The sequence below is a fragment of the Miniopterus natalensis genome, chromosome 7 (genome assembly GCF_054644295.1).
Source record: "Miniopterus natalensis isolate mMinNat1 chromosome 7, mMinNat1.hap1, whole genome shotgun sequence".
NCBI classification, from domain to species: domain Eukaryota; kingdom Metazoa; phylum Chordata; class Mammalia; order Chiroptera; family Miniopteridae; genus Miniopterus; species Miniopterus natalensis.
The window spans coordinates 4,998,602-5,118,799 of record NC_142087.1 but is presented as its reverse complement, the minus strand read 5'-3'; the positions used below and the strand labels follow the sequence as shown (position 1 = coordinate 5,118,799).

The 120,198-nt window shown below is 50.0% G+C and overlaps 11 protein-coding genes, 1 non-coding gene and 1 pseudogene across 19 annotated transcripts; 6 read left to right on the top strand and 7 right to left on the bottom strand.

Annotated features, from left to right (window-relative positions):
- Positions 1-5,705: 5,705 nt before the first annotated feature.
- On the bottom strand, positions 5,706-8,332 carry TNNC2 (troponin C2, fast skeletal type). The gene is made up of 6 exons (XM_087818530.1): positions 8,230-8,332; positions 6,805-6,856; positions 6,542-6,685; positions 6,336-6,450; positions 6,074-6,210; positions 5,706-5,857 (listed from the first exon to the last, which is right to left on the bottom strand). Exons 1-6 carry the CDS (start codon positions 8,230-8,232, stop codon positions 5,826-5,828), a joined length of 483 nt encoding a protein of 160 aa, XP_087674656.1. The 5' UTR covers positions 8,233-8,332; the 3' UTR covers positions 5,706-5,825.
- Positions 8,333-12,677: 4,345 nt separating this feature from the next.
- On the top strand, positions 12,678-18,199 carry SNX21 (sorting nexin family member 21). Its single transcript, XM_016204842.2, has 3 exons — positions 12,678-12,969; positions 13,423-13,580; positions 16,890-18,199. Exons 1-3 carry the CDS (start codon positions 12,708-12,710, stop codon positions 17,562-17,564), a joined length of 1,095 nt encoding a protein of 364 aa, XP_016060328.2. The 5' UTR covers positions 12,678-12,707; the 3' UTR covers positions 17,565-18,199.
- On the bottom strand, positions 17,985-29,955 carry ACOT8 (acyl-CoA thioesterase 8). Of its 2 annotated transcripts, XM_016204841.2 has the most exons (6): positions 29,768-29,955; positions 28,338-28,474; positions 22,642-22,867; positions 20,328-20,485; positions 19,658-19,852; positions 17,985-18,230 (listed from the first exon to the last, which is right to left on the bottom strand). In XM_016204841.2, the coding sequence occupies exons 1-6, from the start codon at positions 29,884-29,886 to the stop codon at positions 18,112-18,114; spliced, it is 954 nt and encodes a 317-aa protein (XP_016060327.1). In that variant the 5' UTR covers positions 29,887-29,955; the 3' UTR covers positions 17,985-18,111. The 2 variants fall into 2 exon arrangements, with proteins under 2 accessions (XP_016060327.1, XP_016060326.1); XM_016204840.2 differs by lacking the exon at positions 17,985-18,230 and having other exon boundaries at positions 18,692-19,852.
- Positions 29,956-30,197: 242 nt separating this feature from the next.
- ZSWIM3 (zinc finger SWIM-type containing 3) lies at positions 30,198-49,490 on the top strand. 2 transcript variants are annotated; one of them, XM_016204838.2, is made up of 3 exons: positions 30,198-30,537; positions 44,976-46,577; positions 49,405-49,490. In XM_016204838.2, the coding sequence occupies exons 1-3, from the start codon at positions 30,383-30,385 to the stop codon at positions 49,469-49,471; spliced, it is 1,824 nt and encodes a 607-aa protein (XP_016060324.2). In that variant the 5' UTR covers positions 30,198-30,382; the 3' UTR covers positions 49,472-49,490. The 2 variants fall into 2 exon arrangements, with proteins under 2 accessions (XP_016060324.2, XP_016060321.2); XM_016204835.2 differs by lacking the exon at positions 49,405-49,490 and having other exon boundaries at positions 44,976-47,796.
- On the top strand, positions 32,076-32,205 carry LOC148092666 (small nucleolar RNA SNORA51). Its single transcript, XR_015714850.1, has one exon. It is a non-coding gene; the product is annotated as a small nucleolar RNA SNORA51 (small nucleolar RNA).
- Positions 49,491-49,550: 60 nt separating the features above from the next.
- On the top strand, positions 49,551-51,207 carry ZSWIM1 (zinc finger SWIM-type containing 1). The gene has a single exon (XM_016204839.2). The coding sequence runs from the start codon at positions 49,551-49,553 to the stop codon at positions 50,919-50,921; it is 1,371 nt and encodes a 456-aa protein (XP_016060325.2). The 3' UTR covers positions 50,922-51,207.
- Positions 51,208-52,230: 1,023 nt separating this feature from the next.
- Positions 52,231-53,679, bottom strand: SPATA25 (spermatogenesis associated 25). Its single transcript, XM_016204795.2, has 2 exons — positions 53,319-53,679; positions 52,231-52,936 (listed from the first exon to the last, which is right to left on the bottom strand). Exons 1-2 carry the CDS (start codon positions 53,371-53,373, stop codon positions 52,305-52,307), a joined length of 687 nt encoding a protein of 228 aa, XP_016060281.2. The 5' UTR covers positions 53,374-53,679; the 3' UTR covers positions 52,231-52,304.
- A 102-nt stretch (positions 53,680-53,781) lies between these two features.
- On the bottom strand, positions 53,782-56,974 carry NEURL2 (neuralized E3 ubiquitin protein ligase 2). The gene is made up of 2 exons (XM_016204834.2): positions 55,857-56,974; positions 53,782-55,052 (listed from the first exon to the last, which is right to left on the bottom strand). The coding sequence occupies exons 1-2, from the start codon at positions 56,596-56,598 to the stop codon at positions 54,937-54,939; spliced, it is 858 nt and encodes a 285-aa protein (XP_016060320.2). The 5' UTR covers positions 56,599-56,974; the 3' UTR covers positions 53,782-54,936.
- A 2-nt stretch (positions 56,975-56,976) lies between these two features.
- Positions 56,977-62,810, top strand: CTSA (cathepsin A). The gene is made up of 15 exons (XM_016204833.2): positions 56,977-57,027; positions 57,215-57,402; positions 57,570-57,681; positions 57,891-57,941; positions 58,032-58,118; positions 58,361-58,516; positions 58,836-58,927; positions 59,295-59,379; positions 59,916-60,007; positions 60,089-60,167; positions 60,251-60,390; positions 61,055-61,130; positions 61,798-61,887; positions 62,060-62,164; positions 62,438-62,810. Exons 2-15 carry the CDS (start codon positions 57,215-57,217, stop codon positions 62,519-62,521), a joined length of 1,437 nt encoding a protein of 478 aa, XP_016060319.2. The 5' UTR covers positions 56,977-57,027; the 3' UTR covers positions 62,522-62,810.
- On the bottom strand, positions 62,586-72,778 carry PLTP (phospholipid transfer protein). 4 transcript variants are annotated; one of them, XM_016204829.2, is made up of 16 exons: positions 72,702-72,778; positions 72,017-72,126; positions 71,838-71,937; positions 71,060-71,188; positions 70,613-70,768; positions 69,560-69,623; positions 69,415-69,478; positions 68,634-68,725; positions 67,270-67,443; positions 67,119-67,178; positions 65,766-65,930; positions 65,601-65,668; positions 63,832-63,874; positions 63,665-63,728; positions 63,505-63,581; positions 62,586-63,060 (listed from the first exon to the last, which is right to left on the bottom strand). In XM_016204829.2, the coding sequence occupies exons 2-16, from the start codon at positions 72,114-72,116 to the stop codon at positions 62,929-62,931; spliced, it is 1,488 nt and encodes a 495-aa protein (XP_016060315.2). In that variant the 5' UTR covers positions 72,117-72,126; positions 72,702-72,778; the 3' UTR covers positions 62,586-62,928. The 4 variants fall into 4 exon arrangements, with proteins under 4 accessions (XP_016060315.2, XP_016060316.2, XP_016060317.2 ...); XM_016204830.2 differs by having other exon boundaries at positions 72,712-72,724; XM_016204831.2 differs by having other exon boundaries at positions 72,646-72,710.
- Positions 72,779-74,810: 2,032 nt separating this feature from the next.
- LOC107530875 (large ribosomal subunit protein eL39 pseudogene) lies at positions 74,811-75,062 on the bottom strand (annotated as a pseudogene).
- A 12,341-nt stretch (positions 75,063-87,403) lies between these two features.
- On the top strand, positions 87,404-100,359 carry PCIF1 (phosphorylated CTD interacting factor 1). Of its 3 annotated transcripts, none has more exons than XM_016204826.2 (17): positions 87,404-87,522; positions 89,232-89,400; positions 90,798-90,940; positions 91,032-91,156; positions 92,317-92,454; positions 92,620-92,750; positions 92,887-93,041; positions 93,913-94,060; positions 94,154-94,237; positions 94,489-94,588; positions 95,651-95,813; positions 96,471-96,643; positions 96,785-96,871; positions 96,952-97,136; positions 97,812-97,905; positions 98,001-98,176; positions 98,263-100,359. In XM_016204826.2, the coding sequence occupies exons 3-17, from the start codon at positions 90,817-90,819 to the stop codon at positions 98,492-98,494; spliced, it is 2,115 nt and encodes a 704-aa protein (XP_016060312.2). In that variant the 5' UTR covers positions 87,404-87,522; positions 89,232-89,400; positions 90,798-90,816; the 3' UTR covers positions 98,495-100,359. The 3 variants fall into 3 exon arrangements, with proteins under 3 accessions (XP_016060312.2, XP_016060313.2, XP_087674836.1); XM_016204827.2 differs by having other exon boundaries at positions 87,404-87,665; XM_087818710.1 differs by lacking the exons at positions 87,404-87,522; positions 89,232-89,400; positions 90,798-90,940 and having other exon boundaries at positions 91,139-91,156; positions 91,767-92,454; positions 98,263-100,358.
- Positions 98,608-118,874, bottom strand: ZNF335 (zinc finger protein 335). Its single transcript, XM_016204825.2, has 27 exons — positions 118,217-118,874; positions 116,628-116,868; positions 115,729-115,806; positions 115,174-115,479; positions 114,943-115,077; positions 113,913-114,059; positions 111,994-112,246; positions 111,733-111,910; positions 110,630-110,742; positions 109,389-109,407; positions 109,164-109,280; positions 109,002-109,078; positions 108,762-108,922; positions 107,749-107,981; positions 106,478-106,571; positions 106,258-106,352; positions 103,502-103,761; positions 102,456-102,567; positions 102,008-102,382; positions 101,138-101,280; positions 100,903-101,057; positions 100,660-100,763; positions 100,490-100,567; positions 100,213-100,296; positions 100,059-100,124; positions 99,893-99,974; positions 98,608-99,799 (listed from the first exon to the last, which is right to left on the bottom strand). Exons 1-27 carry the CDS (start codon positions 118,415-118,417, stop codon positions 99,672-99,674), a joined length of 4,035 nt encoding a protein of 1,344 aa, XP_016060311.2. The 5' UTR covers positions 118,418-118,874; the 3' UTR covers positions 98,608-99,671.
- Between the last annotated feature and the right edge of the window lie 1,324 nt (positions 118,875-120,198).

Here is a 120,198-nt window from a genome sequence, read left to right as displayed (position 1 = left end):
TGGGGGCTCCCCCAGCTGTGTTGCAGATGAGGCTGAACCAGACCATAGGCTGGGGAGTGGAGTGCAAAAGACCAGCCACCTACCTCCTGATGGTAGATGCTCTGGCCCTGGGAAAGGATAGAAAGGCTCAGGTCATCCCACTCAGGCCGAGTATCGGAAGAGACAGCTCTTGATTCACCCCTTGCTCTCTGTCCCCCGCAGATGTCCCCACACTCCAAGGGGGTACATTCACCTCCAGCTGCTGCACCTAGTAGCCCAGCCCCTAGGGCCATCTTTCCGTTGGCCTGCCATAGGCCCTGGTTTTTGGGTCCCTGGGAAGAAACCCCTGTGCTGATCAGCTGGGTCCCGGCAAAGGGAAGAGCAAACTGAGGTGATGGGCCTGCCCAGGTCCTGCAGGAAGGTCTCCAAGGTGAACAAGCAGCACCCAGGTGCGCTCCAACTTTGCCCAGGTCTCAGCCTCTTCACCCAAATGGGTCAGCTCTGCCTGCAGCTGGTTGTGCAGGCCTGGGGGGAGGGGGAGAAGCAAGAGCACAGCAGGGGCCCCAGCAGGAAGGTTCTCAGCAACCCCTTTTCTTATTCCTGCTATCCCAGCCCTCTTTCCTGCCCTGTAACTCCACCAAGTAGCCACATGTGAGAACTGGAATTGTCAGGTCTGGTGGAACTTGGCTGTCCTGTTTCCTTATCTCTAATATTGTGCTCTTAGCTCTCTCTTTGGAGCTTGGAATTGTGCTTCCCAATCTAAAGTGCTCATAAATCCACCTGGATCTTGTTCAAATACAAATTTTGACTTAGTTGGTCTGGGGTGGGGCCTGAGCTTCTGCATTTCTCATCAGTTCCCAGATGCTGTCATTGCTGTGGTCTAGCTTGAGGTATAGAGCAGTGTCCTCCAGGTGTCCTAGCAGCACAATTATCACTTGGAATTTGTTAGAAATGCAAATTCTTGACCCCAACAAGCTCTCCTGGTGATTATAATGCTCTCGAACTTGCAAATCACTGGGTTAGACGATATCTGGGAAGAGAGCTCAGAATCAGGCACTAAGTTGGTCCTTAATAAATGCTGGCCAAGGCAGATGTGTTTTTCACCCAAGGACATGCGTAGAGAGATGAAGGGGGAGAGAGAAACCAATCGGTTGCCTTTTGTTTTAAGTAACCTAAGAATGGCCAACTTGTTCTTTTTTGTTGTTTTTGTTAATCCTCACCCAAGGATATTTTTTCCATTGATTTTTTTTTAGAGAGTGGAAGGGAGGGGGAGAGAGAGAAACATGAATGTGAAGGACACATCAATTGGTTCGTCCCACACTGGGCTGGCGATCTGGCCTGCAACCCAGGTATGTGTCCTTCACCGGAATTGAACCTGCGACCCTTCAGTCTGCACTCCTCACTGAGCCAGTCTGGCTAGGGCCGAGCGGTTGCCTTTTCTATGTGCCCCAACCAGGGATTGAACCCACAACCCAGGTATGTGCCGTGATCAGAAATCCAACCAGCAGCCTTGTGGTGCACAGGATGGCGCTCAACCAACTGAGCCACTCTGGCCAGGCAGGGTAGACATATTTTTGCCTGCCTTGGGAAGCCTCCCCATCTGGTTCTTGATCATGGTGTTTGGTCCCCTAGAGGATCACATTGCCTACCTTGTGTCAGTCACAGGGACCCCGCTCTACACTGTAGTTCAGAATCAATCAGTATTCCCTGAAATTAATCACTAGGAGAAAGTGAGGTTATTTTACTAATAGGGTTGTGAAAAGAGGGAGTCAACCTGAGTTGCTGGTGGAGACAGGCACAGATGGAAGAGAGCTAAGCAGAGACAAAAAGCTGAGAGATGGAGAGAGGTAATATTAAGACTAGCCTCCAGCTCATACCTTGGCATCCCAGTTACATGAACCAACAAATCCCTTTTTGGTGTAAATCAGTTTGATTTAGGTTATTTACACTTGTAACAAGAAACCTGGTACGGTTAGTATTAGAAAGTATGTCGCCCTTTTGCTCTCTGAGAAGCACTATGGAAGTCAGTAAGAGCAAGCACTTTATGAAAGGTGGCAAAAACGGAGCCAAGAAGAAAATGGTTGATCACTTTTCTAAGAAAGACTGGTGTGATGTGAAAGCAGCAGCTATGTTCAATATAAGAAATATTGTAAAACCACTATTCAGTCATGAGAACTCAAGGAACCAAAATTGCATCTGATGGTCTCAAGTGTCATGTTCTTGAAGTGAGCCTAGCTGATCTACAGAATGAAGTTGCATTTAGAAAATTAAAGCTAATTACTAAGGATGTTCAGGGCAAAAACTGCCTGACAAAATGTGCTCCATGGTCAAAAAATGTCAGACCATGATTGAAACTCATGCTGGCGTCAAGACTGCTGATGGTTATTTACTCCATCTACTCTGTTGATTTTACTAAAAAATGCAACAATAATATTAGGAAGCCTCTTATGCTCAGCATTAACAGGCCTGTCAAATCCAGATGATGGGAATCATGATCTGAGAGGTGCAGACAAATGACTTGAAAGAAGTAGTCAATAAATTGATTCCAGATAGCATTGGAAAAGACAGATAAGGCTTGCCAATCTGTCTGCTCCATGATGTCTTTGTTAGAAAAGTCAAAATGCTGAAGAAGCCCAAGTTGGAACTGCGAAAACTCGTGGAGCTTCATGGTGAAGCAAGCTGACGGATTTGAACCACCAGTCCAAGAAGCTGTTTAAAATTCAGACATTTTATCGCTTCTAGGCCTTTTGGCTAAGATGAAGTGTAAAATTCAGTCATTTAATGGTGACAAATAAAAAATCCTATTTGTAATATTTTTTATAAAAAGGTATGACTTATTTATTCACTTGATGCAGTTGAATGTCTACAAGGTAAAGGCCATATGCTTGGGGATAAAGCAGTGAAAAGAGTACAGTCCTGTGTTCAAAGAGGTTGAAGTTCAGGGGGGAGACAGATATATCATTAGGGTAGAAAAAGTGCCATACAGAGTGGTGGTTAAGAGCTCAGACCAGGTAGGCAGAAGAACTGTGTTAGAATCCCCGCTCCACCCCCATGTTCCTTGTATATACCTGGGCACTTACACTTAACCTCTTTGTAAAATGGAAATATGAGTAGCTACCTCATAGGATTAAGTGAAAGACCTCAGCACATGGTAAGCACTCAATAAATGTGGAGTACTAGACTCACATGTTATACAAGCTAAGAGGTGGAGCACCTAACAAGGACTAGGAGGGTCAAGGAAGGCTTTCTGGAGAAGGATTGGACCATGAGGCTGGAATAAGAAAGCACACTCCTTGGAAAGTAAGAAGTTGAGGGGGATGGGCAGAGGGGAGGAATAAAGACTGGTAAAGTAGCATGGATGTCGTGTCATCAAGGGCTTGTAAGGCCATATTAAAATGCTTGGGCTTTATCTTGAGGGCAACTGGCAGCTAATGAAGCCTTGAACAGGGCAGTGACATGATCAGATTTGGTTTTAGAAAGATCCCTCTGGCTGCTATCTGGGGAGTAAATGGCAGGGAGGAGGTTAACTACTGTTATCAACAACCTGGCCCACAGTGGCAGCGGCCTGAGTTATGATGCTGAGTGGGCATGGAGAGAAGAAATGGTAAGGAGATAGAAAGTAGCAGGACACAGCAAGTAAAACTGAGGTGGGAAACGGGCTCCAGAATTCCTGACCTGGGCCCCATCCATCCGGATACCACCCCTGAGATAGGGAACACAGGAGGGCAAGATGGAGGGGTAGGAGGACTTACCAGCTTAGGGCAGGGCCAGTCTAAAGTACTCAGGACATCCAGGGAGAACTGCCAGCAGGCGAGTGGCATCACAATTAAGAAGAGCCTGTTCCTGTTTCCACCACAGGGCAATATCATCTAGGCTACCAGCTGTGTGCCTATGTACTTTATCTCACTACGCCTTAGTTTCCTCACCTGTAAAATGGAGATCATTTGCCCTGGCTGGGTAGCTCAGTCGGTTGTGCTGATACACCAAGGTTGTGGGTTCGATCCCCAGTCAGGGCACATACAAGAATCAACCAATGAACGCATAAGTGGAACAACAAATTGCTATTTCTCTCTCTCTCTCTCTCCCTCTTTAAAATCAATTTAAAAAAAATAAAATGAAGATCATTAAATCATGTGCCTCTGAGGTTGTATGGATAAATGAGACAATGCCTGCGAGGCACAGGGCAGAGCACACAGTAGGCACTCAATCGTGATGATTACTAACCCCCAGCACTGATCCCGAATGAAAATAAAAAACTGGGAAACATGAATGGGAGTTAAGAACACAAAGGAGTTGGAGAGGGAGGACTGTAGCAATGAAAAACAGTGGAGTTCAACGTTTCAAGAATGATGGGCATTTGAGATCTTGCTTCCTGGCAATGTCATCAATTTGGCTCAAATAAACTCATAAAAACCCTCAAAAAAAAATGATGACAATATGAATAATATTTATTAAATGTTGAAACTATGTGCCAGGTTCTGTTCTAAGCACTTTGCACACATTAACTTGTTCTCACAACCCTGTGAGGTAAGTACCATCATTATCCCATTTTACAGATTAGGAAACTGAAGCACAGAGTGGTTTAATTTGTGACCAGCAGTGAGGATTCAAACTCAGGTAGCCTGACTAAAGCTAAACTACCACTGCACTTGATTAGCTTTGACCTGGCGCCCCTATAATTGGGTTGCTACAAAGAACTAGGGAAGCCAGCTCACAGCCGGTGAGTGCAGGTATCAAGGGAGGAGAGACGGTGTCTGAGTTGGGTCTTGGTGTCTTGGAGATGATATCTGAACTGGGTTGAAGAATTTGCCAGGCTTATTAGAGGAGGAAGAGCATTCCAAGGAAGAAAAAGAGCATGTTCAAAGGCCCAAAGGCTTGAAACTGTATCCGCACCATTCGCAGCAGGAATGATAAATTGCTCAGTGCGGCTGGAGCCCAGGACCGGGAAAGGCAGCTGTAGGAAGCGAGGGACGGAAGGAGGGGAAGGAATTTAGATTTGATCCTAGAAGCGATTGGGGAGTCTTGAAGGACTTTCAACAGGGGAGTGGCCAGGCCCGATTTCATTTCAGCTAGATCATGCAGATGGCCCTCAGCTGAACGCACTGGAAGGGGCTGAAGGCAGGGGAACCAGGCGTAGGGTGGAGATGCTGAGGTCAGAGCCCTCTGCCTGGCTGAGTGCCCACACCCTCCCCTACCGTGGCCAGGAGGAGACCTATAAGTGCTCAGAACAGACAAAGTGGAAAAGGTCAAGCAGGAATAATGCTGCCTGATGGGCTCCCATTCCCCCATCCCCAGGCCCCTAGCCTGCGCCCGAGACCCAAAGGCTCCAGAAAGAAGGGACAGTGGGGAATGGAAGCTTCCACACCCCACCCCCAGGTCCAGCCTCCTGCCCCGCCTTCACCCCACCCGCCCGCCACCGGCTCGTCCTGACTCAGATCGAAACCCCTGCGGCCTTCCTCCCGGCAGCGGTCCGCCCAGCCGCCCGCGCCCAGCGCCAGCTGCGGGCGGCGGGCCCAGAGCTCTCCGGCGGTGCAGCGCGCCCCGCGCTCGGCTCCCGCGACCTTCGGCGTCCCGCGGCTGCAGTTCCGCCCGTCCGCGCCCGAGGGCGCTCCAGCGGGCCAGCGGGAGGGCGCCCTGAGTGAGCTACGGCCCAGCCGGGCGGCCCCCGACCCCCGCTCCGCCGTCCTCCCCTCACTCAGGCCACGCGCTTTGCAACCTTTGCTTTTATTCCTTCTAGAAGGGGCTCCGGGAAGGGGCCGCGCCACGCTCTCGGGTGGGGAATGACACGGGGGGCAGAGCCCCTACGCCCGGGGCCGGGCGCTCTCGGCCGAGGCGGCGCCCACTCCTTACTGCACGCCCTCCATCATCTTCAGGAACTCTGCGGGGAGAAGAGCGACAGGCGTCAGGGTCCCCTCGGGCGCAGTGTCAGGGGGCGGTGAGGCCCGCGGAGGGGGTGCCTCTGCGTTCAGTGATAAATTGCTCCAAAGCGGCCGGCGCTCCTTCCCCGCCCGCGGGGGGGCCGGGACCGCTGCGCCCCGCCCCGGACTCCCCCGAACGGCGCGGCCCCCGCTCCCCGCGCCCCAGCGGCCCTCACCGTCGAAGTCGATGCGGCCGTCGTTGTTCTTGTCGCCATCTTTCATCAGGGACTCGATCTCCTCCTCCGTCACGTGCTCGCCGGAGGCCCTGAAGATCTCAGCCAGCTCCTCGGCGTCGATGTAGCCGTCGGCGTTCCTGGGGGCGGTAGGCCGGGGCGCGGCTCAGGGCAGGCGGGGGGCGGGGAGCCCCGCCGCGCCGGCCGCCCCCGCCCCGCCCCGAGCCCCGAGCCCCCGGTGCCCTGCGGGCCGGGCCCCGCGCACCTGTCGAAGATGCGGAAGCACTCGGCCAGCTCCTCCTCGCTCTTGCCCTTGGCGTCCTCCTTCATCTGGCGCACCATCATCACCAAGAACTCCTCGAAGTCGATGGTGCCGCTGCCTGGGGGGAGCGCGCCGTGGGTGCCGGGCCCGCGCGGGGCCGGCCGCCCGCCTCCCCCGCGCCCGCGCGCCCGCCCGGGCCGCCCGCTCACCGTCCTCGTCCACCTCCTCGATGATGGCGTCCAGCTCCTCCTTGGTGGGTGTTTGGCCCAGCATCCTCATCACCGTGCCCAGCTCCTTCACGCTGATGTCCCCGCCGCCGTCAGCGTCAAACATGTCAAAGGCGGCCTTGAACTCTGCCGGGGCGAGGGAGGCACAGGGCTGAAGGGAGCCTGGCTGGGCGCCGGCCTCGCACCCACCCCCCTCGCCAGGCCTGCCCCGCACGCCGCCCCGCCAGCCTGCCCACCCCACTCACCAGCGATCATCTCCTCGCTGAGGTAGGACCGGGCCTCGGCCTGCTGGTCCGTCTGCGGGAGACACAGAGTCAGCGGGCAGAAGGCGCAGCCCAGGGGCGCAGTCTTGCCTCACCCTGGTTCCCCTCAACCCGCTTGGTCCTCCAGAACAACTCCAAACTAGCCACCCCTTCTGCCTTCTCCTACAGCCCCCAACCCCAGTTCGGGGGAGCTAGGGAGGAAACAGATTATGCCCAAGGCCTTCTCGCTTTTCAATTCGAGGTCAAATCAGGACCCCCCCTCCCCAGTAACCTTAGGCAAGTCACTTAATGTCCCCTCATCCCCTCACCTCTTCTCAGCAGCTTTTCTGGAATGAAATGAAATCAGGGCTGTGAATGGACTTTGTAGAGTGGACACAATTCCAGCATGATTTTCCCATCTTCCCTAGCTCCTAACAGTGCCTAGTACTTTAACAGGTGCTCGATAAATGTTCTCAAATAAATAATGCAACGCCAAGTTACTGAGCACCTGCTAAGTACCAGACGGTACACTAGGCACTGGGACCACCAAGCAGGGTCAGACACATCATCCCTGCCCTCAGGGAACTTGCAGAGAGGGACATTTTAAGCTTCTTTCTTATGATGCAGTCACTGGGGTACAAGTCAGTCATGCAGTCAGAACGTGATGGGGGCCTTGAAGTTTCCAAGGAGCTCTGAAGCTCGCTGGCTGCTGGCCCTCCTCCTTGGCCCCCACCCTCCTTCCCTCCTTCTTGCCCATGCCAGGAGGGCAGGCTAATTTTAGTCTGGTGAGGGCAACAGCAGCTGGTCTCCAGGGTTTAGTTACTCCTTGAAGTGCAGTGGGGAGGGAGGTCTCAAAGGAAGATAACAGCTCCAAATCAGAACCCCTCTCTGGGAGGCTGAGGTCTCTCTAACTCGGGTCTGTCATCTTTTGCCCCTTCTCATCAACTTTGGAGCAATTAGGGTCCTGCGCCTGAGCTGGATCAAGGCTCTGCACACCCCCCATCTTCCAGAGTCTTTCTTTTCTCATTGGCTGTAGGAGGGTTTGGCTAGGCTTGTAGCCCATTCCTGCCACCGGTTTGCTGGGTGACTCATTCTGGCCTTCAGGGTCCCCATCTCTACCAAGCTAAGGCAGATACAAGCTGAGGACCCCCACCCCCAAGTTCTGTGACCAGCATTGCTGGAAGTCTCAGAATATCTGCAGGAAATTGGCACACTTTGAGGATCAATGCCTGGAGAGTCAAACCCCAGCCCTGCCCTTCCAAGAGAAGTCCAAGGCTTTCTTCCCAGGCTTCCTCCTGGGTTTCAGGAACCATCACATTCCATCTTCAAATGTCCAAGTTACTGCCCCCCAAAGCACCCAGATCTGGCCTGAAAGAGGCCCAGAAGTGCTCCAGCAAGCAAAGGGATGAAGTCGCTTCTTGTCCTTACCATGGTTGCTAGTTACAGGGACTCCTCTACTGCGGCCACTTCCTCTGCACTCCACCACCCAAAGATGTTCTGGCCTGCTCCAGCCCCTGGGATTTGTAGGGGCACCCTCTCCTCCCACCTCCTTGCTCCCTAGGACTGGATGCCCTAGCCAATCAGATCCTGGGGTCAGAGTCCTGTCTCCCCGCCCCACCCCCCTGCGACCTAGCCCATTACCTAATTTAGCCAAGGGCCCTTGCAGAGAAATTGAAGCCTCGGAGCAGGTGGCAGGCCTTGACGTCCTAGATTCTTGTGAGGGGAACCCGCCCTGCTCCACTGCCTTAGCAACCTCCCCATAAGAAGTACACTTGCTCCAAGATGGGTAAGGACAATCAGAATAGAGAAAAGTGAGGGTACATGGTGGAATGAGGAGAACACAAGCCTTGAAGTTTGAAACCCAAGATCCATGTGTAACCTTGAACAGGTGGCAGCGCCCCTCTGGGCTTCAGTTTCCTTGTCCATGAGATGGGGATCATCATAACCTCACAGAGAGACTGTGGCATATGAGAGCCCAGGCATAAATCACCTAGCTTGTGCCAGTTACACAGGGTTGGTACTTGGCAAGTGGAATGCCCTGTCTTTGAACCATGGTAAGGGGCAGTGGACAGGAGGAGGGGGAAAGTGACAGCCACAGTTATTGAACCTCTATGATGTCCCTCACAGTGTGCTAAGCATTTTAACCACATGACCTCATCTAGTACTCACCCTGTGACGCAGCAACTATTATTATTCCCTTTTTATTGGGGAGCTTTGTAAATCATAAAGATCTATAGTCATATTGGTGATTCTTATTAATCCTGACTGAGGGGAAGTTGGGACAGACAGTCCTTGGGGGACCCATCCAGAAGGACAAATGTAAGCAGGGGTCCAGGAAATAGAGTGTGCACTTGGAGGAGAAATGAACATTGAAAGCAGATTCTTCTCTCAAGTTTACCTTCTCCAGGGAAAGGACTTTTGGGATTCACTTTTTTTGGGGGGGAGGGGGACCAGGGGAAGTTTCTCTAAGTAGGTGATGGCGTAAGTGGCGGCCCCTTGCTAGAACTCAGTGAAGTCTGGAGGCTGCTTGGTCAGTGTGGCTCAGTAGGTTAAGTGTCATCCGGTGCACCAAAGGGTCACTGGTTCAATTCCTGGTCAGGGCACATACCTAGGATGTGGGTTTGGTCCCCGGTCGGGGTGTGTATGGGAGGCAACCAATCAATGTTTCTCTCTCACATCGATGCTTCTCTCTCTCCCTCTCCCTTCCTCTCTCTCCAAAATCAACAAAAACATTAAAAAAAAAGAAGAAGTCTGGAGGTGCTCAGCTGATCATCTGGAGAGTGACGGGTGGGCAGATCAAGTCAAGTCCAAAGGGAGCCCTGCCTGAGAATCCATATGGTCCAGGTTGGGCGTTGGGGGGTAGGCAATACTCATAGTCAATGGCCAAGTCAACAGAAAGAGCACTGTGACAACTGAGTGCAAAGTCTGGGGCCAGTGAAAGGGGCTGGAGACCAAGGAAGGCAGACAGACAGTGGCAACTGGGCTGCCCTCTTCCCCTATATATAGACATTCCTAAGGAAAGCTCAGCAGAGCGAAGCCAGGCTAAATAAGGCCTCCCTCAGCCAGGCAGAGGGCCAAGGGGAAACAACACCTAGGGGATTCCAATATGGACACAAACATTGGAACCAGTTGATCCTTTTGGAACAGAGAGTGAAGAACTTTCAGCAACCATTTGTCCATTGATTTGTTCTTTCATTTACTCAGGGAAATAGGTAAGGTCCAAACTCAGTGCAGTCAAGCAAGGTTCTACTTACCCCTTCAATCTCACTCCCCTTCCCTCTCCACCTTTCATGCTGCTCTGCTCTGGTCAGAATAAACTACAGCTCCAAGCATCACCCTTCATAGCCTCCAGGCCTTTATACATGCTCTTTTTTCCTGCCAGGAATTCCCATCTTCCCTTTCTCCATCTGCCTACTTCTCTACCATCTTTCTCAGCTTTAACATCACTTCCTCCAGGATCCCTCCTCCTCTACACCCAGGCCAAGGGAGTCCAAGGTGGTCTCCAGTGTTTTCTTCAATCATAGCACTGAGCATGCCACATAACCATGATCTGCTCTGAGTTCCACAGACCAGAGATAGTTTCCTGTTCACCATTGCAATCCCCAGCACCCAGCACTTGGCACTTAGCAAGTGTTCAATATTGTGTTCTTTGTAAGAATAACTGAACTGAATGGCATCTGGTTCAATATAAGGAGGAAGTTCTTTTTTTTTTTAATTTTTTTTTCTTTTTTTTAATATATCTTTATTGATTTCAGAGAGAGGAAAGGAGAGGGAGACAGAGATAGAAACATCAATGATGAGAGAGTCATTGATCGAGCCCGCAACCGGGGCATGTGCCCTGACTGGGAATTGAACCCCGATTGCCTGGATCCTAGGTCGATGCTCAACCACTGAGCCACGCCCGGCCGGGCAGGAGGAAGTTCTTAAGAGTCATGGTTGAAAATAACAGGAATGGGCAACCTCAGGAGGTAATGAGCTTCCTGTTACTGAATGCATACAAGCAAGAATTTGATGACCTTCTTTCAGAGGCTGTTGGAAGATATCCATACAGAGTCTAAGAGTAGTGGAGGATACAGGACATCGGGAGATCTCCTTGTTCTGGCCCTGTTTGTATGACCCAGGGAAAGCCCTTTCCCCTCAGTGAGCCTCAGACTACCCATCTGGAAAATGAAAGTACTAGTCCAGATTTTTGAGTGACCTTCCTGCTCTGACAAGCCATGTTTTTATGAACACCTGCTTTATATCCAGACTATAAAGCATATGCCAAGTACAAGTTAATATTCAGCCAACACTTGGCAAATGCATGAGTGTTGAATGAATGAATGAATGAATGAATGAAGTGTGCTTTTTTTGCCACAATACCCTGCTGGTAAGCTGAATAAAGACTACCTAGAGCTTTTAAATTATACAGTCAGGGCCTCAAATCTCAGCTCCTCTATTTCCTAGCTGTGTACTTTGGGAAAGTCAATTTGCCTCAGTTTCTTCATCTTGAAAATGGAACAGTATTGTCTAATAATAAACAACCCCCTCACCCAAGATGTTGTGAGGTGAGATATGACCTCATGTAAAGTGCCTAGAACAAGATGTACCACACAACAGAACCTCAAGAAAGGAGAGCCCTGCCCCTCTGCACATAGGGAGGGCAGAGTGTGTGTTTTCCACTCAAATCTATTTCCCTAGACCCTCTCTCCTGTGCCATTCAAAATGGGTAGGAACTACTGTCTGATTTTGTTTGATTGTATAACTAGCTATATCGGCCCTGTTAGGGACTGATACCTGGGTCTTCTGATAGGAAGCAATAATAAATTCTTCCCGCCCTGCTGCTGCCCTCTGGATAAGTGATAAAGCAGCCCTCCAGAGGAATTGCTGAGGCCACCCTGCTTGCTTCAAGGGAAGAACAGGATAGGGAACTCAAGAGACCTGGGCTGCGAAGCCCCACACTCAAAGCTCTTGGCAAGCTGTGTGACTTTGGGCAACTAACTCAGTCTCTGGGTCTCAGTTTTCCCCATTTGCCTACTTTCCATGTGTCAGGCTTACATGAGATTGTAAGACTGTTAACACTGCAGAAACAATCATGCAACTGATCATTTCGTCAGTCCCTGCTCTGTGCCAGCCACTGGGCTAGATAGGGTTCTTACAAGAGCTGCAAAATCAGTACTAGTATTAATTGTTCCTGTTTTGTATTTGAGAAAACCTAGGCTCAGCAAGGTCAGAGTCCAACCCAGGTCACGTGTCTTCTCTCGGCCTCGGTTATCTCACAGGAGAGATGGGCTTCCCGCTGCCAAACAATGACTGGAAAGTTAGAGAGGGAACTGGGGGCTAGCCTGGGACCAGCCTGGGTCTCCGAGAAGGGTGGCAGGACTCGCGGAGGGTGTGAGCGCGGCTGGACTGGGACGAGCCGGCCGGAGGCCTGGGCTCGCTTGGGCCTACCCAGGATTCCCAGTCTCTCCCGGAGCGCAGCGCTCGGGATTCCCGGGCGGCTCAGGGCAGCGGGCGGGGCCGGGGGCGGGGCGGCGGCAGGAAGCGACCGCGGCTCGGAGCAGCTCGGCCCGGCGGAGCCCGGCGGAGCCCCGCCGGCTTCAGTCAACCGCCGGAGGCGGCACCCGGACCCCTGAGGAGCGGCGCGCCCCTGAGTGCACCGCGGGGCTCAGGAGGCAGAGACGCGCCAGGGGGCGAAAGAGTCCTGGGGAGAGTCCCGGGTCCCCCCGGGGAGCGCGCGGCCCCCAGCGGCGCGGGTGAGGGGAGGACGACGCTAGGTGTCCCGGGCTCACGGGACCCCCACGGCAGGGGCGGGGCTCCGCCGCGCCCCTCCCTCCCCGGGCCTGGGCCCCGCCCCTCCGCGGGGGCCCGGGCGGCACTGCAGCCCCCGCCCGGGGCCCTCTGTCCCGCGCGCCCCCCAGGGTGCCATGGCCTCGCGGCTCCTGCACAGGCTGCGACACGCCCTGGCCGGCGAGGGCCCCGGGGAGGCGGCGAGCGGCCCCGAGGCCGAGCAGTTCCCGGAGAGCTCCGAGCTGGAGGACGACGACGCCGAGGGCCTGTCGTCCCGCCTCAGCGGCACCCTTAGCTTCACCAGCGCGGACGACGAGGACGACGAGGACGATGAGGACGCCGAGGCGGCCGGCCCGGACCCGCTGGCCCCTGCGGACGGGGCGTCGGGAGAAGACGCAGGCGAGTGCAGAGGCGGCGGCGGGAACCGGGGACTCGGTTAGGCCTCCGCCTCAGCGGCGTCCCGAGAGCGTGGGGGCCTCTGAGTTGATCTTGCCCAACTCAGAAATTTAGACACTACTTTAAGTGTCCCTGCCACCTCTAGGCTGTGTGACCTCGAGAAAGCCACACCACCTCTAAGAGCCAAGTTTTCTCTTGTGTCAAAAGTGGGAAATCGCCCCCATCTCATGGTTGTTGGGGGCATTAAATGTAGAGTCTGGGATACAAATGGTAATTAATGTGCTAGGGAATGTTTCGTGGGTGGAGATATTTGTTTCGCTCCTACTGTCTGCTGGCCCTCAATTTCCATTTATGACAAATGGGGATACAGCTATGTCACCTGTTGAGGGCATGGCACATGGTTTATGTCGACCCTGGCCCAGGCCAGTTGATGTGACTGGTCCTGTACTCATGCAGAACGGAACCCCTCACCTGACGGGCAGCGGAGCAGTCAGCTCCTGGCCCGGCAATTGCAGGATTTCTGGAAGAAGTCCCGGAACACCCTGGTACCCCAGCGGCTGCTCTTCGAGGTAACCAGTGCCAACGTGGTCAAGGACCCCCCCTCCAAGTACGTGGTGAGTGTGGGCCCAGGAACCCCTGGCTGTGAGTCTACACGTCTAGCTTAGAGAAAGTAGGGAAGATTTCTACTTCCTTTGGGGGAGGAGGGCTGGCTGTGTAGTTATAAATGGCTGCCCCCATTTTACAGATGGTGAAACTGAGGCCAGAAAGGGGATGTAACTTGAGCAAGTCCTCAGGCAAATGATAGCTTCTCTGAGACTGAGTAAAGATTATGGACCTGCTTCCTATCCTGGTTTGGAAAATAAGAGAACTGGTGTGTGTGTCCCCACTCACCTCACCCTCCCTCATCCCAGCCTTTTGCAAAATGTAGCAAGATGCAAGGTACACAGGAAAAAATATCTGGATCAGGCTTGAGACCCAAGTTGCATTGGTTAGTGGCTTTAAGGAAAAAAGGTTTTGGATGCAGAACTTGATTTAAACCCCGCCTGTTTGACATTTGTGAGTTGTGCAACCTTAATGACCCCGTTTTAGCTGAGCAATGGGGACAATGCAGAGAACTGACAGGATTTAAGTGAGACAGTGCACAGAAAGGCCTTAGCACTGCACCTAGCATTATGAAGTGCTTGAGAAACTGTATAATAAAATAAAAAGTAGCTATTTTTACTTAGCTTTGGATTGAAAATGTCTGGCATCTAGGGCCTGCTGTGGCCTTCTTACAACCCAGGGGAATCAATTCTCCAGCACCCATCCTGCATAGAATAATCTTGTCCTCAGGGCTCCGTTTAGGGGGTGGGGTGAAGAATAATATGGGGGAGGGCCTGGGAGTCCCTGTTTTCTTCTCTGTGGAAAGGAGAAACTGACATGGAAAATGAGGTCTGCCAGGTCCTGCTCCCCGCCAGGCCTGAAACCCAGCCTGACCTGGCTCCCTGCCTCTCACTTCCCGCCTCCTTACCACCCTCCTCCATTTCTGACTCAGCATGAAGGGGGCCTGGAGCCTTGTCCCACATCTGGGCCTCTCCACCCCTCTCTGCTTCTGTTAGTAAACAAGGGCTACACCCATGGGCAGACTGCTTCTGAGTAGGGATTGACTGTTAATCAAGTCTTAAGTGGCAAAAGTCCTGGCCAGGCATCATGCACAGGAAGGGGAGCCCAATGGATCAGTTCTCAAGCAGCAGCTAGGAACAAAGGAAGAATGGAGGTGACTCTGGGAGGAGAATGACAGGATAGAGCAGGATGGTCAAGTATGCACTGGTTGATGATGTCTGGGGAAACAAATCACTTCCTTTGTCCAGTGGGGACCCTAAATCCCAATTGAACTTCTCCTGGGGAAGCTAGAACACAGGCTTTGGAGTTAGGTCAGCCTGGGTTTGAGTCCCAGCTGGGCTATTTCCCAGCTGTGTGACTTAGGGGACATCTTTGAAGCCTCTGAGCCTGCTTCCTCGGGTCAGAGTGAGGACATTCTCCCTGCAGTGCTTTTGTGATGAAATGAAATAGTAGATGGAAAGTGCTTGGCAACAGTACGAGGCACAGGGTAGGTGCTCAGTTAATGGAGCTACTATCATTATTACCTATCTTGGCAGGACATTACAAGGATCAGATGAGATTATGGATATAAAATGGTTTGGTGCCAAAAAATTTAAAATAAATAAAAATAGCCCGGCCGGTGTGGCTCAGTGGTTGAGTGTATATCGAGGAACCAAGAGGTTACCAGTTCAGTTCCTGCTCAGGGCATATGCCCAGCTTGCGGGTTCGATCCCCAGTAGGGGACAATGCAGGAGGCAGCTGATGCATGATGTTTCTCTCTCATCGATGTTTCTATCTTTCTATCCCTTTCCCTTCCTCTGTCTCTAAAAGTCAATTAAAAATATATTTAAAAATAAAAGTAAGAGCCAGAGTAACATAAGGGGTCATTATAGACCAGTTCTTCCTGAAGTGTGTTCTACAGAAAATAGGTTTCCTGGAATGTTAATAACTGTTCCTTTAAATAAAAAAAATAGATTTTGCAGTCAGTGTGTTTTGAGAATGCAGAGTTGAAGAGTAAAATAAAGTTTCCTTACTGTTTGACTTTTTAATCCTTAATATTTAAAGTACACTGTGAATCTTCAAGAAAAGGATAGAGTAGGCAAACCTAATTGATCTAATAATACTGACAGTTTTACAGAACAAATTTGAGAGAAACATCTGGGTTTGGTGTTACTATGCCTTTAACATTAATGCTCGCTAATCCCTTTAAACCTGCTGGCTCAACATTCTTATAGATTAATCCATGTTTGGGTTCTCAGACCTGGGGGAAGTCTCATGGTGATCTCATTCAGTGTTTTTCCCCAAACATTGGTTATTTTAGTACCACCTTAACAATTCTTGTCCCATCTGAATGCTACTTTTACCATTCTCTGTTTAAAATAAATCTTTTTTTTCTTAAATAAGTTTAAAAGACAACTTTGTAGCACTACTGTATGTGGAAAGCCTCACTTGCCATAAAGAGAAAATATCCATAAAAATAAAAGCAGTGAAAAGGAAAGTGTCATTAAACCCTGCCTGGATGCTGTTGCCTGAAGGCCCTGACCAGAGATCCATTTTCTGGTTCTTTTCTAAAAATGGAGCTGAGAAGTGTTGAAGCACTATTTTAAAACCAAAGAACTTCTCAATTTGCAGTCAGAAAGAGTCACAGAGAATTAGGGGGGGAATCACCTCCTGCCTCTGATTCAGTGTTATTTACTCCAGCACATACCTCCTACATATCTCAGGACCAACATTTGTACACATCCCACACTTGACTAAACACTGACCTGGGCCAATGCATCATTCACTAGAGAAGAAAGCTGACTTGAGGGGGACTGCCTTGCCTGATGTCACACAGTGCGGGAGTAGCTTGAATCCAAGCCCAGTGTACTTTTCACAGTGATCATTCCTGGGTGTCTGAAGATCTTTCCTCCAGGTCTGGATTGGAAGAACCTGGCTAGGGATGTGGGAGCTCTGTGTTAGCTCCTAAAGTTTGGCTCAGAGGCCCAAGAAATTGGCCTGGGTTTCCACACACCCCTGGTTTTCCAAATGGGCTGTTAGAAGAGCTAACTGCCCTAATGGGAAGGGAGTACTTTCTGGAAGGGGCAAAAAGGCAGCAGCTCCAGGCACTGAAGCTCATCTTTGTCTTTCTTTCCTTGTGCTGTCTTGGGCCTGGGTCATTTCAGACAAGCCTCAGGTAAGACAGACTGGGCTCCCTAGCTGCTACCCCAGCAGCTCCCACCTTCCTGGCTCAGTCTCAGGGGTGAAGGGAAGCGGGGGAAACAGGACTGGAAGTGTGGGTGTGGGGAAGGAAGGGGCCCATGGACAATTTACACCTGCCCTGACCCCCACCCTCCCTGCAGCTCTACACCCTCGCCGTGATGGGGCCAGGGCAACCAGATCGCCAGCCAGCCCAGATCTCTCGCCGCTACTCAGACTTTGAGCGGTTGCACCGAAACCTGCAGCGGCAGTTCCGGGGCCCCATGGCTGCCATCTCCTTTCCCCGTAAGCGCCTGCGCCGGAATTTCACTGCAGAGACCATTGCCCGCCGCAGCCGGGCCTTCGAGCAGTTTTTGAGCCACCTGCAGGCAGTCCCTGAGCTGCGCCAGGCCCCAGACCTGCAGGACTTCTTCCTGCTGCCGGAGCTGAGGAGGGCACAGAGCCTCACCTGCACTGGCCTCTATCGTGAGGCTCTGGCGCTCTGGGCCAATGCCTGGCAGCTGCAGGCCCAGCTGGGCACCCCCTTGGGACCAGATCGCCCTCTGCTGACCCTGGCTGGGCTGGCTGTGTGCCACCAGGAGCTGGAGGACCCTGGGGAGGCTCGGGCATGCTGTGAGAGGGCCCTTCAGCTGCTGGGGGACAAGAGCCCCCACCCTTTGTTGGCACCCTTTCTGGAGGCCCATGTCCGGCTCTCCTGGCGCCTGGGTCTGGACAAACGCCAATCAGAGGCACGGCTCCAGGCCTTGCAGGAGGCAGGCCTGACCCCCACACCACCCCCCAGTCTCAAAGAATTACTTATCAAGGAGGTACTGGACTAATCTTGCCTAGACTTAAGGTCACCCTGGGGAGAGGCACTACCCCAGGATGGCAGCAGTGGGGGATTGATGAGGACCTGAACAGCAGTTGGGAGGCTTTAGGGGGTGCTGGGAACCCCTAGGAGTACCACAAAGAGTTTGTAGCAGACTGAGGAAACATGGTTCTTCTGTTAGGCTGGGCTCAGGAAAAGTTTTGGTTGGGGACGCCTGGGATGGTGCAGGGAGGAAGTCTGATGCACTCTCTTCAGCTTATGCACAGCTGGGGGCTGTACCCCAGGTCAGGGTCAGTGTTTCCCTTTCCTTGGGCCTCCAAGTCAGTGAAGCAGCCTGGTGGAAGGGCCAGGGACTCCGCCTCTGGAGTCTTGGAGTTGATGGCTGGAGGGAGGGCTGCAGTTCTGGCCCAGGGAATTAAAGGCCAGCAGCTCCAGTGGTATCAGTCTTTTTATTGGATGTGAGGGACAGAAGGCCCAGCCCTCAACTGTAACTCCTGCCTCAGAAGTGGGGGGAGAATGGAGATTCTTGAAGCCCCAGGCCAAGTTGGTACCTCTGGCTACAGCTTGCTCTTTGAGACCTGGGGCTTCACTCGGATCACGCCCTCCTGGGCACAGGATACAGCCAGGACCCCGTCCCGACGCCACAGCTGCCCACGGACCAGCCCCCGGGAGCCACCTGTGGGCGAGGAGAAGGGTAAGAACAGCCTTCTTTCTTCAGCACAGCCAAACAGGCTTCTTGAAAAGGGTGCAGTCCAGATTGGGCTGCCCCATACAAGGGCACACTGAGTGCTGTGCCCCTTTATGAGCCTAGTGTGCTCAGTCATGGGGGGGCATGTAACTCCTCTCATGGGAACCCCACTTGACAATTTAAAAGCACTTTCACATATCCTCTGCTTTCTCAAAAATCACAGAGGGGGAGTTCTGAGAACGGTCTTGGTCAGTAGCATGGTTAAGCAGATCCACCCCACTTCTGGCCACCTGTGTTAGGAAACCCATCAATTCCCTTTGTAATAAATCAAATCAGTCCCTCCAGGCTGGTATTATATGAAAAAAAAACACCCCCACCCCCAAGGGGACAAAGGGGCTCAGGAGAGAGGACCTAGGGCCATGAGGTTTGGCCACCCCTCCCTCCCTCCCCACCTGCAGATTTTCTCTCCCTTGCTAGCCTTGGGCCTGAGTTTGGTGTTCATGAAGGGAGCTGGTGGTTTCCCTTCCACGTAGTACACAGCTCACTTAGTCCTCACAGCAGCCAAGTGAAGCAGGGCTTGTCCCCTTTTCCAGATGATGAGCCTGAAGTTAAGAGAGGCTCAGGAACTTGGCCTTAAGAATCAGGCCAAACCCAAACCCAAGTATCCTAACTTCAAGGTTATTGATCCTGTGTTGTGATGCTATTGTACTTGACAGTCCCTCTTCCCTGATTATAAAGAGTCCCTTAACTTTTGTCCCTGTTTTACAAAGCATTCTTCATTTAAAAAGTACTTCTTGGAAAGGAACCCAAGGCTCTGACACTAGACACTGATGAACAAGTCTGGGTTTCTGTACGTCTCTGATGAGGAGTGTCCAAGTAGAGGGGCCCTTAGAAACTGTTGAGTGTCCTGAGCCCCAACCAGGTTATTTGGCAGAATCACGTAGGGAGCTTCTTAAAAATAGTTTCCTGGACCTCTTCCAAGACCTGCAGAGTCAGAATCTTAGAATCTATTTTGAAAAAGCTCCCCCAAGTAGTGGTCTGATGGGCCACCAGGTTTGAATACTACTACTCCAATACAACTATTTACTTAAGTGGAGAAACTGAGGCTCAGGGAGGAGATGAGACTTGCCCAGGATCATACAGAGAATCTAAAGTGGTTCTAGGACTAGAACAGGGGTCTCTGAGATAAAGTGAATCATATTCCCAACATATTACAGAAATTAAGAGCTAAGCACATGTCCCGTCCTCTAGCCTCACCTTGTCATTTTGATGACAAGGATGCCAAAACCTGGTGGGGCAGAAGAGGAAGTGACCTGTGCAGTGCCTCATAGGATGTAGGTGGGGAACAGCATGACCCAAGAACACAGGCTCCCTGCCACCCCAAGTGCCCTTGTCCCATGTGGCCCCACACTCACCAGCCCAGGGGCTCTCGCACTCATAGAGCATCCAGTGGTCAGCTCGGAAGGGGGCGTGGAACCACATGGAGTGGTCCAAGGAGACCATGAAGTGCACCTTATGCTTCCAGTGGTGGGGCAGCAGTGCTGTGCCCAGGAAGGCATAGTCCGAGATATAGGCAGCCACACAGCAGTGCATCTTCATGTCGCCCTCCCCTGAAATAGGTCCCGACCCCATCAGCCCTGAGCTTCTGGCCTTTATAGCTCAGGACCTGCAGGGAGGTGGGGGAGAAAGGGGCTGCCGTGCACAGACATGCAGACTGTTCACTGCACAAGGGAACATGGCCCAGGGTGTATGTGTGATGGGGGAGAGGGAGGCGGGGATGGAGCCTTCACTCCCCAAATCTCCCACACAGACACCTTATGGTTAGCAGTGGACCTGGAGAAGAATCTCAACAAGGTGCCTGCCTTCCCCAGAAAGGGCCTATGTTAGGATTACAGTCACCTCCTATTCTCCCCATGCAAAGGCCTGGTAGGGCCCTGGGGAGAAGCTGAGCCAACTTCCCCATCACGGGGATGAGGAAACAGACCCAGAGAGGGGAAGTAACACGTCCAAGGCCACACAGGGCAAATGAGGTGCAGGCCTAGACCCCTGGAGAATGTTTTCTTTCAGCTCAGGGGGTCCTCTTACCAATATGGCCCCGCGCTCGCACCCAGAACATCTGTTTGGGCACCATGTTCTGCAGCTGGTTCAGGGTGGGTGGATTTACCAGCTTGATCTCAATGGGCACATCCTGGGCAGCAATTCGGTTCAGGCCCACTCGGTACTTCTCTTGGAGGTTAGGGTCCCTGAAAATAAAGGGAAGAGGGACTGGGGGAGACCCAGGGAGGGGGGAACCTGTCTTCTGAACTGCTTCTTCTGACCTCCCTCATTCCTCCAGAGGGAGTGCAGACTTAGCCTGAAAGTTCCCCTCTCCTCTGGCAGGCAGGAGCATCAAGTGTCTGAAGCCGTTCTTTGCCTCTTATGAGCCATGTGGCCTTGTTCAAGTTAGTAATCTCTCAGCCTATTTTCCCATCTGCAAAATGTGGATAATGACAGTAACCTACCTGATAATAAACATTGTGGAGAAGATGAGATGATGCATTTGGGCCAACACATCATAGCCGTGAGGAGCACCTCCAATACGCACCGTTCTAAGCATTTCACCCACATTGACCCATTCCTCACAACCCTGTGAGACAGCTGCAGTGTCGCTCCCCAGTGATACATGAAATAAGCACAGAATCCAAGAAGCTCACTCAGGAAGTAAAGGCAGGGTTTGGACCCAGGCAGCCTGGCTCTATGGTTCACATTCTTAACCGCTTCACTATTCCAAACACTCAGGAACCAGGCTGAGTTACCTAACCCTAAGCAATTGGGAACACTGTGTCCCCTGGGAGAAGAGCCCATTTCCAGGGAAGCCCCTTCACCACCGTAACAACCACCCCTACTGCGCACTGGGATTTCTGTTTGCATCCCTATCTCAAGCACTGTCCAAAGGACCTTTAGGGTTGATGGAATGTTCTGTGTCTGCACTGACCACTGTGGGACCACTAGCCACATGTAGCTAGTGAGTGCTTGAAATGTGGTTAGTGTGACTGAGGAACAGAACTATTATTCTATCTAATGATGGTTAATTTAATCCTATGTGGCTAGTGGCTTCCTTATTGGACAGCACAGCTCTAGATTTAGGGACCTTTAAGAACAATGTCCTCCTTTCATTTCAGCAAACATTTTTGAGCTCGGACCACAAACCAGGCTCCGAGCTTATTCCTCTCAGTCAACAGTGTATAACTACAATTTGCTACACTCACTAAGTGCCTTATTATTTCTTACCTCATTTAATCCTCACAGCAGCCTTATAAGGTAGGAATTATGATTAACACCATGTTGCAACTGTGAGGGCACAGCCTCAGAGTGGGAAAGCAACTTGCCCAAACTTGCACAGCTAGCAGAGACAGAGTCTAGATTTGAACCTAGACTTCTCCCAGGTTCAAACCCCCATCTGCCCCATCACACCTTGCTGCCTCCCCAGCATGCAGCACAAGACAAAGACATTCTCCTCCGATACAGCTGTGAAGTAGGGCACGGCAGAAACAAACATTTTTTAGATGAAGCAGGGTTCTGAGAGGCTGGGGAACTGGGCAAAGTCACAGAGCAAATGGGTACTAATAGAGGACAGCCCTGGCCAAAATCCATGTGTCTGTCCTGTGTTGGAGCCCAGAGCTCTTTCCCTTGCCGCAGCATTTTCCCAACTTTATCAACTGTGATCCAAGTAAGAAATATGTTTTACCAGGTGACATTTCAAATATTTAACACACGCTAAGGCAAAGGCAGCAGGAACCTTCACCCTGCCAGGCATTAACTCTTAGACGGCTGGATCATGTGACCTTGAAGGGTGGAGGGCTGTCACTCAGGGACTGGGGAGGTATTTACCAAGTAGTTATAGAATTATTTTGATATTTTAACAACCAGTAAAACTATACTGTACCTGCACTGGCTGAATCATAAGCCCTGCATTTTACATCATGACCCAGTACACTTATACATGCCCACACACACAACTGAAACTAAACTATTACAAAAGGATTCTTATCCTTACTTACTACATACAGTACACTCCAGTACCTTCTTTTCTAGTCTATATTTTTAAACGGTCAAGATGCACTAAAGCAAGGGTGGGGAACCTTTTTTCTGCTAATGGCCATTTGGATATTTATAAAGTAGTTCGAGGGCGATACAAAATCATCAACTTAAAAATTAGCTATGAAAAAGGCTCCTAGATTTATTTGAATTTCGCATCCCACCTGCAGTTGCCTTGGCAGGGCCAGACCAAATGATTTCACGGGCCATTATACGGCTCTTGAGCTGGACGTTCCCCACCCCTGCATTAAAGGATTCCATGACCCATGAACGGGAGGCAACTGCAGTCTGAACATTGTCCTGGAGCCTCCAGGTATCTCACCTTAAATACTGGTCAATGAGGGTCTCGTAGTCAAGCAGCTCTTCCGGTGGGGGGACAGTGGGCATGGAGAACTGGTGCTGTATGGGGCTGGGCTGGGCCTGCTGGAAGGAGGCCTGACAGATGAAGATGGGCCTGCCATGCTGCACAGCCTTCACAGAACGCACCGAGAAGCTTGCCCCTGTTCGCGTCCGCTCTACCTGGTACAAAACTGGCACCTTCGGGTCTCCTGCAGGGGGCACAAGGGACACGGTGAGCCCAAGTGAGCCCCACAGGCCCTGCCATCACAATGGCTGGACAGGTACCTCTGCTACTCGTTCTCCATTCCTTTTCTGCTTGGCAGCTACTGAGGCAGGCTAAGGCCCATGTACTGCAGATACTGATAGAACACCAAGCCCTGTCATGGAGATGCTCCCAGTGCAAGTGGAACTCTTCTTTCTCAACAGCACAGAATAGAAGGGACATTCACAGATTCCCTCATTCAAATACCAGCTCATTAGCTGTGACTTGGGAAAGTTACTTAACTACTGAGTAGTTTACCCATCTACAAAATGAGGATCATCATAGTGCTCATACCTCTCAGGATTTTAATGAGTGAGTTCATAACTGTAAAGTGGTTAGAATAATATCTGGCACACAGTAAGTGCTCTATAAGTGTTTGTTAAATATAATAAACACTCCCAGCTTTTGTCTTGTTCCATCTGTGACTGGGATCTTGTCATGAGTCCAGTACCATTTTTCTACATCAGGGTCAGCAAATCTGGCCTTCTGCCTGTTTACTTTTTTGTTATTTTTCTTCTTTTCCTTTCCTTCCCTTCTTCCTTGAACAAGCAAAGGCTATTTATTCAGAGTTTAGTATCGTAAAGGAGTCAGCCACCATCACTTATGTTTGGCAGAGACTCAAACAGGCAGAGGAGTGAGAAAGCTTTCTTATGAAAAACGGTATCCCCTGATTGGAGGCTGTTGGCACGGGGAAACTGTAGGCAGGCTAAGTAGCAGCAGGGCACCTATGCGATTGGTTAGGGGTGCATGACTGGCTTTCTGCAGTTGGTCCTAAGTTGGAAGGATAGGCAAAAATTAGGGAAACTGGCCCTAGCTGGTTTGGCTCAGTGGATAGAGCGTTGGACCGTGGACTGAAGCGTCCAGGGTTCAATTCCAGCCAAGGGCATGTACCTTGGTTGCAGGCTTGATCCCTGGCCCTGGTCAGGGTGAGTGCAGGAGGCAATCAATCAATGTGTCTCTCTCACATTGATGTTTCTCTCTCTCTCTCTCTCTCACATTGATGTTTCTCTCTCTTCTCTCTTTCTCTCCCCTCCTTCCGCTCTCTCTGAAAAGCAATGAAAAAAAATATTCTCTGGTGAGGATTAAAAAAAAAAAATTAGGGAAACTGTCAGTTATTAATGAAGTCCTGGCTGTTTGGGGCTGATATGACAGTCACTGTGGTTTGGCTTCCTGAGCTGGTTGCTAGAAATGGTGGTCTGACTTCCTACAAACCTGACATATAGACAGTAGGTTTGCTTCCTGTGCTTGTTGATACCGAATTGTGGATCCGAATTCTATTTTTACATATGGTCTGGCCATTGTCTGTTTGAATATCCATTCTCTCTCAGGAAAAGCCTGCTGTCAGTCAGTTACTACATCCTTGATGCAAATGGCAGTCACTTGGCCCTTCTTCAGGCCTTCACTATCAGCTCTCAAACAGCAGATCAGGGGGGCTTTTAGGGGGAGAGAGTCTCCCTGGAGTCCCTGAAGTCCTCTACTGTCTCACTGAGCCAGGCCAACCTTGGAGAACCCTGACCTTGGACAGTCCTGACAACTAGGCAACTAGACATCTTGAAAGAAGCAGGTCTAGAGAAGAGCTGCTTCTTCCACCCCAACTCAAATGGGGAGCCAACCAGGTACCACGGGCTCATTCAACAGTAATAAGCATCACTGTGGAGCTCTGAAGCGCAGCTGGTTTGCCAGTGGTCTGATATCTGGCATTGCCAAAGGGGCCCTGCTATCAGAATGGGGACACCTCACGGTCAAAGGCCTTTGAGAAGGGTTTCCCAAGAGTCCTGACACAGGAGATAGCTACATGCGCAGTCTAATTTCAGGGCTAGAAAGGAATTCTCACTCCCCTACCAATGAACTTACAATAAAAATAAAAATAATAAATAGCTTTCATCCAATCCTTGAGCTAATGCAGTACTTTTAGTTACTAGTGAGTGATTTACCTTTCAGTATGAATGAGTTCCAGACCTATTCTTGGAAATTTTTGCTGGAACAGAGCTGGTAGGCTCTGGAGTAGTATATTGAAGGAAGGGAGCTAATGACTATGGAGTGAGTGCTGGCTTCCAGGCAGCATTAGATACTAAGGTATCTTTTCTCAGGTTGGTCTCACAATCACTATGCAGAGTGGGTCTTATTCCCATTGTATGGATGAAGAAACTGATGCCATAAGTAACATTTTCTGGAATACAGCCAAGCCCATTTGTGTATACCTATCTATTGTTGCTTTTGCTGGCATAACCTAAAATATTTACTATCTGGCCCAGAATGTTTGCTGACTCCTACTCTAGATTCTCCAAGCTCTCAACCTATACCACATCAGTGACTTCCATACTACATCCTTCTACTTCTCTAGAGAAATACTTTTAACAAAACAAAAACACAAACAAAACTAACATTCTAACCTGGGCTTTTAGAAAAAGAATTGATACGATAAATGGCCAAGGACCAACACCCCTCCCCAGCATCTTTTAATTAAAAATATCATTGGAGCCCTGGCTGGTTTGGCTCAGTAGTTAGAGCATCAGCCCACAGACCCAAGGGTTGTGGGTTCGATCCCTGGCCCAAGTCAGAATGGGTGCAGGAGGCAACCAGTTGATGTCTGTCTGTCTGTCTGTCTCTCTCTCTCTCCCTCCTTCCTCCCCCCTCACTTCCATTTTCTCTGTAAATCAATGAAAAAAATATATACTTGGGTGAGGATTAACATCATATACACACACACACACACACACACACACACACATCATTGGAACATCATCATTGGTTATAATATTTAATGTACCCAGGAGAGGGTCACATTACAAATTGGTGTCAAAAAGTAAAAATAAAAATGGAGATGCTTTAAAATGAGGCTGGAGCTGCCATCCCAGGGGAACTACCTTGCACTTCATATGTCCCAAAGCTCTGGAATGTTGAAACAGGGCAAAATAACCTTTGGACTTGGCCTAAAGCAATCTCGTGCCCCAATAAACTGTTTGCAAATATAACAAGAAAGCAGAGATGATGACTACCAGACTGAGGACTACTGGACAGAAAATTAAAAACGTTTAGAATTAACATTACTATGTTACCTGCACCAATAGGAATGCCTTCCTTCTATTGATATAACTGTTCCCCTTCCCTTTCTTATCAATTCCCCTTGCCTTTGTCTCCTAATTGGAACACTATTTGGGCTTCTGCCTCAATCAGTACTTCTGGAATAGCTTTTCTTTTGATCTCAAAGAAATGCTTGTTGCCTCTTACTTTGAAAGGCCTTTTTATTTTTAGGTTAACAGTAGTAAGAGAGCTTCCCTTTCTACCCTAGTGCCAGGAAGCTCAGAACTAAACTTTTGTATAAAACTGCAACAATATGCCTTAGCCTTGTTTTGTTTTGTTTTTCACATAATCATTCCCCCAAATCCCCTTTACTACTAGCCTCCTCCCCTTGACTTCTATTGTAATAGTCCTAAAATAGCTCCCAATTATGTTAAGCTGTACTGAAGACATAACAAATTGATGATTATTTTGAAACACTAACATGGGCATGGTTCATTTCATGCTGTCCCTGGATGGAGAATTTCCAAAGAAGATGATCCTTCCCCCAGAACCTGGGATGGACACCCTGGCAGCTCTCCCATGGTTTGGAATTATCTCCCAAGAGTAAAACAGAAAATCACAGGAGGGAAGAGTGTGGAGCTTGGAGTCACACAAATTCAGGTTCAAATCTTCGCTCTGCCACCCTAAGCACTTCAAGAGCTGGTTACCTAACCTCCCTGAGTCCCAGTTTCCTTAGAGAATGATGGCAGGAATCCCCACCCCTTGTGTTTACTTTGAGGACTAAACAAGATAACATATTTCGCTGTGTTCTGTATCATGCAAATTTTAATTGTTCCCATAAGCTCATCATCAAAAAATAATGTTATTTATGGAAAACCAGCAACGTGCCAGGTTCTGCTCTAGATACATTAGCTGCAAAGACTCAGAATTCTTTTAGAATGAAGAAACCGACAAGCCCAGCCGGTGGCCAGCGTGGCTCAGCAGTTGAGCATCGACCTATGTATGATCCAGGAGGTCCCAGTTTGATTCCTGGTAACAGCACATGCCCGGGTTGTGGGCTAGATCCCCAGCAAGGGGCATGCAGGAGGCAAACGACCAATGGCTCTCTCTTATCACTGATTTTTCTATCTCTCTCTCTTTCTCCCTTCCTCCCCCGAAATAAAAATATATTAAAAAAAAAAAAAAACCAACAAAGTAATGCCCCCACCCCCTCAAAACAAAACAAAACAAAACAAAACACAAAATTATCTCACTATGCTAGAAGGATTACAATATCAAAAGGCCAGCACTTTTGGAGTTTGCAACCAAATTGAAGAAATAGAGGACACTTTTGCTCCCAATTGGCCTAAATGTAAGAATGTAGGGTAAGTATTCAAATACTTCATAGCAATGACTGTCAGGGAGAGTACAGAAATAAAAGGATGGGGAGTGGGCATGAGGATGTACTATGAAAAAGTATATATATTTACTACTATAACTATTTTATATTTGTAAAATGAAGGGGAAAACCCCACTATTGTTTTCATAATATGAATCGCATATTGTTAAGTTCCATATGTTCTCAGCTGATGGGACTATGAAGAAGACATATATGCACAACCCAAGGACATGGACAATGGTGGGGAGAGGGACTGGGGAGACGGATGGGACAGGGTGGAATGGGTCATTGGGGAGAAAAAGGGACATCTGTAATATTTTAAACAAAAATAAAATTAAAAGAAAACAATGACTCTTAAAATTGGGGACATCTGCCTTAGGAGTGAGGGGAAGGGAGGGAAAGCAAGTGAGATTTTTGTTTCTCAAAAGAGAGCATGGGTTCTAAAAGATTACTCTCTTGCTCCTTTAAGCTGCAAGCAACTGTAGAGATCTTCTCGATAAAACACCTAGTCCTACCACCCTCCTCCATTTTTCAGATGTGATGAACAAACCAAGCCTCAGGGAGGGGAGTAACCTCGCTCAAGGTGGCATGGCCAATTAGTACTAAAACTAGACCCATTGTCTCTTGATTCCCAGGCTGGTGCTCTCCCTTCTTCAATCCAAGTTGCCTACCTCCGAACTCCTAGCAAAGGTTCCAGTACTGCTGTGAGGATTCCAGCAAAGTATTTGGCACAAGAAGGTGTGTAAAGAATGAAGAACAAAAGACCCATGAGGAGCAGTTAAGCCAGTGTTGTGTCTTTCGGGGCCAGATAACAAGCACCTAGGTGTCAGGTCTAAGGCTCTTCTTGGTCCCACCCAGGCTTTGTTCCTCTCCAGGCTCCCGGGTGGGTGGAGATCAACTAACTCTCTCCCTCCCCCACTGCTTCCTCTCTCTCCTAAGTCAGCCCCCCAAGGCCAGGAAGAAGTGGCTGCTGGGCCACCAGGGCTGGGTTGGGGGCAGGGAGGGGGTGGCTTACCTGCCCCTACAAAATAGCAGTGCAGGGAGTGCACTTGAACGTCTTCACTCACAGACTTGGCTGCAGCCACCAGGGCCTGTCCCATGATCTGACCCCCAAACAGCCGCTTGGTTGTAGGTATCCAGTAATGCCTTCCTCTGTGGGGAGAAACGGAAAGCAGGGAAGACTTCTAGGTTGGGTGGAATCCTACAACAATTAATGAGCTTCTAGTGCAGATCTCTTAACTTTATTGGAGTTTGGGATCCTTTTGAGAATCTGGTGAAAGCCCTGGTCCCTTTCCCCAGACAAGTATTCTTACATCATTCTACACTACAGCATACATCTTCAAGGCTTTTGGGATTGCATAAGCTTTCTATGGACTTTGGTTTAAGGAACCAACCCCCATATTTTATACTAAGAGAACAGGAATCAGAGAGGGAAGGTGACTTTAGCAAGGACACACAGCTTAAATATTGCTAATCCTTAACAGTATCTAGGTCTTTGGGACCCCCCAGTCTAGTATTTCTTCCACTGCCCATACCAGGGTAAGGCAGAAGCCTCTCAAGGCCTTGAGTGGATTAAGATGAACCCCAAGAGCTAGGGTGGACTGTATCAAGGCCTGCCACTTACACCCCTCAACTTTGACACCCAAGAACTAGATTTAGAGCTCAAAGGGCCCTCAGACTTCAAGTTTAACCCCTTCAGTGTGCAGATGAGAAAACTGAGAGCCCAGAGGTGAAAAGGGATGGCCGAGTACATGAACCTAGTAAAGGGTTTGGGTCTCTGGCTTTCCAAGACCCAACCCAAGCTTAGCATTTTTATATAATGCCTTGTAAATAGCCCTCTAGGAAGTTATCTGTGATTCCTTAAGTAGAAGGAAGAGAAGTTAACACCCAAAATAGCTCCCAATAAGGCAGTAGAAGCCTTGGAGGCGCAAACTGTTAAATCTCCAGCTGCAATCAAGAATTTAAGTGGCATGGGAAATGAAAATGGCTCAGGCCTGATTGAGTACGGAGCTATCACACCTCAACAAGTAGTGATGGGGATGGGGTATGTAAGAGTAAAGGAATAGTGAGTATGAAAGGAGCTGAGGATAAATTTTAAACCTGATTAGCTGTGTGCCCTTGGATTAATCGCAGCCCTCTTTAGGCTGGTTCCCAGAGACACAGGAAGGTGCTGAGAAGGATATCTCAGGTCGCCACTTTATTTGCCCAGACAGCCTGGGCCTCCTAGGGGTGGGGCTGCGCAGACCCGGCGTGGCGAGGAAGTAAGCCGGGCAGCGACCGCAGCTCTGTCACGAACAAGTTCTCTCCGAACGGCGGCAGAGCCTGCATCCCGCGCAGTGCCCACCCTCTTCCAGGGGACTATGAGCAGAAGGCTACAGGGTAGCGGCAGTCGAGATCAGGAGCCTGTGTCCCAATGCGGGATGCAGGCCAGATGTGGCAGGCTACCTGAAGAGATCTTCGTCCAGCGGCTCTAGGCTGAGCACGCTGGTGACCAGGACGCTGCGGAGGCCCCCGGGGGGATCGCCGCCGCCCTGATCATCCTCCGGGGCCTGCGGGGACGACATGTCGATCCCTTGCTGCCGACCCGAGACACCGCGCTGACTCGGACGCGCGGAGACGCGCGCAGAACTCGCAGATTCCCGCAGAGCGCTCTAGACACCGGAAGTCTGAAAGCCCTGGGAATAAGGGATGCAAATCATGATTTGCAGTGCTCCTGTCAGTCTGCGGGTGCGTGGCTAGCGTTCTCTAGCTATTGGAGAAAATGAGTGCCCATCTGGGAACCCCGTGTGTGATTGGGTGTGACTGTGAGGGGCGGGTCCCACAGGCTCAATAAAGAGGGATGGGCGTCATTTCCCGCTCTGTCGGAGAGCAAAGACGCCCCCAGCCCGTTTTCCCCGCTCAGGCCTAGGGTTTCTCCTGAGCTCCGTAGCTGGCCACCCAATTGGCGCCGACCTTGAAAGCATTCTGGGCCCACGCCAGCCTGCATTCCCTCATAGTGTGACCTCTGACCCCTGGTATCGATCCTAGGGCCATCCCCTGGCGTGGGCTGAGGGGGCAGCCATGGAGCTGGGCAGCTGCTTCAAGACCTATGAGGACTTCAAGAAGTGCTTCAGCGCCTACAAAAAGGAGAACAGGTGCTCCTTCATTCTCAGGGACCGCGTCTCCGTCCGCTTCCACAACCTCAACCATGGCACCGCCATCCGTGAGGACATCTTGTAAGGGCGGCGTAGGGGTGGGGCAGGAGGGTGGGGGGGAGGCCAGGAGGCCGGACCGTCCCTTGGTGGGCGGCCTGTAGGAGGAGGGCGTGCAGTTGGGCCCTGTTTCTAGAGCATTCAGCAGGCACTCATTAAGGACCTGCTGGGTGCCTGGTGAAAGGAGCAAAACCTTCACAGGCATGAGGTTTTGACCACCCACTCCACCTTCCCTCACTCACACTCCTGCATTCACAGCTTTCCTGAAATTCATAATAACTGCAATTTGTCCCATTCTCTGAGCACCTGCAGTATCCCAGACACAAAGTATAGCCTTCGCAAATGCATAAAAATGCCTTGGTGATAATTTCCTTCATCAGTCTCCTCTTTACAAAGCAATAACTCGGTCAGTTGTTGGTTAGTTCCCTTCGTTCGTTCGTTTGTTCATTCATTCATTTGGTTTTTAAATAATTATTGAGTTCTTGAGATTGACAACCGTTTTTCAAACACTTTCAGTGTTGCATCATAAGCAGCATTCTCTAGTCTGTACAATTCTTTACCCCACATACAGAGAATTATAGATAAATGTTATTTCTCCCATTTAGCAGATGAGAAAACAGGCTCAGAGGGTTAGAAACTCAAATGCATTCAGGGCTCAGGTGAAACAACCCAATGGAAGAAAGTTTATTTTTAATTTTACTATAAGGAACAAGAAGGAAGAAATTAAGAACCAACACCAGGTCTCTGTGCTGGGGACAACAGAAGCGTGCAAGGGGCAACATGGAGAGCAGCACTATCTAATCAACTCCAGCCGAGGGTTGCCATGTGGAAATAAAGGTCCAGTGTTGCTAGAATTTGGGGCAAGACAAGTGAATTCAGGCTTTATGTGACTCTGTCCACTTTTTACAAAATGAAAATCAGTTCAGTTTGTAAAAAGGGGACAAACTGAGGGTCAGAGTACATCTTTGACCAAAGCTTTCACCTAGGAAGGCAGGCTGTGTTCTTTCTGCTGCTCTGAAGCCCAGTGCTATACTGGGTACAGATAACATAAAGATGAGTAAGAAACCAGCCTACCCTCAAAAAGCTTAAGGTGGGATAGCCCTGGCTGGTATTGCTCAGTTGGTTGAGTGTCATCCTGTGCACAGAAAGGTTTGCTGGTTTGATTCCAGATTGGGGCACATGCCCAGGTAGCCAGTTCAGTGAGTACAGAAGGCAGGGAGGCAGCTGATCAATGTTTATCACTCACATCGATGTTTCTTCCCCCCTTCCTTTCTAAAATCAATAAAAACAGATTTGGGGGGCGGAAAGCTTAACGTGGGATAGAGTTGGACTCCAGTAAACTGACTAGTATGTGGTAAGTGCTTTAAGAGTCGTGCAGAAGAAGTGACAAACACCTGGAAGTAGAGAAAGGCTTTATTCATGCTGGAAGTAATGGTTCCTACTGGGCCATGAATGAATGCAAAGGGCTAGAGTAGGAGTTCAGTGGTTAATTATTGAGTAGCATGGAAGAGTGTGACCAGAAGTTACTGTGCAGGAGTCATGAGGCAAAGGCACAGTTGTGTGACCTCCTAGCACTTATCACGGCTGTGTTCTTACACTGACTACTGAAAGAGGCAGCAGAGTACCTCCCTCCCCATATGCACCTCCACCCAGCCCCTTTGCCTGGTCTGTATTGTGAATGGGGTTGGATGGGGTGGAGTGGGGGAGCATGAAGAAAAAAAAAGGTACAGATGTGATGTGAAAGAAGGTGCATATTTGAGAAACAGGGTTGGACGCCATGCTTGGCAGGAGACGAAGTCAGTTGGAGCCTACTGAAGAGCCTTTAGGTGCTATTGTGAGGTGTTTGGACTTTATCCTATGCCAGTAGCATCTTTCTAAGCGGTGAGGCTAGCACACACACATGCCCTGCTCTCAAGATACTTACATTCTAGGGCAGATAAATGCAGTGGCCTCCCATTGCCCTCAGCCTGATGTCCAGGACTTTAGCCAGGCGCACCAGACCGTTGATCATACTCAGCCCTGTCCCAAGCCCAGAGCTTCCTGGTTATCTTTATTATGTCCACCTTGCCCATCCACTTACCTTAGCTCACGTTTTCTCTAATGTCAGTAATTTTGTACACGTCATATCAGTACTATATATCCTGAATTACAATTTACTTAATATTGTTCTTTAAATTCAGTTTTAATATTCAAAGAAACCTGTTTTAGAACCAATCTAAGCAATAATATGTAAGAAGTAACAGTGTAGTGGCCTCCAAATGGGATATATTTATAAACAACTGTTAAAATAAATATTCTTGTGCAAGCTGATGCTATTTTGGACCTCTTGTGGGAAACTAATTGTGACTTTTCCTTCATTCTTCAGCATACTTTCCAGGAAGGCTTTAACTCCCTGAAGATTAGGTTAGATGCTCTTCTGTGTTCTGGCAGTACCTGTTGCAGCTGTCACAGCACCTGTTACTCCTGTTACAGCATATTTTTGTTTTGGAATACAGTTTACAGAGGTTTCCATGGGTTGGCTGAGCTCTTCCAGGGAAGGACTATGATTTACATTTTTTGCGTTCTCACTGATTAGCACAGTGCTACCGAATAGGGTCAAATCCAAACACCTCACGGTTTCACATAAGCACCATTCAGGCAGACCATCCCTAGGGTCTAGCACAGGCCTTGGCCCATTGCAGACTTTAAGTAATTGTTTAATGAATGAGTCATCAAGTGCTACACATGATTCATCGAAATAGGTGCTGTAGGGACTCACTAGAGAGAAAATCAGTTTTCTATTTGGTGCCCTAACCAATTACTACAAATGGAGTGGTTTAAACACAAATTATCTTATAGTTCTGTAGTCAGACACAGGTCTCACTGGGCTAAAATCTAGATGCCAGCAGGGCTTCATTTCTTTCTGGAGATTGTAGAGGAGACTCCATTTCCTCGTCTTCATGGTTCCCTTCCTCCTCCATCTTCAAAGCAGCAATGGCTGGTTCAGTCATCACAACACATCACTTTCTCCTTGTTTTTGTCATCCCATCTCCCTCTCTGGCTCCCCTCTTCTACTTTTAGAACCCTGTGGTTATATTGGGCCTACCCAGACAATCTAGGATAATTTCCCTTTTTAAAAAAGTCAGCTAATTAACAACCTTAATTTCATCTGCAATCCTAATTCCTCTGTCATGTAACCTACCATATTCACAGGTTCTAGAGTTTAGGAAGTGAATGGACATCTTTGGGGGACCATTCTGTCTATCACAGGAGGATTAACTTTGGAGAGAAAAATGGTGTGAGTTCTTGTACATGTTAACACATGTCCTTAAGGCAGTCAGGAACCCTGCTTAGCTAGAAGGAAGATTTATGCTGGAGCAGTGGAAAAGAAAATTGAAGGGACTCAGATACCCGATTGGAGGGTTGGGATTAGTTTCATTCATTTTTGTTCTTGAAGGTTGAACAGTTTAAAAAATGAATTTGTTGTTGAGTGTTTGATACAGGCTAGGGCAAAAGTAGGTTTACAGTTATGAGTACACAGTTTATTCTTATATTAGTATTTATTAATTATGGTATTATTTTACATACAAACTGTTTTTTCATCTTTAAAGAAAAAAATTTTTTCAAACTGTACTAAAGGGTCTAAAAGTCAGTGTCCCTTCCACTGTGTTATCTAGAGGCAATCACTGTTACCTTCCTGAGATACAGAGCCTGAACATGCATATGCTCCTTTTTTTCTTTAACAGAAGTGGCTGCATACTTGCTTTTCTCACTTATCAATGTATTTTGGAGATTATTCCACATCACTTATTCCATTGTATGGGCATTTTAATTCATTGATTTTTAACAATTGTTAACTGAAAACTTACTCCATGCTAGTGCCTGGAGATATAGTGTTGAAAAAGATTTGTCTGTCATCTAATCAGGGAGACAAATATTAAACTTTAATCACAGAAATAATTATTTCCTTAAAATAGTAGCTAGTGCTCCAAAGAAAAAGTCTGGAGTGATGGATGGGGGATGACAGGGAACATTAATCTGGTGGGTAGGGTGGGAGTGCTGGTTGATACTTGATACCAGTGCAGGCTCTAGATTAGAAGAAAACAGTCATCCTTGACATTTTGCAGAGTTTACAAAGCACATTCACCTTCATTACCTGACTTGGTCCTCAGATTAACCTTCTCAGAAGTAGGTTTTATTATTCCCATTATGAGTTAATACATGTAAAATGCTTACACAGTGCCTAGTACATAGAAAACATTCCATAAATATTAACTGCTATTATGATAATATTATGCAGCTGGGGAACAGAGCCAAGAGAAGTTAAGTGTTAAGAGTACTAATAGTTTCTACTCTCTGCTTCACATTAAGGCTCAGAGCTTCTGAGTTCCATTTTCTTGAGCAAAAGGCAGGAGACAGGATAGATATAGTAAAGGGGAGTCAGGAGCAGATATTAAGGTTTTCAAGAGCTGGAAGAGGAAAATAGTAAGAGAACCTATGGCAAAAAGCACCCCACCTTCAAAATCACCTGGTGTGAGCCAGGGAAGTCTGAATTTTGGTACAGTTACAGCCAAAAGAAATGGGAATGGGCAGAAAAGAGGGGACATGGTAGAGCAGGGAGTAGGATAGGATTTCAGGAAACTAGTACCTGTAAGAAAGCACCCAGGTGTTAGAACTGAAAGTCGGACCCAGCCTATTTATTGCCAGAGCTCTTAACAGCTTTGTAATTCCAATTGTTTATTAATTCATTCAACTAACTTTTTTTTTTTTAATGTATCTTTATTGATTTCTGAGAGAGGAAGAGGGGGAGAGAGAGAGAAACATCAATGATGAGAGAGTCATTGATCGGCTGCCCCCTGCACACCCCCAACTGGGGATCGAGCCCGCAACCTGGGCATGTGCCCTGACCGGGAATCAAACCCCAATCTCCTGGGATCCTAGGTCGATGCTCAACCGCTGAGCCACGCCGGGCTGGGCTCAACTAACTTCTAGTAAGAGGTAAAATGTTTACCTCCAGGTGTTGAGCTGGGGTATAAAGATGGGTAAATTGTGGTCTCTACCCTTGCGGACAGTAGACTGAGCTAGTTGATGAGGAAGTGAATTCATGAGCAGCCCAGGCCTTTAGCAGGGACAGACTGACTGTTGGAGTGTTGTGAAGAACACCCTAGTACACTGTGTTGGGCTTTTTTTCTTTTTTAAATCCTCACCTGAGGATATTTTCTCGGTTGCTTTTCAGAGACAGTAGAAAGGGTAGAGAGAGAGAGACACATTGATTGAGAGATACATCGATTGGTTGCCTCCCACAAGCACCCCAACCAGGGCTGGGGATCGAGCTTGCAACCGAGGTATGTGCCGTTGGCCAGAATCAAACCCGGGACCCTTCAGTCCACGGGCCGACACTCTAACCATTTAGCCAAACCAGCCAGGGCCATAGCTACCTTTTTTAAACATCTTTTGGGATGCATTCCAAACACTAAGAACTTTACAGTCATTGTTTTATTTAGTCCTCATTACACCCTTTGAACTGAGGGTAAGCCCTGTTATGAGTTTTCATTTTCCATGTATCCATAGTCGCAAGGCTGCGTAGGAAAGCAAAAATAATAACACAAAAATCTTGCTAATATACTGGCCACTTATAAAATGAGTCAGTACTTAATCATTCCTTCCTGCTTATCCCTACCAGCCCCATCAAATTCTTTGGTAGTCAGTTTCTGACTAATGAATAGATGTGGTAAACATCAGGGTGATACAATGCAAATAAAACTGATTGCAGACTGAAATTACACATCTCCCAAGAGCTGTAGGACTTGAAGTCCTTACATCACCCTCAGCCTTATACCAGTTAACAAATGGAGAAGGGAAATCAAGCAAGGATCATGATATGATAAGAACTTGAAAAGCAAAAGATTTACAAAGCAATGTGGCAAAAAATTAAATTAGGCTTTTAGGAAACGTGATAACGCCCAGGAATATTATGGTAAAACCAAACCAACCTTTACATATTGCAAATGTGAGACAGAAGGGGGAAATATACTCCAGGGGTCGGGGGGAGTTGACACTTTTTAAAATATATGTATCTTATTGATTTTAAAGAGAGAAAGGAAGAAGAAGAGAGAGAAAGAGAAACATTGATGTGAGAAACATCAATCGTTTGCCTTCCCCAGCTGAGGATCAAACCCTAAGCCTGGGCATGTGCCTCGACCAGGAATCAAACCAGTGACCCCTCGGCACGTGGACTGTCCTCAGCCAACTGAGCCACACCGGTCAGGGCAACAAATGACACTTTAAATCATTCTTTGATTATTCTAAGATTTGCCGTATAGCTGCCATTATCACTTATGTTTTGTTAAATACATTAATTTCATAGTTTTAGTCTCAGTTTTTAAAGATAAAGTTCCATTCAAACCTTTTTTCCTACTATTTACTGTGAAATGTTGTTTCTGGAGATGTTTTTGGCTTCAATTAACTGAAAACCCTGACTCAAAATGCCTTATTTCTTAGAAGCCCAGAGGTGGGCCTTTGAAGGGGATTGTTTCAGTTGCCCAGGCTTTTTGCTCCTTTCCACTCTGCTATCCTCAGGTCTCAGCTTTGCCCTCAGGATGGCTTCCCACAGAGTACAAATGCAGGAGTCACATCCACAAGAAAAAGCCTTCCTTGGTTTCCTGCTGATTTCCGTCCATGTATCTTTGTTCAGAATTGGGTCAGTCTCCATGCCCATTCCTAATAAGATTACTTTAATGGGTTTAGACTAGGCCTGAAGTGGTTAACTATATGGGGGAGGTGAATGGCTTTCTGTTCCGAAGGGAAAAGGGGGCTAAGGGATCTTGGGTGGCAACCAACAGATCCTGTCAAAGCCTTTTAAATGAATTTGCTTTTAGTGGTACTGATTATTCTTGGATCAGGTACTGATTATTTATAGACCAGCACCCTTGTTTTTTTCATGTTTGTAGATTAGGATTTAGAGGCTTCCCTAGAGGAAGTGAAGTGACTTATCCATAAGTTCACACAACTAAGTGTTAAAGATGAAATTTAAATTAGATCTTCTGATTCTGAGTCTTATATAACTTTCATAACTTAACTTATATTGTCTAAAATGGCTTTACTCTGATTATAAAATATTGTGTGCATTGCTTCAGGTGCACTTTATGCACAACAAGGATACAAATATTTTTCTTTTTTTAAAATATATCTTTATTGATTTCAGAGAGGGGGAGAGAGAGATAGAAACATCAGTGATGAGAGTCATTGATTGGCTGCCTAGTCCTCTCAACCTGGGCCTGTGCCCTGACCAGGAATCAAACCCCGATCGCCTGGATCCTAGGTCGACTCTCAGCCGCTGAGCCACACCCTGCTGGGCAAGGATACAAATCTTATGTGAAATGAATTAGAAGCTTTAGTTAATCTGTTCCAATCCCCATAGTCAAGATGAATGCTATTCAGTTACAGTCAAACCCCTTGGTTCTGGAATGCCTTCCATCTCAAACAATTTGGTTCTTGACCAAGTTATTAACAAAAAAAAATGTCTCCATTGTCAAAAAAAACTTCAGTTCTTGACCGACAACCCTTTCGTGCTAATACCTGTGTGATCAGTCACCCATCTCTCAGGTGACAAAAAAAAAGGAGAGAACATGAGAGTATGAGTAAGTTTACCCTTAAACCTCATGTTGGTAACATCTTAGGAAATTGTGCTGTGAATATTTTTATGCCTTTTTTTGCTTTTATTGCTGTTTATTATTATTAAATATGTATAGTAAGTCATCATGGGTCCTGAGAAGGTTAGTGATAGCAGCAGAGTGAAAAGGAAAGTTGTGAGAACAACGGTAGAGCTTGGACATGTGCTGTGTATAAGAAAGGTTAAAATAAGGAATCATTTGGGGGTCTGGAATAGATTCATTCAATTTACATTATTTCTAATGGGAAAAAATGATTTGATTTTCAAACAAGTCACTTCTCGAACAGCCTTCCAGAACGAATTACATTTGAGAACTGAGTTTCCACTGTATAAGTATATTGCTTGTACCTCTGTTTAATCATTCACCACTTAATCTTGACTTTACTGGCCATCTATTTAATAATTTCTTCTGTTCACTAGACTAAGAATAGAGACTATCTAATTGGTGTATTTAGCCTTCGGAGCAATTAACAGTGTTTAGTACATAGTAGGACTTAATAAATGTTTGAAATTAAACAAAGTACTTGTCCAAAGTTATAGTTAGTAAGACTAATAGTGCTAGTACTAGAAGTCAGGTCATCTGACCAAACTCTCCCAGTGATCTTCCCAGCATTCTACTCATGTTATAGGAAGAACTTTCTGTGTCATACACACTCATTAATGTCATTGAGTATGTGTGTTTACAGCACCTAGTCTGTGCCTGGTGCAGTGCCAGGCACTGGGAGTACACTAGGGACACAGATAGGTAAGGGAATACGAACACCTACAGAGTAGATTAGAAAGAATCAGCAAGATTGTCTGACTCCCTTCCTCCAGGTCCTGGTTGAGTGCTCTTAGATATAAGCATGCAAAAGGAGATTTTTAAAAGTACAATCAGCCTTCCATATCCATGGGCTCTGCATCCGTGCATTCAACCAACCACAGATCAAAAATATTTTGGGGGGAAAAAAGGTATGTTGTTGCTGACATGTACTATGTTGTTAGGCCTATGATGGTTGATGGTTGTGTCTGTACTCAACATGTACAGACTTTTTCCTCTTGTTATTCCCTAATCAGTACAGCATAACAACTATTTGCATAGTACATACATTATGTTAGGTATTATAAGTAATCTAGAGATGATTTAAAGTAAACGGGAGGATATGCGTAGGTTATATGCAAACACTGTGCCATTTTATATAAGGGACTTGAGCATATGCAGATTTATTTATTTATTTTTTAGTTAATCGTCACCCAAGGATGTTTTTTCCATTGATTTTTAGAGAAAGTGGAAGGGGGGGTGGGAAGAAAGAGAGAAATGTTGATGTGAGAGAGACACATGGATTGGTTGCCTCCCACACGCACCCTGACCAGGGCCAGGGATCAAACCTGCAACCCAGGTAAGTGCCTTTGACCGGGAATCAAACCCACAACCCTTCGCTGTGTGGGCCAGTGCTGTAACCACTGAGCCACATTGGCCAGGGCGAGCATACACGGGCTTTATATTCGTGGTATTCCTGAAACCAATCGCCTGCAGGTACCAAGGGATGACTGTATAAAACCCTATCCCTGTCTTGAAGGGAGTCTTCACTTTAACCTGGGAGACAGAAATAAGTACAGATTAAAATAACTACAGTGCTCAAAGAATCCTTACAAAAGAATGTGTACTTCAATGTATATAAGTTATATCTCGATAAAAAAGCTTAAAGAAAGCAGGAAGAAAATAAAAGCTTCAACCTAGTACCCATCAAGTTTGAAAAGCATGATGCCAGCAAGGACAGTATGTTTAGAGATCTTTAAGGAAGTTATTGAACTTGAACAACCAGTGTGTTGAGGGTCAAGTTGAGTAGGGTAAAAGGAGAATTCAGAGAAAGGAGAAATATTTTGAAAGAAAACAAGCAGCATAATGGTTACACAGACTGTAGCCAAGCAGGCTTAGTTCAAATCCCATATCATTCAGTTTTAGCTGGAGGGTTAAATCCCAAATTCTCATCCTTGAGAAGAACCTCTTTACGCCTGGTTCCCCATCTGGAAAATTTGGATAATAGAACCTTTTTTCATTGTATAAAATTATGCATGTTAGAGACTTATATGTAGCCTGGCATATAATAATCCTTAATACATGTAGTAGTGGTAGGAAAGAATTTAAGAGACTTATTGCCCTGGCCAGCATGGCTCAGTGGTTAGAGCATCCGCCTGCACACTGAAGGGTTACAGGTTCTATTCTCGGTCATGGGCACATACCTGGGTTGCAGGTTCGATCATCAGCTCTGATCAGGGCACAAGTGGAGGCAACCAGTCTCTCACATTGAAGCTTCTCTCTCCCTTTTCCCTCTCTCTCCCTCCTTTCTACTCTCTGAAAATCATTGGAAAAAATATCCTCAAGTGAGTATTTAAAAAAAAATAAAAAATAAAAGACTTCTTAACATATTGGATATAGATACATGGAGAAGGAGGAATTAAAAAGAATGCCAGTCCTGGCCAGGTAGCTCAGTTGGTTAGAGCATTATTCCGACACACTGAACCCAGTCAGGGTAGGTACAAGAATCAACCAATGAATGCATAAACAAGTGGAGCAACACATCGATGTTTCTCTCTCTCTCTCCCCCTTCCTCTCTCTCTCTAAAAATTTTTTTTTTTAAAAAGGAAGAAAAAGAATACCAAGTCATTCTTTTGGGAGATACAGTCATTACTGGAACCAAAAAAGGCAGAAAGAGCTTTATGGTTGAGACTCATCAACATCTTTCTTTGGACTAGCTTAACAAACGTGCTAAGAGCACATAAAGTCAACATAATTTGATGAACTAGAGCTATGCAAGGATGTTGAGCCATCCGAAGGGCAGGGCCCAACCTAAAGGCATAGGGCCTCCTTGAACATGTGTAATAAGGATATACCGAAAATGTAGACAGTTCAGTGATATCCTCATGAAATTTTATTTGTAATAAATTACTTATCTTTGTAGCTGAAAACTCAAATAAGTTAATTAATTAAATAAAGGCTTGGGGAAGTCTTCCCAGAGAAGGTGATGGTTGCAGATGGTCCTGAAGAATGAGTAAGCTTCGAAATGAAGGCAGGTGAGAAGGACATTCCAGACTGAAACAAACACAAGCAAAGGCACAGAGGTGAGACACAGCATAGTGAATGTGGGAGGCTGTAGACAGTTGGACTACACAAAAACAAGATAGTAAGGGGGTGACAAATGAGGCTGGAGACATAGGCAGAGGCCACACCGGAGTCATCCCTCACTGGTTGTGCATACTACAGGGCTCCTCCAGTCCCTTCCTGGCCCCAAGGTGGGCATGGTGCTGCTGGCCCAGCACTGTGCACACAACAGGTGCATTTTTAGCCCTGGCCCCCTCCACCCTGTTATTGCCATCCTGGCATATCCTGTTTTTCTAAGCTTGCCCTACAGGGTGAGCAAGCAGTACCAGCTGGATTAGAGTGTTTGGAAAGGGGTTGGTGAAATTCCCAGGCTTTGTCATGTCATGCCAGGACCTGAGATTCCCCCCCCCCCTTTCTTGTCTTTGGGCTGGGGCACTCCCTGAGGAGGCAGGGGCATGACCAATTCCACCCACCAGTGGTCTGTGAGTCATTTATCCAGCAGATGTTTGATGAAGGAATAGCGAGTATTGTGTTAGGTGCTTGGAAAACACTGAGGAATAACTCAGTTGTGCCACTTGAAGACAGCCCCATCCAATTGGAATGTATTGCATAAACACCCAGGTGAATGTCACAAAGCATAAGAGCTGTGATAACAGTAGCTGACTTTAATTTAAAATAATAAAAGACCGAACCAGGCTCTGGGCTTAGTATTAGATCTGTGGCTTATTTAATTCTTTATTTGTTTGTTTTATAATTAACATTTATTAATGGGATGGATAAATACAGATTGAGAAACATACTTGACAGTAAGATATCAAACTGATGTTGCATAAAATGTATACAGCGTCCTTTTTAAAAAACTTTTACAAAGAGCCCTCACTGTAACAGTCACTTCCATCCTATCAGTCACATAACAGCAGTAGAGACACCAGCAGTAGCATCCAGAACTGAGATGCCCCAAGGAGGACAGAGGCAACAGCAGAATAATATGCTGAGACAGGACTTTTAAGAGCAATACAAGGAAAACAGATAAAAATGTCACCACAAAATTGTACCTGAGTAACACAGATTGGTAAAGTGTTTTACTTTTTTTTTCCCCCCTTCTTTGCTCTTTGGTCTGTTAAGAAAACAGACAATTTTAGGTGTGTGGAGTAAGGTAGGGGAAAGGTCAGCCTCAAATCCAGAAACCTAGTTTAACACTAAGTTGGGCTGCTGCATTCTTTTCTTTGGGTGCTTAACCCAGCCGGCATCCCCATCTTGTAATCAATTCCAGTGTGATCAAGCACTAATCAGTTCTGTCCTCAGCTTTCAGCCGAAGACTTGCTGATAGCCTGATGGAGACATACTTGCTCTGGCTTCAGCTAGCATACTGGCAAGCATCCCTCTCCACACTTAACATGGCAACAGAAAACCCAAGAGTTTCTCTCTTCTTTCCATTCAACCATGAATACACACACAGTCATAAAGGGGAAGAGTAGACACTGATTTTTAGTAAACATTCTTTTTCTTTCCCTCCCTTTTCCAATGCCAAGTTTGTATTAAAAACTTTAAAAACATTAAAATGGAAGGGTCTCCCACTAAAAAATAATTCTCATTCTAGACCATTCTATCAGGATTATAGTACCATGCTTGTTTCAAACTCACATCCACAGAGGGATAAAAAGATAAAATAAAACTTGACGGTGATACCACGTGAACATTTCTTAAACCATCAGGAGCAAATACTCAGTTAAAAGCTGTGTTAAGCAGCGACGTGAGAAATCTGGGGAGTTATCAAAAGTCACTGAAAGCTTAATGAGGAGGACTGCAGGGGGCTTATTTCTCACCACGCAAAGGGTTGCATAAGCTGCTTAATTTTCAACAAACCCAAGAGAATACTATTTGTATTCCAATTTCAAGATGTTCTAGAATCTCCCTTTTTCTAGTGTTAGTATCAAAATAACTCATCAACAAAAGAATAATTCTTTAAAAAAAGTAATCATTTCCCAAGTTTCCACAGCTCCTATGTTTTTGTGGGAAACAGTTAAAATCCAGCCACATTGGGATAAGACCCCTCTAATTGCCTTTGTCCAGAAGCAAGGTATGAGGGGTGTGCATTTTCATTATGGCGAATTAGGTAGCAGAGGCTAGGGACATCCAGCACTAATGTTATTATGATTTTATTTCTGTCTTAATCCATTGTTGTTTCCAACTGGAGATTTAAAATTTTTTCTGTCAACACTGGTGAAATGTGGCCTATTTAATTCTCATAACCCTAATAAGATAGTTTCATTTTATGATGAGGAAACTACACACAGAAGTAAAGTGAATTGCCCAAGGTCAAACAGCTTCTGAGTGAGGGAGCTAGGGTTCAAATCCAGCGGTCAGCTCCAGCAAAACACTGCTTAACCACTAGGTATCCTGCTATCCAGAGAATCTGCTAAGCCTTTTATTTAATTTATATTTTTAAGAAATGTTTTTATTGATTTTTAGAGGGAGAGGAAAGAAGAGGGATAAAGAGATAGAAACATTGATGAGAGAGAAACATCATCCATTGTAATCTAAGCCTTTTATTTTAAATAAATGCTATGAATACAGAGAAAGGAGTAATCACTGTGACTTGAGGGATCCACAAAGGCTTCTGGGAAAAGGTGGGACCTTATTTGGGCCTTGAAGTGTGTGTTGAAAGTTGATAGGAAAAGAGAAAAAGCAGATAACCAATTTAATTACCCTTCTCCTTTGAATCATCACGTTCTGCCTAGAATGGGAAAACCAACAGGGACTCTAAAGATTATCTAGCCCAGCGGCTCTCAAAATCTCTTAGAATGTGGACATTTTTCTTTAAATGAAAGGTGAACAGAGATCTTCTTAGAGAAGAGGCCCAGAGATAACCTCACTACTGAAGGCCACTTTTAAAATTTTATTTAATTTTTAATCCTTGCCCGAGGGTATGCTTTTCTTTTAATTGATTTTGTATTCTTTTATTTTTTAAAATATGTTTTTGTTGATTTTAGAGAGAGAAAAACATCGATCAGCTCCCTCCTGCACACCCCCACCTGGGGATCAAGCCCGAAACCCAGGCATGTGCCCTGACCTGGAATCTGGCAACCTCTTGGTACATGGGACATTACTCAACCAACTGATCCAAACAGACCAGGACTTTAATTGATTTTAGAGGGAGAGGAATTGGGGGGGACATCATTCGGTTGCCTCCCATACATGCCCCGACCTGGGATAGAACATGCAACCTAGGTATGTGCCCTGACCAGAAATTGAACCTGCAACTTTTTGGTGTATGGGATGGCACTCAAATCAACTAAGCCACCTGCCCAGGGCAGGGCCACTTTTATCTTTGTTGTCTGGAGTAGGCAATGGCTCCCAAAAGGCAGGAATGAAGGGGACATTTTAAACAGTAACCAGCTAGGTACTCTATTACCTCTTATCTGTTTTCCGTTGTATCTTGCCTCAGATTGAATTGTTGGCAGCTACAGATGGGCAACAGAGAGTGAATGAAAGGAGTTGGGACTTAGGACTGCTGTAGGTGAAAAGGAGGAGTTTTAGTTAGACAGGGTTTTAAAGAAAGAGCTGCATACTTTGAGATTGGAGAATGAATGTAAATCTTCCTTCCCTACATCCTACACTGCATTGTGGTCTCCAGAAAATAGATCAGTCACTGTAAGTCCCAACAGGGCCTTGTCTTAGAAAAGGGGTGGTCAGCACCTTTCTCATTGTTACCTCTACCTTCCCTAGATATGTGCAGGTGAAATTTGTCTGTATTCGGACCCAGTCAAACAGGAAGAGAGCACCAGAGGTGGACATGTGCCCAGCATACTTGCTCCTGCAGTACAGTGAGAGACTGGATAGACTATTTATCAGTGAACTCAACACCCAGCATATACATGTTGACTCCAAAACTGTGGATCCTGAAGGAGACACTGCTGAAGCTGAAAAGACAATATGCCTGCAGAAACCTGAGCCCGAGCAGCTCACATTCAAAAAAGACCTAAACAGGGCTGAGAGGCTCCCAGCTGAACCATCATTTTGCTTAAATAAGGTCCGAGCAGCCTCAAAGACAGAGCAGGAGGGTATCACTCCTTCTGACCTGGCCAAGATAGCAAAAGTGATGAAGAACTTTCTTAAGGTGGATGAGGGCTCCATGGCCTCCCTCAGTGTAGGCAACAGCCAAGGCCTGGACCGGCTCAGCTTTCAGAGCAGCAAGATGAGCAATCTGTTCGTCCGCTTCCCGGAAAATCTCTTGCTGCACCGGGTGGAGAATGCCCAGGGCCACATCCTCTATGCTTTCTTGGTGGAGAACAAGGAGCGAGAGGGTCGAGTGGTACACTTTGCTGTGCTCAAGGCCGAGACAGCCACGTCTGTGGCCAAGATGCTGGGTATCTTCACAGAGTTCAACTCAGATTGGCCCAAGATCAAGGTGGTCTTTGTGGACCCGTCCTTCCCTCACCGAGCCATCCTGCAGGAAATCTTCCCTGCTGCCCGCATTCTCCTTTCCATCTACCACACAACCCGACTCTTAGAGAAGAAGTTGCATCGTAGTTCAGCAAATCCATCCTTTAAAAATCTCATGAAGGAAGCCCTGCGGGAAGCTGTGTTTGTCACCTCTGCTGCCAGCCTGCAGAATCTCTGTCAGATGTCCCAGGCCCTACTAGATGAGGAGCTCTTCAGCTTCCTGCAGGCCCACTGGTTCTCCTGTGAACTGCTGTGGTACATGCACGTCAGGAAGGGGCTTCATGCGTGTAACACCTACATGGACAGCCTAGACATCGTCACTAGCAAGGTGTCAAGCCTCTTTCGGGAACAGCAGTCCCTGCTGGACTGCATCCTCCGCTTTGTGGATTACATTGACTTCTTTAATACCAAAGGCGTGAAAAACTTGCCCACAGCTCCTCCCAAGTTAAAGAGAGCCCGGCCAGCAAGCATGTCACCAAAGTCCAAGAAGCCTTTTGAAATCTGTGGAGGGAGCCTCACCAGGCTCCCCATGAAAGAGACAAAGCCATACCCACAGCAGGTACAGTTGGAGCAGAAGCCACAGGTGCAGCCCTCCCAGGGTGGCATGCTAGACACCTTGCACCAGAGTGGCTTTGAACTAGCCTATAAGCTGTGCTATAATGAATGGGAGGTGGTACAGAACTCTACCCACCTGATGGATATGGCTGGCTCCTCAGTGGACATTAAGCTGCTAGAGGACTCTCACCAGGTTAGCAAAGACGGTTGTAGCTGCAGCTGTTCCTTTCAACAACGGTACCACCTGCCATGCCGACACATTTTGGCCCTGCTGCACACCAGCCAGAAGCCTGTGGGTGAAACCATGGTTTGCCGCAGATGGCAAAAGAGGTACCAGCACCTTCTCGGGCCTAGTGGAGGGCTCCGGGACCCTGTTGTGGTTCCAAACACAGGCCAGCCTGGGAAGCAAAGGCGGAAGGACATGATTCAGGACCTAAGCAGGGAGCTAGCAAACCTGCTAATGCAGAGTGAGGGGCCAGAGCTAGAGGAGCGCTTTTCCACCCTGCGCAAGATTGTGGACATCTGGGCTCACCCTTACCAACCACCTGAGCCCTCTCCACAGCCAGGGGACTTTAAGGATGTGGGCCGCCTCCCTTTTCTCTGGGGAAAGCAGGAGGAAGGGGAGGGATTCCCTCTTGCTGGGGCCACGATTCATGATTGAAGCATTTGCTCTGGTGCATTGGACCACAAACCCCTCTCCTTGGAAGTCCAATAGCTCACAGTGGGCAGGACATGCTAGGGGTCAGTGTTTTAACCAATGTCTTCCTAGGTAGGGCTAAGAAGATTGTTACAATAGGGAGAAGAGGACTCTGCTTTGTGACAGTCCTTTGAATTTCCCCCTTTTCTGCCCTACCTTTGGCATTCCGCGGGATCCTCATTCATTATTTAAGGCCAAAGTTGTCTCCATGTTGAAAGGTCATTCCTCTTTCTCCCCTAATCCCTGAGATCAGATCTTATTCACTTTACAGAGATGGACCTGTAACCCAGGAGAGGGGGAGACAAACACCCAGTAAAAGGGCCTGTTTTCAGGGACAAAGGGAGGGAGGGTGATCCTTGACTATTGCTGCTCTTTACAAAGAATCTGTTATTTGTGTCTATTTTTATTCATATTAAAGGTTGTTTTTTTAATAAAATCAAATAAGCAAGGGAAATGTGTGGGAAGGAATCAAGTCTCAAATTCAAAGACTTAATCCACCACTTCCTCCTCTTCCTACCAACCAAACCTTTCAACATTGATTTCAGTCTGCCTCATATTCTAACTGGATGAGGCCAAATAGGGAGGAAAGAAACCTGAATCCTAGAATCAGCTGCCTGCAGCTTGCAGGACGACTGTGGAAAAGTCCCTAATTTCTTTGACCCCGGTTTCCTCACCTGCAAAAATCAGTGTTGGCCTAGTTTCCCCTCTAGATTTATATAAACAGAACATTTTCACCATAGTTATAAGCATAACGCTGACTTTCATCGTTGCTAGTTTGTCATCTTAGTCACCTGGAGCCTGGTAGCCCACCAGCTTCCTGGGAACTGAGGTCAAAAGGTGGCAGTCAGCCTTGGTTCTTGCACTAGTTCACCGTGACCTTAACGAGCCACAGCGCCATTTTGCATCTCTCTGCAAAATACTGGGAGGGGTTGGCTGGGCGGCGCCAAGCTGTCTGAAGAAAAATCTGGGTTTTCTCAAACCCAAGGGTTGGGCTCCTGACCCGACCTGGAGGCGGAATTTGAAACCTGGCCTGTTTCCCCGAGGCAGAAAGACTCAGTACAACTACATAGTCACCCTTTCCTACCCACCACCACCACCCGCACCCCCACCCCCGGCCTTTGGAATTTGACTAGAAAAGAAAAAATTCACGAAACACTGCTATTTATTTTCCATTTCATTTTCGGCCGCTGAGGGAGTTTCCATAGTAACACCCCCTTCCAGTGGGTTCCACAGGAGGTTCCAGAGTTCCAGGCTCCGGGCTCAGACTCGCCTAGATGCAAATATCTTCAGGCTTTCATTGGTTGTCGCCAGCCGAGCCCTCGTAACCCTGGTGACAGCTCCGCCCATGAACCGCCGGGCTACGATTGGTCCGAGCTCGAAAGACCTAATGTGAGCACCTCAGGCCATTGGCCCGAGGGACGAGAAACTGGCACCGCGGTTGGTGAGCCTAGGGGTCAGTCAGAGCCAGACACTGGGTCAAATAGGGAGACATGGCGACAGAGCCAGGCTGTGGGTGAGTGGTTTCGGAAGGGGTGGAGATGTGAGGCAACTGATGCTTACGGTCAGCCTGGACACAGCTCCCAAGCGGGTGGGAGGTTGACGTCTCTTCTGGCTCCGGCCGGACTCCGTATGAAATAGTCTGACATCAGCATCCTCCCACCGGGCTAGAGGTGAGAGGTCAGAGGCCGCGTCCTTTCTCTGTCCCTGGATTTTGAAGCTCAGGTACTTTAGAAAGCAGTCAGGATCCCGAGCCAACGACTCAGCATTCAGCTACTTACAGGATAATGTTGGGCAAATCACTTAACCTATTTGAACCTCAGTTTCTCATCTGTAAAATGGGGACAATAACCTGCTTTGGGGTCAAATAGAGGAAACATTTGACTAGAGCTTTGTTGTTCATGTTGGGATTTACATAGTGGCAGGAGAAGCTATGCACATTTGTTAGCCTTGTTTTATAGCTGAAGAGATGGAGGCTCAGAGGGATCTTGTGACTTGCCCAGGATCACACAGCAAGTTTGGGGCAATTGCATTTCTCTTGTATACACCAAGATCAAATGAAAGAATGGATACCAAGAAGTAATTTGTAAATATAAAGTGCTGTACAAATATTTGAAATGCCATTTTTTTAAGAAGACTATGCAGTACTAACATTCACACCCATTTAGATCTTATGGAACCAAATGGCTGGCTTATTAGTTAGGTCTCAGCTCCAATGTCATCCTTCCCCCAGAGAGAACTACCCTGACCGCCTTAACTAAAGTTTCCCTCCCCAGTTTACTGTTACCCAGTATTGTGGTCTTTGTAACCTTCATTATCTGATATATCCTTGTTTATTTGTTGACATGTTTATTATTTCCCCCAGAACAGTGCTGATACATAGTAAGTGTTCAATAAATATTGTCTGAATAATTGAAGAGCCAAGCCCCTATTATCTCCTTAAACCTCTGTTCCTCTCCATAGGCCCCTCTTTGGAACACGATCTTTGAAATACAGTCCAGCCTCAAGCCTCAACTTAGTTGGAGCTTGAGAGACTGAGAGCCTCCTGTACAGCAGCCTTGCAGAGAAGTATTTTTGACCTTGGCATCTAGACATCTTCCATCTCCCCCATGGCCCTAACAATGCTGAATGAGCTCCTCATTGAGGACCCAAGCCCACCTATACTGCTGTACCAAGTTAGCAAGACTGAAAAGTTAGATACCCTCAACTATCAGAGCTACGTTATGCAGGGCATCTTTGCCCATTTCCCTGAGATCTTATTTATCCACCGGACCTATAACCCAATGGGCAAGGTGTTATATACCTTCCTTGTGGATGGCCCTCGGGTGCAGCTGGAGAGTCATCTTGCCAGGGCAGTCTACTTTGCCATTCCTGCCAAAGAGGATGCCGAAGGCCTGACTCGGTTATTCCAGGTGTTCAAGATGTTTAACCCAGCCTGGGAGAGAATCTGTACTATCCTGGTAGATCCCTACTTCCTCCCTCTGCCCACCCTATCTATGGAGTTCCCCACAGCTGAGGTCCTGCCCTCAGCCTTCCACATCTGTAAGTTTCTCCAGGGCAAGTTCTATCAGCTTTCCCTCGAACAGCCTGTGGAGCAGGTGCTCCTGACCACCCTGCAGAGTACAATGTGCTCAGCCACGGCTGGCAACCTGAGGAAGTTGTATACACTCCTGAGCAACTGCATCCCCCCAGACCAGCTCCCCAAGCTCCACTCATACTGGCTGCTCAATGACCGCATCTGGTTGGCCCACCGTTGGAGAAGCCAAGCCGAGAGCAGCCACTACTTCCAGGGCCTGGAGGTCACCACCCGCATCCTCAGCCAGTTCTTTGGCACCACCCCATCTGTGGAACAAGGCATGACCTCCCTGCTCCGATACATGCAGCAGAACTCTCGAGACAAGGCAAGCTTCAGCCTAGGCCTGAGTCCCCAGAGCAATCGTGCCCCCTTGGATGTCAGCCCCCAAAGCCCCAAAGTGGAACAGTTGGTAGAAGCCTGCATTCAGAACTCCCTCCATACCATCTGCACGGAGCCAGCAGCCCAGCTCTGCCTGTGTGAGCTTGCCGTGGTCCAGAAATCTGTGCAACTCATTGGCTCTGGCTCAGAAAAGGTGAACATACAGATCCTGGAAGACACCCATAGAGTGCAGCCCCAGCCCCCTGCCAGCTGCACCTGCTACTTTAACAAGGCCTTCCACCTGCCCTGCCGCCACATCCTAGCCATGCTTGATGCCCACCACCAGGTGCTCCAGCCCGATATGCTGCCACCTCAGTGGACAGCAGACTGTGCTGCTAGTCTAGATGACATCCTGGACAGCAAATGGAATGAGACCCTGGATAAGCACTTGGCTGTAGCTCTCCTCACTGAGGAGGTGGGTCAGCTCTTACAACACTGCAGCCAGGAGGAGTTTGAACGGCGGTACAGCACCCTGCGGGAACTGGCCGACATCTGGATTGGCCCTTATGAGCAGGTCCAACTGTGATTACCCTGTGCCAAGAGATGCTCATACACAGGTACACACTCACGTCCTCCCCTATTCACACCGTTGTACTTCCATGGACCCTCCCTCCAGGACAAAACAGGGGTTTTCTATTCTACTCTAGACTGCTACCTACAATATGTCTAGTTTCCTGACAGGAGTCATCAGACCTTTTCTGTAAAGAGCCCAAAGTTAAATATTTTCGGTTTTGCTGGCCATATACAGTCTGTTGTATGTTCTTGGTTTGTTTTTTTGTGTTTTTTTTCCAAACCTTTTCAAAAGGTAAAAACGATTCTTAGCTCAGGGACCTTATAAAAACAGGTGACCCTGCTCTAAGATAAGAGATATAGACAGTGGGTGGAGATCAAGGTCTGAGATAACAGTTTCCCCAGTCATGAGATAACTTACAGAGGAAGAGGCCCCTGAGAGGAGCTGGTTCAGCCAGGTTCCCAGGCTTTTTACCATCCCCACCTCCTGCCCCATCCTGAGGTCATTAAAGTTGAATGTTGCCTACTCTAGCAATTGTCTAGTTTTTTATCTTGTGGAAGGCACTTTAGGAAATGTCATGGAAAGAATAGAGACTTTGGAGTCTGACACTACATGCAAATCCTGGTTCCTTACCTGCATGATTTTTGAGGCCTGGTCTGCCTTTTACTAGCTATGGGACTTCAGGCAAGTGACACCTCTAAGCCCCAATTTTTCATCTGTAAAAATGGAGATCCTCACAGCACTGGTAAGATTAAAAGAGTGGCCCGACTGGCGTGGCTCAGCAGTTGAGCATCTACCTATGATCCAGATCGCGGTTCGATTCCAGGTTGCAGGCTGGATCCCAATTAGGGGGTGTGCAGGAGGCAGCTGGTCAATGACTCTTTCATCATTGATGTTTCTCTCCCTCTCCCTCTTCCTTCCTCTCTCTCTGAAATCAGTAAAAATATATTTAAAAAAACATTAAAGGAGTGGGCATATAACGGGCCTGATGGCCAGTGGGTGCTCAGATAAGTGTTCGTTTTCCTTCCTTGCCTGTGGTTTCATCACCTGCCCTCAGCAGGCTAGGAAATGTAAGGCAAGAGGAAATTCACATTGCCTAGGACTTTGTACAAGAAATTTTGATCAAGTCCTAAAACAATACAAAAGAGGCCTCCACTTTCCAAGCAGGGTTCCCTGCCTCAGATAATTTTCATTGTAATTACCGTGACAAGACTCGTCTCCTGGCTTAGCGGTATCTGACAAAACTTCCTGAGGTCTGGGCCCTGATGAAGGACTGCTATTCATTACAGTGGCTCAAACAATCACCCTATCCCCATCCCTGCCATAGGCACCCCCAACCCTGTCTGCCCAAAAACCATACGGAGAAGCCACCCTATGTGTCTAATGCTATTTCATCAGCTACAAGCAGGAGCCAGGAGGCTGGCCCCTCCTGGATCTCACTAGGGGCATCTGCCCAGAGGCTGTGTGGGCATGTGCCTGCCCCCACTGCACCCCCTCCACAGCCCCCTCTGGCTCCGGATGGGCCATCATGAAAGCTTGAGCCGCCCGGATCAGGTCCTCTTCCCGCAGGCCTGGGACCGGCACGGTGGGGATGCCAGCAATCATCATGGCCAGGGTAAGAATGCAGATGTCAGGCTGGGAGCCGGCCTCCTTACCCCCTGCCTCAGAAGGCTTCGGCACAACCCCTGGTGACAGCCCACATAGTAGTAGGGGCCCAGGCCTGCTGGAGCCACCCAGGTGGGGAGCTCTGCTTCTGGAGCAGCCATCCTCCCAGCCCAAGCTCTCCGGCTGCTTCACATGGGGGAACTTGTGGCAGTATCGGCCGTATTCCTTTTGCCGCAGTGTCTCCCATCTAGGCCCCCCAGGGCAGCCCCTGGCTTCCGGCATTGCCAGGGTTGGGCCCCAGGCCTGGACAGCAGGTACCACCTGCTCAGCTTTCTGGTTCAGTTGGCCTTGTCCACCAGAGGCCACCACCACTGGCTCTATAGGACTATAGGGGCCAAGAGATGAGCCTCTAGAAGCAGTCTCACCTGCAGAGACAGGAATGAGATGGACTATTATTCTTGGTCTCTTTGGGGAGGAGGCCCTGAGGGGCAGGGCAGAGGAGCAGAGCACTGGGAAAAGGAGGAATTAAGACCAGCCTAAGAGGGTTGTCTAGTGGTTGAAAACTAGGTTTTACTCATATCCACACCCCCGGTCCTCTACACTAAGTGATGGAGAAGTGTGTGTTGAATGAATGAGTGAGCAAGTGGGTAGCTATTGGCAAGCATTTTGGTAATGGCTTTTCTGTGAAAAGAATTGACTCGAGGGCCAGCCCCAAAATGCTCAGCAGAACCTCCACCTCCCCAGAGCCAGGAAGCAAGTTCTCAGGGAAAGTTGTACCCACTCCAGTTCCAAGAGCCCCTCTCTCACCTTGGCCAGAAGGCAGAAGACCTAGATGAGTTTGTGGAGACATGAAATAGGACATGGCTACCCCAAAGCCGCTGTTTGTGAAGGAATAGTCATCTGCCTCCTCTCCTACCCTCTCCACCCTTCTAGAATGTCACTTCATAGTCCCTCCCCTCTGTACCTGGAATCCACCTCATGGCATTGATCTGTTCATTCTAGAACCTCTGCAAGACAATGGGATGTGGTTAAAAGAGCACTGGACCAGGATCTGGGCATTCTAGGTTCTTGCCTTTACCTTGGGTGAATCACCTGGACATTTTGTTCCTTGATATCATCAACTGTAAAGTGGGGGTAATGACTGCCCACTACCTCACCAGAAGTGAGAAATTAAATGAGACCATTTGTATGGAAGCAACAACCAGGGATACAAATAATGGAACCTAGTGCTTTGTGCCTGTAGTGTGAGAGAAGGAATATTCTGCATCCATTCATTTGCTATGTGACCTCTGTACTTCAGTTTCCCATCTACAAAATGAAATAGTTGGTCTAGGGCACTGGTTCTCACACCAGGTTGCACATTAGTTACCCTTGGGAGCTTTTAGAAATTCTGATGTCCAGCCTCATCCCAGACCAATTAAAGCAGAATTCTAGGGTCAGGCCTAGTTAACAGTATTTTTCAAAGTTCCTCAAATGGTTATAATATGTGCCAAAGTTGAGACCTCTGTTCTAGGGGAAACACTTCTCAACTCTGGCTGTACATTAGAATCTCCAGGGGAGCTTTTACAAAAACAATGTCTAGGGCCGGAGTAGGGTGAACAGGGTCGGGGGGGGGGGGGGGAGGGCATCTGTAATACTTTCAACAATAAAGATACTTTTTTTAAAACAAAACAACGTCGAGGCCTAAACCTCCAACAAATCTAAGAATCTCTGGAGATGGAGTCTATCACTGTAATGAGTAGCCAGGCCAGGCTAGGAACCTCTGGTCTAAATAATGTCTAAAATGCTCTCTCTTGCCCTGGCTGGTGTGGCACAGGTGGTTGGAGCATCATCCTGTGCACCAAAAGATGGCGGGTTCTATTCCCAGTCAGGGCGCATACCTGGGTTGTGGGTTCAATCCTCTGGCAGGGCGCATTCGGGAGGCAACCAACTGAAGTTTCTCTCTCTCCCTTCCTCTCTAAAATCAATTTAAAAAATAAAATAAAATGCTCTCTCTTGCCCTGGTTGGCTAGCTCAGCTGGTTAGAGAGTCATCCCCATATACCAAGTCATCCTATTCACCGAGGTTGTAGGTTCAATCCCCAGTCAGGGCAAAACAGGAATCAACCAGTGGGTGCATGAATAGGTAGAACAACAAATTGATGTTTCTCTCTTTCTCTAAAAAAAAAAAATCAATACATGAATTTTAAAAATAAATAAAAATAATAATAAAATGCTCTCTCTTGCTCTGACCTGCTAACCCACCGCCATTCTAAAAGAAGTGCTCCTCACAGGCTTCAGGGGCAAGGAGACCCTCTAACGATGAGCATCAGCATTGGCTGTTTATTTCTGGTCCTGGCTGACAGCAGTATGGCCAGCTTCAGACCAGCCACAGCTCTGGGGCCAGGATGCGACCCTGGACTCTGTTCCAGGGTGGCTGCAGGCCTTCACTCGTACTTGCAGAAATCCTTAAGTCCTTTGGGCAGGTGGAGCCCATCAATGGCCAGCCGGTGCACTACGCTCCTCTGGATCACTAGGCGGCACAAGGTCTGCAGGGACGGCACTGTGTAAAGAAGATGGTCAAAGGCAATCTGAACTGGAGGGTGCATCTAAAGCTGAGTCCCAAAAGATCTAGGTCTTGTGCCCCACTTTGTTAAGTTGAGCAATTCCCTTCTGCTCCCTAGGTCCCCCATGACTCATGGAGCTGTACGTGTGTTTGAGATAAGCACCTCTTTTACAACACTTTCACAATGCTGCAGCCCTATTTCTATTATAACACTCAGCACCCTCCCTTCCCCCTCACCTAGCAGCTTCTAGGGGGCAGGGGTAGTGTCTGATTTATCTGTGCAACTCCAGCCTCCAGCACAGGCCTTGCACAGAGTGGGTTCTGGTTCACTGAATAGATAAAAAGTGATCAGAGGTCTAAATAAAGGGTTTACCAGGGCTATAATGAACCAGACCTCAGGATTAAGAAGCTCTCAATCTGGGGTCTGCAATGCCCTTAAACTGGTATGCCCAAATCTAGGAGCATTTGTCTAATAAAAGAGGGCACAATTCTCAAAGAGACTCAGAATCTAAAATCTGTTTAGAATCCCTGCCCTAGGTTAATACAGAAAATATTATCAAAGCCAGAAGGGAACTTGGAGGGCATTCTAATCATTCACAGCCAAGACCAGTAACTGAGGCCCAGAGCCAGGGAGTGACTTATCCAAGATCACAAGCAGAGGCATAACTTGGGGTCAGATTCCCCAACTTCTAAATTTATGCTGGACAGACCAAGGCCTTGCTAGCTGGCTTGGGAGCCTAGGAGGTTTGGGTCCCCACACTGGGCCAGGAGGGGTTGCTCCCCAGGAGGTGGGATACCTACAGCCATACTCAAGCTGAACCAGACGCACGCTCTTGGTGGAGGCAAACACGTCCACCACTGCGTAGAGGGGCTGGGCGGCGGGCAGCCCCCGGGCGCTGGGGCCCATGTCCTCGCCGTTGATGACGATGTGCATGTCGGCCGTGCCATCGGGGCGTGGGCAGAAGAGAACGCCCAGGCGGCTACGGCGCGCGGTCGGAGGCAGCACGTTGAGCTCATAGAGCTGGTCCAAGAGGTGGCTGTAGAGCCCGGGCCTACTGCGGCCCACCAAGCGGTCCCGGGGAATGCGAAACTGCTCAATGCACAGATACGGCTCCACCAGGAGGGCTGGGGGCCGGCTGGGGACCGCTGCCTCCGCAGCCGGGCGGCCCTCCCGGGGCACGCGGTTGTGATGGCGCGTGATGGCGAAGACCCAGGTGTGGCCGAGGCTGACCAAGTCAGGCAGCGAGAACTCGGGCACGGGCGCCAGACTGGCGGGGTCTAGGGCAGTCAGGCCGAGGCGCAGGTGGCCGCACCAGCCCAGCTCCTTCTCCTCGATCTCGACCAGGAATATCTGGCCCGGGGCCAGCGGCTCGCGACTGAAGCACACGCCGTGGGCGAAGCTCTCCACGCGTGTGGCCCGTGTCCCGGAGGGGTCCACACGGATGTTGGCACCGTGCACCGGGTGGAAGCGGGTGGGAGAGGGCTCGGGGCGCGCGGGTCCCCAGGGCGCACCCAATTCCACGGGGTCGGAGACAGCGGCCATCTCCCCGCCATGAGGCAGGCCAGTGGGCGCCCCGGGCTATTTTGGGCAGCTGGCTCGGAAGGTGACCGCGGGGGCGCGTAAGGCATTCCCCCTACTCCCCTCCCCGAGGCCCTGTCCGTGGGGTCCTAGTGCCGCCTGCGCAGCCATCTCGCCTAGGACAGAGCCCCCTGGGAGGCTAGGGGACCCTGGCCGTCCACATCTGAGTCATTCGGTCGCCCGCACCCGGGACACGCGCTGCGAGGCCCGCGGACCCTGACTGGGTGGGGACTGCTGCTGCCCCCGCCCCCGCCCCCTCCATCCGGGGTCAGCCAGCCAGGCAAAGCATCCGGAAGCGCCTGTCACCTGACGGCCGAGCACACGTGATTCTGGGTACACGTGACTTCCCATCGCCCGGCCGCTCCTGCAGACTCAGGACCTGGGAGAGCAGAGGTGAAGGACGCGGGAGACTCGAAGGGATCCCGGAGCCCGCGGCGTGCGGGGCGAGGAGGGGAGGCTCGGCGCTGGGAGCTGGGGCGGGGGCCGGAGACCTCCTCGCGGGAGCGCCGCCAACCCCGCCCAGGGCCGGCTGCGAGCAGCCCGGGAGCCAGTAAACAGCCGGCGCCCTCTTCCTTCGCAGATGGTGCGAGCCGCGCTGTCGCCGCGGTTCTTGCCGCCGCTGCTGCTGCTGCTCTTCTGGTCGCCCCGAGGCGAGGCGGCGCCCGATCAGGACGAGATCCAGTGTCTGCCCGGGCTGGCCAAGCAGCCGTCTTTCCGCCAGTACTCCGGCTACCTCAGAGGCTCCGGCTCCAAGCACCTCCACTACTGGTCCGGCTCTCCCTCCCAGGGCGGGGGAAGGGGCCCAGTGATGCCCTTCAGGGGAGGACTGCGGGGTGGGGTGGGGGGTCCTGAAGACCCCTGAGGGAGCCTGGGAGCAGGGAGGGCTGGAAGAGGCCCCTCCACCCGCACCCAGCCAGGCCTGACACCCCTCCCAGGTTTGTGGAGTCCCAGAAGGATCCCAAGAGCAGCCCTGTGGTGCTGTGGCTCAACGGAGGGCCGGGCTGCAGCTCCCTAGACGGCTTCCTCACTGAGCACGGCCCCTTCCTGGTGAGTGGAAAGCAGCTCTCTCCTCCCAAGAAAAGGAGAGGGAGGGGGCACTTCCCAAAGGAAAAGGCCAGGGAAAAGGGAGAAAAGGACTTCTGTCTTTTTCCCAAAAATGTGCCCTTTTTCTGAGCCTTAGTTTATCTGTACCATCGGCCCTTTGCCTCCACCCAGTTGGTTCTTGGGACTTAATCAGCTGTGTCTTTTCTCCTCAGGTCCAACCAGATGGTGTCACCCTGGAGTACAACCCATATTCTTGGAACCTGGTATAGGCAGTGCTGTGGGTCCTGCGGGGATGTCTGGGCACTTGGATAGGGTGTGGAGCCCTCTTCAGCTGGTTTCTTCCTCCCCTCTAGATTGCCAACATGTTGTACCTCGAATCCCCAGCTGGGGTGGGCTTCTCCTACTCTAATGACAAGTCTTATGTGACCAATGACACCGAGGTGAGTTCTGCACCTGCCCATGTGCCCCAGTCTCTCTGGTTCTCTAAAGGTGGCATGATACATGGAGAGAAAGATCATGGCTTTGGAGTCTATTTTTGGCTGTTACATGCTTTGTGGTGTGGTCTTGTCACTGTCAAGCCAATTCCTCTTGTAGAAACAGGGTGAGTTGGTGTCATTATTTGGAGATTCTTTCCAGCTGAGATACCAAAGTCTCCCGACCCCCTCCATCCTGCCATCCCCAGGTCGCCCAGAGTAATTTTGAGGCCCTTCAAGATTTCTTCCGCCTCTTCCCGGAGTACAAGGACAATGAGCTTTTCCTGACAGGAGAGAGCTATGCCGGCATCTACATCCCCACCCTGGCTGTGTTGGTCATGCAGGACCCCAGCATGAACCTTCAGGTACAGGACAGGGAAGCGAGGAAACTTATGGTCATAGCTTCATGGTTGGGGAGGTCAAACAGGCCAACTTCCCCATCCAACCCAGACTCCATAACATCCTTGCGACGAGCTGGTCTCTCTGCTCGTGTGCCTCCCATGATAAGAAACACTTGTCAGGCTGCCAACTGTTCTCTCTGTTGTGTGGCCTCCGCCCACACTTCCCCCCAACAAACCACCCTGGCTTTCAGTTTTCGTATTGCTGAAGGTCTGGGTGTAGGTCAGGGGAGGCTCCTTGTCACCCCTCCGCCCCACTGAGCTGGATGCCCTGACTGTTTCACAGGGGCTGGCTGTGGGCAACGGACTCTCCTCCTATGAGCAGAATGACAACTCTCTCGTCTATTTTGCCTACTACCATGGCCTTCTGGGGAACAGGTATGGGAGGGGGGCAGCCGGGCAATATTCAGAGTGGGACAGGTCACAAAATCTCAAGTCTGTCCTCTAGGAACATAATATCCTGAGCCCTACTCTGGTTTATGAGCAGAAGGTGGGGGCTGGGGTTGCTAGAAGGGTTTGGTGCTAAAAGGCCAGAGACTAGAGATTAGAATTTAAAGGGACCAAGGAGGGCCAGCATGATGGCCCAAGGGCACCTCGGTTGGGGATCTACGTACCACACCCTATGATATATTTCCTCCTCCCCTGGGGTCTGGTTACGATGGGAAGTTGGAGGGAGAAGGCAGGGCTCTCGCCTTCTCTGCCCACCATGGGTCTCTAAGCACTTTCACTCTGGTCTCCTGTACAGGCTCTGGTCTTCCCTCCAGACCCACTGCTGCCCTCAAGACAAGTGTAACTTCTACGATAACAAAGACCCAGAATGTGTGAACAGTGTAAGGTCCTGCCCCTACCGTGTGTCACCCCTGATACTCCCAGTCCTGAGAACAGGACCACATCCTCTCCATGGGGACTCCCTGCCCCCTCCCCCATTGTGGTCCTATCCTGCATCTTTCAGCGATTGGGTGTTCTCTGGGACACATGAATAGATGCAGTCCCACCACCACTTTCTGTGACTTTCTGGGCAAATCCTGTAACCCCTGTGAGGGGCAAGGCCTTCTCTTATTGACCATCTGCCATGTGCCAGGACTGCTGAACTGTGTCAGTGCACATTTAATCTTCAGTTTCTTCAAGGGAGATCATATTATCCACATTTTCCAGGTGAGGAAACTGAGGCTAAGAATGTTAAAGTCACAGTGCTAGGAAGTAAAAGCACTAGGATTTGGACCTAGGTCTGGCAGAGTCCTTCCACTGAGCCTCAGTTTCCCTACGTGTGAAAAAAGTAGGGAAGCTCTAAATCTTGGGACAAGTTGGTGATGTCATGGGGAGGCCAGGTTTTTGTAAAGCATGGTGGATTGGTGTGTCATTGCAGCTCCAGGAAGTGTCCCACATTGTGGGTAACTCTGGCCTCAACATCTACAACCTCTATGCCCCATGTGCTGGGGGGGTGCCAGGCCATTTAAGGTAAGCACTGCTGGGTGCCCATTGGGCTAACTGCAGCCCTCTCTGGAGGCTCAAGCACCCATCCCCCCACTTCTCTCACAGGTATGAGAAGGATACTGTCGTGGTCCAGGATTTTGGCAACATCTTCACTCGCCTGCCACTCAAGCGGACATGGCATCAGGTGTGCAAAGGCCTGGGCTTCCTCCCAGGGTGGGGCAGGGCAGGGCAGGGAAGCAAAGACCCTGACCATGTCTTTCCCCTCAGGCACTGCTGCGCTCTGGGAATAGGGTGCACATGGACCCCCCCTGCACCAACACCACAGCCGCCTCCACCTACCTCAACAACCCTTTTGTGCGGAAGGCCCTCCACATCCCTGAGCAGCTGCCCAGCTGGGACCTATGCAAGTGAGGTTCTGTGGCTGCTTATGGCTGGTGGGGGGTGGCATCCTGTTGGGCTTGTGAGCATCAGATAAGTTCCCAGGGATCTTTTGGCACTCGGCACCACAGTGAGTTGTTTTACAAGGGTGTTTAACCCCTAAGTTGATTTTCAGCCAGTTCATTCTTAAATAGCCACATGGTTGTTAAAATATCGAATACCTCCGTGGCATTTAGTAAACAGACACACTCCCAACTCCCCTCCCTCACCTCTGCTCCAGTGCCATCCCCAGTGGCTCAGCTCTCCTTTGACCCCCTGCAAGTAAAAAAGGTGACAAGAGGCACAGCAGGAACCACTCAGGGCCCTTTGGATTGGTCAGTGTCCATGCCCTACTATTGTTATATGCTGTGGTTTTCACACCTACAAGCCCCTATGCTCTAAATGCCATTTGCATCCCAGTCATTGAAACAACCAAAGTGTCCCTATGCATTTCTAAATGGCAGTGGATTGAGGACCTTTGAATTCTAGCCCCCCATCTAGGCAAGTCCTAGAGAGGTGACACGCCTGAGTTGGGGACCGAGTCCCAGCTGTCTGCCTCCTAGACTAGAGCTTGGGATAGGAGAGGAGGTCTGATCTGTTGACTCTTTCTCCCCATGCCTGCTCTTCCCGGGGACTGCCCACCTGCTCCTGCAGCTTCCTTGTGAATATACAGTACCGTCGTCTCTACCAAACCATGCATTCCCAGTACCTTAAGCTGCTTGCCCCACAGGTGAGTAGGGGCATCACAGCTGGTTCCACCAGCAGCATCAGGACCCTGGAGCAGTGTGGCAAGGCAGGGGGGACAGGGGAAGCTGAAACTCCAAGAAATGAAGTCACTTGCCCAACGTCCTATAGTTGGCAGGGTTAGAATTTAACCTGGCTTTGGCCCCACCCCATGCTGCTCTGCTGTAGGAGATTGAGGGGTTTGCATTAGCCAAAGAGCCTTTAGGGTGAGAAGAGCTAGTCAGATTGTGTTACAAATAGGCAAATGGAGGTCCAGGGTGGGAGAGGGTCTTGTCCAAGGTCACCTAGGAGACACTAGCAGAGCCAGGTTAGGGCCAGGTCTATAAGTACAGAGGTTAGAGCATGGGCCCTGGATCACATTGCCTGGGTGGGAGTTTCTTTACTAGCCATGTGACCCTGGGCAAGTTTCTCACGTATCTTGAGACTTGGTTTCCCCATCTGTAAAATAGGGTTAATAATGGCATCTCCCTTTCTAGGTAGAGCACTTCATAGAGCATTGGACATATAGGAAAGCAGTCAGAAAATGCAAGCATTTCCTGGCCCATGCTGTTTAGCTGGCCCCTTGAATTCCCGTAGGGGTAGGGCTTGAACTTGGTAAGGGCCGAGGCCTGGGGCTGTTCCAGACCTCCCACTTTCCCCTTGCTCTGCTCCAGAAATACCGGATCCTGCTCTACAATGGAGACGTGGACATGGCCTGCAATTTCTTGGGGGATGAGTGGTTTGTGGATTCCCTCAACCAGAAGGTAAGGCAGGAATCTTGGCCACAGGGAAAGGCTGGTGCAGGGTTAGGGTGAGCATGCCTGGCACACAAGGCAAACCTAGAGGAGTTCCTGGCCCTAGAGGTCTTGAGGCTTGGTGTCTGTGAGCAGAGATGATGGGTGACTGCAGGCTGCTAAATCTTTCCTGGTGGGGCAGATGGAGGTACAGCGCCGGCCCTGGTTAGTGAACTACAGCGACAGTGGGGAGCAGATTGCTGGCTTTGTGAAGGAGTTCTCCCACATCACCTTTCTCACCATCAAGGTAGGGCCTGGGCCTGGTGAGGGCTAGCTGGGGTAAGGGGGATGGGGCAGGACCCACCCATCCTTTCCTTCCCATTTCCTTTTATGCTGGGTGTCCATCTGGCCCCCCTAAGGGCAAGTTTTTGGCAGGGGGGAAGAGAGGGAGAAGAGTGGAAGGTTTGGGGCAGAGTTGGGGAGGAGGAAGGTCATTGGCTAGGGGGACCCAGTGTGATGAAGGAAGCCCCCGGGGCAGGGGCTATACGGGGAGGGAATCTCACAGAGCTTTGCTCCTCAGGGCGCTGGACACATGGTCCCCACCGACAAGCCCCAGGCTGCCCTCACCATGTTCTCCCGCTTTCTGAATAAACAGCCATACTGATGACCATGGGCGACAGCCCCTACTGCCTGATCCAGCCCCTCCCAGCCTCTCCTGCTAGAAGGGAGGTCCTCCTTAACGCAAAATGCCCCTGCAGGGCAGTGGGGGGGGAGTTAGCACTTTATTCCTAACTGGGGTAGGGTCTGGTCCCCTCCCTGCTTAAAGAATGCCCTTAATGCACTGATGCCCCCCAGGAACACAATAGAGCTCAGGACGGCCCACTGGGAGGTTGGACAGACTGTAATTGATGGACTGAGTGTGATTATGGAATTAAATTGGGTACAGCTTAAAACCCTGACTTCTCTGTGGCACTGGGGATTAGAGAGGACACTATAAGCTGTGAGGGGGTGAAGGAGGGAATGAGAGGCATTGGTCCTGAATGCAGCTGCCAGGGGGTGGGGGTTGAGGGCTCAGACAGCTGCTGTGGAGGGTGGTGGGGCACTGGGTACCCGGGAGTCCATGGTGTTCGCAGGCTGGTTCTTCTCGATCACCTCTCGCAGCCCTTTGACAAAGTGGAGGTCAGCCCCGATGGTGAGGAAGCCCTGTGCAGCGGAGCAGGGAAGGGAGTCTATTCATTCCAGTACTGAGGCCAGAGTTTAGAGATAAAGATAAAGAGAGAGTCCATGGCCTTGAAGGGTTTCTCAATCTAGTGGGACAGATGGAACAGCAAAGCAGTTATAACTCGCTGTGAAGGGTGCTGCAATAGAGGCTGCAGGAGCACAGCCTTTGGGGCTCACGGAGGGCTGCCTTGAGGAGGTGACCTCTTAGCTAAGACCTGAAAGATTAGTAGGCTTTGGGAGTGGAATCGGGAAAGTGTTCCAAGGTGAGGACACAGCTTGTGCAAAGGGCTGGAGGAATCTGATGTAAGATTAAAACGGGAGGGAGCAATTGATGAGGGAGGAACTGATAACAGGGTTGGACGGCACTCCTAACCTGCAGAGGGAGAGGAAGGCTCTGCCCTCCTTCCCCCTTGTGCCCCCACTCACCGCATGGTTCGTTACCACCTCACGCACAAAGTCCATCCCCTCAGGTAGTGGGATCTGTACCCCACGCCGGGTCCGCTCTGTGGGTGGGGACAGCTGGCTCAGTCTGGGCGCACCCAGGTCCCCCTCCTTCCCCCCTCCCTTTTCATACCCCCTACCCTACCATTGAGCAGGGGCATCACCCCAATCTGCAGCATGGTCTTCAAAGGAGCCTGCAGTGGGATCAGCTGGGAGGAAAGGGTGGTGGTGTCAGGGTGCGAGGAGTGGGTGGGCTTGCCTTAGCCACTCACCCTGACCCTAGCCTTGGCCCACCCACCATTCCCAACTCACTGCCAGCGACTCGAATGCAGACTGGTTTGAGTAGATTCGGAACCTGTGGGTGAGAAAGAAATGCCTGGTGGGCATGAGCCCAGGAAGCTCCTCCATCAGGCCACCCAGCCGAGCCGCCCAAAGCCTGAGTTTCAGCCTTAGATGTCCCACCTATACACCTTTCCAGGGTGTTCTACCACTCTCCAGGTGTGTTTCCTTGGTGAGCCACTTCTCCCTGTAGGTCTCCTTTTCCCCACACTGGCTGCTTACTTGTCAAGCACTTCCTACATGCCGGACTTCTCCTGATAGCCTTGCATGTGTTGCTTATTATTATTACTTTTGTTAATCCGCATGGAAGGATACTTTTCCATTGATTTTATTTTAGAGAGACTGGGAGGGAGGAGGGGAGAAAGAGAGAGAGAAATCTCAATGTGAGAGAGACGCATTGATTGGTTGCTCCAACCAGGGCCTGGGATCGAACCTGCAACCCAGACATGTGCCCTTGACTGAGAATCCAACCCGTGACCCTTCGGTGCATGGGCCAGTGCTCTAACCACTGAGCAACACCAGCTAGAGCTGTGTTGCTTATTATTTAACAAGAAGTACAGTGCTGCCGGACTGCGTGGCTTAGTGCTTGAGTGTCCACCTATGAACCTGGAGGTCATGGTTCGATTCCCCGTCAGGGCACGTGCCCGGGTTGCAGACTTGATCTCCAGTAGGGGGCGTGCAGGAGGCAGCCGATCAATGACTCTCATCATTGATGTTTCTATCTCTTCGTCTCCCTTCCTCTCTAAAATCAATAAACTATTTAAAAAAAAAAAAAAAGTTAAATATTATTAAAATGTTTTCACATGCCAACTGATTTACTCTTTATAACAACCCTAAGATGTAGGCACTATTATGACTTGCACTTTGTAGATGAGGCCAATGAGGCCTTGAGAAGTTAAGTTACTTGCCTAAGGTCACACAGCTGGAAAATGGCAGAACCTCCCTCCAGAATCTAGGCTTTTAACTACTACCCTACATTCACTCATTCAACTCCTTACAACAGCACTGTCCAATGTATCTGCACTGCCCACACAGTAGCCACTACCTACATGTGGCTGTGGAAATGTGGTTAGTGCAACTGAGGAACTATTTAATTATAATTAATTTAATTATAAATAACCACATGTGGCTAGTATCTATCGTATTGGGCAGCACATCCCTAAAAAGTAGATGCTAATTTTATCTATATTTAACACAGGAAGAAAATAAAGCTTAGAAAGATAAAATGACTTGTCTTAGGATTACAAAGCTACCCTGGCTGGATAGCGCAGTTGGTTAGAGTGTCATCTCTATACACCAAGGATGTGGGTTCAATCCCCGGTCAGGGCACGTTCCAGAAGCAACAATGAACAAACAACAAAGCAGTGTTTCTCTTCCCCTTTCCTCTCTCTAAAATTAATAAAAAATTTTGAAAAAGATTACAAAGCAAAGTTGTGCTGGGTTTCTGCCAGAACACATGCCCTTAGGCTCAGTTGTGTGACTGGGCATTTCGCTTAACCTTACTGGGCTGGGCTGGTCATCTCCATAATACCTGCTCTGCCTGCCTCCGAGTCATGAGAGGCTGCAGAGAGTTACACTCTAATAAAGCACTTTCTGTGTTAACAAGGACCACAGCTCTCCAGTGACTTGCTGGTGTGGCTGAATTTGGCTCCCCAGTTCTACTAGGCCGATGTGATTATTCTGAAGACACTGAGGCTCAGAGAGGTTAAGGGCTTGCCCGAGATTTTCAGACATCTGCATACTTGCGCAGGTCCAGCTGTATGCGTAGCGCCTTCCCCCGGAGGGCCATCTTGGCACTGAGACGGGTGTCCTGTGGGAACGTGGGGAGGGGCGGTGTGTTACTAACCAGGCGGGTACCCAGCCCACTTCCCTCCAACCCTTGGCAGCCCTTGCCCTGGTGCCCGCACCATGATCATGCGAGATAGCTGGACCTCAGGCTGGTTGGGTGGGGCTAGGGCAATGGTGACACTGGCAGTGACAGAGATGGTGGTGCCTGAGGGCTTGATGGTACAACGCGGTGGTTCCAAAACACGCAGCTCCAGCTTCAACGGAGAGTCGATCACCGCTGGGCTCTGGGGATAGAGCAGGGAGGGAGGGTCAAGTCCCAGATCTGTTCCCAGGTGAGCCCCCTGGAGGACAGGGTGGCTCAGACTCTGCCCTCTGGGAGCCCAGAGTGACAAAGGTATGGCAAAGGTATGGAATGCCAGTGACTAAGGTATGAAAAAGGTATGGCTAACCAAACTCTGCAGAACTGTGTCCAGCCTCTGTGCCTTTGCTCACACAAATGTCTTGTTCTAAGAAGGTCTCCTTCCTTCTCTCTGCTTTCCTGAGTTCTCAGTATTCATGATCCATCTCCCATCCAGACTCGGAGGCAGTCTCTTTGCATGACGTGTCCCAGCCCCCTGCCATACCTCCTTTCTCTAAACTGCTGTGCTGTTTCTTCTAGGGGCAGTGTAGGAATACTATTAGATTTCCACACTGACCAATGTGTACTCTTAACCAAACACTTCATTTAAACCTCACCATAACCATGTGAGGCAGGTATTCATTTTTGAGATGGGGAAATTGAGGCACAGAGAGGTTAAGTAACTTGTCCAAGTTTATATAGTTACTCAGTTGCAAAACTGGGATTCAAACCCAGGCAGTCTGGCCATAGAGGCCATGCTCTTAACAGTGCTTGGCCATGAGTTTGATGATGGTGATGAAGGCAGTAACAGCAGCAGCTAGTGTTCACTGAGCTGTTCCAGGTACTGTTGCACTTGCTGTATGTGTGTTAATTCATTTAACTCTCATGACAACCCTATAAGGTTGTACAGGGTAGTGGAGAATGCCAGTGTGACCTGGAATCACAGTTTCATAATCTAGGTTCAGATCCCAGCTCTATCATTTACAAAATGGAACCAAGGACACTGAAATATTTTTTGTTAAATTTTAAAACTCCCCCTACTCTCCATTAAACAAAGGAAAATAAGCAAAAGGAATAACATATTAGTCGTTAAAGCCCCTACACTTACTTGCAGAGCTTGGGTTCTCAGCCTGTCCTGGTCATGGCCTCATGAAGGACAGAGGGGACAGGAACTAGCGAGCCCTCTTCACAGACTTAGGCCCAGGCTCAGCTAGGTGAGGGAACTCGGCCAGAGGCCAGGCCTTCTGTCTATTCCATGACTGCTACTTGGGGCCTCCACCTGCACATCTCACTGGTCCCGTGGGTGGTGTGCCCACCCACCCTGGCCATGTCCCTACCTCCCACCAACACTCACCAGCAGGACGATGCTCCCAAAGTAGGAGGCCCTCAGCAGCATGTCTAGGTCCTGGGGCACCTGGTCAGGGGAATTGGGGGGTAAGGCAGGGTCATCAGAAGCTCCATCACAGGTCCTGTCTTGCCCAACTCATGAACAGTCCCTGGCATACCTTGTCCCCCACCAGCGAAAGCTGCAGGACCCCCTCCTGGAAGTAGCTTTCCATGGCTGAGTCGAAGAAAAACTCAGAGAAGGCCATGTATACCATCCGTTCCTCCTCCTGCAGCTGGGGCTCCACTGCATGGTTAGGCAGGCTCCAGTTCTGGTTCAGGGGAAAGAAGGCCCCCTGGGGTAGGGGGATCAGGGTCAGGGCCAAGGCAGATGTCTCCTGGCCCAGTGCTAGGCACTGTGAGTGGTGGGGAGTCGGACCCCGTTGCTGTCCTTGGTGGACCCTTAAGCACATTTCTTAAAAGGCATTGGAAGGAGGGCAGCTGGAGTGCTGTGAGGGAGCAATGCCATCAGACCTGAGAAGGGAGGCTCAGAAAGGGATTCAAGGGTGAGGTGGCATTTGAGTGGGCCTTGAAAGCTAGGTGGCAGTAAAGATAATAGCTACTGCCCTGGCCAGTGTGACTCAGTGGTTGGAGCATCACCCCGTGCACCATAGGGTCAAAGATTTGATTACCAGTCAAGGGGATGTACCTGGGTTGCAGGTTTGATCCCTAGCTCTCGTGCAGGAGGCAGCCAATCAATGTGTCTCACACCTCTTTCTCTCTCTCTTTCCCCCTCCCTTCCTCCCTTCCTTCCACTCTCTCTAAAAAAGCAATGGAAAAAATATCCTCAGGTGAGGATTTATTTAAAAAAAGATAATAGCTTACATATTACTACTGCTTACATATATAGGTAGTGATACTTCTGTGATCTGTACATAGACCAGCTCCTTTAATCCTCTGAGGTATGTTTTCTTACTGTGTTATTTCCACTTACATATTAGGAAACAGGCACAGAAAGGTAAAACCACTTGCTTAAGATCACACAACTAGTAAGTGGCAGAGCCAGGACTGGAATCTGTGCTCTGAAATTCTGCTACACTCCACTGGAGGAGCAAAGGTGCTGTGTGGCCTTGAGCAAGTGACATCACCTCTGAGCAAGTCTCTACATTCCTAAAATGGGTACCTGACTCCAGGGTTATGAGACAATGAAATGAGATTATGTGCACAGAGCCCTATGTCCAACTCCTTCAGGGGAGATGGGGAAGGGCAGTGCACGAGCAAAGGCCCTGAGGTAGGAAGTGAGGGGCCTATTTGAGAAAGAGTGGCTGCAGAGGAACAGGGTGAAGTTAGAAAGGTGGGCCCAGACAAGAGTAACAAGGCTCCAGTGCCACACCGAGGAGATGCAGCTAATTTTGTAGGCAGCGGGAGCCACGTTAGTCCCAGCAGCGGCGCGGCCTCATCAGAGCTGTGTTTTAGGAAGATAAAACCAGGAACTTTGGGGAGAAGGAGGGAGTTTGGTGACAGACGCACCAGCTGGGCAGCTCACCCGGAAGTCCATGTCCAGGCTGCTGCTCGAGACCACGGGGTCCTTTAGGAGGGAGTAGTCAATGCCAACGAAACTGTCCACAGGACTGCGTACTGTGGGGAGAGGCTCAAGTCACTCCAAGCTGTGTGAGGCAAGGTGCTTAAGCTTCTCATCCATAAAATGGTCACTATAATACATCCCTCACGGGGTTGTTGTGAGGATCGAATTAGTTTTATGTAGAAAGCACTTAGTGCCTGGCGTGCAATAAGTGCTCAACAACGGCTGCTGCTGCTGCTGCTGCTGCTATCACTGCTACTATTACAGGGGTCTCATCAGACCACTAAACAAGATGGCAAGGGGTTCCCTTCCCTCATGGCTTCCCCTGCCTCCTCCTTCCCTGTCCGTGCTCCACAGCAGACAGAGGTCACAGCTTAGGAAAAGAGAATTCGCATTAATTAAACACCTATTAAGTGCCAGGTGATGAACACAAATGGGGTCCACAGTGATCAGCAAGCACATATTGAGGACCTTGACAACCAGCCCTTCAGTTAATCCTCACAGCAACCCCAGGGGGAGGCCTCACCAGCCAAATGAGGAAACCAAGGCCCAGAGAAAAGTGAATACTTACCTTGAGTCACGCAGTAAATCCGCAGAGGTCACATTTGAATCCAGGGCCATTCCACAGCAGGGTATGGAAGGGGCTTACTCTGAAGCGCTGTGCACCTATGCACCCGGCCTCCTTCTCACCCCATCCCAGGCCAGGGCCTCGTCCAGAGCTCCCTACCTGCCGGCACCAACTCACCAGGCACGGTGTCCAGAAGGGAGTTGAGCAGCACCATCCCTGCGTGGTGGAGCACTGGGCAGATCTGGGAGGTGGGCGCCAGGGTCAGGGCCTTTGAAAAAGAGAGGTCACCCCCACTGCACCCCAGACCCGCCACTGCCCATACCTGCTGGTTGAGGAGGAATCGCATCCCTGAGGTGATGAACGTGGAGAGGAACCCATACACCATCCTGCGACAAGGGGACAGACCCATGAGCCCAGGCCCTGCCCTTATCCCCATGCAGGTTCAGGAGAGATCACTGATCAGACACATAGGGGCAGGGGGGTTGGACACACCAGCTTCGACCTGAATTACCAGCTCTTTAATAAAGGTTTTCCATGACTCATGCCCAAATCCTCCCCAGCCTTATTCTCAAGACCTCTCCTACCCTAGACCCCCACCAGCCAAAGTAATTTAGCCGGTTCCTCAAACGTGCTGTGAGCATCCCCACCTCCACAGGATCACTCACACCCTCCCTTCTACCCTCAGTGCCCCCATTCTAGAATTCCCAGGCTGGGCTCAGATGCTTCCTCCTTTAGGCAGTCTTCCCAGACTGCCTTTTTCTGAACCCCCACAGTGCTTTCTTAGTCCCTGTCTCAAGGCCCCAGTGACAAATGTTTTTTTCCCTCCAACTAGGCTCAGCTCTTTTCTGAATCCTCAGCGGCTGGCATACACCTTATTGAATAAGTAAAAACTTGACAGCGTACCAATACCAGATGGTGTATTACCTTCTCCTCTCCCCTGTCCTCTTCCAAAACCAGCACAAAGTCCCCTTCTCAGCCCCAAACCTGGGCCTATGTTATTGTTTTTGTTATAACTAGCAAGAGCCACCCATTATTGAGAACCCAGTTCATGCCCAACTGTGCACACATCCTCACCGTTAAGGGGCTAGCCACTTATTATATGCCAGGTACTGTTCTAAATAGTTTTACATATATTAACACAAACAGGCCTCACAACATCTTATAAAATAGGTTCTATTATCATCCTCATATTACCAGTGAGGAAACTGAGGCACAGAGCTTCACGGACTTTCCCAAGGTCACACAGCCAGGACGTGGTGGCGCTGAGATTTGGGCCCAGTTGTTCTGATGCCCAAGCCTGTGCACTTTGCATTACACTAGGCGGATGGGCTGTGGGGCCCAAAGCGGGTGCACTGGGGTCGGGGGTGGGGCTTACTTGTAAGTTCCCTCGAAGGCTGCATGCAACCTGGAGACAGAGGCCTGGCAGGAGACGTTGGACACTTTGATCCGACCAGTGGGATCTCCCGAGAGCTGCAGAGCGATGCGGATGGATATACCCTCGGCAGAGGCGTTGATATAGCCTCCATCATAGCTGCGGGGAGGGGGGACCGGGTTAATTTCACCCAATCCTGGACCTTAACCGAGTCTTCACTGCCTGCTCCCCACCCCCATACATCGTGATACCTCTTAATAAGGCTTCACTTTTGCAGTTTACCAGCCATTCTACCAAACCCTATCAACCCCTAAGAAGTGGGTGTGACCGTCCCTATTGTACAGACGAAGAAACTGAGACTCAGAAAGGCTAAAGGATTGCCCACATCCCCACATCATCCCCAGCCCCCCTGATCCACTTGCCACTCCCCTGAGGGTGGCAGGTCCTCACAAGAACCAGTAGAGAAGCTGTCTCCGAAAGCGCATCCCCAAGGAGGAATCGTTGATTTGCAGCACCAGCTCCTGCTCTGGCTGGAAATGGAGCTCAGAGGATGTCAGCTGCAGCTCTGTGACCTTCACCCTGCAGGAGGCCTCAGGGTCAGATGCAAGGCCAAGAGGGGGTTCCACCCAACCACGGCAAATTCAGCCCCTCCTCTTCCAGTCCGGGCCGGGGAAACTGGTGTGGGTGGAATGAATTATTCCATTGCTCCTCGAGTGTCCAACCTGGGCTTGGGCGGCTCAACTTGGACTAGGGTGGCTCAGAGATGGGCTTCTCCTGACTCAGGTCGTAAAAGTGAGCGTCACCCCTTCTCCTAGAAGTCCTGTTACTTGCACTCCCTTCCCTCCCACACCCTGGGGTTGCTAGACCTGGTCTTTTAACCGAGCCCTTTGATTTTGTCTCCATCATCTACGATGCGATCCACCTGTCGCCACCGCCCTACACCACAGGCCGCTTTCTGCTCCCAGGGCCTCTCCCGTTAGCTCCACCCGGCGCCCCGGGCCCCAGCCTCGTCCACGGGCAGGTTTCCCGACTCCGCTCCCCTGGCCACGCCTCAGTTCACGTAGCCGGTCCTGGTCCCGCTTACGTTTCCTAGGCCACTGCCACCTGCCTGACCCCACCTGGGTGGGCAGGCTTAGCCTTCATCCTGTGGCCCCATTTTATTTAAGTCCCGCCTCGTCTACTTGGCCACGCCCCACCCTCGAAGCCCCGCCCGGGGCCCCCCACTTACTCGGTGATGTTGTAGTAGAAGCGGCCCTCCCCGCCTACCAGGTCCGGGATGGTGACAGTCTCCAGCTCTTGCTCCAGAAAGCGCAGTCCCTCCTGCTTCACTGAGGCAGGACGAGACCCTTAGCTCCCCGCCCACCGTGGGGGTGACCCCACCCTGAACCGCGCGCCCCGGCGCCCTACCCAGCTCCAGCGCCTTGGAGGTGACGCGGATCTTGCAGGCGGCGATCTCGGCGTGAGCTCCAGCCAGCAGGGCTAAGAAGAGGGCTCCGAAGAGGGCCATGGCAGCGGGCCTAGGGGGAGGGTGGGCCACAGGAGTCACCGGGCCGCTAAAATTCACTCCTCGGGTGTCCAACCGGGAGACGGGGCTGGCCCGGAACGTTACCCTCGAGATAGCTCTTCGGAGAACTTAGACCAGTAATATTGCCTCCATTTGACAGATGCCGAAAGTGAGGCTTGGAGAGGCGATGCGACTTGCGTTCTGGCTCCCAGAGGATTTGGGGCACGGGGGAGGGGGAGCGGACATCCTCGGTTCCCTGGCGCAACAGCTCCGTGACGAATTTGGACCTCCCGGGACCAGTCCCCAGCCTCCCCAACAACCTCTCCTTGTACTTGGCGGAGGGCGGGCGCGACCGGCACGTTACCATGGGAACGGCTGTACGCGCATTCTTGGGGGATGGCTGACAGTCTCCCAGGCCCCGACCCGGGGGAGGAGAGGGGTCCCGGGCTCCTCTGGGTCCTAAACGCCTGCCATCGGGGGCTCGCCTGGTGACCCTCATCTCAGCGCTTCCTCCGTGGGGTCTCCTCCCTACCCTGGGCTCAGTAGACCGCGCAGCTCGGCAAAGGTCTGGGGGTGGTGGGGACGCACCCCAACTCACTGCAGTGGAGCTGGGGAGGGGAGGTTGGCGCGGTCACGTGGGGCGGCGGGCGGCGCAGGAATCCGGGCCTCGGGGTCTGGCGGGCGGCGCGGGCCCAGCCGCCTTTATAAAGCCGGGCCTCCCGACCCCCCTCTCCTTCCTGCTCTCCTCTCCTCCCCCCAGCGTTGGGAGGGGAAGGGGCGGGTCGCTGACCGCCCGGAGGGCGGAGGAGATGGCACCGAGCCCGGCCGCTGTCAGGACAAGTGGGGGACCCGAGCCGCGTGGAGGACGGGAAGTGCAGGGGTGCGCCTGCCCCGCCCCAACGGCCCCTGCTTCGCTGGGGCTTCGGTTCAGATTCCAATTACCCATCTCTTTTGCGTGATCCTGGGCAAGTCACTTCACTGTGGTCCCTGAGTTTCAGTTACCTCATCCAGCAAAATGTATGTGATGAAAGGAACTACCTCTTAGGCCTTTATTGCAGCCACAAAGTCAATGTCAAAGGCACATTTTTTTTTCCTTCCCTTCCACCCACAATCATCTCAAGACCCCTCCTTGCCAGGCTTCACTATGAGACCCCCAACTGCCTCTGTCACTAAGTGGGGACCCAAAGGGCAATGGAACCTCTCCCACAGGGGTCCAAGCAAGTCCACACAAGCTGCTGGAATCACCTCTGAGGGAGGTTTGGCCTTTCCCCAGGAACTGTGGATTTTGTGTGTGTGACCCTTTGGAGCTAGGTTCTCTGCACAGTGCCCCCCCCCCCCCCCAGACCTACTGCATACAGTGTCCCAGCTCTTAGGACAGAGCAGGCGCTTGCTACCTTTTTGCTGTCAAACTGATGAAAGAGTAAAGGAGAAGCAATAATGACTAATGCCCATTGACCATGTATTAAACAAGAAGCACTCACGCCCCACTTGTCCCGATTTGCTCAGGACTTTCTGGCTTTGAAACCGAATATCTCCCTTCTTGGAAACCCCTTCAGTCCTGAGCAAACCAGGATAGTTGGTCACCCTAGACCTAGATGAACTAATTTAGCCTTCTTAGTCTGTGAGGTAGGCACTATTAACCCTCCTTAAGCAACTAGAGATAAAAGCCACCCTATGGCTGCTGTTGGGGAACCCATGAACTGACTGTTCATGGAAAGGAGGGAGGTGGGTGGTTATAGCCCAGTAGCTAAGTGCTTAGAACTCTTGTGTCTGACAGACCAGGGTTCAAATCCTAAGCTGTCAATTCTTAGTACCAATTCTTGGATCCCTTACTGAGGCAGCTCTGAGCCTCAATTTCCTCACTCTAAAAGGAAACCATAAGCTTATTGCAAGAATAAACTAAGTGGGCATAGCACATGTGCTGGGCATGGTACATGGCACACCATTAGCGCCAAATAAATGCTAGCTATTATGATTAGGGGCACAAACCACAAGCAAACAAGGCAGAAAGGGTGTAAGAGAAGATGTTAAAGATATCCAGAGGAGGAAGTGCTGAAAAACACTTTTGAACTCTAGTAACCCTTGCTCTTCCTGGAGCCTGGCACAAGCAGGAAACTTGGTAGATATTAGTTTTCTTTCCTCTCATTAAATGCAATGCAAGCTCTTTCTTTATGTCGTTGTTGTTTCTTATAGGGTCTTACCCCTTGCGATTTACTGTCCCCACTGAGTCCCAGTGAGCTATAAGTGTAGCTACGTAACCTTGGACCAGCAGCTTAACCTCTCTGGGCCTCTGTTTCCTCATCTGGATTGCTTGTGAGGATTAAATGAGTTAATGCGTTTAAAGGCCTTAACAAGCACCCAGCCTTGAGTAAGGGCTCAAAAAATATTTTAGCCTCAATCATCAGCATCATTAGCCACCATCCACCCAGTGGCTTTCCATCACACTTGGAATAAACTCCTGCTTCCTTGCCCTGATTTCCCGGCATGTGACAGGGGCTACCTGGTTTCATCTTGCACCATCTCCCTTTTTATTACATACATATGTGTGTGTGTGTGTGTGTGTGTGTGTGTGTGTGTATGTTGTTGTTGTTTTTAAAGGTCTCACATTTATTGCTGAACCAACCTACTATTGCTACTATTGCAGGGAAAAAAAATCAAGAGAGAAATCATGCTTCCAATAATTTCACAATTAAGATGCTCAGCTTTCCAGACAGTAGTGATCTTTTCAGTCATTTAAAGATGCAGGCAACCTGGATACAGCATAAATGTGAGCCATCTCTCATGTGCGATTCCTTATAGACGCAGTTTGGTTCTTCTCCAATGTCCCCTCTTGGAGTTGTACCTGATTTTATCACCAGTTTTCATCCGAATCCATTGTGGAATGGGCCGATCCCACTTTTGTTTCTTGGCCAGGAACCTCTTGATCCTGAAAGTCTTGTGAGACGACATGGCACAGGAGAGCCAACCATGTGCACCACGATGGCAGAGAAAGAGCTATATATATATTTTTATTGATTTCAGAGAGAGAGTCATTGATCAGCTGCCTCCTGCATGCCCCTACTGGGGATAGAGCCCACAACCCGGGCATGTGTCCTATGAGGAATACTGGTTCATGGGTCGATGCTCAACCATAAAGCCACACTGGCCAGGCACTATTGCTCTCTTTGATTTTGCTCCAGCCTCACTGGCCTTTTGGTTCCTTGAACATGCAAATGAAATTATTCTTAAACTTTATTTATTTATTTTTAAAAATATGTCTTTATTGGTTTCAGAGAGAGGGAGCGAGAGAGATAGAAACATCAATGATGAGAGTCACTGATTGGCTGCCTCCTGCATGTCCCTTGCTGAGGTTCGAGCCTGCAACCTGAGCATGTGCCCTGACCTGGAATTGAACAGCGATCTCCTGGATCATAGGTAGATGCTCAACCACCGAGCCACACCAGCCAGGCCAAATTAAATTATTCTTGCTCAGGGCCTTTGCACTTGCTGTTCCTGCTGCCTGGAATGCTTTTCCACCTGGTGGTCCCACAGCTGGCTCCTTGGCCTTTTGGTCTCAGCTTAAATGGCACTGCTTCAGAGAGGTCCTCCTTGCCTATGTAGCAGTTGCTTTCAATCACATCAGCTTGGTTTATTTTCTTTATAGATCTTATTACAATTTAATATTAGTTTATTAATTACTGGTTAATGGAGACATTGTCTGTTTCCAGAGAGCTGGGATCTGATTCCCCATTTATTCCCAGTGTCTAGAACAGTGCCTGGCACAGAGTAGGTACTGAATAAATATTTGCTGAGTGACTGAACTGGTTTGGAGCCCTCAAAGGCCCCTGGGAGCAGGTGATACCTACTCCAGCTTGGCATTCTTTTTCAACTCCTGCACCTTGCCAGTCTCAGTCTCTTAGCTGACTCTAAATACAGCCCTAACCTGGGCTAGGGGACAATGACAGTCACTGACCTTGGTTCCAGGGACTTGCCTGCCTCGGCCTGCCTGTCTCCCTCACATGAGTTTCTCTTTTCTCCCAAAACTTGGCTTGAGGAGTCAGAATCCCCAAATCCCTTTCCATTTTCACTCCTGGCTTTGAAAAGAGAAGGAGTGACTTCCCTCAAAGGAACAGGAAAGAAAGGTCTTTCTAGCCTTTGTTGTACACGCAGCAGGGGGATGTTGCAAACAAATAAACAACTAAAACTGGGACAGCAAAGCAGAGAGGTGCTCCAGAATCAGACAGACCTGGTTCAAGTCCCTCCCGTTTCTGTCACTTTCTAGACAGAGGTCAGCAAGCTCTTCTTGTAAAGAGCCAGAGAGCACATACTTTAGGTTTTACAGGCCCTACAGTCTCTGTCACAGCTGTTCAACTCTACCATTGTAGCATAGGAACAGCTATAAACAATGGTGAAGTGAACAAGCTACTTACCGGATTTGGCCAATGGGCTGCCGTTTGCCACCCCCTGTTCTAGAACAAATTAAAAAGTAAATCTCTTGCCCTGGCTGGTGTGGTTCATTTGGTCAGAGCACGGTCCTGTACACAGAAAGGTCAAGCGTTCAATTCCTGGTCAGGGCACATACCCAGGTTTTGGGTTTGGTCCCCTGTCGGGGGACATGTGAGAAACAGCCAACGGATGTTTCTCTCTCCCTCTCTAACGTCAACCAACATATCCTTGGGCTAGGGTTAAGAAAAAAATATACTTGGCCTTTTTAAAAAAAGTAAATCTCTTTATGAGCCTCAGGCTCCACATCTGTAAATGGGGATGATCTAGGATCTGCCTCCCTCTCTGGGTGGCAGGGAGATTTTAATGTAATGAAGTGTATAAAGTGCTGAACCTAGTACTTCGCATACCAAAGGGCTCCATAAATGTCTCTGGTTATTAGTATTAACTAGTTTTGTTTTGAACCCTCACCCGAGGAAATTTTTTCCATTGCTTTTCAGAGAGAGTGGAAGAGAGAGAGAGAGAGAGAGAGAGAAAGAGAGAGAGGGAGGGAGAGAGAGAGAAACATCAATGTGAGAGAGACATCGATTGGTTGCCTCTGGCTCACTCGCCAACCAGGGCCGAGGCTGAGCCTGCAGCCGAGGTATGTGCCCTTGGCCAGAATCGAACCCGGGACCCTTCAGTCTGCAGGCCCACTCTAACCACTGAGCCAAACTGGCCAGGGCTTAACTAGTCTTTTAACAACAAAAACTTTCCAAATATATATATATATATATAGTTGTTGTTCAAAATATTACAGAGGTCCCTTTTTCTCCCCATTGACCCATTCCACCCAAACTTTACAAATATTAATTCACTTAAACCTCATAACATCCTATAAGATAGGTATCATCATCCCATCTTATGGACCAGAAAATTGAGACCCAGAGAGGTTAATCAGGTCAAGTGAGTCTGGCTCCAGAGCCCAGGCTCTTAACCACTCCACTCTACTGTCTCTCGTCTTTAATGATCCCATTTAATCATCAGAGCAATCCTCTGAGATAGTTTTAAAGGCCCTTGTTTTGCATTGGGAAACTGAGATAAGGCGGGAGGAAGTAACTGGCCTAAGAAAGTAAACACAGGCTCCACTGACCACGGGATACCGAGCTGGGTTTCTGCCCGAGGTGTCGACATGCGTGGCCTGGCTCCCCCTCCCTCTCCCTGTCTCCGGCTGTTTTCTTTGGATTTCTGCACGGCTTGGAGAAGCCGCGTCAGTCCATCTCCCCTCTTGACTATTCTCCCACCCCCACCGGCCCCCAAGCTATCCCTCAGGAAGGGACCCCCACCCCCCACGCTGCCTGAGCCCATGAGCACTGCAGTGTAGGCGCCTGTGTTGGTCAGCATGGGCGAGCCCGGGAACCTGTGACAGGGGGCCCAGCTGGAACGAGGGGAGGGGAACCTGTGACGGGGGGCCCAGCTGGAACGAGGGGAGGGGAACCTGTGACGGGGGGCCCAGCTGGAACGAGGGGAGGGGAACCTGTGACGGGGGGCCCAGCTGGAACGAGGGGAGGGGAACCTGTGACGGGGGGCCCAGCTGGAACGAGGGGAGGGGAACCTGTGACGGGGGGCCCAGCTGGAACGAGGGGAGGGGAACCTGTGACGGGGGGCCCAGCTGGAACGAGGGGAGGGGAACCTGTGACGGGGGACCCAGCTGGAACGAGGGGAGGAGTGTGTGTGGGGGGGTGGTGGCAGATGTCAGACCAGGAGACCCTGATTATATCTCCCAAACAGGCAGAATGACTACCTGTTTCCAGAAAGGAGCTGGACAGAACTGCCCCCATTGGGGGCAGACATTTACCAAATGAAAAGACAGAAACAAAGGGCTGGGGCTCCTGAGTTCGGCATGGAGCTACTGATGGCTTTCTGTGGCTTCTAAACCTTGGAGACCTGATATTTTGCTTTGTCCTTTCCTTGCCCATTTCCTCCTTGAAGACCAGTTCCTTTTTCTGTCAAAGGAGAAAGGTCCTGCTTTCCGAAGGCCCTTCCAGGGTTGAAACTCAAGAATTCTAATGCTTCTTGCAGGGTGTGGCTTCCCCATCACCTCTTTTCAAGCCCTGTCCCTGGCACCTCTACCACTCAGCTCTCACGTTGAGCTCCAGCATCTCTCTGATTTCTTTCTCCTTTGTTTTCTCCATGCTCCACTTTCTTTCCAGTTTCTATGCCTCTTGCAGCATGCTAGCAGACTCTGACTCATGGGGCCTCTTTCTTGATGGTCCTTCCTCTAAGCCTCCTCCTGTACCTGCTTTCACGAGTCAGTCACTCAGCATAGGATTCCCAGCCTCTTGTTATTTTGAGGAAGGGGTGGAAGATCTGTGGCAATGCTATCTAGATGTTTATAAGCCAGTAGTAAAATGTCAAAGTAATGGGAAGGGGCAACCAGAGGTAATGACTTTTTCTTTTGATAATAAAGATGAGCTACCATCTTCAGCCTAAGCTTGTCTCATTTTTTTATATGTTTTTATTGATTTCAGAGAGAGAGAGAGAGAGAGAGAAACATCAATGATGAGTCATTGGTCAGTTGCCTCCTGCATGCCCCCGACTAGGGATGGAGCCAGCAACCCGGGCATGTTCCCTGACTGGAAATTAAAACGTGACCTCCTGGTTCATAGGTCGACACTCAACAACTGAGCCATGCCAGTGGGGCAGCTTGTCTCATTTTTTTCAGGCCTTCCTAAAGGTTGCAAGAAGCACCCAACACATTCCAGTATCTTGAATTTTTTCCAGATGCTCTAATACTACACAAATACTGACATAAACAGGCTTTGATCTGACAAGGATTGTGAACCCCCCAGCCAGGATCATGAGGACATCATAGCCCTCCAACTTCCCTCCTCTCTTCACCCAGCTAGATCCATAATTTATCACCCCCACCTCCACTACTAAATTCTGCTCCTCTCTGTCTTCTCCATCTCAGATCATGGCACCATCCTTCACCCAGATGCTCAAGTCAAAAACACAGAAGTCATATTTGACTCCTTTTTTCTTTCTACCCATGTCATCAAATAATTGTGTCTCCAACTCCAAAAGATGTCCTACATCTATACTTTTCCTCCATTTGCACCAAAACTAGTCCAAGCCATTTTCATCTTTTACCTGGGCAACTTGCCCCATCTCTCTGCCTCACTATTGCCCCTGTAGTTCTGGTCTTCCTGCACCAACAATAGTCATCTTTAAAAATAGAAACCATAGCATTTTGCTACTCCACTCAAAACCCTCCAGTGCCCTCTCCCTCCCATTGCACACAAACTAAACCTGGACTCTGGCCATGACCCCGAAAGAGTCTAGCTCCTTCCTCTTTACTGCTCCATCTTTTTCCACTGTTTGGAAAACACCAAACTCACTCAGCCTTGAGCTTTCCATGAACTTTTCCCTCCACCAGATACATCTTTGCACAGAAATCTTTGCATAGTTAACTTTCTTTATTCACTCAGATCTCCACTCAAATGTCGCTGCCACTGAGAGGCCCCCACCATCATTACCTGTCATTCTGTTTAACTCTGTCTTGTCTGTTTCTTCCAGTGGACTGTAAGCTCCATGGGGGTGGGAGCTTGGCATTTATTCCTGGCTCTATCCCCAGTGCCCAGCACAGGGTCCTCTACATGGAAAAGGGGTGGTTATTATTATCTGCAGACCCTTTGAAAGGAAGAGATTGTATCCCACACTGTGTGGCCCTGGCCTGATTATCCCCCTGAGCCTCTAAGCTCCCTATAGTTCTTGCTGGCACCACCCATCTCCTGGCATTTCTCTGCGGGTTATCTGCAGCTGGTCTGCAGCCAGGAATGTCATACTTTCCTAATCTTTTCAGGAGCCTGGAAAATCCTAAGGTCCTGGGAGGTACCCCACACCCCTCAGGATCTCAGCTGGCTGTGCAGAAGTTGGGACTCTTGCTGCAATCCCAGGCCCCTTCCCCTGACAGGCCCATCTGCTCTGGGACTGTATATGTGCCTTCTTGGGAAGATCTTGTTTCTCATCCCAAAGCCCATAGGCTTCCTATTGTGGGAGAGGCCACTGGCCCTGTAGGACAGAAATCAGACCTAAAATTAGGTCACGCCCGGCCGGGTATGGCTCAGCGGTTGAACATCAACCTAGGATCCAAGCGATCAGGGTTCAGTTCCCGGTCAGGGCACATGCCCGGGTTGCAAGCTGCAGCTGATCAATGACTCTCTCATCATTGATGTTTCTGTCTCTCTCTCTCCCTCTCCTTTCCTCTCTCTGAAATCAATAAAGATTTAAAAAATAAAATAAAATAAAATTAAGTCACTGGTTCTCAACCTTTCTGCACATGAGTAGCTTTTAGGTAAGGAGGTTTGGCTTTGTTCTGTTATGTTTTGAATATATATGCCTGGGCCCCAAATTCCAAGATTCTGGTTTAATTGGTTTGGGGTGGAGCCCAGGTATCAGTGAGTGTTTTTAAAAAGTTCCTCAGCATGATATAATAAAAAAGACTAACAATAACAAGTATTGGCAGGGATCCTCATGCTTTACTGCTAGGAATTCTAAAATGGTGCAACGGCTTTGGAAAACATTTGGCAGTTTAGCTTATAAAGTTAAACAAATTTATTCTACAGCAATTGCACTCCGAGGTCCTGTATTGTCCACCCAACAAAAAGGAAAATGTCTGCTCATGCAGACTCTTGGACATGAATGTTCATAGCAGCATTATTCATAATGCCCCAAAGTGCAAACAATCCAAATGTCCATCAGTTGGTAAACAGATAAACAATATGTATTATATCTACACAATGGCATACTGCCAAGCAATTAAAAAAATGAATTCCTGATACATGCTATATACAACATGTACAAATCTCAAATACAGTGGGCAAAATAAAAGAAGCAAGACACAAAGACTACATTTTGTATGATCTCATTCATATGAAAGGTCCGAAAAAGGCAAAATCTGTAAAGACAGAAAGCAGATTGGTGGTTAACCTGAGACAGGGGGATGCAGAAAGGGGTTGACTGCAAACAGTCACAAGAGATCTTTTGGGGTGATGGAAATGCTCTAAAACCAAGTCGTGGTGATGGTTGCACAACTGTGCAAATTTACTCAAAATCACTGAATTGTCTATTGGAAATAGTGGTATGTAAATCACATCCCAATAAAGCTGTTAAAAAGGTTTTTCCCAGCCAGAGTTGAGATCTCTGGCCTAGAAGGCAGGTGTCCTAGGAACCCCTCAACTGGGACTCAAGCTCAGTTGGTATCCTCCCTCCCAACCCCCACTAGGGCTCTAGGTCAACATTTCCTCTGACCTCAGAATTGCAGGAAGCTTCCAGCTGTCACCCTGGCTTCTTTTTTGGAGAAGTAGGAAATTAATTCTGCTGACACAGTTCATATGGGTGTAAACATCCTGGCTCTTGGCCACTCTGCCCAAAACAGATACATGGGCATCAAAGGGAATGGGTGGGATGAAGGCGGGGATCACCACAGGTGCCCCCACCCCTATCCTGAGATGTCCCAAACATCAGCTGGGGAGGCTGAGTGCTAATCTGGAACAGAAGCTGAGTTTGGGTGCCAAGGCCCTGGTTCAGCGGGCACCTCCGGGGTCGCTGGCGGTGCTCCAGCTGACTTACTCTCCCAACATACTAGACCTTTCCACACCTCCAGGCTTTGGCGCCCGCGGTATCCTTCCCCTTCCTTGCCCACCTGGAAAACCCTATTCTTCCAGCAAGATTCAGCTCCTGGTCGTCTCTTCTGAAGTCTTCTCCTCTGCATGCCCACTCCCTGGACATCCAAACAGAGCCCCTGCAGCCGAAAGTGTATTTATGTGTCTGCCTCCCCCACTCCTCTGTGGGGTCCCTGAGGGCAAAGGTTTGAGGACAGGCCCCAACACGTATGGGGCCCAGCAGAATGAGGAAGTGAAAGGGAGCAGGACACCACATCAGACACTGACAGGGACAGGAAGACCGCGGGAGACGCCCCATTCCTCTCATCTATTCCTGGCCTAAATGGCTTCTCTCATGTGGCCCCAGACTGGCCAGAGAGCCACTCCCTGTGGAAACCACAGTTTGGGGTAGAATCCTCCCTTCCACAGCTTTTCTGCCCGCTGCCCTTGGAAGCTGCCTTTGTGTTATTGAAACTGCAGAATGGGGCCTATGGGTGGTAGCTCAGGCCAGGCCTGCCGCAGGGTCCTGCTGGAGCCTCCCTTCCAAACCGTCAGGACCTCAGGGGTTGAAATGTGTGGTTCCCTCTCAGCTGCCTCTTGCCATAGTGGAAAGGAACAAGGGGGTTAAGGTATGTGATCTCGGCCTGTATGTTTATATTTCCGCTTTAACCTCGAGCCTGGGCTTTGTCCTGCATTGAGACTGGCTCCCAGCCAGGACTGGCTATCACTGGAGAAGCCCCGCTTATCCCAACCATCTCTCCCACCCCAGCCCTGCTGTCCGGAGAGGCTTCTCAGTTCAGAAAAGCTGACGGAGAGCTTGAAAGCCCCAGGATTTTGCTCGACCTGCGCGACCCCATCTCGGGAGCGGAGGACGCAGGCTGCTGGCAGGGACTCTGCCACACTGGGCAGCTCGTGCTTTTCTTGGCATCCCAAAGGGTGCTGCTTTGGTGTTCCCATCACAGACACCAGAGCCTGGAATAGAAATAGGGATACCCGAAAAAGTCACCCAGACTTCAATCCAGTGTAGTCTGCCCACAGTGGACAAATATTTAGAGTGTCAGGCACGGCGCTGGGTGTGGGACCACAGGGGAGAACAAGCCCCGGCCCTGCCCTTAAGCTGTCACAGCCTAGTAGATGAAGAAAATGGACAGAGCCCTGGTCAGTGTGGCTCAGTTGGTTGGAGTATCGTCCCATGCACTGAAGGGTCTCGGGTTTGATTCCAGGTCAGGGCACATACCTGGTTGGGGCATGTACTGGAGGCAACTGATTGATTTTAGTCTCTCACATTGTTGTTTTTTTCTCTCTCTCCCTACAAACAAAACAAACAAAAAAACCAAAAACCCACAGATACTGAGCACAGGCTGATATGGAAATACAGAAGAGGGGGCCTGACCTAGCCCTGGGGGAGGTGAGTTCAGGGTAGGCTGCCTGGTGGAGGTGGCATCTAAGCTAAGATTTGAAGGTTGAATTAGGCAGAGGGGAAAAAGAGTGAGAATAAATAGCACATGCAAAGGTCCAGGGTCAAGAGACAGCCTGGTATACCTAGGTAGTTCAAGATGGCTGGGACTAGATGAAAGAGAGATGGTTTGAGGGTCCAGGTTTGAATAACATGTCTGTATATAAAGTGCCTATCGCAAACACTCTGCCATGGTACCTGTCATAATTGTGGTCTTATGAGCCAAGGTAAGAGTTTGGGACTTTATCCTGCAGTCAGTGGTGAGACATTCAAGGGTTTTAAGCCCAAATGACTTGATCAGATTTACAATACGAACAGACTTTATTTTTTTAAAAATATATATCGATTTCAGAGAGAGGAAGGGAGAGTAAGAAACATCAATGATGACAGTCGTCATTGATCGGCTGCCTCCTGCACGCCCCTGACTAGGGATCAAGCCCAAAACCCCAGGCACATGCCCTGACTGGGAATCGAACAGGGATCTCCTGGATCCTAGGTTGATGCCCAACCACTGAGCCACGCCCGACCGGGTGAACAGGCTTTAAAGAGAGCCCTGTGACTGGAGGGTGGATTATGGACTAGGAAAGAAGCAAGCTAGAGGACAAGAAGACCAGTTTGTAGACTACTTTAATTCAGAAAATAGATATGGGGTAGAGAGCTTCAAATATGCTCCAACAGAAGAGTAGATATACATTGGAAGACAGAATACAGCAATGAAAATGAACTATGGCTACATGCAACAACATGGATGGGTCTTGCAAGTGCAATGTTGAGCAAAAGAAGGTACAAAATAGGACTCTATAATTCCATTTATATCAAATTCAAGGAACAGGCAAACAAAATTGTAGTGTTTAGGGATACATGCTTAGGTGGTAAAACTGTAAAAGGAAGTGATTATCACAGTAGTGGGGAGATTGCCTCATTGGGGAATTCTGCTTGACAATAACTTGAGCTGAGTGTTGACCCAGGTGTTCATTCTGTGACAAATACATTAAGTTTTAATTTGTTTTGTGCACATTTGTGTGTGTGCTATTCTTTTTTTTTAGGACATGTTTTTGATTTAGAGAGAGAAACATCGATTGGTTGCCTCTCCCAGGCTCCTTAACTGGGAACCGAATCGACAACCTAGGTACGTGTTCTGACCATGTATAGAACCCAAGATCTGTTTATGTGACAATGCTCTAACCAACTGAGCAACACTGGCCAGGGCTGTATATATGCTTTTCCTTTTTTCTAAGATTATTTTAAAATTGATTTTTAGAGAGAGGAAGGAGGAACACGGGTGTGAGAGTGGAACATCATTCAGCTGCCTCCTGCAACTGGGGTCTGTGCTCTGACTGGAATCGAACCTGCCACCTTCTTGTATACAGGGAAATCCTCCAAACTGAGTCACACCAGCTGGGGCTGTCTAGCCAGGGCTATTTTTTGTTAAAAAATTTATTGTTGAAAGTATTACAAACGTCCCCCGTTTTTCCCCATTGATCCTCTCCACCCTGTACACCTCTCCTCAGAATTCACCACACTATTGTCTGTGTCCACGGGTTATGTATATAAGTTCTTAGGTTAATCTCTCCCCATCCACCCACCCACCCTGCCTTCCCTCTAAGATTCTTCAGCCTGTCCCATGCTTCTATGTCTCTGGATCTATTTTGTTCATCAGTTTATTTTGTTCATTAGATTCCACATATGAGTAAGATCAGGCGATACTTGTCTTTCTCTGACTGGCTTATTTCACTTAGCATAATACTCTCCAGGTTCCACCATGCTGTCTTATAGGATAAGGGATCCTTCTTTTTTTACAGCTGCATAGTATTCCATGGTGTAAATGTCCAGGATGATGCTTGATATGATTTTAATCTTCTTGAACTTGTAGAGACTTGTTTTGGATCCTAACACGTGGTCTCTCTTTGAGAATGCCCCATGTGCACTTGAGAATGCACGTTCTGCAACTTTGGGGTGAAATGTTCTATAAATGTCAATTAAATCCATCTGATCTAGTGTGTCATTTAGAGTCAATGTTTCCTTTTTGATTTTTTATCTGGAAGATCTATCCAGTAAAGTCAGTGGGGTTATGGGGTATTAAAGTCCCCAACTATGACTGTATTACTGCAGATCTCTCCTTTAAAATCCTCCAAAAGTTTTTTCAGCCTGTCTTCAGTTCTGAGGTGGGTCTCTTGTAGACAGCATATATTTGGGTCTTGTTTCCTTTTCGTTAATGTCTTGATTTTAGAGAGAGGGAGGAGATAGAAATATCAATGATAAGTCATTAATTGGCTGCCTCCTGCATGCCTCCCCCACTGGGGATTGAGCCTGAAACCTGGGTATGTGCCCTGACTGGTAATGGAACCTTGACCTCCTGGATCATGCCTCTCCTGAACCTGAGCCACACTGGTCAGGCTAGGTCTTGTTTTTTATCCCATTCAGCTACCCTATGTCTTTTTATTGGAACATTTAATCCATTTATATTTAAGGTTATTATTGATAGGTACTAATCTATTGCCATTTTATTTCTTTATGCCTGTTTCTCATTCTATTTCAACTTATTACAGCAGTCCTTTTAAGATTTCTTGCAATGCTGGTAAAGTGATAAACTCCTTTAGTCTTCTTTTTTTTTGGTCTGGAAAGCTCTTTATTTCATCTATTTTGAATAGCAGTCAGGGCTATTTCTTGAATTTTTTGATACAGAACTCCAGTTCTTATTTACTATTCATACTACTGCCTCCAGTTTTGACACTCCCAGCCTCACCAAGCTGCATGGGGCCAGGAACCACTGACACCAGAAAGGCTGCCCAGGTGGGGGTATCTGCAGCCTCTGGCTCCATCATGGGAAGCTCAAGCAGAACAGCAGGTGGCAGTTTTGTGTTCCTCTCAAGCTACCACTGCCAAGTCTGCTCACTTGGGAGGCCAGAGGAAGGTGGAACTAGTGAGTCTGCAGGCCTCTACCAAACAATTCTGCATGGAGCTGGGCACCAGGTACCTAGCAATTGCTAGTCTCCTGCTGGTCTTTTATGGCTGGTTTGCTTTAGTGAAGGTTTGCATTGCAACTAATGGCCATAAATGCCAGTGCTGGAAAGTCTCTCTGATGCATTTAGTTTGTAATTTCTCAACTTTGCCCAAAGCCATTTTTTTTTTTTTTGCAGTGTAAAATTTTTATAATTAGAATTGGCCAAGTGACATTGTGTCTCCCATAGTTGTTCTTTTCAAGAGCACTTATAACCCGTGCAGCTTCATTACAGGCGATTCAGTTTGCAAGCATCCTGGATATAGAAAATGGTTGCAAAGCTCTCTGGACAAGAGGAGCAGAAAGGGCAAAAGACGGGCTGGAAGTGGCAGAGCAGCGAGGGGGCTAGGACCCAGGTCCACGTTACGTTAACAGCCTACGTCACCAGGACTCCGCCCTCCAGTCAACATCTGAGCCGAGTCCCGGCAGGTTTCAAACCCGCCCGCGCCCCCAGTTGCGCACACTCAGTCGGATCCTGCCGGCGCACCGCCCACCCGGGTCCTTCAGCCCCAGGGGGTGTGCTCGAGTGGGAAACTGAGGCAGGGAGCGTGCTTGTGAGTTCGTTCCTTTCTCAGTCTACACCCCAGGGCCCGCAAAACTGCCTCCCTCTTCTCAGACGCGCATGGAAGAGCAGGGAAAGACGGAAGGAAGGGGAGGGGGCCGAAAGCTAGCGGGGTCTGAGTACCCGGCCGGTCCTGCCACACTCAATATGGCGGCCGGCAGCGGCGAGGTCCCTCAGAGGCGGTACCAGCGCATGCGCAGCGCGGAGTCCCAGCCGGGGGAACAAGATGGCGGGAGCGGCGCTGGGGAGGGAGAGGCGGAGGCGGCAAAACGGGCGGCCGAGCAGAACGTGTAGCCGCATCCCCTCGGGTCCGCTTCGGGCAGGTAAGAGCCCCAGGAAGCCATAGTCCTGCCGCGAGCCGTGCCAGGATCCGGGAGTCCGAAACCGGGCGGCAGTGGCCTCTCCGACGCTTTCCACTCGGGCCGCTTGCTTCGTCTCTGCCGCCGCCGCCATCTTAGGCCTGCGGGTGAGCGGCCAGGCCGGTGGACTGGGTGAGGGAGGTGGGCCCGGAGAGCGCGGGCGGAGAGGCCTCTAGGGCTCCTCCGCTGCCGCCGCCGCCACCGCCTTTGTGTCGGGCTCCGACTCTGAGTCGCCTCAGCCCGGGGGCGGGAGCGCGCGGCGGGGCGGGGGGCGGAGCCCGGGAGATGGGCCGGCGCGCGCGCCCCAAACAGCCCGCCCCCGCTGGGGTGGGGGAGAGGGGAAGGTGTGCGCGCGCTGGGGGTCGCCCCTCCTTCGTGCGCCCCCCGCACCTGCGCACTGAGCAAGTCCTTTGACTCCGCCCTACTGGGCTGGAGTAGTCTGATTGGTTTATTACTGAGATGGTCCCGCCCCATCTTTCTCCAATCCCGGAATCGTACTCTATGTTCTGGTGGGTTCCTTTGGTTGCGCAGATACAGTTCAGTTGCTTATGCTTAAACTGCTTGGCTGTCAAACTGCGGTATGCTGGGGGCTAGCGAGCTACAGAATAAATAAAAACGTTATCTTAATAATATTATTTATCTCTTACTGAGAGTGTACAACATGCTAGATTCTACGCAGAGACCATAGAGGTTGAGTGTGGCTTATAAATCGGGAAAATGGCAGAACAGTCTGGAACGTGGGTCTGTCCAAACCCAGATGGTACTTTGGTCAACGACCTGCTGCATCCAGATCAACTGGGAAATTAAAACAATTTTTTAATTGTAAAAAATTGGTAAAGATTTGAAATGGTATCAAGCAAAAAGGTTGGTCATCCCAGATGTCTCTCAGTCCCACTCTTGAGGTTCATTTAAAAAAATGCAAATTCTTGTGCACCTCCCCTCCCCATTTATGACTCCTAAGATGTGGAGTGAGGGACAGGAATCTGATTGTTTCTTTACAAGTCCCCTGAGGGTTCTGGTGCATAGCTGGTTTTGGAAACACTGCAGTGTCCCCATTTGGCTTCACTAAGCTGTGCTGCTATGCCTCCTCTGCATAGTTAATCTAACTGGTGCATCAATATCACACAGTATTTCTTGGGGAAAATAGTTTTCAATAAAGATGAACACGGTTATATAATGCATTTGCATGTGTGTGTGTTTTTTCAAGACCTCGTTCAAAAAAGTGTTTTTCACCCACTGTGGGTGGCTTTGGACTTGCCCCTGATCTGTGATATATATGGCTGTTCAATTTTCTCTTGTCTTAGCTATACTTTCGTTGGCAGGATGAGCTACACAATTTACAGGGGTCCAGTGTACAAAATGAAAATGTGGGCCCCTTGTTAAAAATTTACTAAAAATTTCAAAGCAGTGACAGCAGAACATTAAATTAGGCTCAGGGCCCTCACCATGGAGCTCTATGCAACTTATAGGCTGCAAGTCAATGAGAATGAACCTGTTGGTTGGAAAGCTTGAGAAGTACTCTTTGCATCCTCCAAACCCCCATCTCTCCCATAGTGTGTCCTGCCCTGTCCTGGAGGTTTCCAATTTGCTTTGTGTCATTGCCCATCTTGCTGTTGTCCCTGCTCTGCAGCGTTTCATAGGTCTGTGACTCTTTTCTTCTGTTTGCTCTGCAGTTGCTGATGCAAGGAATTCCCTGGGCCCCCGTTCACTCCACTGCTGACCAGCCCTCCCACGTGCTCAGCCTTTCTGCAGGCCTCCCCCTGCCTCTGTGGGACCCTGTGACTTCGGGTCCATCGACTGGAGAAGAAAACCCTCTCATGCTAGTGTTGCAGACCCTGGAGGGTGAGAAAAAGAGGGACCTCGTTCAGCCTTGAGACCTGTGGGCTCAGCCCCAAGGCACCAGGAACCCCTTTTCCCCAGAGACCCAAGGCAGCTACAGCTTTTTCTCCCCTTGGTCAGTGATTCCAAACCTTTTTGTTATCATGGCCCCTTTTTGTTGTATGTATTACCCTCTTGCTCCCTGCATTTTTATTTGCCAAACTGTACCGATGAAGCGACCATTCACTTTTCCCTTTCCAAGTTAACAAAGATGTCTACTACTGAGTGTACAATAAAATCAATGTCCCAGTGATTCCTATGATGTTGTCAACAACCAATCAGAGCTTCTGATCAGCATGAGATAATCAGTGTGACCACAATGAGTTGATAAAATTTCAGCAAGCAAAGATAACTGATGTTTAAATGTGCCTTTGTGGTCTTTGGGTGGGTAAATGTTTGATTTCTTTGGGGTATTGTGACATATTGAAAACACCATTAGGATCACCAATCTGGTCACAGTTGGCCACCTAGGAGTCTTAACAGCCAGGTTGGGAACTACTTTGTTTATTGAGACATGTGCTGGTTGTGTTTTGGGTGTGGATAGTAGGTAATAAACATCTGAAGGAGCTGACCTCCTTCCTGCTATTTAAATAAAATTTCACCTGGGGATTATGAAGGACTGAATTCGATATTCAATCTCAGTTCTGCTGGTTCTTTTAGTAACAGATTGCTTTCTTCCTACCCTGTAGTGTAAAGTGAGGCATCTAGTTAGATGCCATTTCCCTTCCTGGGCTGTGCTTTGTGCCAATTAGATTTTACTGGATAGAAGCAGGAGAGGAATTACAATTCCTTGTGGGAATAGCTTCTCAAAGGCAGACCCTGTTCTGTCTTGTTTGTCACTTGGTACTTTGTAAATATTTGCAGAATAAATAGACTTCCTCCTGGGTCCAGGTACCCTGGTGAGCACTATGGAGAGAGAGAAACTGGTCCTAATTTCTAGTCCTGGGAGTTCTGACAGTCTAATGGTGAGAAAAACCCAGCTGATAGACCACAGACTCTGAATGCTACAATATAGATGTTCATCGCCTGGAGGAGGGGCTCTGACCACCTTGCTTGGGGAGGGAAGAGTCAAGGAAGGCTTCCTGGAGGATGTGAGCCTAGTGGCAGTCTAGACAGAGAATTGGGGAAAGAGTATATCAGGCAAAAGGAGCAATAGAGAGTGCACCCATTTTACAGTTGAGGGAATTACAACTTAGATTCCTTCCGTGGCACCATGCTGGCCCTCCAGGACAGGACTGGATTGATTTCTCCACATCTGCAGGTGGTCACGGGGGCCTTCTAGGTTGTAATTGCAGGATGGTAGGTGGAAGTGACCTCCATGCCCTGCAGGCCCTGACACTCTTTGGTCCTCTGTGTGGCAGGTCCGGTGTGGGTGCTGAGATGGCCAATGAGAATCACGGCAGCCCCCGGGAGGAAGCGTCCTTGCTGAGTCACTCCCCAGGCACCTCCAATCAGAGCCAGCCCTGTTCTCCAAAGCCCATCCGCTTGGTGCAGGACCTTCCAGGTACTGGCAAGGGACAATGGCAGGGTGGTGGGGTCAGAAGGGTGCCCCAGGAGTACCCCTGACCCAGCGTGGGTTCCATGCTTATTTGCAGAGGAGCTGGTGCATGCAGGCTGGGAGAAGTGCTGGAGCAGGAGGGAGAACCGTCCCTACTACTTTAACAGATTCACCAACCAGTCCCTGTGGGAGATGCCCGTGCTGGGCCAGCATGACATTATTGTAAGTTCCAGCCTTGGCCAAGGGTCTCAGAGCAGCCTCTGGCATCTGGGTCGTCCCCAAATGTACCCTGATCAGCTATTATGTGCCTAGTCCTGGGGTTACTATGACAGCAAAACAGGACTTAGGTACTGCCCTCATGGGACCTAGACTCATATAGAGAGGCTGGCATGTGTAGACAGATGATTAGTGTGTGATACTGAATTTCTATTACATGTTTCTATTACATGTCTGTGCGTGGGATGCAGTTGTGAACAAGATAGACATGGTCCTGCCCTTGCATTCTTAGGGCGCATGATCTACTGGAGGGGACTAGTAGGATTACAATGTGGCAGTTGCGTGAAGGAGGGTGTTAGAGTACATCAGGGATTGTGACTGGGTCTGGGGTTGGGGTGGGGTTTTCTGAAAGCTTCTCTGAATTAGTGGTTAGGATGAGAAGGTTGGATAATGGAAAGTAGTAAGGGGGGGGCAAGTGTATTCTAGGAACTGCAGTGTCATTGTGGTAGGGCAGGTATGAGAGATCTGGTGGGAGCATGGGCTTCTGGATCTGTCAGTTGGGGCAGACTTTCTTTTCTTGGGAACAATCAAGTCAGTTGGCGTCCCTGTTTTTCAGATGAAGACACTGAGGCTCAGAGAAGGGAAATGACTGGCCCAAGACCTCACAGCCAGTAAGAGGCAGAGCAGGACTTGTACATGATATGGTTCCAGGGCTCCACTTCCCACCATCACATTGATACTTTCAGTAACATCAAAGGAGTTCCATCCACAGAGCCTTGTTTTTTAAAAAACAAGCATTTATTGAGTTTTTCTTTCATTCCTGACTTTCATTCTGGTTCTTAAGGAAAATAAAATACCATGTGTTGAGTGCTGACCTCATGCCAGATGTCACATTAAGCTGGTCATACTCATTGACTTGTTTAATCATCATCTCAATGGTGAGATATCATGACTGTTTTGAAGGTGAGAGAATTAGGAAGGGAAGTAACCCCCAAGGTCACACAGTTGCAAGTAGCAGGCAGGAGTGATACCCAGTACTCTTTCTGCATCCCAGCCCACTCTGTTCTCCGCGTAGGAGCAGGGGGTGGGGGTCATCAGGATTCCACAGTACTAGGACCCCTAAGCTTCTGGCCCTAGTTGCAATTCTGCTGGTCTCCCTCCTCCAGTCAGACCCTTTGGGGCTGAATGCGACCCCACTGCCCCAAGACTCAAGCATGGTGGAAACCCCTCCGGCTGAGAACAGGTCCCGAAAGCGGCAGCTCTCGGAAGAGCAGCCAAGCGGCAATGGTGTGAAGAAGCCCAAGGTGAGTGTCTGCAGCTCCCTGGTAGGCAGTTAGCAGCTTCCTGCAAGGGCTGGGCATTGGCAGGTTACTCAGGAGGGGGGCCCAGGCACAGCTCCCCAGGTGCGCACAGCGCTGGAGCCATCGGCCAACTCTTCTAACTTGATTCCTTTGATTCTTTTGCTCCAGATCGAAATCCCTGTGACACCTACAGGCCCATCAGTGCCCAGCTCCCCCAGCATCCCAGGAACCCCAACACTGAAGATTTGGGGGACGTCCCCTGAAGATAAACAGCAGGCAGCTCTCCTCCGACCCACTGAGTGAGTGCCTGCTGATTGGCTTGGGGGGCACCCGTTGTTGGTGGCCAGCCTGCCTGGGACTTGGGGTATGATAATGGACAGGGTGCCCCTCTTTCATTTTCTCTACTCTCCTCATTGCTTCTCTCTGTGCCCCAAGGGTGTACTGGGATCTGGATATCCAGACCAACGCTGTCATCAAGCACCGGGGCCCTTCAGAGGTGCTGCCCCCGCATCCTGAGGTGGAGCTGCTCCGCTCCCAACTCATTCTGAAGCTTCGGCAGCACTACCGTGAGCTGTGCCAGCAGCGAGAGGGTAACTGTCCCGTGGGCCTCGGCATCCTTTGTTTTCATCCACCTTTAGCAGGAGCAGGGGTCGACCAGCCAGGCTTGGGGATGGCACTCTGGAGCCCAGTGGTTGAGCATGCGCTATAGAGGAGACAGAACTGTTGGAGTCCCAGCTCCACTAAGTGCTGGCTCTGTGACCTTGGGCTCAACACTTAGCCTCTCTGCATTTGGGTTTCATCATCTGTAAGATAGGGACAATAACAGTGCCTACAAAAACGGTGGCTGAGGTAACAAAATAAAAACAGTTATTAACACTTTCAGAGTGCTTACTATTTGCGAGGCACTGTTCAGAGCCTTTCTATGTATCTGTAAAAGTGCATAAAAAAAGAGCACCTGTACTTCACAGGATTGCTGTAAGGAGTAAGTGGAATGGAAAGTTCTCAATAAATGGTAGCTTTAATCAATTAGTAAATAAACCTGCTTAAGTTTGCTGAAATACAGACCCTTCTTACCCTATGCAACATTTAAATTTTTAAATTTTATTTTTAGAGAGAGAGAGAAAAATATCCATTTGTTGTTCCACTTATTTATGCACTCATTTGTTGCTTATATGTGCCCTGACTGGGGATCGAACCCACAACCTTGATGTATCTGGACGATGCTCTAACCAACTGAACTACCTGGCCAGGGCCTATGTAACACTTAACATACTGTATAAAACTAGTGATTCTCCGAATATACTTTGGAAAATATTGCTTAGAATGGAAGCTCCTGACATAACAGGGGTCATGTCTTGTTTCCTGTTGCACCTCCAGTGCCCACACGATGCCTCCTGGGTGCTGGGCAGAGCGGAGTCTGCTGACTAAATTCAGACCATCATCAGCTCTCCTGTTCTGCAGGTATAGAGCCCCCTCGGGAATCTTTCAACCGCTGGATGCTGGAGCGAAAGGTCGTGGACAAAGGCTCTGATCCCCTGTTGCCAAGCAACTGTGAACCAGTTGTGTCACCTTCCATGTTTCGAGAAATCATGAATGACATTCCCATCAGGTATAGTCCCACAGCTGAGGCTGACGCAGGGCCATTTAGTTTGTGCCCAGTTCTGTATAAAAGGGCTCTAACTCTGTCTACTTTCTAATCTAGGTTATCCCGAATCAAGTTCCGGGAGGAAGCCAAGCGCCTGCTTTTTAAATATGCAGAGGCCGCAAGGCGGCTCATCGAGTCCAGGTTTGACACTCTCTCCTGCCCCCCAGCAGCATGGGTCTATGATGGGGGGTGGGTTTCATAGGCCATTGGCTCACACTCAAAGGGCTGTCATTGCTCTTGGTGGCAGAAGTGGGGCTAGTTCCCAAAGGCAGAAGAAAGGCTGTGATGTAAGCCTAGGGGTTGATGCCTGAGTACCAGTGGAAGTGGGATGGGAGGAGTAAGGAGAGTGGAGCATACACTTAACCACTGCCTCGCTGTGTGCCCTCTGGCAGGAGTGCATCCCCTGACAGTAGGAAGGTGGTCAAGTGGAATGTGGAGGACACCTTCAGCTGGCTGCGGAAGGACCACTCAGCCTCAAAGGAAGACTACATGGTGAGTGGCCCTGGGTAATGTCAATGGAAAGGCTGTAGCCACTTCCTCCCAGAAGCCCACTTTGCCTGCCCAGGCTGGGCAGGGCCCCACAGCAACCTGTTCCTGTGCAAAACAGCAGACCTTTGACACTCATCAGTCCCCAAACTCATGTGAATGGAGATGGTTGTCTAGACTCCTGGCTTTCTCCCAAAGAACATTTCCATTAAGGTTCTTAATGGAATCCTGTGCTTGGCTGCCATCAGTAGCTGCCTTTTCAACTTAATGAACAATGAACATCTCTTGAGATTTTTGGAAACAGACTGACCAACTGTCTTTTCTTGGGTGTGTGTATTCATACCATGTATAAGAGCTACCACAAGATTCAATTCCCTATTTTAATGTTTCCCAAACATTTTTTTTTCCTGGCCCAAACCCATCACTTCTTTAATTCTCCAACAGGACTAGCAATGGGTTTTCTTTTCAGGACCATTTTTCACAAGAAACAAAGTTTCGCACTTCACAATAGCAACTGTGTACTTGACACATAGAGGTTGACAAAGGTAGGTGTGTGCTCACTAGCCAGAGAGACTCATTTTCACTCATCACTTTCACATGTGTGATTCAGCAGAATTACAAAGGCCCACATTTATTCTTGCAAGTTAATAAAAGATCAAATTTCAAATCTGCAATGATTTAGGAAGGACCCCATTTTGTAATGGTTTCTCTCCCCAATAGACTGCAAATGCTTTATAAGCAGGGACTATGCCTGGTTATCTGTTTCCCCAGCAAGTATCATGGGATATGGCACAGTGTAACTCCCACATTAAATGATGGAATTTATTGGACACTTACTGTATGCCAGGGGCTTGTTAAGCCCTTAACAGTAATGATCATATTTAGTATTCCACCTAATTACCTGCCTTGCTAGGTAAGTATATCATGTACCCTTAAGATTCAGAGACATCAAGGGGTTTGTCCAAGTGACACAGCTAGTAAGTAGCAGAACCTGTTTCAAAATGAGGACTGCTGCATTCCAGCAGCCCTCCCTTGCCTGCGAGCCCATCAGAGCCCTATCTCCCCCAGGATCGCCTGGAGCATCTGCGGAAACAGTGTGGCCCCCATGTCTCGGCTGCAGCCAAGGACTCCGTGGAGGGCATCTGCAGTAAGATCTACCACATCTCCCTGGAGTATGTCAAACGGATCCGAGAGAAGCACCTTGCCATCCTCAAGGAAAACAACATCCCAGGTAGGAAGCCAGTAGCAGGGAACCAGCTGTGAGGCCATAAATTCTATCCTAGGCTGTGATTGAAGGGACAAGTGAGGTAGCCTCAAGGCACAGACTGGTTTGGGGAGGCCCATTCCTCCTAGCAATGTCTGGGACACGATCTGCTGTGTCCTTTGGCCAGGGGTCTCATGACTCCTCTAGGAAACGGAGAAGTGAGAGAAGGTGGGAGAGAAACACAGGCAGGGGGTAAGTAGTTAGACTTTCATTTATATCCATTCTCTGTCAGCCTGTTTCCTCAAACTGAGGTATGATATCTATAGGATCACATGAGGAGGATTCAGTGGTAACTTAAAAGTGTTTGGCCCCAACAGATCCCTAAGTGAGGTATTGTAACTATTGTGATGAAGATGATGTAGTTCTGCATAGCATCTGAGCCAAGCTTGCCTGCCAGGCCTTGAGGCATGGCCACCAGTTCTTGCCCCTACTAATCACCTGGCCGTGTCTTTTGTTACCGAACTGTCGGAGCTGCACTTACTCCTCTGTGGGATGGGATGTACCTCCCTTGGTTATTGGGATGAGGTGGGAAGCCCCTGGCACACAGTGGACACCAAGGCTGTCCAGGGTGAGTACTGGCTGAGTAGGGACAGGGTGGCCCCTCACTGCTCTCCCTGTCCACAGAGGAGGTGGAGGCCCCAGAGGTGGAACCCCGCCTGGTATACTGCTATCCAGTACGGCTGGCTGTGTCTGCGCCTCCCATGCCCAGCGTGGAGATGCACATAGAGAATAATGTGGTCTGCATCCGGTATAAGGGAGAGATGGTCAAGGTCAGCCGCAACTACTTCAGTAAACTGGTAAGAGCTGGGGGAAGGGGGAGGCAGGTCTCCACAGGTGGGAGAAACAAGGCTAGATCTTTCTTAACCCAGAATCCTCAGAAGCCAGTGATGAGGGAGGCACCTGTGCTGAATTGAAGCCCACTGCTTTCTTTCCCACAGTGGCTCCTTTATCGCTACAGCTGCATTGATGACTCTGCCTTTGAGAGGTTTCTGCCCCGAGTCTGGTGTCTTCTCCGACGGTACCAGGTATTGGCCTGGGGCGGCAGGGGAGGGCTCCTCTGGAGGGGGAGGCTGAGCATTAGATGCTGACTGTGGCCACTCTGCAGATGATGTTCGGCGTGGGCCTCTACGAGGGGACAGGCCTGCAGGGATCGCTGCCGGTGCACGTGTTCGAGGCCCTCCACCGACTCTTCGGTGTCAGCTTTGAGTGCTTTGCCTCACCCCTCAACTGCTACTTCCGCCAGTACTGCTCTGCCTTCCCCGACACAGATGGCTACTTTGGCTCCCGCGGGTGAGAGCTAGGGGACTACTGGGCCCCTCCTGCCCAGGCCTGGGAAGCTGTCATCCAGAGCACAGATCCCACCTCGGTCAGCTGCTTTCTAATGCTTTGGAGTCAGGCAGTCTTGGGTGTAGTCCCTGCCTTCACCCCACCAGCTATGTGACCTTGGACATATCCCTGAATCTCTGGGAGCCTATGACCCCAAGCCTGTGGGTTTCTCAGTGAATTAGCCCATATTTGGAGTACTAGGAGGAAAGAGAAATGGTGATACACACTCACAGGCCTTACAGACTAACATGGGGGTTGTGGGGGAAGAGGGAGATGAGCATGGAGCAGGAGATGATGCTGTCTCCAGTAGGAAGACAAGGCCAGGCCAGCAACAGGGGAAGTTCAGCAGCTAGGGAATTCCTGGGTATGGCTTGTGCTGTGGTGGCAGTGGGGTCAGAGCTGGATTGAGCTCCAGCTCCTCCACTAATCAGCTGGGTAGACTTGGGTCATCAAGCCTGAGCCTCTCTGTCTTCATCTGTTCAATAGAGGTGGCCACATCTTGTGCCAGGATGAATTAGGGATGAATGTTGGCCTCTGGCCTGATCAGGACCATCTCTTCAATGTGGCTGCCTACGGGTGGGGGAAGCACCTGTTTTTGGCTGAGGGACTGGGACTTAGAATGCTCACCTCTGTCCCTAGGCCCTGCCTGGACTTCTCCCCGCTCAGTGGTTCCTTTGAGGCCAACCCTCCGTTCTGTGAGGAGCTCATGGATGCCATGGTCTCTCACTTCGAGGTGGGTGTGCTGCTTCTGCGGTGGGGGATGGCAAGCAAGATTGCCAGCCACCTGGAGGGCAGTCCCTGACGTCCACTCCGTGCCACCTCCCACAGAAACTGCTCGAGACCTCACCGGAGCCCCTGTCCTTTATTGTGTTCATCCCTGAGTGGCGGGAACCCCCGACACCAGCGCTCACCCGCATGGAGCAGAGCCGCTTTAAACGCCACCAGCTGGTCCTGCCCGCCTTTGAGCATGAGTACCGCAGTGGGTCCCAACACATCTGCAAGAAGTGGGTGCCCGGGGAGGGCAGGGGGAGGAAGGCTGTGTTGATTGGGTCAGCCAAGCCCTACCCTAAGCCGCTGTCTCTGCCCGCAGGGAGGAAATGCACTACAAGGCGGTCCACAACACAGCGGTGCTCTTCCTGCAGAACGACCCTGGCTTTGCCAAGTGGGGGCCAACAGCAGAGAGGCTGCAGGAGCTGAGCACAGCCTACCGGCAGTCAGGCCGCAGCCATGGCTCCAGCTCCTCCTCCTCCTCATCCTCTGAGGCCAAGGACCGGGACTCAGGCCGAGAGCAGGGCCCTAGCCGAGAGTCTCACCCCACTTAACATATCTTGCGGGGAGGAGGAGCCCCAGGGTGCTGGTACGGACTGCTGGGACTCAGGGCTCTCAGGCTGCCAATGACATAGGAAGATTATGGCTCTGCCAAGGCTCCCCCTCCCTGCCCTACCCCCAACTTCCCACCTCAAACTCCAAGTCCACTGTAAATAGGCCCCACGCCTTCTCTCCCCCCTCCTGTGCCACCTTGTTTCATTTGTAAAAGGAAATACAAAAACCCTCCGGTAAGAATGAGTGAGGGTCTTGAGGGCAGAGAAAGCTGAGGAACCTGGAGCCACACTCCTGTACATCCAGGCTCGCCCCATGAACCCTGGGCCTTAACACCCCACCCCAGGGCTCTAAGTCTAACTTACCCTGCTGTCCCCAGAACTGGGACCCTGGTGGCCTTAGCCTGTGCCTAGTAGGTCTGGAGTCCAGAGCCTTGCACCATCTATCTGGTAAACCCCAAACTCCCACAGCTGAGCCTGTGCCAAGCCTGTGTTAATCCATCTGGGAAGCAGAGGACTGGTGGCTGTGCCCAGGTAGAAACCTAGACACCTGCTGGCCCTGGAACCACCACAGTGAGTGGGCAGCCAGGTGTGTTTTACCATCAGGGGTCTGGAGGAAATAGAGCTCAGAGCCATCACAGGCTGCTCCTCTGGGGCCCAGGGGAGGAAGTTGGGAGCTCTTGTGGGCTGTGCTGGGCATCTGCCCCAAGGGTCTGCCCTGCTGTCCGGCCACTGTACTTACAGAGGCAAGGCTGGATGCACTGTGGGCTAGGCTGCCTCCACCTCACTCCCCGCTTGTGGCTGTAACAGGTTCCACCTTTCCTTCTGCTCCCCAACTCCTTGCCTGCTTCAGGCTGTAGCAGCAAGTGGACAAAGTGAGCCGGCCAGGGCTGGACTCTGGTCCCTTTATTGAGACTGAGGCCAGTGGGTCCGTCAAAACAAAAATAAAATTTCTCTCCCAAAGCCTGCCTGCAGGCTGGGGCACCCAGCATGTCCTGGCTGGTGCCCTTGGCTGCCCCCCCAACCCCCATAGCACAGGTCTGGCTCCCTTGGAGCAACAGTATGCTGGCTGTCCAGTATCTGAAGATCCTAGGTACAGCAGGGAGGTGATTCCTGGTGGGTCCTCCCCACCCCTAGCAGGGCTAGCCCCAATATCCATGGTCTGTTGTGCCCCTGAGGCTCAGTCATCGGTCAGGGTGATGACGTCGTACTCGATGCCCTGGTGTTGCAGCTGTTGGATGTGTTCAGGCACTGTCTCCTCTGGGCCAAATAGGCCCTGGGCTTGGGCCATGGCAGCATCAGCCACCGCTGCCAGAGGAGGGGAAAGGATGGTGAGCCTGAGGCCCCAGAAGCTAGGCCTGGGCCCCGGGCCCCATGGTCTTCAGGATCTAAGCACCATACCTGTGACAGCTGAGTGTGCTGCAGCCTCTAGCTGGGCCTGTGTTACGAGCTGCTGGCTTGGGGACACAGGCACATACTGGATCTGGAGGGGAGAAGCCAATGAGATGTGGCCTTAGAAGAGCCCTGCCCATGCCCCAGCTCCACCTGGTCTCCCAAGGGCACTTACCTGGGACTCCTGAAGGAATGGGGCTCCTTGTTCATACTGGATGTGTGTGATTTGGCCCTCCTGTACCTGGAGAGAGGAAGCCAACCTGGTGATCCCAGAAGGAGGTTGTGCATCCCTCTCCTCACATCACACACACATCCCAGGCCTGGCCTACCTGGATGTGATGGCCCTCTGGGACCACAACATATTCCTGGGGGAGCAGGTGCTGAACTCCATCCTGAGAAATGATGTACTGTACCTGAAGGGTGGAGAGGAGGCAGGTGCTGGGGCCCTGCTCAGCAGGAGCTCAGTACGGATAGCAGAGCAGAGGGGCCTGGGGCGCTATTGGCAGTTGCAAGCACACACCCTGGGAGGGGTGGTTTGGAAAGTATTGCTTCCCAAAGTGTGGCCTGGGAGGGGGGCACTCACAGCTGAGGTGTTCAGCAGCTCACCTGGTTGTCGGAGGTCACCAGATGCTGTACTGTCTGGCCATCTGCTGTGGTGATCTCTTGGATGTAGGTGGCTTCCTCCTGCCACAGCCAAGCCAGCTCTAGCCTTAGCTCTCTATGAGCCCCACCCTTTCCCTTGACCTGCCAGCAGGGCCCCCAGTGCAGGCTCTTACCTGATTGGTCACTGTTTGCTCCTGGGCCACGATGATGTGTTCCTGTCCCAGTGCCTGCTGTAGCTGCTCTGGGCCCAGGACCCCGTGGCTGGACTGGAGTGCAGCTGGGCAGAGAGGGGAGCATGCTCATTCAGGGGCTCCAGGAAAATCTGATATGCCCCAGGCCCCACCATGGCCCAAGGGTACTCTCTGGAGCAGTGGCTCAAGTCCCTTGTCTACCCTGGGTCCCCTGGGGCAGCTCACTGTGCAGTGTAGCCAGTGTCTCGTCATCACTGTTCAGAATGATGGTCTGGGTGGGGGTCCCAGCTGGGGCCCGGGCAGTAGGGGTCCCTGCCTTTCTCCCATCAGGACTATGTAGCCGCTGGATGTGGAACTTGAGGTGCCCGTTCCGGTTGAAACTGCAGGGGAGGGACAAAGGCTCAGGGGCGGCCCTACCATGCATGCCCAGTAGCCCTAGCCCATATGTACCAAGTCTTACCGCTGCCCGCAGAGGTGGCATGAAAAAGGCTTCTCGTTGGTATGGGTCAACATGTGCCGCCGCAGGTCCTTCTTGTTCTTGGAGGCAAAGCTGCACTGGCTGCACTGGTGAGGCCGCAGGCTTGAGTGCTGCACCATGTGGGCCTATAGAGGGGCAGAGTTGGGGGCATCAGCTGGGTCTGGACAGACAACTCCCAAAGAGCTGTTAGGGAACTGTCCTCTGAACTGGATCTGGAAGGAGCTGGGTAAAAAGTACAAACCAGACCAAGATTTGGTGCCATGTCCTTAAGAGAGGGAAAGCCAGAGGCTCTGTCCTTGGTCACTTGGAAAATCCTGTCCCTGCTCAGACTGAGTTTACCCCTAAATGTATAGGTTCAGATGAAGGGACCTCTGACAGTCTCTCCCAGCCCTGACATTCTAGGCTCCTGGGCCCTGCTCCCATTACTGAAGTGCTGTGAGAATTCAGTGTATGGTTGGATCTGAAAACGAAATCCTCGGGTGAAGGGAGGGAGTCCCCCAAACTGGACCATGAACCTGCCCCAGAACCTCCCTTGAACTCTGTGCCCTCTGTATTCTAAATGACTGGAATTTCCCTAAGCATGCCACATGCCGCCACTTCTCTGTGGCATCTCCCAGCACCCCAAGTCCACAGGACATGTTCCCTGCCTGTGCTCTGCCATGTGCATTGTTTACTCTGGGGACACTGTTGGGCATCAGTCATGTCATCTGGTCTCCCTCTTCACAGACTGAGCTGCCTGGGAGCTTTGCTGAGTCATTTCTGACTAGAGAGGAACAGGGGGCTGGCTTGAGGGAGTGCTCAGGCAAGGTCTGTGACACAAGACAGTGCCAGTAGAGACAGGGTGGCACCTACCCGGACCTCAGGCCACTGGCGGGCGCTGAAGGGGCAATCAGGGCACTTGAAGGCACTCGGTCCAGCATGGGCCCGTTTGTGACTCTCCATTTCAGCTCGGCCATAGAAGGCCTCGGCACAGATCTTGCAGGAAAACTTCTTTGACAATGCAGTGGCTGCAGATGGTGGTGAGGGGGGCACTAGTAGGCCCAAGGCTTTGCTAGTTGTAGGAGGTGGGGAGGCAGAGCCCTGGGGGTCTCCTGTTGGGTGGGTTCTAGCTGGAGTTGGGGGCTCAGGGTCGTCTCTGGGTGGTCCCCCACACTGCAGCAGAGGCCACTTGGCTCCAGAGGCCAAGGCATCGGAACTTGGGAAGGAGATGGAGCCATCTGCAGTCAGCTGTGGAAAGATGGGAGCATGAAGAAGGAAGGATGGGAAGGGAAATGGGGTTTGGTGGGATACCCAGCCTCACCTCGATGTGATGCAGCTGGGTCCCATCAGCTGCCATGATGTAGTGGGTGCCAGCTTCTTTCAGGGTGTCACTCACAACCACAGCCTGGGCTGCCTCCCCTGGGGGCTCCTCGCTGTGGGCACAGAGGAAGAGAGAGGTGAGTCAGCATTCTAGGAGGGGATAGAGGACCACAGAAGTCCCCTTCCCCACCAAAGCCATCAACTGAGGGGTGATTGCACCACAGGTTAAATCCTGGCTCTGCCCTTTACCAGCTGAACCTCCACTGTCTTCTGTCAATGGTGCCGTGTCCAGAGTATCATCCTGCTCACGAGTGATAATCCCACCCCCTGATGGGCATGGTGGGGAGTGGCAGGGCAAAGGCCCAAGGGTTCCAGCCCAAGTCTGGTCAAGTAGGGGAGACAGGGCTGACAGGGACCTGCAGCTCAAGAGTAGAAGGCAGATGCTGAGACAGGGCTGCCTAGATACGGGGCCAGTGATCCAGACTCCCATCCCAACTACACAGTTTGGTACTTGGATTCAGGGCGTCCTCAGACTGCCCAGGGGTTTGGTCAACATAAAATACATTTCTGCCCAAAATTTGCTCAAGTGTGGAGGAAGCCGAGAGCAGATGCCAGGCCTCCAATGCCACCAACAAACCCCAGTTCCAAAGGTCAGAACTGGAAAACACCTTCAGGTATCATCCAGAACAAAGCACATGGGCTTTAGAACCAAAGGGAGCAGGGCTAAAATCCTCACCTATATGGCTAACCTTAGGAGAGTTATTTAACCTCCTTAGCCTGTTTCCTCATTTGTAAAATGAGGGAAACGTGGACCTCCTGGGAATGGTTTAGGTGAGCTCACAAATGTCAAGTGCCTGGAACATCTAAGTGTTCAAAAGACAGTAGCTTTTGACCTGAGAAGGATACAACTCCTCTATGGTCCAAACCCTTTATATGTATTAGGATTTTTACCTCCCGACAACTATGCCTGGATGGGAAGGGTCCTTCTGACTCCCTGCAGCATGATTACAACTGGCTGAAGGGAGCCTTGCGGGCGGCAGGCCTTACCTGTAGGGTGTGCCAGGAGCTGATGTCCCCTCTTCCATAGGGGGTGCTGTGATGACACTGTAGCCAGCCCCACCAAATGGAGTGGGTGCCAGGGTGATCTGCTGTAGGTCAGGGGGGCCTAGCTGGCTCTCGGCTGCCACACCGCCCCCTGGCTCTGCCACATGGAGGGTTACCACTTGTGGAGTGGTACTCACTGGGGAGGGCTGCCCACCAGGGGATGCTAACTGTGCTTCCGCATCCTCTGACTTCACCACAGCCACCTGCAACGGCACCAGTGTGCATTTTGAGCAGGGTCTATGACAAAGGAGCTGGTGTTTAAGGCTCTTCTCTATCTCAAGGACTCAAAGCTCACCCAAGCTCTGGCCAGACCCAGTGCTGCCAGCCCTTATTTGCACAACTCCAACTGTGTGTTCTTTCCAAAACACAGCTTGGCTTTCCAGATCCCGTTCAGCTACTGGAAATAAACTTAACAAGAACAGGGTAGAGCAATACTACCCCCTAGGGGCACTGGGCAATGTCTGGAGACATTTTTTTGGTTGTTAGAATTGGGAGCGGGGTGCAACCGGCATCTAGCAAGTAGAGGTCAGGGATGCTGCTAAACATCCTAGGATGCACAGAACAGCTCCACAACAAAGAATTATCTGGCGCAAAGTGCCAAGGTTGAGAAATCTTGGAGTAGAGGGACAAATGGCAAAACATTTAAGAAAAAAAAAGAGTGCGACCTCAGATCTTACTCCAAAGCCTGCTTCAAATGGATTAAAGACTAAATGTAATAATAAAACTCTACATACATGAAGAAAAAATGTGGATAACTTTTTATATCCTTGGGTAGGAAGATTTTTCTAATCATGACAGAAATATGCCACAACCTACAACACAACAAACCATAAAATGAAATCAGAAAACAAAGAAATTGGGGAGAGGAGTTGATTGGGATTTAACAATTCATATGAGAGAGAAAAGGTGGACTTTTTATATAAAGAGCTCTTGCAAAGCAATAATAAAAAGGACTAATTTAAAAGATGATACAGGACACACAGGTACGTCAGAGAAGAAATAAAATGGTCTATGAACATACAGAAAGAAGTTCAATCTCATTTATGATCACAAAATTATAAATTATGATCATGAAATATGCTTCTATTACATTGAAGAAATTTATAAAGACTGATGATACCCAGTGTCAGCAAGGGTGTAGAGAAACACTCTCTAGTGGTGGTCCTATAAACTGGCATATATTTTTATGAGGCTTCATACCTTCAGACCCACCAATTCTACTTTTAGGAGGTTTTTTTGTTATTTTTTTAAATAAAAAAATGTCTATGATCACCTGAAAATATATGTGCACTAAAGCACTGCCTTGAGTTAATGAAAAACGAAACAACCCAACCAGTGAAGGACTAACGAAGTAAACGTTATGACATCTGATGGAAGGATATGGAGATGTGATGTGGAGATGTTGGGAAGATCTGCATGTACCCACCAGGCTGAGCCCCCCACACTGCTGAGTGAAGAAAAGACAGGTTGTTGATGAGATGACATCCCACTTTTTAAGAAACAAAACGTCTGTCAGTGTGCCCATGAATAAAACTTGAGACATGCTTATTAACCTGCTAACAGTGGTCATCTAAGGGAAGGGAGGAATGTTAAAGACTTTCACCTTATATATAGAACATAATGTTCATTTTGTTTTTTACAAGCATATACTTTTGTAATAAAAAATGCATGATACTGGCACAAGAAGAGAAGACAGGTCAGAATGTGTGGGAATCTAGAGAATGATAAAGGGGACATTTCCAACCACTAGGAAGATTATTCGATATACTGCACTGGACAACTTTGGAAAAAATATTAAGTTAGTCTCCTAGCTTTTTGCATACACCAAAAATAAGCTGGAGTGAAAATTTAAGTGTAAAAAATAAAACCCTAAGAAGTAAGTACAAATGAATGTTTATATAGTCTTGGGGGGTGAAGGAGGCCTTTCCAGGGATGATACTAAAGGCAAAACGATTAAAGACTGATACGTTTAAGTATCTAAAAATGTAAAACTTTTCTACACCTCCAAACACCATAAGTTAAATCTTATGAAGATTTCCAGATCCAACACCAGGCTCCCTCTTCCATGGAGTTTTGTCCCAGCCCCCAGCAGCCTGTTACTGCTCCAAGTTCTTGAAATTTATCACCTCAAAAATATACATCTTTTCGAAAGGCTGGGAGACAGGAGGCACACACAAACTTCTCTGTCTTAGAGAAGTGCAGGGAGGTACAGGAGGAGAGGAGATGGGGGTGAAGGTGAACCTGGAGCTGGATGGAAGAATAAGAAGTAAAGATGAACTTGGGAGAGGGTGTGGGCTTGAGATGCACAGGCAAGAGAGAGGTCTGAGCTAGAGAAAGCCTTGGAGTTCCTCAGGCTGCAGGAGGTGTCATGAATGAGGACATTAAGCTAGATGGAAAGCTAGTCTAGACCCATAGGCACAGGCTGGCCACAGAGCTAGGAAAGCATGAGAAGCAGTGCTCACTGCTCAGCATTGCAGAGGTTGCTAGCGATTCTGGAGAGTGAAGTGGGAGATCCTCTGACCTCCCTGACCTCCTGAAGCCTCCCTGGCACAGCTGGTGCCCCTCCTGTGCCTGTCCCCACTGGGTGTCAGTGTATCTGTCTCACCCACTAACTGGGAGCTCCCCAAGGGTGGGGCATGTCTGCTTCGTTGCTCTCCTCTCCTCCCAGTGTTCACTGAAGAGGTCCCCAGGTAGCTCACCTGCAGGGCGGCAGCCCCCAGCTCCCTCTGAGCACTCATGTTCAGCAGCAGATCCAAAGCTGTCTGTGTGGCCATGGCAGTAGACTCCTCAGCTCCTGGGTTGGGTGGGACCTGAGACTTAGAAAGGGCTGGAAAAATGGCACCCAATGCCCTCCCCCTCCTCCAGCACAAGCCCTACCCTTCCCCAGCACCCTGGCTCCCACCCTTCCTCAGAGATCACCTTGCTGGTAGATGATGGTGGCACCACCCAGGGTGTCAGAACAGAGCAGTGGGGGAGTCTCAGGTGACTGGAAAGGTGCTGCCTCTGGGGGGACCTGCAGGGTGGGGATATGGCCAACCCTGAGAGGGCAGCTCAGATTCAAGTGCCAAGCACATACTATGTATTGGGCACTTCATATATGTTGGCTTGTTTCATCTTCACAACCACTTTTAAAGGCATTTACCAGCTCAATGCTACAGATGAACTGGCTGAGGCTCAGAGAGGTGAAGTATCTGGCTTAAGATCTCAAAGCCAGTAAATAGAAGAACTGGGACTTGAACACAAGACTGATTCCAGAGCCTGTGTTCTATCAGCACATCGTGACAGTCCATCTTTTGGCGGGGAAGTGAAGAGGAAACGTGCTCAGCTACAGGACTATATTTCTTAGCCTCTCTTATAGTTAGGTAAAGTGTGGTCATATGGCTGAGCAGGAGCTTCTGGTAAAGTTCACAAGGAAGATACGTGGATAGATGGCAGACATCCTTTTTGCCTTTCCCCCATCCTTTCCTCCTGCTTTGTGCCTAGGATGTGGCTAGGAAGGCTGGAGCTCCTACAGCTATACTGAACCATGAGCAACCACAAAGATGGAAGTGGTATCCCTAAGAGGGCTGGCAAAAAATACAGAGAGAACTTGGTCCCTGATGACTGGCCATGGAGCTGCCACACCAGCGCTGAACTGCTGACGTTTAGACTTTCTTTATATGGGAAAATAATAAACTATTATCACAGTTAAGCTATTGATATTTCCACTCTCTATTACTAGCACTGGAAAGCTACCCCTACTCTGAGTTTAGGGCTGGCATGTCTGTGACCTCAGCTGCGTTTTTTTAATTTAAAAAAATTTTTTTAATCCTCATCTGAGGGTATTTTTTCCATTGCTTTTCAGAGAGAGTGGAAGGAAGGGAGAAAGAGAAACATCGATGTGAGAGAGAAACATCAATCGGTTGCCTCCAGTTCACTCGCCAACCAGGGCCAGGGATGGAGCCTGCAACTGAGGTATGTGCCCTTGGCCAGAATTGAACCTGGGACCCTTCAGTCCACGGGCCAACGCTTTAACCACTGAGACAAACCAGTCAGGGCACCTCAGCTGCTCTTTACCACGATCCAGAGAGGCAGGGATCACTTTGTTGCACCCAATGTGCAAATGAGGATGCTGGAAGAGGTCACATCACACTGTCATCCTGGCACATGCCCCAGCCCTTTCTGTCTGCTGCCTGCTTGGCTGAGCTTACCTCAGCAGGTCCTGGGGGGCTGGGGGGTGGCCCAGGGGCTGCACTGTGCTGCTGCTTCAGCTCCTCAATCTGTTGCAGAGAGAAAAAGGGGCGACGACGGGAGGGGGGCTCCTCGGGGTGGCGTCGCCCCCATTCCTCAAAGCTGCTTGCATGTCGGCACCGTACGTGCAGGCGTAGATTCTTCTTGTGCCGTGTGCTGAAGTGGCAGTACTCACAAGCAAAGGGTTTGGCCCCTGTAGGCACATGTGGGGGGATGCTCGTGCCTGCTCACCCCCTCACCTGCCCTCTCAGAGAAGCCTTCCATGACCCCAAGGACTTCTCCAAGTGATTCACTCCCAGTGATTCCTTCCTGAGCTCAGGCAAACACACGTGCTGTCCATGGTGGTGGGCCAGGACAGAAGCGAACCAGGTCCACCCTCTGCACTCACAGCCTTCTTGCCAATGCCTACTTCCAAGGTCACATGACCACACACTCCTCTTGTGAATAACAGCCCCCAGGTAGACAGGAATCTGGTGAAGGGAGCCCCTGGCTTCCTTTCTCTAATCTCCCCTAGTGTGCCTGACAGACAGCTGGATACCAAGGAGAAGAAAAAACCAACTGTTGTTGCATGCCTTCCATGGGGCAAGCATAGACTGATGCTGTTTCTGCTGCTTCATCTCCTGAGGGCAGAGCCTATTTAAGTCCCATCTCTAGCCCAGTGCCCAGCACAGATAGGGCTCAGGGAACAAATGGAACTCATTTTTATAACCACCATACAGTAGTTCTATTCCCCCATTTCACAGCTAAGGAAGGCTCAGAGAGGGAAAATGACTGGCCCAGGGCCACCCTGAGAGCAGTAGGCTGAGCTAGAACTGGAGCTGAGATTAGAGTGGCTCCTGCAGAGAGGATTCCCTTTACAACTGAAGGGTTCCAGCTGCTCCTGTGGCTGCAGGGGAGGAGGAGGTCAGAGCTGAGGCTCTGACTGGGAGCAAGGGTGAGGTTAGGGCTGACAGGGAGGAGTGGCTGGCCTGACCTGTGTGCTTGACGGCCACGTGAGACAGGAGGAAGTCCTCTCGGAAGGTACGGTAGGGGCAAAAGCTGCATTTGAAGGGCTTATCGCTGACATGGGACAGCTGGTGGTTCAGCAGTGCCTTCTTGTCCTCACAAACAAACTCGCAAAACTCGCACTTGAATCTGGCGGTGGTCAGAGGGAGGACAGTTCAGCGGTGGGGTGGGGATTGCTCCAGCCTCAGGGACCTCTCAAGGGACATACCTGCGGTTGGCGACAGCCTGGATATGGGTGAGCAGGTGCATCTTGAAGGTGTAGCGCTTCTTAAAAGACTTTCCACACTGTAAGGGGTAGGCTGAGTTGGGTGATGGATGACCCAGGGAGGCTTCCTGTCCCCACCCCCACCCAGCCCTTGGCCCCACCTACCTTGTCACACATGTGGGGCTTCTCAGTACTGTGTGTCTTCATGTGTTGTGTGAGTCTCTTCTGCATCGGGTAGACACGGCCACACACGGGACAGGGGAAGGAGCTCAGCTTTGGGGTCTGGAGAGGGATGAGAAGGAGCCAGATGAAGAGACCTCACTTCCCGGCCCCATTCCCACAAGCAGCCCTCAAGCTGGTTCCCTTCCCAGGCCAGGGCCCCAGACTTACAGGATCTGGCCTCTTCTTCCTGGGGGAAAAAGGCATGGGAATTAGAACATCACTTCTCCAAGCCCATTCAAGCCCCTGAGACCCAGTCTCAGCCCTGAGTGTCCCTACTCTCCACCCAAGCCCCTTTCTCTTAGAGTTTGCTGGGGAAAATGCTGAGAGTACTATAAATAAGTTGTGCACTTCACTACATTTGGGAATGGTGTATTCTTTCTCTCAGTCACAAAATACATTTGCATTTTAAAGACTCTGAGAAGTCCCACAGGAAAAAATACTGTTGTACTAGTGGTTCAACCTGATGTCCCCAACATTATTTGGACATAGAAACCCCCTTTCCTTTTTACTTTAGGAAAACCTGTAAGCACCTTGGAGAAATGGCTTTCCCATAAACACAGTCTGAGATCTGAGGACTTACAAGAACTTTTACATCATCATATGTGGCCCAACAGTTGGATTTTTGCATCACAGCCCCACTTGCTGACCACTGAGTCAGCCCACTGCTGAAAAATCCAGTTGCCACCACTGATCAAAAAACAAATGATGTAAGATGTGTAACCTGTTGACTTGATACATTTATATATGGCAATATGAGAAAAGAAAACCAATAATGTAATTTTACGATCTTGCTTCCCTAGTCTTTTGCAAGTCTTTTGTTCATACTGAGGACTATGTTCTTTGATTTGCAAAGCATATATGAATAAAATTCTCTTTTAATTTCTTTTGGAATTTTTGTTAACAGATCCACCTAGTGGATCCCTGTATCCAACCTTTGCTCACTGCTCCTCCTTCCTGTGGAGCTAACTCGTTCCTGAAGCTGCAGATCTAATTTTAGTTCAGCGAGCTATCACTAAGCTCCTAAGGCTTTTTGTTTTGCCACATACTTGTCCGAAGTCTGCTCTCTCAGTGCCATGAAAGATGAGTGTGGACCAGGAGTCTGGAAATCTTTAGATCATTTACTGGAGCCCCTTTAGGTATACAATTTCCTCTAATCCCCTCAACAATGACAGTTCCCATTCTACAGATGGGAAACTAAAGCTTGTAGCAGGGAAGAGACTAAGTAAGGGACCTCAAGGTCCTGCTACTGCTCTATTTGAGCCAAGTGATCTAGGATAAATCGTCTTCTCTTTCCAATGTCTGTAATGTGTTGTGAATGGGCCTGGCCCTGAGCAGATACTAATTGGAACCATGGTTATCCTGGGCTCCCAGGTTCCCACCCTGTCCCCATCCCACCCACACCCACTGACCGGTCCCGGCTGTGCACGGCTGCATGCCGAATGACATCTTTCCTGTAGACGCTGGTGTAGGTGCATTCATCACACTTGTAGGGCTTACTGCCTACATGGTTGAACATGTGCTCCTGGGAAAGAGGCAAAAGGAGAGTGGGCGGGGGCTCAGACTCCCCTCCTGCCACACCTCACCTAGATTTGCTGTATGAGCAGGATCGCAGAATGAGGGAGTGTTGCCAGCATTGGGGCCTATGAGGGCTGGGGACTCACCCCAACAAACATAGCTGTGCTGCACCAGGCCCTGTCCCATTGACCATTTGATAGAGGAGGAAACTGAGGCTCAGAGTGAAGTGACTTGCTGAGGTCCCACAGTGACCTTATGAACTTGGAAGTTGAACCCAGGCAGCACAGCTCCACAGCCTACACCCTCCCCACTGCAAGATGGGATAGCCACCCCAGTCCCCCACCATTGAGGTTCCAGAGAACAACTTCCAGGTCACCGGTCCCTGTGTGAGGAAGCACTGTGTGCAGAAAGCACAGGGGCTGTGGCTATTTCTCCTTGAGGATCCCCCACCCCCAGTGATGGCCAACTTGCTGCCTTACTTTGGTCCAGCCAAATTACAGTTTCCTTGGTCAGTAAAATGGAACTATAGACACCTATAAGAGACCTCCTTGGGCGTGAAGATATGAAATGAGAGTGGCCTACAAGGCCTGGGTACTGGGCTCCTCTCATGAGACACATTACTGCCAACTGCTAGAAAACTTTAATGTACTGAATTAGATAAAACCAGCTTTACTGCCACCTGCTGGCGATGGTGGTGAACAAGCAGACCTATGATGTCCACTACACAAATAGCACCCCTGAAGATGCCACGCCGCTATAGTGTGTGTGACCTGCAAAACCAACCACGGGGGAAAACTACAACCCACTCATGGCAGCCCAGACATGCGCCAGGCAAAGCAGCAGGAGATGGTGCCCAGGAAGGCCCTGTTACCTCCAATTCCCTCTTGGCGCCACCAGTCGGCTTTTGCCTTCTCTCATCCAGCCTCCTTTTCCCTCCATGCCTTGTGCCTTCCCCTTCCCCTTCCCAGCTACTCTCCTTTCCAGCTGCAGCTCGCACCTTGAGTGAGGACCATCGGCGTGAGCGATAGCTGCACTGAAGGCACTTGAAGAGCTGGGGGTCTCCGGCTTCATGGGAGTTTACATGGAAGCGCAGGTCCTCGTGGGACAGGAAGCGGGAGCCACAGATGCGGCACAGGAAGGGCCTCAGAAGTGGTTTGGGTGACTTGTAATAATATCTGCCAGGAGGGTGTTGAGGAGAGGTCTGGCTGGGCTGGGGCCACCCGGCTGCCTCCCTGACCCTCATCTCTGTTCCACTTACTTGCGGTATTTCTTGCCTAGGAAGCGCCTGGAGGGTCGGCCACGGCGGCGAGGTGGGGTGTCGGGCTCCTCCTGGCAGGTGGGTGCTGCGTTCTCTGCATCTGATTGGCTTATATTAGGCTCCACTGGGACCCTATCGGTCTTGCCCAGGGCCACCAGGTGTCCTGGGCCTGAGGAGCTGGGTGCCTCAGGGTCCTGTAGCTCCGGAGGGCTCTGTCCATTCTGGGAACTCACTGGAGGCTCTCTTCCCACACCTGCCACAGACATGCCAGGTCACAAATCAGCCACAACACACCAGAACAGATGTGGACAGGTGTGACACAGGCCAGACAAAATATTTCCCCCACATATAGTCACAGTCCACCAATGGACATGTCAGGTCACAGCATAGATGCAGCCAGGTCGTGGTTAGAGGGCAGCACAGCGTGACTTAAATGTGCGTCTGGAGCAGCAGCCAGAAAGCTAGGGACCTCAGTCAGGAGACCTGCGTGATAAGTTCAGCTCTGCCACTGACTTGCTGTGTGTCCTTAGGCAAAGCTAGTCCTCCTTTGTGTCTCATTTTCCCCATTTGGAAATGAAGATGATAACTGCTGCTCTAGTGACCTCATGAGAACATTCTAGTCTGGGAAGCAACAGCAGCACTTTAACACTGGTTTCTCTAGGCAGGCTGTGTGGCTGGAGGGCAGATGAGAGTGTTATCTATTCAAGCACATCAATAATATCTCAATATAATGTTTTAAAAGTTAAAAATGATACAGACAGCCAGGCCAGGCGTGGCTCAGCAGTTGAGCATCAACCTAGGATCTAGGAGATCGGGGTTCAATTCCCAGTCAGGGCACATGCCCAGGTTGTGGGCTGCAGCCGATCAATGACTCTCTCATCATTGATGTTTCTATCTCTCTCTCCCTCTCCCTTCCTCTGTCTGAAATCAATAAAGATATATTAAAAAAAAAAAAAAAAGGTTACAGACAATGCTGGTAACATCCTGTTTCTTTTCTTTTTAAAGTAAATATTTATTTTTAAAATATATCTTTATTGATTTCAGAGAAGAAGAGAGAGAAAAACATCAATATTGAGAGCGGCGTCATTGATGGGCTGCCTCCTGCACGCCCCCGACTGGGGATCGAGCCCACAACCTGGGCATGTGCCCTGACTGGGAATCGAAAAGGGATATCCTGGATCCTAGGTTGATGCTCAACCGCTAAGCCACGCCTGGCCAGGCAACATCCTGTTTCTTGATTGGGGTGCTAGGTTATACAGATGTGTCCACCTTGTGAAACTGCACTGAGCTATGCACTTAAGACAGGTGTGCTTTTCCATCTCTGGAAAATCTAGGTAAAAAGTTATTTTAAAAAAGGAGACTAAAAAAATGAAACAATTCCCTCCAAACTGCATGTATAAAGACAGCTATCATCTGCCTTTTTGTGAATATTTATGCCTTAAAGCAATCCTAAAAGGCAGGTGCTATCACTTGCATTTATAAAAAGGGGATTCAAGAGGCAAAGTAACATGCTCCAGGTTACACGGCTAGTAAATGGCAGAGCTGGTATGAACGGCCACGAGGAGCCCCAGCCTATAATGCTCCAAGCCTGTGCTCCTTGGACAGTCTCAGGCCTCAGCTTTGTTCTTATTTCAGTAATAATACTTAAAACTTATCTTACTAGTTCAGCTATAAAGACTCAACCTCTCCTGTGCTGTGACAACTTACCATGTAACAGCCTTTCAATAAAGCTAATATATCGTTTCTTAACTCAGGGTTTCTCAAGCCTGGCCCAGAGAGATTTCCCCTTTACAAGGAGGCCAGCAGGCTACCCTGGCTTGAGACATGCTGCTCTGTACAGCACACTCAGTCCCCAGGACTCCACAGAAGCCAGCAGGGAAGGAGGCCATCCCTCGGCCCCACCCACGACCAAGTCTCACCATTTGGGAGGTCCGAGGTCTCCAGGCAAGGCAGCTTCCGGGGCCGGCCAGGTCTCCTTCTGGGTCTCAGTGTACTGGGAGTGGGGCGCTGGGGCCGTAGCTGTCGGCCCCGGGGCTCATCCTCAGCTGGATTGTAGTCGCTGTCCTCTGTGGGGACAGTGAGAGAAGGTGGGGATTCAGTGCTGGATCCACCCTTTCAGCCCTGATCCCTTGCCCCACTTCTCGAAGAGGCCCACTTCCCCATCCCTGTCCACTCTTCCTTCATGCCCACCAGTGATGCCTCCTCCAGACAGCCCTCCTGATGTCCCCATGGCTGACTGTGCACATCCCTTTCCAGGCTTCTGCAGTCCTTCCTCTGCATTTTTCCTGACACCTGCCATTGGCTTACGCAGCACCTTTATGTGAATTAGAAAAAGGCGCCCCTTCCTCAAGACACTTTATAGACACTGTTAGAAAACAGTTGAAATAAACATTCAAGTCTACAAACTCTATGACTGTGCAAGACACAAAGTCTATGACAACACAGAAGCCATTGGATGAATGTGGCTATTGAGCCCTTGAAATGTGCCTAGCCTAAACTGAGACAGACATAATTAAGTGTAAAATACACACTGGATTCCAAAAATTAGTATAAAAAAAAAAAGTAAAATAACTCCCTAACAATATTTTATAATGATTGCATGTTGAAATAATACACATATTGGGTAAACTATACAATTAAACTTAATTCCATCCTTTTAAAAAATATGGCTATAAAAAAGAAAAGTACATCTGTGGCTTGCATTCTATTTCTGTTGGACAAATGTGAATGTGGCCCTTAGCTGTGGTTGGTGCTTTTTCAGTGCACAGCCTGCACAACTGCATACAGAGGTCCTAATCCCAGTGCCCCAACTCTTCCATTTTTTACTGAAGGCACCTATGGCTGTTTCTGTGCCAATTCTTTTTACCTGGCTCTCTGTGAGGGCCAGAAAGAGCCCAGTATTTGTTGATGGGGGTGGAGGTAGTATGCCTGGGAGCCACAGTAGCCTACCCTCTAGGTCGTCAATGGCACCGGCATCTACAATATCATCATCATCTTCCTCCTCTGGTGCCTCTTCCTCTTGGGTCTTGGTCGAGGTACCCCATTTCCGTGGACGTCCCTTTTTACCAGCTGCTGCTGCTGCCACTTGTGGGAAGGGGGTAAGATAAGCTTCTGTGTCTGGCTCTCAGCACCCCATCCCCACCTATGCAGTCCCAGCCAGATAGGCTGCTATCAATGCACCTGGGCGGAAGTGCCGCTCCCGCATGTGGCGTAGTAGTGTGGCCTTGGTGCTGCTCCGGTACTGGCACATCTTGCACTTGAAATGCTGCACCACCACCACCTCCATCATGGCCTCCAGGCTCTGCAGGTCTGGCTCCTCAGTGCCAGAAGCCGGGGGAGGCTGTGCTGGGGAGCTGGACCCACCCTGTGCCTCCTCAGGTGGCTCCAGGCATGTAGATGTAGACGTGGGGCCGTCAGCCAGGGCCTCGATGGCTGCCAGGCTGTGGGCCAGGGTGGAACTGGACATTGGCGATGCTATGGGGGCACCTGGGGGTTGGTGAGGGAATCGGAGGGAAGGGAAGTGGAGGGGGAGGTTGGCCATGAGCTACAGCTGTCCCACTCAGGCAGGCCCAGGAATCCTAGAACCCAACTCCCTACCAGAGTAACAGTGGGGAAACTGAGGCCCAGAGCAGTGGATACTCTGTCAAGATCACACAGTGAGTTTGTTGCTGAGCCTTCCTCTCCTACTCTCATGTCCACTGCAGGGCTTCCTGGGTCTGGACCCTGGAGTCTTACCATCGTCTGGTCCCTGCAGGATCAGGTACCGTGTGGTCTCAGCCCCACCATCCTCAGCACTGGTCACAGTGATGCAGCCTAGTCAGAGATGTGGGGAGGGAATTTTCAGTTGACAATGACAATTGTCATTGCCCACTCATTCTGGCTCACCGGTGTGACTCTGAACCAGCTGCATCGCCCCACTGAACCTCGGATGCCTCTCCACTCCCCACCCACCCAGGGTAGGGCTATTGGGAAGTCTGGTTTGTGTGCCATGATGACCCACAGTCATACAGATGCCATGGCTACCCAAGCTGACCTGCCTATGACCACTAAACCTGGAGAGTTCCCCTCCTTCCTCTTCAAACTTCCCCAAGGTTAAGGTCCAGCTCCTGCACCAGTTTCTTAGGGTTGGCTTTCCAGACCATCCCAGGGTTTTTCCTTTACATGCATCATTAATAGCAGGTACAGTTTGGAAAACCATGAGCTCTGGAGTCAGACCATCTGAGCTCAAGGCCCAACAGTTGCTGGAGACAGTGGGTAAATTATTTTACATCCTCTGTGCCTCCGATTTCTCATTTACACTATGAGGATAAGAATAGCACCTACCTTTTGGGGTTCCTGGGAGGATTAATGAGCTATTGGATGTAAAGTGTTTAGAACAGACCTCAGTATAAAGTTAGGTGTTACTGTTTATTTATTGAGTGCTTATCATATGCCAGTCACTATGCTAAGAACTTGACTGTACTGGCACATTAAATCCTCACACCATTTGCCACTATGAGGTAGTTATCATCCCCATGTTATACATTTAGAGTGGGAGAGTTACTTTCCTCAGTTTTCACAAGCAGAGATGGTTCTACTGGACTCTGCAGGGAAATCCCAGGGGGCCGACTCTTGCCACCCTCTGCCTGACTTACTCTGGATGAGGTCGGGCCCGATGGTGGACTCAATAATCTTGTCGATGGCTGAGCCCAGGTCTGAGGAAGAAGCTGTGCAGTCGGACACCAGCATGTTGGGGTCTGGGAGTGCGCTGGAGTGCACGAGAGCTGGGGGGCCACCTGCCACCCCTGCCACTGGCCCATGGGACACAGAAGATGAATCAGGGAGGTAGCCATGGGGCAGGGGGTCCGTGCTTGAGCTGCTCTCAGATACCTCCTCCTGGGGGACAGGAAACAGGGAGAGAGGGAGTTTAGGAGCCAGGGATGGGGCAGGGCAGGCTGCCACCCTCTAGATAGAGCTTCTAGGCCCAAGGACATGGTGAGTGGAGACACCTATACCCTCGGCCCCATTGAGTACTAGTGAGAGAAGCCCTCCAGTTGCAGAGCTCCCTAAGAACAAGTCCCAGGGTACCTGGCTCTGGTCAGGTAAAGGCCCCATATCCCCTACACAACAGCCAGGTGTAGCTATTTTTGTTCCACTTTCGAATAAGCTATTCCCTCTGCCTGAAATGCTTCTCAGCATTACATCATGGCTAAATTTTCCCAGCTTTCTTCCCGCCATTTGGCTGGTACCTCTTCTTGGAAGCTGACCATGACCCAAAAGGCCAAATTAGGACTTCCCTTCAGTGCTGCAGTCGCCTGTGTTCCCACATCACAGCACTATTTACTGTGTAGTGTAACACCTCCCAGGTCTGGCTGTACCCTCCATAAGGGCTGGGACCACATTTGTCTTGTCCCTGCTGTATCTCCAGGATCCAATGCAAGCTGGGCACATGGTAGGTCCATCTCTGCTGAATTAATGAAACCCTGGACCCCAAAGTGGGGGCCATTGTTGTGCACCTCTATAATGTCTTGAAAATGATCACTGTCTTGCCCATAATAACAACAGTAATGGCTAATACTTGAGTGTTTATTATGTGCTGAGCACTGTTTTAATTGCTTTGCTCATATTAATTAATTTAATCCTTACAAAAACCCTATTGGGGCAGGTATGTTCATCATTCCCACTTTATAGGTGAGAAACCTGACAGCTACAAGTTGGGTAGCTTGCTCAAGAGCAAGGGTGCTAGGGAAGCGGCAGAGCCAGGAGGAGATGGTTTTACAAAGTGTTTCCAAGAGAATGCCTGGTGGGAGCTCACAACAGAGTATGCTCAGAAGCAGGTATTCCTACTCTGTTTTACAGACAGGAAGACTGAGGCTCAAAGAGGTACTCTGTGAATCAGAGGCAGAGGCAAGACTTGAACCAGGACACCTATCTCCCAAAATAGTGATGACAGTGGGTAGTGCAGTGGGTAAGACCACAGCCTAGATCTGAATCCTGGCCCTGTCAGCGCTCCGTGCCTCAGTTTCCTTTTCTGTAAGATGTAGAAAAAAGTGTTATTTGCTTTACAAGGTTTGAGGCTTAAATGAGAAAATCCATGTTAGGGGCTTGGCATGGCGCCTGACTCACGTTAAACAAAAAACAAATACTAGCTACTGGCCAGCCTTACTGGCTGCTTCCCCTTGGCTGCCAGGCGCTGCTGCCTGCGGTCCCCACCTCCACCCACTCCGGCCAGCACGGTCCATACCAGAGAGTTGCTGCCGCGGTCCGAGCTTTGCCCCACTTCCGAGTCGTCGGCCTCCGCCGGCCCCGGGGCTGCCGCTGCGTCGCTGCTGTCGGCGGACACCGCTTCTGAGGTGCCCACACCCAAGTCGCTCTCAGAGGGCTCCTCTGGCTGGCCAGGCCCAGGGGCCGCGTCACTACTGCTCTCCACCTCGTTTTCCTCCATGGGCTCGGGGGGCCGCCTGACAAGGGGGCGCAGGGTCTGGGGCCTTCACTCTGAGAGAAGAGGTGGCGGGTGCTGGTACAGGTGGGCCACCTTACTGGCGCCGGCAACCACGGCCCACCCAGCAACACCCGTGTGCCCATTTTGCTGACGAACAGACTGAGTCTCCGACGGGGTGAGGCTTTCGCGTGTGCAGAGAGGGGAGCTTCGGTAAAACGGGACCGAGAAGCCTTGCCCTTCAGGCCAGGGCCCTTCCCCATCCCCGGGAGTGTGGTCAATGGCCAGTATGACTCCTCTCTCCTCCCCTCCACGATTCCCTCACTGTGGTTCGCTGTAAGGGTCCCGTCAGGGCCCAGTGGTTCAGCCCTTCGGCATTCTGAGTACCCCTGGGTATACAGGGTCGGTGGTACAGCCCACAGGCCCCCTTGGTCAGTGGCTCGCTCCCCCTTCCCCTAGTTCCCTCGCGGAGGGGGCTGACAGCTACGGTCCCGGGGCCTGGCGACCCGGGGCTGTCCCCGGCGCTGCCTGCGCTCCAGGCCCGACGCCATCTTGCGGCGGCGCCGGGTTTCCGCTCAGGCAACTGCGAGAGCGACTAAAGGGCCTGGGACCCCGGGGCCCTGTTCGGACAGCCCCGCCGGCCTGGACCTTGCTGCCGGGTGTTCCCGCAGTGTGGGCCCACTTCACGGCAGGGTGTAGTGGGACGACCTGACTCTACTCGACGCTCACCGGACGCTTCCGTAGCGGCGTTCCTCTCCGACTCCGGCATCGACGAGGTCGCCATCTTCTTTCCCCTGCTGCGGAGGGACCCATCGACCTAGCGTAGGCCGGAACTACTTTCTACGGCGACCTGGAGAAAGAGAGGTTTCCAGTGTGCCGGAAGGTGTCCCCGAGGCCTCAAAACCATAGTGGAGTCTGGAGAGAGGCTAGGATTTTATACGTGCCTTATTATGGGTGACGGAGTCCGCTATGGTTTAGGGACTACTTTCTCTCATGGCGGAGTGTTACAACGGGAGTTGAACGCCATCTCTGCTGGGCCCCTACCTTGGGCCGCAGGGTTGGGCGCGGCGAAGGCCGCCCTGCTGCTCGGGGCGTGGCTCCCAGTGTCCTGACCACGCCTTTCCCGGAACGACCCAGAAAAGCTTGCAGCGACCGGGAGGATTTGACTTGGAGGTGGAGAAATAAATGTTATCGGTCATTTTTCCTGGCTCTTAACCAATAACTTAATGCTCTCACCGGACTAGTAATAGAATCCTTCTCGATTTCGTTTGTGCCTTGGCAGATGGGGAGTTTACAGATGGGGGAACTGAGGTTGTGGGATGGGATGTGGCTGGTACAAGGTCACATCAAGTAAAAGGATTTGGGAGGCAAGTCGCGCGGTGTGGAGTTGGGGAAATAGGATTCCATACTTGGCCCTTAGTGAATTTTGTGTACATACTGTAGTCCCCCTCTATCCCCAGTTTCTTTCTTTCTGCGGGTTCAGTTACCCAGGGTCAACTGTGGTCTGAAAATATTAAATGGAAAATTCCAGAAATAAACAGTTAACAAGTTTTAAACTGCAGGCTGTTCTGAGCAGTGTGATGGAATCATGTGCCATCCAGCTCCTTCCTGCCGTGGGGATCATTACCTTGTTCTGAGTATCCACCCTGTATATATAACCACCTTTTCGTCACTTAGTGGCCCTCTCAATTATCAGATCAATAATCAGAGAAGAAGACCATGTTCACATAACTTTTATTACAATATATTGTTATAATAGTTACCATTTTATTATTGTTGTTAATCTC

Bases quoted from the DNA above. Each gene is read 5' to 3' on its own strand.
- NEURL2 (XM_016204834.2), bottom strand. From the start codon at position 56,598: ATGGCCGCTGTCTCCGACCCCGTGGAATTGGGTGCGCCCTGGGGACCC. The intron at 55,053-55,856 runs GTAGGTATCCCA...TTCTTTACACAG, and splicing joins GGTTCAGCTTGAGTATGGCT to TGCCGTCCCTGCAGACCTTG.
- PCIF1 (XM_016204826.2), top strand. From the start codon at position 90,817: ATGGCCAATGAGAATCACGGCAGCCCCCGGGAGGAAGCGTCCTTGCTG. The intron at 96,644-96,784 runs GTAAGAGCTGGG...TCTTTCCCACAG, and splicing joins GCAACTACTTCAGTAAACTG to TGGCTCCTTTATCGCTACAG. The intron at 98,177-98,262 runs GTGGGTGCCCGG...CTCTGCCCGCAG, and splicing joins TCCCAACACATCTGCAAGAA to GGAGGAAATGCACTACAAGG.
- ZSWIM1 (XM_016204839.2), top strand. From the start codon at position 49,551: ATGGCCCTAACAATGCTGAATGAGCTCCTCATTGAGGACCCAAGCCCA.
- ZNF335 (XM_016204825.2), bottom strand. From the start codon at position 118,417: ATGGAGGAAAACGAGGTGGAGAGCAGTAGTGACGCGGCCCCTGGGCCT. The intron at 100,764-100,902 runs GTGAGCTGCCCC...CTCTCTGCCCAG, and splicing joins GACACTGGCTACACTGCACA to CTGCACTCCAGTCCAGCCAC. The intron at 99,975-100,058 runs GTAAGTGCCCTT...TCTCCCCTCCAG, and splicing joins CATTCCTTCAGGAGTCCCAG to ATCCAGTATGTGCCTGTGTC.
- CTSA (XM_016204833.2), top strand. From the start codon at position 57,215: ATGGTGCGAGCCGCGCTGTCGCCGCGGTTCTTGCCGCCGCTGCTGCTG. The intron at 57,942-58,031 runs GTATAGGCAGTG...CCTCCCCTCTAG, and splicing joins ACCCATATTCTTGGAACCTG to ATTGCCAACATGTTGTACCT. The intron at 60,168-60,250 runs GTGTGCAAAGGC...CTTTCCCCTCAG, and splicing joins TCAAGCGGACATGGCATCAG to GCACTGCTGCGCTCTGGGAA.
- ACOT8 (XM_016204840.2), bottom strand. From the start codon at position 29,886: ATGTCGTCCCCGCAGGCCCCGGAGGATGATCAGGGCGGCGGCGATCCC. The intron at 20,486-22,641 runs GTGAGATACCTG...CTTTATTTTCAG, and splicing joins CTCATTGACCAGTATTTAAG to GGACCCTAACCTCCAAGAGA. The intron at 19,853-20,327 runs GTAAGAGGACCC...GACCTATTTCAG, and splicing joins GCGAGCGCGGGGCCATATTG to GGGAGGGCGACATGAAGATG.
- SNX21 (XM_016204842.2), top strand. From the start codon at position 12,708: ATGGCCTCGCGGCTCCTGCACAGGCTGCGACACGCCCTGGCCGGCGAG. The intron at 12,970-13,422 runs GCGAGTGCAGAG...GTACTCATGCAG, and splicing joins GGCGTCGGGAGAAGACGCAG to AACGGAACCCCTCACCTGAC. The intron at 13,581-16,889 runs GTGAGTGTGGGC...CCCTCCCTGCAG, and splicing joins ACCCCCCCTCCAAGTACGTG to CTCTACACCCTCGCCGTGAT.
- PLTP (XM_016204829.2), bottom strand. From the start codon at position 72,116: ATGGCCCTCTTCGGAGCCCTCTTCTTAGCCCTGCTGGCTGGAGCTCAC. The intron at 69,624-70,612 runs GTAAGCCCCACC...CCCTTGTCGCAG, and splicing joins GCCTTCGAGGGAACTTACAA to GATGGTGTATGGGTTCCTCT. The intron at 63,582-63,664 runs GTAGGGTAGGGG...CCCCACCCACAG, and splicing joins GGTGATGCCCCTGCTCAATG to AGCGGACCCGGCGTGGGGTA.
- TNNC2 (XM_087818530.1), bottom strand. The intron at 6,451-6,541 runs GTGAGCGGGCGG...CGCTCCCCCCAG, and splicing joins CGAGGAGGTGGACGAGGACG to GCAGCGGCACCATCGACTTC. The intron at 5,858-6,073 runs GTGAGGGCCGCT...TTCTCCCCGCAG, and splicing joins CGGCCGCATCGACTTCGACG to AGTTCCTGAAGATGATGGAG.
- ZSWIM3 (XM_016204835.2), top strand. From the start codon at position 30,383: ATGGAGCTGGGCAGCTGCTTCAAGACCTATGAGGACTTCAAGAAGTGC. The intron at 30,538-44,975 runs GTAAGGGCGGCG...TACCTTCCCTAG, and splicing joins GCCATCCGTGAGGACATCTT to ATATGTGCAGGTGAAATTTG.
- SPATA25 (XM_016204795.2), bottom strand. From the start codon at position 53,373: ATGTCCTATTTCATGTCTCCACAAACTCATCTAGGTCTTCTGCCTTCT. The intron at 52,937-53,318 runs GTGAGAGAGGGG...CTGTCTCTGCAG, and splicing joins TCTTCTGCCTTCTGGCCAAG to GTGAGACTGCTTCTAGAGGC.